Below are 143,721 nucleotides of genomic sequence, written 5' to 3'. Positions count from 1 at the left end.
CAAAACTGGACACAATACTCCAGATGTGGCCTCACCAGTGTCGAATAGAGGGGAATAATCACTTCCCTTCATCTGCTGGCAATGCTCCTACTAATGCAGCTCAATATGCCGTTAGCCTTCTTGGCAACAAGGGCACCGTGCTGGCTCATATCCAGTTTCCCATCCACTGTAACCCCCAGGTCCTTTTCTGCAGAAATGCTGCTTAGCCAGTCGGTTCCTAGTCTGTAGCAGTGCATGGGATTCTTCCATCCTAAGTGCAGGACTCTGCACTTGTCCTTGTTGAATCTCATCAGATTTCTCTTGGCCCAATCCTCCAATTTCCCTAGGTCACTCTGGACCCTATCCCTACTGTCCAGTGTATCTCCCTCTCCCCCCAGCTTAGTGTCATCCGTAAACTTGCTGAGGGTACAATCCATCCCATCATCCAGATCATTAATGAAGATGTTGAACAAAACCAGCCCCAGGACAGACCCCTTAGGGCACTCCGCTTGATACTGGCTGCCAACTAGACATAGAGCTGTAGATCACTACCCATTGAGCCCAATGATCTAGCCAGATTTCTATCCACCTTATAGTCCATTCATCCAATCCATACTTTTTTAACTTGCTGGCACGAATACTGTGGGAGACCGTATCAAAAGCTTTGCTAAAGTCAAGATATATCACATTCACCACTTTCCCCATATCCACAGAGCCAGTTATCTCGTCATAGAAGGCAATCAGGTTGGTCAGGCATGACTTGCCCTTGGTGAATCCATGTTGACTGCTCCTGATCACCTTCCTCTCCTCCAAGTGCTTCAAAATGGTTTCCTTGAGGACCTGCTCCATGATTTTTCTGTGGACTGAGGTGTGGCTGACCCAGAGGAGTTCCCCAGCTTCTCCTTCTTCCCTTTTTTAAAGATAGGCACTATATTTGCCTTTTTCCAATTGTCCGGGATCTCCCCTGACTGCCACGAGTTTTCAAAGATAATGGCCAATGGCTCTGCAATCACATCAACCAACTCCCTCAGCACCCTCAGATGCGTCGCATCTGGCCCCATGGATTTGTGCATGTCCAGCTTTTCTAAATAGTCCTTAACCTGTTCTTTTGCCACTGAGGGCTGCTCACCTCCTCCCCATACTGCCCAGTGCAGCAATCTGGGCGCTGACCTTGTCTGTGAAGACTGAGGCAAAAAAAGCATTGAGTACTTCAGCATTTTCCACATCATCTGTCACTAGATTGCCTCCCACATTCTGTAAGGGTCCCACACATCCCCTGACCTTCTTCTTGTTGCTAATATACCCGTAGAAATCCTTCTTGTTACCCTTCACATCTATTGCTAGCTGCAACTCCAATTGTGCTTTGGCCTTCCTGATTACATCCCTGCATGCTCGAGCAATATTTTTATACTCCTCTCTAGTCATCTGTCCAAGTTTCCACTTCTTGTAAACTTCCTTTTTGTGTTTAAGCTCACCAAAGATTTCTCTGTTAAGCTAAGCTGGTCGCCTGCCATATTTGCTATTCTTTCTGCACATCGGGATGGTTTGTTCCTGCACGCTCAATAAGGCTTCTTTGATACACAGCCAGCTTTCCTGGACTCCTTTCCCCCTCATATTTGCCTCTCAGGGGATCCTGCCCATCAGTTCCCTGAGGGAGTCAAAGTCTGCTTTTCTAAAGTCCAGGTTCTATATTCTGCTGCTCTCCTTTCTTCCTTGAGTCAGGATCCTGAACTCGACCATCTCATGGTCACTGCTGCCCAGGTTGCCACCCACTTCTACTTCCCCTACCAATTCTTCCCTGTTTGTGAGCAGCAGGTCAAGAGGAGCACGGCCCCTAGTTGGTTCCTCCAGCACTTGCACCAGGACGTTGTCCCCACACTCTCCAAAAACATCCTGGATTGTCTATGCACTGCTGGGTCAGGCACATATTGCGTCCATTATCCCTAGTGCTCTTCCCCTGCCATGTCACTGACCAGGGCTGAGGGGAATACCCCAGCTGGCGGTTTGGAGAGGGGAGGCTGTGTGCTGCTCAGATGGAGTGCAATACTAGTTTGATAGCTAATGGAATGTCACCCCACCTCTGCAAATCAATGGGACCTGAGGGCACCCAGCACCCCACAGACCAGGGCAGCATGAGCTCTTCCCATCTCTAATGGTAAGGATCCTATGGGAACTCAGGGGTTTTTTTCAGCCTTTGTTATTATAGCCCAAGTGGTTAAATTGATGGAAAGGTCCTGAATTTAAACCCTGAAGAGTGAACAACAGCCAGATTAGACACTGAAGTAAATATAATGTTTGTACACCCTGAACATCCTAATAGAGGGAAGCGCCTGTTTTATCCATTCTGGCTGCAGCCCAATCTAATTTCCCTACCCTGCACTCAGTGATATAATGACACTGCAGTTCGAGCCTATCTTTGCAGAACAGGCTGCAGTTTTCACTCTTCTTCGTATTTATTTCATCTGGAGCCCTGACAAGTCTGGCACTTTAAATCACTTAGCGTCCCTCCCAGCCCCCTCATTTGATTCCTTTCTGATGAAACTGTCCTGAGGAAAAGGAAGCCCTCAAAGAGCCAGGGAGAGTTGGCCTCAGGAATCTCTCTCTTACACACACACAGAACCATGTTTCATATGTCCTAAAGCAGCATCACCGATGCACATTACTTGTCAGCCCACTCTGAATATGAAAGGCACCATACTGAATGGTAAGTGTGAACTGAAGGGTTAAAAATAATCATTAGACTTACTGTTACAGAGCTAGTGAGTCAGGACAATTTAACAGGCTGTAGGTGTTTTTCTCTCTCACCCGAAGTAGCAAGTAGCAGAGCAGGTAACAGTATAATTTGAAGTCAAGTGCTCAGACACTCTGTAGGAGTCAGTCAGTAGATGATGAGCTACCCAATATTGTTAGCATCACTTGTCTTCCCCTTTACTTACTTCTCAAGAGCTGAGTTTAGGATTCTGCTATCCCTTTGCAGCCCCTGATAACTTCTCCAGCAGCTTGAGGCAGGTGGCTCAGCCTTAGGAATCTGAGATGGAGGGATGGAGGACCAAATCCTCAAAAGTATTTAGGATCCTGACTCCCACTGAAATAAAAAATGGAAATCAGACCCCAAGTCCCTTCCGCTTGGAGAGGTGGCATTCTGCACTGCAGAGATCCAGCAGGCTGGAGTCACCACCAGCCCTGTTCGCTGTTATGTTAGAGCTGGGTAAACAGGAAATTAAAGTAATCAAAGCATTAAAATACATGCTCTCCCCTGCCTTAATAAGAACAACAGATGAGTCTCCCCATCAAGATGATGCCTTAACACACAACACAATGATTATCCACTCTTATTACCGTGGCATCTCACATTCCTCCCCAATGGAAACTCGTTAGTTTGATTAGTGAACCAGCCAGTGGAACCTGGCATGGGATGACAAATCGAAGAGAGCCAAGGCAAAGGCTCAGGTAAAGCCTGCATCACATCAGGCTTGCATGGGATTCAGTTATTTTTAAGAACAAGCAAAGTTATTTCTGGCCGGGAGACTTTTTTTCCCTGTGTCATTTTCCTAAATATTTAGCGCTGGGGCATTAGACAGTTGAAATCTGTCAGAGGAAACTCTCCCAGGACTCCTCTGCCAAAGAGACCACTGGGCAGGAGAGTTACCGAGGTCTATTTAAAACATGCTCAAGCATTTTTAAGGCTTATGACCTACTTCCCCTCTAGAATAGTTTAAAGAGGAAGCCATGTGACCATCCACCTTCAAATCACCTCCTGGAGTGCTCTCTGATACTGACACAGCCTGTCATGCACAAGGATGAGCCAGAATACTTCGAGAGTCTAACCGTGAGTCTTCAGCCTACATTTGCTTCCAGAGTTAAAAAGCAGGACAGAGGAGAGTCCACCTCCCTCTCCTGTAGCTATGTTGGCTCTCTAGGGCTGACTCACACACATGGTCACTTTTCAGAGCAGCTCTATATGTTAAAGGGAACCATACACCACAGGGATGTTGTGGCAGGAATAAACTTCCTTCAGCATCCCATGCAATCAGAAGTGAAAGACTTCCTGAGCTCCCCTTTGAAAGAAGTGGCAGGTAATGGGCTTCAGCATGTACTTTGCCCTATGCTGTTTGCTATGAGTGTGAGATCAGCTATTCATCTGCTGAGGTGCTGGGAATACAGATGTTTATATACAGAGTGAGACAGTATTTAATTAAAGGGATGGGGCTCTTGGTTGCAACTTCTATTTCAGCTCCTTATCCCAGCTCAGACTTTCTGACACTCACAGCAGCTGCCTGTACGCTCGCTGACCCTAAACGTTACCTGATCCGCAAGAGAATTCAAAGGCTGATGCAAGTTCCATGTTATAAAATCAGGGTCCAGGCATCCCAAGGAGACAACAGAAGGTTTAAACCCCCAAAATGAGCAGTTGAACTCATTGCAAACTGTATTATTGTGTTACCGAAGTGTATCGCATGAGGCCTTCTATGAAAGCTTGTAACGTTCTGAACATGATAGTCATTATGAGATACATATTCAGACTACGGTTATGTATCTGTGTATTTGTGTGTATAGAAAACTGTGCTTATAATCTGTACTATGACTTCAACACCACCTCCCAACAGGTGGTGATGCAATCAAGCAGGGAGGAGCACCTCCCAAGTCAGGTGTAAATACCCCTCCATTGTCCAACCCAGGAAAAGACAATGCTGGACCATTAAAGCTGATGGAAAGCCATTGAGACAAGTGGGAATTTCCCACTTTGAAGATCTATAGTGTCTGAAGAAAAAACCTGCCAACCTTTTTAAAATGGAAGGGGTTGGAAGTGAAATGAAATCCATCCAGAAACTGAGGGTACGTCTACACTACTCGCCAGATCGGCGGGTAGCAATCTATCTATCGAAGATCAATTTATAGCGTGTAGTGTAGATGCGATAAATTGATCCCTGATCGCTCTCCTGTCGACTGTTGAACTCCAGCTCGGTGAGAGGCAGAAGCAAAGTCAACGGGGCAGCCGTGGCCATCGATCCAGCGCCACGAGGACACGAAGTAAGTAATTCTAAGTCAATCTAAGATACGTTGACTTCAGCTACGCTATTCTCATAGCTGAAGTTGCGTATCTTAGGCCTGGTCTACACTAAGGGGAGGGGGTTGAACTAAGGTATGCAAGTTCAGCTACGTGAATAGCGTAGCTGAAGTCAAACTACCTTAGTTCGAAGTACTCACCCGTCCAGACGCCGCGGGATCGAAGTCCGCAGCTCCCACGTCGACTCCGCCACCGCCGTTTGCGGTGGTGGAGTTCCGGAGTCGACGGGAGAGCGTTCGGAGTTCTATATATCGCGTCTAGATTAGATGCGATATATCGAACTCCGAGAAGTCGAACGCTAGCCGCCGACCCGGACGGTAAGTATAGATGTACCCTTAGATCAATCTCCCCCCGCCCCCGTGTAGACCAGGCCTCAGAGACAGCCTCTAGGCGGGAATCTGTCGGAGAACGCTGGATCCCCCCGTAACTAAGGAGTATGCTGGGAAACTGTTCAGAGGCAATAGGTAACTCGTGTTAGAGATGAAATTTTAATCTAATATGGAAGGGTAGACCTGAAGTTGTGGCTTCATGTTTATTTTCTGTGTGCCATGTCTAGGTTTGCTTTCCCTGGCTATTCCACCTTGGAATCCCTGGTTTTCTATTAAATAACCTGTTCATTGATATTTATCCCCAGCTGGTGTCTGGTGTGCAGACTGTGTGGGTGCCAGAGTGAACTGATAACTGGGGGGCTGGTTTAGTGTCTTTCAGGGTGAGGAACCAGAGGGGAATGGTCCCAATGTCTGGTACTTCAGAATGCAGGGTGGACGGATTTGGGTAGGGTGACCAGAACGCAACTGTGAAAAAATGGGACAGGGGGTGGGGGGGTAACAGGCACCTATATAAGAAAAAGTCCCAAAAAATGGGACTGTCCCTTTAAAAATGGGACAGATGGTCACCCTGGATTTGGGAAGCCTTGGGACTGGAAGGGCTGTTGGTGTCATCCTGCCAGGAGTAACTAGACTGCTGTCAGCCAGGGTGAGACTATAGGCTTGTGGGCGGGGCCCTGCTGTCAGGGATCTCAGCCATAGTCCCACAGCACCAAGGCACCCTGAAGATACAGGGCAAGTGGTGACAGAGCCTTGCACTGGTCTGGGTGCCCTCCCCTCCCCATGTGTGTGTTTCACTGTGGGTGTGAGCATTCACATGTGGGTGGGTGCATGTTTGCATGGAGATGTGGGGTGTGTGAATGAAGGCAGCCAGGCAAAAGTGTGTTTGTGTAGGTCTAGGGCAGTGGGTGTTTGTGAGTGGAGCATGAAATAAATTGGCGTCAGTAGGTTCAGGCTATCACTAGTCTTTGCAGAGCAGTGGCCTAAGCCTTTCTTGTTAAATGTGGCTATAACAGAAAGTTGATGTTTCACTTTCAGCTCAACTAATTAATCCAATGTTCCTTTCAAAGAAAATATCACAGTGTTTAATTATTTTTTAGCTAACCATTTGCAAATATCATCAATTATCTAAACATGACACCGCTGTCTCATGCAAGACACTAGAATCATATTCCATGTCACACTCTGACAGGAGCATAGTAAACCGGCATTATTCAAATTGCATATCAGTCACAAAAATTGAGAAGTAATTTGTCAAAGTCACAGCTGTGCTCAATAACCATTTGGAGATGACTAAGTAATTAATCAATAATGCATTCTCACCTTTTCATTTCCCCAGATTCCAGCAACTCGCATGCTGGGGCGCCTTAAAATAACAGAATGAGATGTTTGATGTCTGCAGAGATGGCAGCTGATGCCTCCAGACGGGATTTATACAGCTTGGTTTGCCCACAGGGCTGGAATGCTCCTGTTGGGAGGAACATGTGATCAACAATTTCTTCTCCATTCAGACTTCCTGCACCTCAGCCGCAGCTGAAGCTTTCAGGGGTCTCTTTCCTGCCTCTCTAGAACATTTCCAAAGGGTCCCTCACCCTGGTCTTCAGGTACTGATGAAGGGGAAGCAGCCTTTGATTTTTAGTCAGTCAGGTCTATTCACAAATTACAACCCCACTGGCATTTTTAACAGGTTCCTTTTAGTCAGCAAGAGGGTGACATTCAGCCCTGTGCAGAGGGCTAGCCTACTAACACTCTTACGCAATGGGTTTCACCCTTACAGGGTAAGCTAAACTGTACCCACAAACAGGAGCATGAGCCCATCGATTAACCGTCTTCTGTCTTTAACCTTGCTGGAGTTGAGATTTCTGGAGCCAGGATGCTGGGGGGTGAGTGTGCCCGGGGTGGGGGCCTGACACGTCTCTGGTGCGCTCATAAACCTTCAGGAATATGATACTTTCATCAGTGGCAAGAAGTTTATCCGCCCAGCTCCTAGATTTACACTAGGCAAAACGCAGGTTGATACAATCAGACCAGGGCCAGTGACAAAAGTACCACAAGAGAGGCACTGGGCTGCAATTTGATGGGTTCAGTCTTGACTCCCTGAGAGGCCTTGGCAAGTCTCTCTGCCTCTTTTCTCCTCCCAGCCCTTCCCTATTCAGGGTGTAAGTTCTGCAGATTCTGTCCCTCACTGTGTGTTTGTACAGCCTCTAGCACAACCGAGTCCCCCATCTCCACTGGGACCATTAGCGGCTACTCCAGTACAAATGCGCACCACATGGGAGTAGTTAGAAGTCTGGCTCAGGCCGGATGGCATAAAATAAACTATGGGAGTGTCAGAGGAATTGCACCCAAGTAGCTATGCCTGCAATGGGAGGGTGGGGACAGAAAACATGGTTGGTTGCACGTTCTCCTCTGCGGCAGATATCTGGCTAAATGATGGCAGAGTTCTCCAGATGAAGCGAGCCTCCAACAGGCTAGACAAAGGCTCAGCCAGTAATTTAAATAACTCTTTATACGGGACACTGTTCATTTAGTCTAAATTCTTCATTTTTTTTTATGTCCCCTAAGTCACACACTCTGTAATTCAATCTCAGCATAACCCACTAGTGTAATAAAATGATTTCCCTTTGAGACTGAGCAGTTTCAGCTCAAATGCCCTAAAAGTGATAATTTGATTAATAAAATGGTAAAATCTGCAGTACTGAAGAGTGTTTCAACTTCAAAATCAATCACACTACATCTATTACTCAGGGCTGGATTCATTGAATGCATTGTTGAACTCATTGAAAACTGTGTTAGTAAAATTAAGTAATTAGTAAGATTAATGCTGTTCCAGAGCTATAATCTGGGCAGAAACCAGATTGATTAGAGTTAATTATCTTCTGCCTGCTTAAATAATTTGTGCACTGTTTTCCCCACTATCTATGAACATAACACATGCAAAACAGGATCTCTCCCTACTCTGTTTATAAGAGGGAGTGAAGATGATTTTGTGGAGAAGGACTGGAGAGGGACTCCAGAGAGATGGAGTTTTTCTGTGTGAGCTGGCGCTAGTCACTTAATTTTTCCGTGCCTCAGTTTCCCCATCCAAAAATCAGGGGTAATGATACTTCCCCACCTCACAAGAGTATTATATGAATAAATAAACTGCTCAGATACTAAAGTAATAGGTATCTAAGATAGATCAATTTGAAATGCTACACTGGAATTTCTGCGTAGGCTCCCTCTTCTTCTCGTAAGCATATGTTTGTTACAAATATTATAGCAGTATGTTTTTTAACAGCATTTTAATGATTCTGGGATCATCTGGGACAAACCTAGGCCATACGAAGCAAAATACAATATTCCAGCTAGTTCTCCTCTCTCCTCCAATTTTTAATGCACCCTCATGGTACTATCAATTTTTTGTCTCTCCTTTGCACCGATCACTGTTCTGTTCAGTCTCTCATTGTTCTACACATTAATTGGAGGGGTGGTGGTGGCGGGGGGAGGAGATACTGCAGATACCAGAGTAGTACAAGGACCTCTTCCAAAATATTACAACCTTTCTGAACAAAATTCAGAAAGACTGAAAAAGGCCACCTTTTCATCCCGAGACTACTTTCCTGCCCCCAGACACTCCACCCCATTCCCTTTCAGCGCTGCCCTGTGGACTGGCTGGTAGGCGGTACTGGAGAACACAGTACCAGCGTAGAGAAATGGTGGTTGTGCATTTGCTCCTGAACTCACGTTCTGCACCTTCTGTGGAGCCTTGACTATACTGTGCGAATGAATAAATAAGCAAACACTTGTCAGGCACCTGTTATTTTTCAGCTATGTACTGAAGTCAGAGAGCAAATTTCACCAGTGATTCATGAAGGAGAAGCTACAGATTTATGCAAGAACATCTAGCCATCTGGGCCAGCTGTAGGGAAGCACTTGGTCAGGATACCGTCCCCCCCCAGGAGCTCATCTGTGCATTCAGCCCTCGGTCACTCAGAGCAGCCTCCCAGGCTGAGCCCCGTAATGACTCTGGGTTGGTTCGATGAAGATTCATGCCTCATGCAAGGCCCCTCAGAAGCGGCCTGGTTTGGCTCCTTCAGTCTTGTCTGACTAGCCTGCCCTGGATGAGAGTGCAGAGGGGGCAGTGTGGGGAAAGAAAGGCTGACCCATGGCATGTGAGTGGAATAGCTGAAGGAACACTGGGCGTGAAAAGCAGCAACAGTCCACCCCACTCTCTTCCACGTAAACAGCACAGGCAAGCCCAGGCTCTTGTTGGCTGATGTTAATGAGGCTCTGTAACTGCTTTTCTTTCTCGGGAGCTGGATTTGCAGCTTGCCGGTGGATGGAGGTAAAGATCTGCACCCGTTCTTGGACAATATTGACTGGGCATCGATAGTCATTGAATTGCTACTTTATGTCCATAAGATTCTCTGCTCAGCTCAAGTGAGGGTGAGCTGCACCTTGCCCTCTAAGAGGCATGGGCAAGTTAAATTACCTTTGTGGCCACAGGGATCATGGAAGTTAGAGGTGGGAAAACTCAGCTAGGTCACAAAATCTATCATCCTGGGGGGAATGGAGGATTGTTCCCTGTGATATTTGCAAGGCGCAAGTGATGGGTGTCCAGTGGGAAGGCTTCCCTCCAACTCCCCATTGATTTGTTCATTCAGTAGAACCCAGCCCTGGATCATCCTGGAGAAGCTGCAGCTGCAGACAGCTGCAGCGGCACAGGAACCAGAAAACAGAGCTGTAAACAAGGGAGTTGAGTGGGAGTTTGCAAGGGGAGTTTGGGGGGAAGACTAGGAGAACCAGGCAGAGGAATAGACAGGCTAGTGAAGGGAGTGTGCGGTGTTCTAGCAGTGTTTTGGTGCTCGCTGGGGGTTTGTTTTGCTGTGGGTGGTGGTGTTTTGGTTTGGTTTGTGTTTCCCGGACTAACAGGACTTAGGTGGGAAGGCTATGACAGATACAGAGGCAGCAGTGGTAGTGACCCAAGCAGTGGAAGACACAATGAAGATGACTGGATGTGGAAGCTGCGGCATGTACATGATCCTGGAGGGGGTACTTGAAAAGAGTTTCGTGTGCATGAAGTGCCGCCTGATAGAGCTGATGAAAGAAAAGATCCGAGGATTGGAGATGCAGGTGGAAACTCTGGTAGAGTTTAGAAGGGGATTAGAGCAGATGATGGAGCAAAGATATGAGGAGGCTGAAGGGAAAAGCTCAGACTTGCAAATGGAAGCAGGACCAAAGAACTCTGAGGGGAGACTGCTGGGTGAGGAAAGTGGACAGTGGACACGTGACTAAGTGAACCAGGCAGAGGAAAAGACAGGCTAGTGAAGGAGAAATAGAGCTCAGGAACAGGTTTGCGGAGATGGAAAATGAAGAAGGGGCACAGCAGCTGAAGGTGAGAGGGCAAGGAAGAAGAGAAGAGCAGCTAGTCCTATAGGAAGAGGGGAAGAGTCAATGGAGACAACAACACTAAATATGAGCCGCAGGAGGATTCAGGATGGGTTGCAGAGGATTGCAAGGGAGAATAGGAATTGAGAGGTCTTGCAGCCAGAGGGAACAGGGGATAGACAGGAGAATCGCACCATCACCAGGTAAAGGCAGGTCTACATGATTGGGGACTCCTTACTGAGAAGAACAGACAGGCCTGTAATTAGAGCTGATCCAGAGAACAGAAGGGTGTGCTGTCTGCTGGGTGCTAAGATACGGGATGTGGACCTGAGGCTGAAGAGGATCCTAATGGGAGCAGGAAAGAATCTACTGATTGTCCTTCATGTGGGAACAAATGATACGGCTAGGTTCTCGCTGGAACGTATCAAGGGAGACTATGCCAGGCTGGGGAAGACGCTTAAGGAAATCGAGGTTCAGGTGATCTTCAGTGCGATTCTGCCCGTTCCTAGAGAAGGGCAACAAAGGAGTGACAAAATTATGACGATCAACAGATGGCTCAGGCAGTGGTGCTATAAAGAGGACTTTGGGATGTATGGCCACTGGGAGGCATTCATGGACAGAGGACTGTTCTCTCGGGATGGACTTCACCTGAGTAGGGTGGGAAATAGACTTCTAGGATGGAGGCTGGCACAACTGACTAAGGGCTAGTCTACACTTACCAGTCAGGTCGACGCGGTGAGTTCGACTTCTCGGAGTTCGAACTATCGCGTCTAATGTGGACACGACAGTTCGAACTCCGGAAGCGCCGCGGTCGACTCCGGTACTCCACCACTGCAAACGGCGGTGGCGGAGTCGACCTTGGAGCCGCGGACTTCGATTCCGCGGCGTCTGGACGGGTGAGTAGTTCGAACTAGGGTACTTCGAAGTCAGCTACGCTATTCACGTAGCTGAATTTGCGTACCCTAGTTCGACCCCGCTTCTTAGTGTGGACCAGCCCTAAGAGAGCTTTAAACTAGGAATTGGGGGGAGATGGTTGGGAGATGTTCAGGAAAATCTCCACAGTGGATTTTAACATTGAAAGGGAAGAAAACGAAGTAAGAAAGGATACAGCCGGGGGTAGGAGAATGGACATGAGGAAGGGTAGCATAGATACCAGTCTAATAGGTGATACTGGCAGTAGAATGTCTGTGCCTAATCGGGTAAAGAATGTGAGGAGCCTACATAACAAAACAGAGGAACTAGAGCTACTGGTGCAGGAAGTGAAACCAGATATTATAGGGATAACAGAAACATGGTGGAATAGTAGTCATGACTGGAGTACAGGTATTGAAGGGTATGTGCTGTTTAGGAAAGGCAGAAATAAAAGCAAAGGTGGTGGAGTAGCATTGTATACCAGTGATGAGGTAAACTGTAAAGAAATAAGAAGGAATGGAATGGATAAGGCAGAGTCTGTCTGGGCAAAAATCATACTGGGGAAGAAAGCTACTAGAGCAGGGGTAGGCAACCTATGGCACGGGTGCCGAAGGCAGCACGTGAGCTGATTTTCAGTGGCACTCACACTGCCCGGGTCCTGGCCACTAGTCCGGGGGGCTCTGCATTTTAATTTAGTTTCAAATGAAGCTGCTTGAACATTTTAAAAACCTTATGTACTTTACATACAATAGTTTAGTTATATATTATAGACTTACAGACATAAAAATGTTAAAATATATCACTGGCACACGAAACCTTAAATCAGACTGAATAAATGAAGACTCGGCACACCACTTCTGAAAAACTGCCGACCCCTGTACTACAGCCTCCCCTGGGATAGTGCTTGGAGTGTGCTATAGACCACCGGGATCTGATTTGGATATGGATAGAAACCTCTTTAATGTTTTTAATGAAGTAAATACTAATGGGAATTGTGTGATCATGGGAGACTTTAACTTCCCAGATATAGACTGGAGGACAAGTGCTAGTAATAATAATAGGGCTCAGATTTTTCTGGATGCGATAGCTGATGGATTCCTTCACCAAGTAGTTGCTGAACCAACAAGAGGGGATGCCATTTTAGATTTGGTTTTGGTGAGTAGTGAGGACCTCATAGAAGAAATGGTTGTAGGGGACAATCTTGGTTCAAGCGATCATGAGCTAATTCAATTCAAACTAGATGGAAGGATAAACAAAAATAGATCTGTGACTAGGGTTTTTTATTTCAAAAGGGCTAACTTTAAAAATTAAGGAAATTAGTTAGGGAAGTGGATTGAACTGAAGAACTTGTGGATCTAAAGGTGGAGGAAGCCTGGAATTACTTCAAGTCAAAGCTGCAGAAACTATCAGAAGCCTGCATCCCAAGAAAGGGGAAAAAATTCATAGGCAGGAGTTGTAGACCAAGCTGGATGAGTAAGCATCTCAGAGAGGTGATTAAGAAAAAGCAGAAAGCCTACAAGAAGTGGAAGATGGGAGGGATCAGCAACGAAAGCTACCTTATTGAGGTCAGAACATGTAGGGATAAAGTGAGAAAGGCCAAAAGCCATGTAGCGTTGGACCTTGCAAAGGGAATTAAAACCAATAAAAAATAACCAATAATATATGGCTTATTTATAGCCATATAAATAAGAAGACAACAAAGAAAGAAGAAGTGGGACCTCTAAACACTGAGGATGGAGTGGAGGTTAAGGATGATCTAGGCATGGCCCAATATCTAAACAAATACTTTGCCTCAGTCTTTAATGAGGAGCTTAGGGATAATGGTAGGATAACGAATGGGAATGAGGATATGGAGGTAGATATTACCACATCCGAGGTAGAAGCCAAACTCGAACAGTTTAATGGGACTAAATCGAGGGGCCCAGATAATCTCCATCCAAGAATATTAAAGAAACTGGCACATGAAATTGCAAGCCCACTAGCAAGAATTTGTAATGAATCTGTAAACTTAGGGGGTGTACCATATGGTAATTGGGACAAAATACAACATGGTTTTACAAAAGGTAGATCGTGCCAAACCAACCTGATATCCTTCTTTGAGAAGGTAACAGATTTTTTAGACAAAGCAAATGCAGTGGATCTAATTTACCTCGATTTCAGTAAGGCGTTTGATACGGTTCCACATGGGGAATTATTAGCTAAATTGGACAAGATGGTGGATAAAGAACTGGTTAAAGAGGAGATTACAACAGGTCATACTGAAAGATGAACTGTCAGGCTGGAGGGAGGTTACTAGTGGAGTTCCTCAGGGATCGGTTTTGGGACCAATCTTATTTAGTCTTTTTATTACTGACCTTGGCACAAAAAGTGGGAATGTGCTAATAAAGTTTGCGGATGACACAAAGCTGGGAGGTATAGCCAATACAGAGAAGGAGCGGGATATCATACTGGAAGATCTGGAATACCTTGTAAACTGGAGTAATAGTAATAGGATGAAATGTAATAGTGAAAAGAGCAAGGTCATGCGTTTAGGGATTAATAACAAGAATTTTTGTTATAAACTGGGGACGCATCATGGAAGTAACAGAGGAGGAGAAGGACCTCGAAGTATTGGTTGATCACAGGATGACTATGAGCCGCCAATGTGATATGGCCGTGAAAAAAGCTAATGCGGTCTTGGAATGCATCAGTCAAGGTATTTCCAGTAGAGATAAGGAGGTGTTAGTACCGTTATACAAGGCACTGGTGAGACCTCATCTGGAATACTGTGGGCAGTTCTGATCTCCCATGTTTAAGAAGGATGAATTCAAACTGGAACAGGGACAGAGAAGGGCTACTAGGATGATCCGAGGAATGGAAAACCTGTCTTATGAAAGGAGACTCAAAGAGCTTGGATTGTTTAACCTAACCAAAAGAAGGCTCTCTATAAATATATCAGAGGGATAAATACCAGGGAGGGAGAGGCATTATTTAAGCTCAGTACCAATGTTAGGGTGACCAGATGTCCCGATTTTATAGGGACAGTCCCGATTTTGGGGGCTTTTTCTTATATAGGCTCCTATATAGGCTCCTATCACATCCCGATTTTTCACACTTGCTGTCTGGTCACCCTAACCAATGTGGACACAAGAACAAATGGATATAAACTGGCCATCAGGAAACTTAGACTTGAAATTAGATGAAGGTTTCTAACCATCAGAGCAGTGAAGTTCTGGAACAGCCTTCCAAGGGGAGCAGTGGGGCAAAAGACATATCTGACTTCAAGACTGAGCTTGATAAGTTTATGGAGGGGATGGTATGATGGGATAGCCTAATTTTGGCAATTAATTGATCTTTGACTATTAGCAGTAAATATGCCCAATGGCCTGTGATGGGACACTAGATAGGGTGGGATCTGAGTTACTACAGAGAATTCTTTCCTAGGTGTCTGGCTGGTGAGTCTTGCCCACATGCTCAGGGTTTAGCTGATCACCATATTTGGGGTTAGGAAGGAATTTTCCTCCAGGGCAGATTGGCAGAGGCCCTGGGGGTTTTTCACCTTCCGCTGCAGCATGGGGCACGGGTCACTTGCTGGAGGATTCTCTGCACCTTGAAGTCTATAATCCATGATTTGAGTACTTCAATACCTCAGACATAGGTTAGGGGTTTGATACAGGATTGGGTGGGTGAGATTCTGTGGCCTGCATTGTGCAGACTAGATGATCATAATGGTCCCTTCTGACCTTAAAGTCTATGAGTCTATAATTTATAGGAAACACTATCTGTAACAAGTGTGTGTTGTACCATGAACGAGGAGAGGCTAAAATGAACCTCCAAAGCTGACTGCATCTCTCCTGCCTTCTGAGGTCAACCCGGAAGGGAGAATGAATCTGTGTCCAAATCTACAGCGGCCCTGTGACCAGAGACCCCTGTGAATGCTAACATGCAAACATTCCAGGATTTACAGTTGCCTCGTGCTCCGCACTCCTATGGTGGTGTATTTCCCTGTTGTGTATCTCCTTAATCCAAGATTGTAAGATCTCTGGGGCAGGGACTGTCTGTACAGGGACAAGCTGAGGTCCCTCCATGCTACCGCAACAGGAATAATAACTCTGAATAAGAACGGCAGGAGCTTGTGGTTCAGATTCTTCCTCCTTTGGCTGCGTATGAACCAAAAACAAACAAACGAAAAGGCAAGGAAAATGTCCCACTTTCTGGAAGCTTCTGGAGGAGAGAGATGCTGAGGCAGAGCAAGAGGAGTTGAGGGGAGAGATTCAGTCCCTCTCTGCTCTCAGACATAAATCAGCTTTGTGGTTCAGGAGTTACTGCCGGCATGCAGCTCCTTATAACAATATTTATACTCACTGGAGAGCAAAACATGACTCCTTTGACTTTCAGCTTCAAAGGAAAGACTGAAAGGTTTAAGGCTGCATTAACCTCTACAATGGTAACTACTTCACCCTCACACAACCTGGTTCAGGTTTATGCTCTTGGTTGCACTTCATTTCCTTTTTACTCCTTAAATTGGCCTTCGTCTGCAGCTCCTCTCACTGAGCTTTAATGCAGTGTCTTTCCAGCCAACAAGATTCTCTGCTCACCCCAGATTTTCCCAATGCCTGCATCAGGGAATCATCTCATACGGCAGCCAGTGACTAGCCAGTATTTTTCATTTACTCGTAATTTGCTGGCTAGTGCAGAATATTTTGATACGTACAACCAGGAGCGGCGCCAGGGTTTTTGGCGCCCTAGGTGGGGGTCCTTCCGCGCTCCCGGTCGTTGGCGGCAATTCTGCGGCGGGGGGTCCTTCCGCGCTCCTGGTCTTCAGGGCACTTCGGCGGCGGGTCCCGGAGCAAGTGAAGGACCCACCGCAGAATTGCCGCCGAAGACCCGGAGCGCGGAAGGACCCCCTGCCGCCGAATTGCCGCCCCCCCAAATCCTGGCGCCCTAGGTGACCGCCTAGGTCGCCTAAATGGAAGCGCCGGCCCTGCGTGCAACTAGTTTCAGAGGACTTCGGTTACCAGATTTACTCTGAGATCGGGATAGAGAGAGATTGGGCTGGGAATTTTACATCCGTTTGTTTTGTAAAATGACGAGTGTGTTAAAATTTCTAATCAGAATTTTCCTGCCCAGGATCCACTTCAGGTGGGGAAACTTGTACTCTTCACAATGGCTAGCACTACAGCATTCCAAGGATTTGATCATTAGTTTTCCACCAGAGCATTATTAATTATTGTTATTATTAGTATTGTCTATTTGTATTACAGTAGCATGTAGACAGTATATTTGAGTGCAGGGCATCTTTAATGGTTCCATGCTAAAAAAAAGGCCCAGGCATTAAAACCACTGACGCATCAAGATTCCTCAGATTCCCAGGAATAAACCCTCCACCAGGTCTTGAGGAGCAGCACATAAAACAAAAGAGAAGCTTCCTCTTCTCTCTCTCTCTCTCCCCCCTGCCCCGGCCTCAAATAATCACAGCTTTGCCCTGCAAGCTGCTTAGAACTAAGCCTCTCACAAACACAGCAAAGTCCCATCCGGATGCTGATTTTAAATAAGTCACAAGCAGCAGTGTCCCCCCAGAGGGAAATCAGCTGCTACAAGAAGTGTTGAAGGACCTAAGCAGCAGGCTGGCTGCTCCCCTTGCAGAGTGAAGAGGGACAGGAGAGCGGCATGGCCGTGTCCCTCAGTGTCTGATAGGGACATGGAAGACAATGGAAAAGATTCTCCCCCTTTCCATTCCCCATCACATGCCGAATGGCAGACCGGCGTGTAGAGGCTAGTTTGTGGGGGCAGCGAATGAGTGTGGAGGGTGCAGAGAAGGCTCATGGAGCACGTTAGGAACTTCAGACCAGACGACAGAAATGGATGAATGGGCAGAAGTTGCTGCTCGTCATTCTCCAGTTGGGAATCTGCTCTGAACGGGCCAGCTGCAGGGACACTCCGCCATTTAGTGCTTTTAAACTAAGCTGCAGCATGGAACAGCTCGACTGGCAACTGGGTGACACAAAAGCAGGGGCAAGGGCAGCCTGGTCTGTAGGCCCAGCTGTGTTGGGCTCCCTGACCCAGTTGCTATTTGAAGCCACAAGTGCCGCTCATGGTGTCAGACAGGCAGGGCCGGCTTTAGGGCGATTCAGCCGGTTCCCCGGAATCGGGCCCCGCAACGTCCCAAAGGAGCTGCCACCAAAGTCCCGGCACTGTCATCTTCGGCGGCATTTCGGCGGAGGGACCTTCCTCCATGGCAGCGATTGAGCTGCCGCCGAAGCCAGTGCCGGGACTTCGGCGGCAGCACCTTCGAATCAGGCCCCACGGTGCCTAAAGCCGGCCCTGCAGACAGGGAACGTGTAACAATGTGTTCGGTGAGCCCAGGTTCAGCCTTGGGGTAGGTAGTGTAAATACATCCCTAGGTAACCTAACCCCATTGACTTCAGCAGAAGCCATGCAGGTGGCCCAGTTCTGAGACTAGCAAAGGAACAGGGTAAATCAGGACCGGCTGCTTCATCCGACCCTCCTCCTAGCTTTCCCCTTCTGCCTCCCGACTGTGCCAGTTACATTCATTCTGCACATCCACCGAATACCAGAACAGGTGCGATCACTCTGCTCTGCCGCTTCCTTCCACTTCACAACCAGCTTTTATGGACCTGCATTTGTCCCTGCTGAATTTAGCCAATGCAATTCCACTGCTCCCACTTATTCCAGCTTGTTACTTGGCCCTGAAGATCTGTGCAATTATTTATGCATGATCCAGATATGCCATAGCTCCGTAATGGAGATTTCATTATTATACATGGATTACCAAACCTCCATATTCTACCTTCGGTCTTTGCAGAGATTTGTAAACACTTGGATTTTGTCCCACTGTGATGGAATAGTCCTACTGAGCCATCGTCAACTTCTCAGACTCCCAACTCCTGCTAAGACTTCAGAACTCCTGGAATCATTTTTAGAACTGAGCATCCAAAATATTTATTATTGGTATTAATGCAACATGAGTTCAGCCCCTTTAATAACGAGAGGACATGATTCCCAGTGCATTTAAATAATTGATTGACTTAGCGTTTACACACTAATACAAATGCATCAACAAGAATTTAATTGGATCGCTACTGGATCCCAGCACCATGCAATGTCTCATGTTACCTGTAAATCAAGTTTACATTTTTCTCTCTCTTTGCAGGTAAGTATCTATCCTAGCGGCTCAGCAGGAAGACAGAGATTGCCATAACTGGCTCTTTCCCTGCTAAATCATGTTCCCTTTTCCTCCGAGATCAGCACTGCTATACGTGAAGCATAAGCCAAGGTGGGTTTCAGCCTCAGTGCCCTGGAAGCTAGGGCTACTTTAAACAAACAAATGGGCTAAAACTTTCCCCGTTTAAAATCCCAGATTAAGACTCAAATCTTAGTCCTATTAAAGGCTCTGGAAGTGTTGCCATTCTTCTGTGGGTATGTCTACACTACCCGCCGGATCGGCAGGTAGCAATCGGTTTATCGGGGATCATATATCGCGTCTCATCTAGACGCGATATATCGATCAACAAATGCTCTCCGGTCGACTCCGGAACTCCACCAGAGCGAGCGGCAGTAGCGGAGTCAACAGGGGGAGCCGCGGCTGTCGATCTCACGCCGTGAGGATGGGAGGTAAGTCGAAATAAGATACTTTAACTTCAGCTATGCTATTCACGTAGCTGAAGTTGCGTATCTTACATCGACCTCACCCCCTAGTGTAGACCAAGCCTGTGAGATGGAGGATTGGCCCCAGCACAAGCTATTGAACAAATAAGTAAATCTGAAAATGTCAATTATTTCCTCTTTCCTCACCTGCCAAGTCGTGAGCGGAGGAGTCCGTGTTCCCCCTGTAATCGGTGACCTCCGTCCTCGTTAACATCTGATCTGGGAGCTGCTGCACTGTGGTCCTCAGGGAAATGCAGCGTTCTGATCTCAGGCCTTGGCAAGTATTGAACATGCTCAGCTTGACCATAGTGGGGCCAATTCAATGCTGCGCTCTGCCCCCATTGCCCCAGTGTCCTTAGGGCGGTTCGGAGAGTGGCAGTGGTTTGATTTTGAAGGGCTGCCCTGATGGCTTGGCACAGTCCTATGCTCTGTTTTATAGCCAGCTGTTCCTGTGGGTTTCCCAAAGCTTTGGCTTTCGTGGGTCTCTATTGCTGCTAGTCGCCTTTTGCACCTGCCTCCCTTTGCCCTGGTTTTCGAATATCAAAGTGGTTATTTATATTACAGCAGCATCTGGCGGCCCCATTGTGCTGGGCTTTGAACACATAGTGAGAGACAAACCCTGCTCCACAGAGTTTACAATTTAAACAGAGACGGGAGACCCAGGTGGAAAGGGCATCAGGTGAAAGGACTTTCCCAAGGTTCCCCATCAGGTCAGTGGCAGAGCTGGTAAGTTCCAGTGCAGAGCCCTCGCCACTGGGCCATGCTGTCATGAAGACTCTTCCCACCGGACCCCAGTATTTCTAACCTTTACCATCCACCTCCCCATAGTGTTTCAAGGGCTCCTTGCCTTAACAAGGGACACAGAGGTGTGCAGAGAGAGGCTGGCTGGGCCCTGGCCCTTGTAACAGGAGAGTGTTATCCTCCCCGTTGCCTGCAGAGCCAAATCTCATCTGTGATTTCAGCCACTGGAGTCCTGGGGACCCACCTGAATGCCCCAGGCCAAGGTGTTCTCCAGCCTTTCCAGCCAGGGAGGCTGTCTCATGGAGCCAGCATCTACTGCTTGGTTCACACTGTTTTGCTCTGCAGGCCACGGCTTTGAGATCCACTGCTCCAGAACACGTGTCCCATATTGTGTCTAGTCTGGTTTTGATTGGACCCTGTGGAATCCCCTTTAATCTCTCCAGTCTAGAAGCTCGGAGATGCATCCCCATCCCTAGCTGAATCAAGTGGACAGACCTTGTAGGGAGGGAGAATGGGGACCTAAATATGTATTTAACATAGTGCGAAAGAGGGATGGACTGGTTCCAAATTGAAGCATTGCGATGATCCTAGCAAAGTGAGCAGAGACGTCAGAGGAGAAAGCAGGTAAAAATGGGCTCAATTCTAAAAGTTTGATATTTTGTTTGCTCAAATTTAGAATAAATATTTAAGAAAAAACCTTAAACCAAATAGCGTGTGTGTAGCACTTGGCACTGCTACATGCCTTGCTGCCTACCAGCTGTGTTCCTAATTTGAGCTATTATTTATGTCTCCCCTCATCAGCATGGAGACAAAGTTGTCAGCAGTTTCATCTGGAGCTTGTAGTGGGATTATTGTGCAATTATTTATCAATGAGAATGGCTCCTGTCTCCAGTGACTAATGCAGCCACATGTATTGTCCTTTTCTCCTGCAGCAGAGTAGGGGCCTGCAACTTTGTCAAAGAGGATCGATGACAAGGAGGCAGGTCGAACAAATCCCTGCTTTGAGGGTTCAGTGAAGCTGAAGGAACAAACCTCCTCACTGTTTTAGCAGAGCAAAGGTAGCAGCATGGGGGACTGAAGTCCGCCATGCACACCTAGAAAGAAGCCATGCAAGCTTCCTCCTGCCTTGCATCTGTTTCCACCTTGCTCCACAGACGGTGAGAGCTCAAGGAGCGTGGTCCCTGGTCTGGTCATTCCTTGGTGCTCCCAGCACAGACAAACTAGCGCTGGGCGTGGTGATGCTGCAGTGTGGATACCTGTCTGCTGGGAACTCGAGTGGTGAGCTGCTAGGCTCATTTCTCCTACGCTACTAAAGAGCCCTCAAAGGGTGACCCCCCTAAGTCACTACCACACTGGGCTGGATTTGCACTGATGTGCTAGAGGTAAAAGGCTTTCTAAACATACCCACCCTGCTTCCTCCCTGTTCCTTGGCAGGAGGCGGCCAGCTGGACTGACTGCCAGGGTCACCATACATTGCCATAGCAGCAACCTACAAGTACCAGAAATGTATCCCCTAGGAAACAAAGGTGTTGGAGGCACTGGTGTGACAGAAGCATGGACACTTCACAGGGTATTATACTGAGACATGCCAGAGGCTATGGGCACATGGGATGTTCACAGACCATTGTATCAATGAGCTGTGTGTGTGTGTGTGTGTGTTTCCTGTGGAATCTGGAATCGCAGGAGAGAAGTAATGAATGCAAATACCCAATGTTGGTTATGCAGATACTCTGTCCTTTGAAGCTTTGCTCCTGTGGGGGAATTAGGATGAACTGGTTCAGGAGACCTGGAAGACAGATGCCCCCAATGGTATAAAAAGAGCCAGCCTAATCTGACAGGAGAGACTCATTCTGGGACAGAGAACGGATAAACTTGTGTCTCAAGCTCCCAGGAGGCCCTGTGCAGATGATGAGTGACATCTGATAAGCTGAGCATGTGTGCAGATTGTCTACTGTTTCTCTGCAGTGGCTTTGTTCTCAATCAACATCCCCTGCTTTGTGAAGTTGGCTGGTCACTGGTTAACTCTGTCATTGTCCCTGGGAGAAAGCAGAACTGCAGGTGCTGAACGAAGTCAGACTTGCTGGGATTAGCACAGTGAATTGCCAGGGGAGCCCTGGACCTCTAAATACTCTGGCCTGGAGAGTGAGGAACCTGGATCCCACCGAGTACTGTGCTGTCTGGAGGCTTGAGACCTAAGGGAATACCCGGGAGGGGGCCACGAAGGGGGCAGTTACCGCTAGAACTGTAAGACCTGGTTGGGGGAGCAGAGCCCAGGGATACCAGCTCCGCCATGGGGAGGCCTGGAAGGGACAGAGCAGTGCAGTGACGTGGTGGCACTGAGGGGATAAGGGCTGGGGCACTGTGTGGAGTGGAGCGTCGGAACATTTCCAGGCCGTGCACACTCCGGGATGCTGGAACCATTTTTAAGGTGATGATGGAAACCATGTATTCGGGGTGTGTTATTACTGTTTCAAGCCTGGGGGCGCAGCAGCACCCCTACTTCTAACCCCACTGGACACATGAAGGTGGCAGGGCGGAGGAAGAACCTAGTCCCACCAAACAAGGGTTAAAACCTCAGCCTGCCCTGAGGAGGGTGAGCTTTTCCCCAGGGTGATGACGCTGAGACAGGAAGGCAGGACGGTATTGAAAGGCAATGGAGCATGTGCTAATTTGTCTTTGTTTCCAGTTAGCAGGCGTTTATAAAGATGTCTGATTTCATTCATATGCAGGGCAGCCTAATAATATTATATTAGCCTCTGATTCTACTGATGTGAACAATCCAAGTCTAACCATTGGTACAGGGCTTTTTCAGGAGAAGATTATATCTGCCGACACACTCTCCACACGGAGCCTGCACCCACTCACCTGTGCCAAGCCCCCACTTCAGGGCTTAAACAATGCAGCCACTTCCATTAGCATGCAGGGTGCTGCTGCTCAGTGCCCCCGGAGCCTGATCGCTCCAGCCCCTTTATTACCACGGCTAGACAGACGAAGGAAATGAGGCGCACGGAAGGAAAACGGTATTTACGGGAAGACGGTCAATAGCAGATCTTGGTTTCTTGGAGAAAACTGAGCGTTAGCCAGACAGGCTGTAATTAGGGAGCCAAACTTTGCTGCCTCCTTTTAAACAGCTTTCAGCTCTTTATAAAGCTTTTGTAGAGCTTCACCTGCACCCTGGCTCCGTGGTGATAGAAAGCAGCGTCTCCTGCTTAGCCCCTTTCGAAGGCTAGTGGTGCTGTGCTCCCTTAGGTCCGTCTCTGGCCCCCCTCAGCATTAATGTATTTATCCTCACACACCCCTAGCAGGCAGGGCAGCTCTAGCAGCCGCATTGTGCAGGCAGGGAACAGGGGCACAGAGAAGCTAAGTGACTGGTAGCCAGATCTCCCCCTCCCAGCCCTGCACCTCCTGCAAAACTCCAGCCCCTGCGCTAGAGCAGCCGCAAGACATGGGTGAGAGAACGGAGGGCAGACAGAGCTATTCTTTATCCCCTGGGGGAAGATGATGAGAGAGAAATCACCTCGGCAAGGAGATATTATGACTGAGTGGCTACTGCCCGGAGGGCACCCGTTAGCAAAACTGCCAGCCAGGCCTTCCCAGCGTGCTGCTGAGAGGAAGGGAAATGAAGGAGAAACAGGAGTTTTGTCATTGACCTGGATTACATGGGGAAAAAATCACTTTCTGCCTGAGAGCAGAAGCCTCTCTATGGGCTGGGAGAGCTACCCAGAGCGACAGCAGAGCCCAGGCTGGATGAGCAGCAGAGTCAAGCTTACGGTCCATATTGACAATAGAGAGGAGTGGCGTAGCACAGGGTGCCCTTCCTGCTCTGGATATCATTTGGCACTGGCTGCTCCATGGGAGCCACTGAACACAGGCCCAAATTCAATGTTGGCATCAGCAGGCAGTGTTACAAGGGGAAAGGATAGCTCAGTGGTTTGAGCAGTAGCCTGCTTAAACCCCGGGTTGTGAGTTCAATCCTTGAGGGGCCATTTAGGGAACTGGGGTAAAAATCTGTCTGGGGTTTGGTCCTGCTTTGAGCAGGGGGTTGGACTAGATGACCTCCTGAGGTCCTTCCAACCCTGATATTCCATGATTCCCACTGACTGCAGGGCATGCGCTGTTCTCCTGAGCAAAGTGTGCCAGTGTCATGGCTGCACAAAAGAGAACCCGATTCTGGGCTCAGTCCCACTAGTGTTACTCCAGAGTCTGCAGCGTGATCCTGGCTGTACACCAGCGTAAATGGCCAGAACCTGGCCCACAGGCCTTCAAGTTGACACCCATCCCAGTCTGCTCCAATTTCATTTTCAAGAGCATCTTTGAACAGGTCTGGGCCCACACATCGAGACGGGCTATCCTAGCAGGAGTCAAATTCAGTTTAGGCAATTGCAAGCCGAAGCCCACTCCTCTTGGCCCAGCTCCCTCTCGCCAATACAACGGCTTTGCTGGGTATGTCTGCGCAGTGGTTTTCGACTGAACCTCTCAGCCTAGGCAGCTGTGAAGTTGTGGCTTGGGCTGGAACTCAGGCTTTGTAACCCAGCCCCCATCCCTAGAGTTCAGAGCAAAAGCTCCAGCCCGATCACAATTCCCAGCACTGCTGATACAGCTGTTTTTAGAGCGCTAGCATGAGCCCCACTCACTGTGTAGCCATACCTAATATGGTACCTGTGCCTCTGACCTCTGGTGATAAGAGGCTTCAAAGGGCCCTGAGCAAACAGAAGGCTGAAGGACTCAGATAGGCATTTCGCTGACCAGGCATATGAGCAAGTATTCCCGGACTTCAAAGTCGTGTGTTCTCCCCGATGTGGGGCACAGTGCTACTCAGATTTTCATTTTTACCTCTCTGACCCATTAATTAACCGCAAAATTTAGGTGTAATCCCCAGCAGATGAGAGTCGGACAAGAGACCTATGGGCTCTGGCTAATCCCCTTATTACAAAGTAAAGCTGCAGAAATCAAATGCCCACAATAAGTCAGGAGATTAACACCACGCTGGGAAATGTACAAATTAAATTGTAGTTTCTCTTGTTGCATTGCACAAGCCAATGGCATTGTTCCTAGCTCCATCCAAAGCAGCCTTTCTGGGCAGGAAAACAAGGTTAGAAATCACTTTATAAAAATGAAAATCTATTTTTAATCCTTGATCCAATCAGTAAATAGAACCTGCCCAGAACATAACTAATGGTGTGCTGCCTTCCCCAGTTGTGTTTAGCCACTGAAATTAGCCCAGAAAAGGGCCCTTCTCTCCAGTTGAGAATCCAATGCATTGGAATCCAAAACTGCAAACAGCCCAGTGAAGAAGGGAAGTGGTGTGGGATGAGGGCTCTGTGGCTGGAGCTACAGACAGGGGCTGGAAATAAACCCTTTCATTGGCGAGTAGATGGGATGCACCCCTTATAGAACAAAGGCTGGTGGAGACAAGAGCTGGCTAAAGCAAGTATGAGAAATAAGGTTCTGGGCCCTAAATCTTTACCAATCCTTAGAGCCAAGCTGAAACAAAGGCATATTTTAGTTCCTGAAATAATGACTGGATTTCAGTGTACTTATGGTTTAACACTCCCCACCCCACAAGGAGTTAAATTTGAGCGCTTCCAAGCTATAACACAGAGTGCTACTACTTCAGCTAACAAAGTAACTCCATTAGCTGGCAGCAGTAGTAGGCGTTAACCCTTTGTGAAATCGCCATCATTTGAGTCTGCAACATGTGCTTTACCAGTGTGTTACAATAGCACTTCCAGTTTCTGGTCCAAGTGGGAAAACCCTGCTCTCATTACATTTTTGCCATGAGACTCCCAAAGTTCAGACCATATGGTGGCTGCTACTCCAAATCACAGTTCCAAACACTTAATATTCTCCCCTCTCTAACTTGCAGGGCCCTTTTTGGCCTGAAGTGCCCATGACAAGAGAGACCAAGCCCTTGCTCATCTCAGAATTGGGATCTGTCTTTCAGGAGATGGACACATGCAGCCCCTCGGAAAAGGCATTTCCATTTTTCTGTGACTTTGGGGCGTGATGGAGGTGGAAGCTCTCCTAGACCTCTTGCAATGAGTGAGTTTGAGACGGCTCTGTGCCGCTGACATTCGGGGACTGGCTGCTGGTAAAGCCAATTCTGTTTGTATAGCCAGCTCAGTGCTGACAGAGAAATATTAGTCCCCAGCAGCATAAGGCTATGACAGGATTCAGAGTCCTTTTGAAAAATGACGTGAATTTTAGTTTGTGGGTGTAGGGAGAAAATACATCCAGATGTAGGGGAGAAATAAAAGAAAACCTAAATAAACAATATAAGCCCCTGAGCAAATAGGCTGATGTTCTATGTATGAACCATAGCAGACTAATGTAATAGTTTCCCTATTCCTTCTAGAAAATTAATGAGTTTTCAGTTTTAGAGCAGAGGCCTGGGGTGCGAGGGGAGGGAGAGGATATTCCTAGGGTCTGTTTCAGATCTGGGCAGGGTGTGGGGTGTGGCGGGTTGGAGCCGGCACCGGGAGTGAGAGCTACTGGGTTCCATTCCCAGCTCTGGGTGCGATGTGTGGTCTAGTGGATTACAGCTCTGGGGCTCTATTCCACTTCTACTACTGTGGGATGATGGGCAAGTAATTTAGGCTAAAACTTGGGTAACTGGTTAGGCAGCCAAACCCACCTTTGGGCACTAATAAAACTGGCTTGATTTTTCCTGGGCACCCTCAGTTGCCACTGCCTTCAGAGGCAGAAGTACACAGTCTGGTTACTCAGACACAAAGGCAGTTGAAATCCCCACTGGTTCCAGAGGGAGTTGTGAGGGCTGGAAAAGAGAGCAAGTTTATTTCCATCCCTAAACACAGATTTCGGTGCCCCACTTTTCCGAGTTTGGAAATTGCTGTTCTCACCTCCCTGGGCCTTAGCTTCTCTATCTGGAAACGGGAGTTAATCCAAACTTCTGCTCCAAGCAAAGCCATCTCTCGCCTTCCACACCACAGTATTGTAGTGCCTTCCGGTCGTGCACTAAGGGACATGCCTGGTGTGTTAGACGTGGTTCATTTTCTCTCACCCTCTCCCCACGGGGAGAATTGTGTGTGCTGCATAGTATTTGTTTGGGCTTTTTAAAAAGCCTCTATTATATGTCGATGGTGCTCTGGGTTGCTACCAGAGGAGGACAGTCAGAGCCGCACATCCAGCACTTTGAGTAGAAGGTGGGGAGGTTGGGATGGATGGGCCTTAGAGCCTGAGGGCGTTTATTCCACAGTATTGGACTGGCCCCCAAGGCAGCTCTGTCCCGTGCCCAGATAAGCATTATCCTTGGGAGGGACAGCTCCGTTCTGCCTGAGAGCAGAGCACTCTTCCTTCCAGAGCTGCAGGCTCATGTTTGACCAGTGCCTTGCACAATTGCGCCCTGATCTCTATGCACTTCTGTAGTACAAATAAACATATACTTTTCCGAGCACACACAGCAGCATGTCCCCTAGGCCCCAGTACCTAAGTCTCAGGGATGATGGAAGGCTCCATTAATTAATGTTTGCACTCTGCTGGTGAAGCATTAATTTGGTGTCTTCCAGGCCTGAGATTTTGTCTACAATGGCAAGTGAAAGACAAAACTTTTGTCGTTCAGAGGTGTTACACACACACACACACACACGCACACACCCTGAAACACAAAACTTTTGTCGTTCAGAGGTGTTACACACACACACACACACCCTGAAAGACAAAAGTTTTGTTGACGACAAGCACCGGTGTGACCAGGACATTGTCAACAGGAGCGCTCCCCTGCTGACAACGCGAACGCCGCTCGTTGGGGGTAGAAGTTTAACAGCAGCTACACTGAGCGGCTTTTAGCGGCATGGCTGTAGCGGCACTGCCGTGTTGCTAAAAGCTGCGTAGTGTAGCCAGTGCCCAACTATCAGGAGGCCTCCTGCAGCCTCTTTCAGCACCTGCAGCTTGTTGCACACGGTCACACTTGATTTCACTTTCCTGGACGGAGCACCGTGCCCCAAATTGCCTCTATTCCTGGAGGGAGAGAAGAGGAGATGCTGCCACTTACCTGGGACTCGGCCCGTTTTCCTGTGGCACTGCAATCGTCAATGTGATAACGAACAGAACCATTTCCTTTCTCCAGCCCACTGGCAAGGCGACAGAGCAGCTTTCCGGGTGATGGATTCTAATTTCTGGGGACTGGGGGGAGGAAGAAAAGGGGGGGGGGGGTTCCAGACTAAGAAAAAAACCAGAAAAATGAAATTGTCCTTGAGCAAATAGCACTTCACCTAGAAGAGGCAGCATGATCCACAGGGAACCAATGGTGCTGGAATGAGGGGTGCTTGAAATAGTAATAGCAACCCAAATACATGGTTTCCATCACCAGCACCCACACTATAAAAATGGTTCCAGTCCCCTGCAGGGAGCTGAGCTGGGCCTCGGGGGACCTGGCTTCTACTCCTGCCTCTGCCACGGACCTGATGAGTGACTTCTCTGCTGCCCCTCTCCCCCTTTGTCTGTCCTATCCACGCAGCCTCCTCAGGGCAGGAGCTGTCTCTTGCAAAGTGTACGGATAGTGCCTAGCACAACGGGGCCCTGATCGTCGCTGGGTGCTACTGTAACGGAAAGAAGAAGAATACAATTTCCTTTGCACTATGTCGTGTACATTTGCTGTTACTCGGCTCAGCTCGCCCTGTGAGCCATTATGTTTAACAAAGAGCTGGTCTAGTTTCTCTCTGATTTTGTTTCCTTTATAGACATAACCAGCTAATTGAATCTGCCAGCCAGCACCTGCTGCACAGTCCTTGCCCACCCCCAGCTGCCTGCGCAGCACAGCAGAAGGCACTGGGCCAGCAGTAATCTTCTGTCGCTGAGCCCTCTCGCACCACTTAGCTAGGTATTGATCCGCATGGCCAGGGACAGCTTCGCATTTATGTTCTCCTCCCGGCCGGCGGGCCGTCAGGAGGGATGCAGGAAGTGCTGAAGCACCAGAGGGAGATGGAGGGAGGAGTGGAGAGGGAAGGCAATATGTTATACAAACTATTGTCAGCGTTCCCTAGCAGCCGAGGCTACTTAGTGTCCCCACGTTGGAGTGTTTTACACACAGCCCAGTAGCCATAGCCCCGGTGCCCTGTTTTCAACGTGGGTATTTCACAGGGTGCTACAATCATCTGAGCCCATTTGCATTTCATTGACTGACAACCTAACGAGCACTGTCCACTGGAACCCTTCACTGAACACGAGACCAAACACCAAAAAAAGGCCAGCAACTGGAGGGGGCCAAATGGATCGCGTCCAGCACAAAACCACGTATGTTATTCTCATTCGCCTCGCTCGGTGCTGAAGATACAGATCTCGTTATTCATCCTTCCCGGCGCCTTCCACCCAAGGATCTCAAAGCACAGCGCACGCACTAATGAATTAACCCCCGTCCTTGGGGGGCCAGGACTGTCTCCATGTCAGAGAGGGGAATGGAGGCACGGAGGGAGGCCGGGAGCAGCTTTTCTCTGTCAATGACAAGAGCTACAAATAGAACCCAGGAGTCCTAGCTCCTGTGTCTTAAACAGGAAGCTTAAATGCCAGCAGCTGGGGATGAAGCCTGTGCAATGCCCAGAAAAAGCATCTGGGTGACACGGACCCATCCAGGGCTGGTTCCCAGTGCCAGGAAGAGCCAGTCAGAGGCCCCCTCACAAGAGCTGAGGTCACTAAATGGGCTTAGTGGCAGGTAGTGGAGCAGGAGGACACTAGAGACTCGTGGGGTGGAAAGGAGAGCGGGAGGAGGAGCACAAAGACAGCACAGCAGCAGGGGAGCCGGTCTCTTGAGGGGCCCAGAAGAGAGTGTGAATTCCGCTGGGGTCACTGTCCAATCCTTGGATCTGATTCTGCCCCTGCAGCTTGGGGCCCTGGTCTCTGGGTCCAGTTCAGAGCCAAGATGGTGGAAGGCTCACAAGAAACAGCTCGTGTAACATGATCTCAGCCCCACTGAAAGAGGCGAACCCTAACCCCAGCCCCGATTCACCCCTGCGCTTTCACCATCTGCTGCTCTCCCGAAGCTTGCCCTCACTCGGACGCACAGGGCACATTATGGGCAAGCGCAGAGCAGTTTGGGGGCTTTGAACAACAACTTTAAGATCATCCCCGGGAGAAAGGGTGAATTTTGCTCCCGTCTCTCCATGTCTGCTCTGAACGGGCAGTGACATGAGGTGGCAGCAGCCTTGCGAGGTGCGCTCCCAGTCTCGGAAGGGCTCGCTATTATTCCTGACAGGTAGCAGTGATTTATAAAGCAGAAATAAACTGGAGCCGGCTAAACAATTTCACCTAATTTTGTCTCCCATTTCAAATTTTACATCTTTCAGCATAATGCTGGATGGTTAATTATGTTTCCATCTTATTTCTTGGATAATACCCCTCTTGTTCTGGGTGTCGCGTCTGCTCAAAGAGTTTTCATTTTACCTTTCATTTCACCTCCTTGCAGAGCTCTAAATTTAGTCAGCTTGTAATTTTTGGATATTTTATACATTATGCCTGTATTGTTGTGAAGTCAAATGGAATCCTTGTCTTTTAATTCATTCGCTAATAACCCTGAATACAAAAGGCTTTTTCCAAGGGCTAATTGAATGGGGTATAATTATAACACCCCAGAAGATGATATTGAAAGTACCTTAACTGTGACAGTTTCCTGTGACTAAAAGCTCCTCCAGTGACACATAAATCTTGGCTGTGCAAGTTCGCACCTCAGTTAATGCACAAATGTGTTAAGACCAAGGCTTAGCAGTGCTTTGGTCACATTGTAACTTAGCAGCTGTGAGCTCAAGTCTTTAAAATGCTGCTGTAACCGCCAGTGAGAGGGGAAGTTTTGCCCATCAGGAGAGCCTGGGGAATGGGGTTCTCTGTGTGGCTTACAGGAAAGGGGAAGAGAAAAAAACCATTTCTATTATTGCTGCAGTAGTTTGGCCAAGGGTCCAGGAGCATACTACACGTGTTAGGCAGACACTGGGGTAACCTCCATCCTACCAGTGCATTCTGCCCACCTGGGACTGGACTTGTGTGTACTTTGAAACATGTCAGGATCATCACTGCTCTGCAGCAAGTCTGTTCAGTAGATGAGCCATAAAGGTGACTGATGAGGCAGACGGTGTGCGGCTTTGCTGAACTGGATGCCACCCTGAAGTTCTTATATTAACATGTTATCACCTGATTGTTCCCTGCGAGATCAGCCGTGATGCTTGCAGCATTGGGGCACGCTTGGCTTTGATAAGAGAATGCCGTGCGTATGCTGGCAGTCGATTATGGATTGGATGGGATGATGCCGAACTCAAAGGGAAAATCCTTCCAGGAATTACTTCAAAAGTTTCCTAGGAAGTGGTGAAAAATCACAGAGTTAAGCACAGGAATCAGAGATGGAAAAGATTGGTTCCCCCAGGACATGCAGGCTAATTCCTTGCTGTTAGAGAATTGGACACTGACCAGTGCAGAATTCACGCTGCTGTTCTCTTTCCATTTAATGTTGCTGTTAAAAATAAATCTATTCTCTGTGTTTTGCCAAAGGAAAAGAGCTGAGATTTAATGTGTCACTCCTGAAAACACTGACAAGAATGGAGAGGAGAGGGGGCACGAAACCCTGGTGGGTTCCACTTGTAAGAGAGAAGCAGCTATTGGCACTGTTTCCTTTGAAATCGGTTATACTCCAAGAGAAGAGTCAGTGATTTTCTATATTTATATGTATTACCTTGATGGGTGTACAGATTAGAGACCCGGCAAGGTCAGCGCTCAGCAGAGACACCAAGAGGCCATTTCTTTACTAAACACCACATTGCAGTAAGTGAAAAATAAGCATTAAGGGCAGCTATTAGGTAGACAACACAATGTTTTTATATCATTGTGCATGTTGGACTCAACGCTGCTGTAGAGTGGCTCACTGAAATTGTGAGTTTAGCCAAGCTGGGATACTTGCAGCCAGAGAAGGATAAGATTGTGTGTGTTGTTTATTACTAATCGTAATTAAAAAAAACTTATACTGGAGTAGCACCCAGAAGCCATAATCAAGAGCAGAGTCCCACCGTGCTAGGAGCTGCACAAGCACATAGTCACTGCCCTGAATAGTTCACAATCTAAACGGACAGGTATTGTACAAAGGAGGAAGGGAGATGCATGCAATCAAATCTATACACCTTGTGCCTAGCATAGATATTTTATCTATAATCACCAAAAACAAGTCAACAGGGATGTGGAATGATCGTCTTGCAGGAAAATTTATCCTAGAGACAGTAATACAGAAAAAGCAACAGCTCAGTGTTCTGGAAATACCAAATCGAATTAGCCTTTGCTGTCCTGAACAAAGCCCAAAGAAAAGCATCACCATGCAGGCATGATTCTTCCCTTGCTGCATAAAGAGGGATTTTTTTTTAAAGTAACGCCCACATTTATTTTAATTCTTTTTTTAATAGTGAGGGAAATCATTATTACGAAAGAGTCTGTTAACTAGTTGATCATTGTAATGGTACAGCAAAGTGGTTGCAAGCAATCCTGGCTGGAGGGGCACATGCTCAGTACACTGGTTGAACTACAGGTTCATTCTGGGGAGAGAGCTGACAAACAGAAAATGGAAGGAATGAGTTGTAAAGGCCCCTCCCTATGTCCAGGAAAGACCTTTCACAGCTTACAAACACACACAGCTATTGCCCACGAGCATGCACAGGTGTACATGCACCCGTGTGTGTGATCTACTGGCCACAGGGGGTAGGGTTCAAGGGAAAGGGACCACCCAGGACCTCAGTGGAGAGCAGTGTCTGGGTTTAGCATAGGATATGACTGGGGGCAAGGCAGCCTTGACAAATCTTTTCCGTGCCACGTCCCACTGCTGCATTCCCCATTTTCCTAGCTCCAGCCATTTCTAGCACTCCCCTAGCTAAACTGTTTTGTGCAGAGCTCAGCGGCACACGGACTGCCTTGACATTGGTAGCTGCAGCTAAGAATAATAATGCCAGGGAAGCGGTGGGAGCAGATCTGAGGGCACTATCCATGCTTGTGCAGATGAGAATGTCAGTGCCTGGCCCAATGAGGAGAATCAATTAAAGCTCCCAACTCCATTAGCAGTGTCAAAGGGCAGAGTAGGCAGCAAATGGAAAAGGGTTTTTCTTTCACCCCCCACCCCAAGCAGCCATCAAGGACAGCATAAGAAGGGCTGCAGAGTTTCATTTTTTAAGCCTATGTATCGAGTGTGAAAGCAGCGAGCACTGAAACAGACAAAGCACAAATCACTGCAGGACGCAATGAGCCACTTCCCCTGTCTGTCCTCTCCAGAGCAGAAGAGCCACGGTATCCTAGGGATGTGCCGTGTTTGCCCTTCCCCCTGAAAGCAAGCACCGCACCCAGCAGGACGCAGCATAGGGTGCCAGTGGTTGGGGATTTCCTTCTGAGTGGGATGGACACATCCACCTCATGTGCTGGGTGGCGTGCTGCCTGCCCGGAGCCACATCTGAAACACCACAGAAAGGTTGCTGAGGCTCCGCTGTCCCTCTGATCGCTACTCCCACACTGCTCATCCACCTGGGTGCCAATGACGCTACCAGGCATGCCCCCGAGAGGATCAGGAGTGCTTAAAGGGCTCTGGGAGCAAGAGCGAAGGTATCAGGGCACGGGTTGGGTTCTTGTGCATCCTCCCGTAGAGGGTAAGGGCCCAGGCAGGGGGGGACACATTTGATCTGGAATCCTAGAATCCCCATACACGTCAACAGCCAAGGCCTCTGGCAAAGTTGCTGAAATCAGAGGCAGAGCTTCCCTGCATTTTTGCTTCTGGCACATCAGAGAAGCTGAAGACATTTGAACAATTATAGCAATGAATAATCAGTCCTTCCCCACATGAAAAAAGCTGCTTGCTTGCATTTGGAGATAACTGAACAAAAGCAGAAATAGCGACAGACAGCAGCTCAGTGAGCACGTGGCAGGCGGCCCCATGCAGCAGGAACCTTTGATTCCCGAAAAGATTCTCTGAGCTTGCTCGGTGCCTAATCTGCAAACAACGCTATGTTTTAGTGTATTAAAAATTCATTAAACAAAAAACCTCCTGGATCGTCTCAACCCACTCGCTGCAGGAGACCTGCACACTCTCACCGGCTTCCCGAGATGAGACAGCCAAGCCGGAAGCAGCTGCATGGGCAGCCCAGTCTTGACAAAATCTAGTGTTTGTTAGAGTCTTTTTTTGGGAAGGGGGAGAGGGGAGAAAGAGGGGAGCTAGGTAACTAAGAATTGGAAGAGCAGTTTATTGTGTTTGATAGAGCACCCAGTCCCATCCGGGGCTCCCTCCTCTCCTATGGAAACAAATACCCTTCTAGAGAACAGTGGCACCATTGCCTAATGGAGAGAGCACCACACTACAGAGAACTGGGAACTATACTTAGCTCTGCCACTGGCCTGCCGGGTGACCTTGGGCAAGTCACTTCCCTGCTCTGGGCCTCAGTTTTCCCATCTGTAAAATGGAGCTGACAACCATGACCAGTTTATAAACTTGTTCAAGATCTACAGCTGACGAGCACTGTGTAGATAGATGAGCTAGGTGGTAACAGTTTTTATTGGACCAACTTCTGTTGGTGAGAGACACAAGCTTCCAAGCCACACTGAGCTCTTCTTCCAGTCTGGGAAAAGTACTGCCAGCGTCACAGCGAAATGCAAGGTTGAGCAGATTGTTTAGCAGCATAAGTAGTTAACACACATTTCCTGTTATTTACAGCAGAGGCTCAATATCACAGGATTGGGGCCTGAAGTTGGAGTTCTGAGATAAGCAATTGTGCCTGCCATTATTCCCTCCATTACCCCCATTTCCACCAGGCACCAACTGGCTGTGTTTATTCCCTGGTTTCCAGGGAAGTGGTTTGCGGCCCTCTCGGGAGATCAGCGGGATTTAGCAGTACCTCTGCAGGAGGATGCGGTCAGACCAGTCACTATCACAGTGCTCAGACTGTGGCTTTGGCAAGTTTCCAAAGCAGGAGCCTAGTGCCTGACACACGGAAACAGAGGTGACGCCCCGTCTCTCAGACAGAATGTGGTGCTAACAGTGGTGGCAGCACAGACAATGCCTTCAGAGCAGCAGAGGCAGCTCCCCCGTCCGCAGCTTGGCTGTTACAGAGCATGCAATTATCTCCCTCACACACGGCGGACTGGTCCCCAGGGCCGCCCCGATGGATTTTATACAATCGTATTTGGCACCTGTCAGCTCTTTCACTCCTGGGAAGTTTGCCGAGCTAGCTGATTAAAATGACTCAAAAACGGTGTCTTCCAAATAAAGCCTGCTCTACTCATTCCCCAAAAGCTACAAACTGCAGAGAGCAAAGGGTAAAATCAGGCACCGGCCTCTATGCTTTGGTCTGTCTTACACCTTGCTGGCTTTTGTCAGTTCCCCTCAGCCCAGCTAACCCCCAACTTGGGCTGGGCGTGGCAGACTGTCCTGCTCCCAGCCTGCTTGGTCCCTGGCCAGCCTATTAGCTTTCACTGGCGCTCCTAGACAGCCGCTGGCCACTCACTCGAGCTCTAGCTCGGCAAGGCCTGGGAGTTCTCGAATGGATTAGTGTTCCCTTGGATCTCTCTCTTCTTGGCCTTGGCAAAGTAACTACAGCAGCAAGATTAGGGCCAAAGAATCACCTCTTCACCGCTATAAACCTGGCTGCAGGCTGTTCCTTGGGATGCTCCTTACCTAGGCCCTGGTATTCTCTTTCCTGCTTGGTTCCTCGGCCACTCCCTGTCAATCTAACTCCATAGCAGGCAACCCCTAATGAACACACTCAGCGAGGCCTGCACCCCATTCATACATACTGCAGTTACTCCCCTCCTTGTTCCAGCCTGCTTTCCTATCCAAGCTCTGAAGCAAAAAGCTGAAATAACTCTCTTCGGTGTGTGTCCTTTCGTAATTGCCCCAACTACACAGCTGACTGAGTTAGAAATGTATTGTGTACTGCATTATGGGGCTGATCCCATCCTGTGCGTGGGGAAATAGCCCCAGCTTCCTGACAGGACAGCAGAGAGCTGTAGCTCCCACTAAACACAGCTGTGTGTGTCACCCCAAAAGGATACAGGCAACTCCCTCCAAAACTCTCAACATTTTGAAAATTCTGTTCCCTCTTTGGAAAATCAAGTGTTATTAAAGATTTGGGGGGGGGGAGGGAGAAAGTTCAAAAGGCTGCACCCAGCTGCCTTAATTGGTGTGACCAGGGGCACAAGAGAACATCCCTAGAGAACAGCCCACAGCTGCTGCCATGAGGCACCCACTAAACAGCTGGCACTGCTGGTGCTCTCAGGGGAGCTACTGAGCTCTTTTGAATGTCTGGCCATGTCAGCTATGTGCCTAACCAGGAGCCAAGTCCCTCAGAACCCTGGATCTCCCCCAAACATGCCCCCCTGCTAGCCCGGAAGAACTAAACTGACATTTGGGTTTGAGCTCTGACGTGGCATAAACCTGAGGCTCCTCCAGAGTCCTACAGCAGGCAGCCATGTGTATGAACAGGCAGCAGAATGAGGACAGGAAGAGATGTAAGGAGTGCAGGGCAAAAATAGCTCCTTAGATTCCTAGGATCCCCAGAGGAACAGAGGGGCTGTGGAAATGCTCTACCCTGTAACCACTCACACAGCAGACAGAAGGGAAAGCACCTTCACAGGGAAGATTGGGGGCCAGGGAAGGGCAAATGCATCTCCCCTTCCTGTTGCATTTGTGCCCAGCCCATCAAACAGCCCCCACATAACTCTCCTTCCCCAAAGCTGTGAGCAAATACCCAGCAAAGCAAACCCACTCTGAGCCTCCCCTTGAGTGCGACAGTCAACAGCCCAGCCACTAAAACCTCCCTTCTCTTCCCCAGCACAATAACAGCCCCGAGAAACACCCCAATTCCTTTCAAAGACACATCAGGGCACCTCGTGCCAGGCCACCCTCCCCTCCAGCCTGACCTCTCCCCTCCCATACTGTAGTGAGACAGCCCAGTCATTCTCCTCCTGTTATACAGGGCCCAGACAGGCTATCGGGATCAGCTGTGTGTGTGCCACACCCTTTAATCCTTTCCTGCCTGATGCTGTGCCCATGGAGATCACAGCCCATCACAGCTGCTTCCTGGCCCCTGCTGCTCATCGTACAGATAGCGCAGGGACACGGGTCACTTTCTGGAGGATTCTCTGCAGCTTGAGGTCTTCAAACCGCAATTTGGGGACTTCGATAACTCAGACATAGGCTAGGGGTTTGTTATAGAAGTGGATGGGTAAGATTCTGTGGCCTGCATTGTGCAGGAGGTCAGACTAGATGATCATAATGGTCCCTTCTGACCTTAAAGTCTATGAGTCTATGAGCACGTTCCCAGTCAAGCGGTGGCTGTGCGCAGGGAGAGACACTGATCCTGACATCTCCCTGATCTAAGGCACCACAAACTCCCCAGAACTGGGGCTGTGATTGTTCAGATCTGGGAACTTCCCTGGGTCCCCCCTTTCACTGTTCTTGGGTGAGCTGAATCTTGAAGCTTTTCACATCACACACAGAGTGGGTGCAATTCTGGTTCTGTGAGAAATGTTGCCACTGACTTCAGGGGGGCCAGGATTTCACCGTTTGTTTCAGCTGCGGTGAGCTGGGAGGCTCGCAGGAAGCATTTCTATGTTCACTCCACTCCCTGCCAGCCCTCCTCGTCCAGCACTGCTCTCTTCCCCCATTAACGTCTGTCTGAAAAGCATCCAGACAAATTATTTATACTTGTTAACAAGCTCTCAATAGGCAAGCCAGACCAGATCACTCCCACAGCTGTTTGTTTCAGACGGCCAGCCCCCGGCGCCTCATTTCCTTGTCTGGGGGCACGATGGAGGGGTTTGCGTCCCGTCTCGCTGCTTCCCCACCGCAGTCCTGGTCCCAGATTGCTCAGAGCGGTGACTGTTGAGACTCGTCTTTAAGAGGTGAGGCAGCTCAGCTTTGGGATACATTTTCAGAGTGGTAAAACACGTCTTCCTCCCAACGAAGGAGAGACGCCAGCATTCAGCCCCGCCAGCAGCAGTGCCATCCAGGAGCCATGGAGCGCTTGGCCTTCCCATGCTGGAATGAATCAGGGACCCAGCAACACCTGGGGCTTCAAACAGTAAAATACCCAGGGGACCGGAGCAAAGAGAAGGCCCCTGCTTCCTCAGACAAGATTAAAGGGGGATTTATTTAAACATTAAATCCTGGTAAGCTGTTCTACGTCATTCCCACTGTCCTCGGGGCCTTCCTCTGGGGCAGGGGGGCATCTGGGTCGTTCTGACACATCAAACGAGATAGGCACAAGTAGGTGGAACAAGGAGTAAAAGGAACTGTTATCCTGAGCCTTGTAACAGCTGTCTTACTTCAACTGCACACACCATCCAAATGGCCAGCTCCAGATTCAGGTCCCCGTGGTTCCAGGGATAGGCTCTGCCCTGCCAACACGGGCTTTGCGCTAACAGTGAGTCACCCTAAGGAAACCAATGGGCTGCTCAGCTATGCAGGAGTTATGGCTGCAGCATTGGGGTCGCAACGGGCACATTTTGTTTTCAGACGTGAGGCCTAGTGGATAGTGCACTGGTCTGGGACTCAGGAGACCGGGGTTCTATTCCTGGCTTTGCCACTGACCTGCTGGCTGACCTTGGGCAAGTCACTTCACTTCCCCTTGCCTCAGTTTCCTTATTTGTCAAATGGGGATAAAGATACTGACCTCCTTCGTAACGTACTTTTAAGTCAACTCATAAAAAGCGCTAGATGAGAGCCAGGGATTATCACTATTCATTAGTGTTTTTATTTGCACAGTGGCAGTAGGATCCCTGCCAGCCTTTTCCCCTCTCTGCATACTAAGGACAGAAATGAGAGAAGTGGCTAAAGGGCTCGCGTGCCTCTGTTCAGGCGTGTCCAGTCTGAGACTCCTTGGCTTTGATTTTCCAAAGGTGCTGTGCACCCGCTGTGCCCATTGACCTCAGCTAGAGGCAGGCGTGCTCAGCAAGGCATCTCACGGTGGGCACCCAAAATCAGCAGCTCCTGCAGTGCTCAGCATCTGTGAATGTGTCACGTTTACAGGGGAGGCTCCTGCCCCAATGTGCTGTTCTACAATGCTCCTGCCAGAACATAGCACGCTGCTGCCCTTCCTTTGCAAGCTAATTGCCGAGGCCAAGTTGGTCCAATAAAAGGTATCACCTCACTCACGCTTACCTCCACCCTGTGGCTGTCTGGCCTGTGAAACCCTTTGGGGCACAGACCATCTACAATTCTGAGTTCGGGCAGCCCCTAGCACAGTGGGGCCCCATTCTTGGATGGCCCGAGGCACTGCTGTAATAAACCTGATTCATAACAAGGGGTCCCAGCATTGCAAGGCTGACCAAAGGCAAGACAATGCTATTGGATACTACAGTGATGAGCATGGAAGGACTTTTAAGGAGAATAAATACTGTTATCATGTTAGCAGCCTATGACATTAAGGGGCTGTCTGTCCACAAATTATACAGCGTGGCAGGGGTCCTTAATTTTGTTAGTTTGTTTCGGTATTACAAAGTGTTAAAAGCAGTGGGCAGGTCTTGAAAATCACCCAAAAAAGCATTATAGAGAGCCCCCCACAATATGCAGAGACCTATCAACCAAACCGGAATAGGACATTGTCTCTGTCAAGTCTTAACATTCCAAAGCTGGAAAATAGAGAGACTGGGACAAATTCATCCTTGGTGTTACTTCAGTGAAATCAAGATTCAGTTCAGCCTGCTGTGTGTAACACTGGGTGAATCCAGCACTGTTCAGTTCTGCTTTGCTTACATGAATATGCCTTTTTAATGCAACATTAACCTGTGTAACTGACAGCCACAATATTTTATTGAGCCAAAGAATGAGAGATTTCTATGAATAAAGAGAGCATCTGCAGTTGCATTAGCCAGTCTGGAATGTATCACAGATGGACACTCTCATGCCTCAGGATGCGCACAAACCACTAACTGCTGGGGGTCAGCAAGCAACTTCTCCATCGCTATGTTCTTACCTAATTGTCCACTTGGGAGTTTTACACCTTCCTTTGAGACATCGAGGACTGGCTGCTCCAGAGAGGGGATTCTGGAGCAGGTGGGACAGTGGGTTGACATGGAAGGGCAACTCCCATTTCCCTATGTTCCTAAGCATTGTTTTCATCTAAAGTCTATCTGAGCCATCAAAACCTCTGCCATCTGCAGAACTGGGTTAGAAATATCACAAAACAGGCTTTGGTATGTGAATTCCCGTATTCTGCTTCCGGTTCAGAGCACAAACACTCTTTGTGGGGTCTAAATTATTCAGTGTCACAAGTGAGTCAGTCAAAACCCTACTCCGCAAGGGGCTCCTCATAGAAGGGAACAACCCAATACCCACGAGGGGCTTAACAGGAGCATTTTGTCATTGACACCACTGGGAGCTGGGTCATGCCTCAGGTCAAGATAGCCATGCCTGAGAAGTGCAGCTGGACTGGGAGAGGTGAAGGAGCCAGGGCCGTGGAGAGGTGCGTGTGGCAGGGAGAGCGAACATTTCTTTTGGAAGGGGAAACCTGGGCAGATCCAAAGCCTTTGGGATCTGCCACCTGATAATGTGGGATAGTGAACTCCCGTTGAAGCTGTGTTCACGCTGATGTCAGCACACCGACTGGCTTGCTGTGAGAGCCTGGCTCCATTAGAGACATGAAAGGAAGGGCTGATCCACAGCCCATTTAGGTCAAGAGGAGTCTGTCTGCTGACTTCAGCGTGCTTCGGCCCAGGCCCTATATCCTGGGTATTGCAGTGATTACTCCCTGCTCTCCCCCGCTCCAACTCTCCCGATTCAGTCGGCCCCTCGTTCTGTGCTTGGAGCTCATCAGCCAGCCACCCTTGTTTGCTTCCGTCAGAGATTCACAAAGACCCTGCTCGCTTGGTCGTTGTCGGGCGAGGCAGGGGAGGGAGGAGGGAAGGGGGATTGGTGACGTGAGGTCCAAAGGGAAGACCACTTGAGAAGCAGAAGGAAAAGCGCCAACTACAGTAGCTTCTGCCTAATCATAGAATAGCAGGGTTGGAAGGGACCTCGGGAGATCATCTAGTCCAACCCCCTGCGCAAAACAGGACCAATCCCCAGACAGATTTTTTTTTACCCCAGTTCCCTAAATGGCCCCCTCAAGGATTGAACTCACAACCCTGGGTTTAGCAGGCCTGCAAGTACACTGCTGTAAAAACCTCTTGTCCTTGTGCGTACAGCATAATGCAGAGACAGCGGCCGGATTTCCTGCTTACCCCACATGTACAACTAGGGGCATTAGCTTTGTTTGGAACTGGCCTGGGACTGTTTGATTTTAGCTATGGCATAGTAGCAGGATGTTTTCACTGGCCATGGGCTGTGCCTCTCCATTGTCTGCTTTCACCACAGGAAGATCAATGGGGACCTTTATTAGCCTCGTCTCAAGTTCCGTGTCCCTGCATGTGACCTAGGCTGTTTTTACGTATGGCCTGATGGTGAGTGTGTGCCCTGTGCTGAGGCTGGCATGAGTCTTGGTGCTCCGGAGGCAGGGGCGGCTCTAGGGATTTTGCCGCCCCAAGCAGGGCAGGTAGGCTGCCTTCGGCGGCTTTCCTGTAGAGGGTCCGCAGGACCAGCGGACCCTCTGCAGGCACACCTGCGGGAAGTCCACCGAAGCTGCGGGACCAGCGGACCCTCTGCAGGCAAGCTGCTGAAGACAGCCTGCCTGCCGCCCTCACAGCGACCGGCAGAGCGCCCCCCACGGCTTGCCGCCCCAAGCACGCGCTTGGCGTGCTGGGGACTGGAGCCGCCCCTGCCCGGAGGGGAAACTCTCTCAGCTGTAAATGGCTCTATAAACAATTCTTACTGGAGTTTTGTTTGTGTTTGGGGGCTGCTGAATCACAAATGCTGGAACTATTACAGGGAGGTTCTATTGTGCAAAACTGGCACATTCTCATGACTCCTGCTCCTGGTGTAGGTTTGGAGTCTGCTCAAATTTTTTACTGCTACTTACTTCTGCTAGCCCCGCAGAGCCAATACAGCTACAGGAGACTGGAGTCTGCTCCTGCTGGTGCATCAACAGAACTGCGGACTAAATTCAAGTCCATGACACGCCCACTGAAGACAACTGGTGGCACAGCCTTTATTACTAGTCATAACACATGAGAAGGCAAGAATCCAGCTTCATTTTCCATTTGCAGGGCTGGCAGCTAAAGAAAAATATCTGTTTACTTGTTACACTGACTGCACTTGATCATTTGGAATCACAGACAATAAACGAGGCTCCCCACAGTGCCATTTTTACAGCCCCATCTTGTAATACCCCTGATGACAATGCAGAATTGTGCCATATTTGTATATTCTCCAAGGCTTTGTCCAGTCTAATTTAAAATGCCTCAGGCAATGGGTCTCCCACCACTTCCCTTGAGAGACTATATCAAAGGCTAATGGAGCTCATTGTTGGGGAGTTTCCCCTGATGTTCAGCCTGTCGCTGTTTGCAAGTGCAGTGCCACTGGAGGAGAGTTTAGTGCAGGATGGACGGAAGCATCTGCTGAATATGTGTATTAAACACAAACAATGGAATTGTAGAATTCCTGCCATCCTCTGCAGCTCCTAAATCCGATTCACACAAATCAAATCTCTAGGTTCAGTCACAACATATTCTTCCCTCTCAACCACTCACTAAAAGAATTAAAAGAAACCCTAAGTCCCATGCGGTGTAGAAGCTCAGAGGACTAAAAAGCCAGCCGTGTATTTGAATACCATGGGAAAATAGCTATAAATCCTCCTTCTCTGATGACACTACAATTCATGTTTATGCATTACAACCACTAATAATAGCTTAAGGGTTTCTCTTTCTCCAAACAGCAACGTCTTTGTACACAAAAAAGTTACTGCCAGCCATGGCCAGTGCAAGCATAACTCAGGGATGCCAGAGAGAGAGAGAGAGAACGTGTGGAGCTAGAGAATTAGCAACGGCTCTTCTGACTGCATTCACCAGAGTGAAACGCGAATACATCAGAGGCGTCTTAGGCAAATAAATGGCAGAAAGCTTATCAGCATGACAATAAACAGCTCTATTTTATGGAGCAGCTTTCGTGTTAAATGTATCTCATAACCTGTCATAGAATTAATAATCTGGTTACAGAATGATAGAAAGGGGTAAATTATCTTTTTTTTTTAAATGAACAGTGTAAACAATTCCTCCTGTTAAAGGGAAGCTCTAAGCCACGGCGGGGGGATGGGAGGAGAAATTGGATCAAAGACACTGAGGCAAAGCCTACAAAAAGCGTTTGGTGTCCGTAGAGCACAGACAGGTTTCAAAGTCCCACCTCAAAGAGGCACTTGTAGTAAACTACACAGCACTGTGGAGAGCCGAGGGACGGTATCATTAGCTGTCTGCCTATCTCTTTGTCTATCATCTTAGTAGTATCTAGGGGCTACTCATGAAAGATGAAACTTCAGGCTTTGGCCAGACAGAGAAGGGACAAATAACAGAGGAGCTATCGCAGGGTATCCGTCCGTCTGTCCAGCCAGGTACTTATGTGTCCCTCGTTATCATGGTGGCTGAGTCCCTCCTATGACCCAACAGAATGGGGACACGTCATCCAAGAGCAGAACGAATAACTAAGAAGGATGCGTTGTCAGAGAATGGAGTTGGCAGCAGCCAGAGGGAAAGAGGGGGGCTAGTTGGTCATGGACACATCTGGACGTGACAGGTGCCCAGGGAGGTCACCTGTCAGCCACATCTGCTTGAAAGTGATGAAGCCCGTTTGGTGCTTCCTTGCTGTTCCTATTCAGCAAGAAATACAAATCTGACCAGTAACTTGTGATTTCCCTGTCAGCCTCATAGCTTGTAGGAAGCGTTTAACGCTTCCCTTTGGCTGGTGCAACTGATAACAGCCACCGGCCCCTAGGTATGCACCGGGGTTTCTGCATACTTCACTCCAAAATGTTAGCGAGGCTTGGCAGAAATCTCCTCTTGATAGGTTTCCAGCTCAGGCATCAAACCTGTCAGGCGCTGTTAGTTTTGGATCAATATAACTGAACAATCTTGACCTCTGCCTTACAGGCAGGAAGCTTTACCGGGCATGTGACCACAGCGATTGCATTAATCACCTAACCGGAGTGGTATACCAGTGACAATGGGGCATCTCCCTCGGCCCCGGCTGCTTTCTCTCTCAGAGGTTGTGTGACAGCAGGTCCCATTCATGCCAAATGGGCCCCTATTTAGGAGGGCAATCTTTTTTTAGTTTGAACCAAGTATCTATTGTTTTTACCACTCGCTTCTTCCACTATTCTCTCCTGGTCCAATGGAGCTTAGAAATGTGTCCTCCTTTTTCCTCCCTAGTTATAGCTCTCAGTTAGCAGGGCTGGGATGTGCCGTTTGCATTAAGTTCGTGATATTCTTTCAGAACATAACAGAGGTCAGGGTTGGAGGGAAATGCTTAGACCTCAGCTCAACACTTAGGCTAAATGTCCAAGGCTGTCACTCACCACTCATCTCTCCACATCCGCAATACGGAAAGTAGCACAATCTAACACCTATAGAACCATAGCCATGTAGTGCCATCATTATTTTCAGCCCTAAAGAAGGGAGAGGCAATGTCCCAATCTCATGACAATGAATCACCTACGTGAGGTCACCTCCAAACCCTGAGAGGAGATGGACAAAGGCACCACAGACCTGCAAACTGAATGGAATTGCACAGGTAAAATGACCGCTGACTAATTGACAAGAAATATCAAAAAGAACAGGTATCGTCCAGTGAAAAAGGCAAATTTGCCTTCCATTCTATATCCCTCACATGCCCCTCCCCAGAGCAAACCAACCAGACTACCCCCCATTCACCCACCAAACACTTAATGGCCAAACCCCACCTAGGGAACAATGATATGTAGCATTTATATGGTGCTTGACATCCACAGGAGCTTTACCAAAGTGGTTAGTATTGAGAGACCCAATTCTCATTGACGATAAGACCCCTTTGCACCACTCTGGCAGTGTTAAGGGGGCTTAACGTGAGTGTAACTGTAGCTTACATCTACTTCAAGGTCCTTTCACCCTGGCAGAGGGACTTCAGTGTAAATGAGAATCAGGCCCATTATTTATAGATTGGGGAACTGAGGCATATGAAGATGAAGGGCCTTAGCCCAGATCACTGAGTAAGTCGGCGGTAGAGCTGGGAACGTAAGCAAGGACTCTCTGTTTGCAGTCTTGTGACTCATTCACTGCCTCCATTCACATAGCAGACCCATGCAAAACATATGCATGCCTATGCATGAAATCAGACCAACACAACCCTCTACGTAGATCTTCACATACCAGCCTCATACTGTTCAATGGGCCATTAGCTCACTTAAGAAGCATCCTTAAATATTAATAAAATTAATACAAGCCCACTTTTTCACTGCATCTCCCTCAAACAATAAAGTATTTGCAAAATGTTTCAGCAAGACACTGGAATCTCATTCTTGTAAGTGGTCCAAATTTTCCAGCATTCTGAATGCAGGCCAATTCCTTCCCTCACTTACACCATGCAATCCTAGGACAAAGTCAAAATAAGAGCAATGGGGTAAGCAGGCGAAGGCAGAATTTGTCCCACTGGAACCATCGTCCTTCTCACAGTTATTTCCTATTATTATCATCTATTGTCTCAGAAGTGTGACTCTCGGAGGACACTGACGTGTCAATGGTCAGCACTGTGCCTAATGAAAGTGCAGAAGATAATCACGTGCAGACCCTGATTTCTTGGGTCTTTTCAGAGATCATTCAGCAATCGCTTTCTTGTATGCAGAATCAGATGGCACCTTCCAAAACCGCCCAGAAGAAGTCATTAACCAGCTGGACAGAAGGATCATCAAAATATGTGTGTTCATGAAAACACTGGTAACTGTGTAAAAAGGCCCCTGAGAGTCACTGCACGTTAGGTGCTGTTTCCATTCTGGCTAGCTACTCATTTTCATTCTGCACCATTGTTTACTATTGAGATAATTGCTGCTGCCATATCACATAATATTTCTGTTCCCCAGAGCATCCTCAGCCTTGGCACGTAACCTCTTCCTGAATGTGCCACATGTATCTTTATCCATTGCAGATGCAATCAAGCACTTTTGATGCTTTAATATCATAATGTTTAAACTCCCACTGAATGATTTTGCTTCTCAGCTTCCCATTTATATAGCTAGCTATTCTAAGTCTGACGGACAAAAGTTTTTGTGCTCCCAGGGAGGTGTAAAGATCCCAATGTCTCTGCAGCTAAACCTTCTTTCTGTGACAGTTCCCTTCTCCCCTTCTGCTGCTGCTGCTGCTGCTGCTTGGAACAAATTCTACCGCAAAAGTATTATCTAGGTAGGGAGCATCCAGCCAGCCCTTCCCTTAACAAACAGACAATTTTCCCTGTTCATAGAAAGGTCTGTTCTGGCATCCAGTCTTGGTGCAACACCCATTCCTGATAGCAGGAGTTAGGTGCAAGTATCTAAAGCAGATAGGACCAGAGAGAGAGGGTTCGGTGTGTCTCGTGACACTCCCCGGGCCTGCATTTCACTCACAGCGGGGAGCAGGAACTTTTCCTTTCTGTATGCTTTACCAAGTTCCTATGGAATTAACTGACTGATTTTTCAGGGGAAACTGCTGTCTGTCATTTGAATATGCCAGCAATGAAAATTCCTGTGAGCTGCACCACCTGCGCCATGAAGAAAGAGTTTTGAACTAGCCCTGGGCAAGCTTCAGTGACTTATCCGCTTATTAACCTAATGACAGGAAGCCACATCCATTACAAATGGCCCAGTCCTTCACCCACACACTTCAACAGCAGTAGGATCTGCCCCAGAATAAAGGCCTCACAAACCTTCTGCCCTTCAGTGGATTGATTTGAAAAATGCTCTTCAGCCCCCACCCTTTCTTTTCAAAAAGGAAAAGATCCCTTGCAGAGATTAAAATGAATTTAATATTTCACAGTCTGGTATTTACATCGCATCTGAGGCAGGGATTACATACCCCGCTACAAAAACGTTCCAGTAACAACTCCAGCAGGTTGTACAGTTGTAGCACAGACACCAGGCTGCTGCAAAACAGAACAGAGCCAGGCTGCGTTTGAAACGTGCCGCTGTTTGCTCTTTGCCTAGAACTTCCCACACCACTCCCGCCTGTTATTCCTGGAATCCATGTCATCTCCGCACCAGGTTTTCGCGTCAGTCATATGTCCCCTTTGGGTTACACTTTGCATTGTAGGCAACCAACGATCATACAGGTATTTTCACTTCCAAGGCTTAAATCCATTGAGCCTTCCTGAGTCAAGAGAACCATAATGGTACCAACATCTAGGGGTGTAACACAGCGAGGGTTGGATCTGAAAGACTTAATAGGGAAGAGTAACAAGGTTTCCATTGAGGAGGCATCTGTTACTTTCACTACTACTGTCGGATTAAGTAGGTTCTAACTATTCCCTTCCCCAGCAAACCAACGTGTATAACAGTCTTCCGTGACTGTGGGAGCTGGGACTCCCAAAGGAGCAAAAAGGGGGTTAAGGACCACTGCAATTCTCCTTTGGGAACCCAAAGCCCAGTCCTACTCCACTGACTTCAATGGCAATTTCTCCACTGACTTCTGGGGTGGGGAGGGAGATTAGTCCCCCAGACCAAAGAGTTTTCCCTTGTGATGTTTGCAGCTGGGAGAAAGGGGTTAGATGGGGCTGTGCCCGCATATATTGTAGCAAATTTGGAACAACAGTTTGCCCTGGGAAGGGATCTGAGCTCATTGCAGGAGCCTGGTAGGTTTTTCTCTCTTTTGAATTAATGAAGAGATTAAGTCTCTCTCTGGATAACAAAGTAAACTGCACCAGGTACAACAGACCAAACAGAGAGAAATTTGCCCCCCTGCATTAATCTGAAATGCTATTGCAAATATGAGCAGTAATTTGGCTCCTATGACTTGGATCACAGAGCTCAGATTTGGAACTAAAAGACTGATCAGTGCAATTAATGAGCAAGGAAAAACCAGCCTCGCTTTGCTCAGTGAGTCTATTGTCTCACGTCAGGAGTCTTCAGCAAAGCATCAGATGTTTCAGTCTGCCCTGTCATTTCTGCTATACAGTAGGCCAGATTCTGATCTCAGTCACCCTGAGACAAAGACAGAGCATCTCCCCATTGACTTCAGTGGAGTTACTCTAGTTTTATGCCAATGGAAGACAGATCAGAATCTGGCCCCTGTCTGCAGGAACTCTTCCTGGAAACCAGTCTTCATGAAAAAACAATGAAACAAAGATGGGGAAGATTTAGACACTGATTTCTAAAACCCTGACAATGACACCTATTCAAGACCTTGGGGGAAAATACGGTTCTCCTGGCAATTATTTTATCCTATCTGAATATGTGGCAGGAAATGAAGGAAGTCATTTTTTCTCTTTGTAATTGTCAACAGAGTCTATGTGACTCAAGAATTTCTTGGCATGTGCATCCCTGATGCAGAGGGAAAACATGGAGTGAAAGGGAGTCTTGCAACTGCATTCAGAACCCATTACCATTGCCTCAATAGCAATTGCTGCTTCAATACCTCAGAAGTGGCATTAACCAGTAGCTAGCACGGTTTTTCACTTCCAGAAGGGAGGTTTCCCAGTATTCCAGGCCAGAGGAGTGCATCCGTCCCCTTCTCTGTAATCCTCAGTGCCGCTCCAAGGAGTGAGCACGAGTCCGGTGTCAGATGCACTGTAGTCAGAACCATAAAGTGCTCAGAGGGACTGCCATCCTATCCCAACACTGCTGCGTTCCTGCCGCCACCGGAAAGTCCCGTTCACAGCTCTGCAGAACGCGACAGGAACTTCCCGCAGCTGAACGAACATGAGATTGTGCCATTTCGCAATGCTGGCCGTCACAATGCAGACGCCTGCCAGAGAAACCCTCAGGAAAAGTTCCACAGCAACTACCGGGTGACCTGTGAACAAAGGACAAGAGCACGTCACACCAGATCCTGGCAACCTATTGACCAGCGAGGCAGGGCTAGATTTGGGTTTTCTCCTAAAACTGAAGTGAACTCATATTCTTTTCCAGACCTACTAACTTTTAATTGCTTCCTGCATTCCCTAATGTAGAACACTGAGAAGGGATTTGGAAGAAGGCAAGATTTTGTTTCCTTGTGTTCCCCTGCCGGTCTGTATCTGCCTGAGGGCTCTGATACGTAGATGTGATCTCTTTGCCGCTTATTGTTCGGTATCTAGCATAAAGTGGGCCCGGTTCTTGATCCTACCGCACTATTGATAACAATAAAGTCTCAGGGCCATGATGTTGGGAGAAGGAGGCAAAACTTAAAACCTAAACTGCGAAGGGCTGGGGTCATTGCCTGTGGTAAGAAAGAGCAGCAGGGGATTTTCCAAGGGTGGTTTCCCCCATATTTTCCTCAGGACCTGATTCTCGATTGTCTAGTGTAGCCACTGGCCCCAGGGCAGAAGGGTGTCAAACACCATCATTCTGATTTGGAAGCACCACACGCTGCTGCCAGTGACTACACAGTGTTGGGCCAGGCCCAGGCTGTTTTCATGCGCAGGGTGCAGGGTGTGATCACAGTGGGAGGTGTGACGGGCTCCTGCCCTCACCCCTGTAGCCCTGCTGGGGCTGGTAGGACCACGTGGGTGTAACTCATGGAACCATTAGACCCCAAGTGTCGTATCTGAATCTCCCCGAGTTCACACTAGCAGGGTTTCAGTCCCCCTCTGCAGTCACTTTGCAAAGATTTCATTGACAACACAAGGTGCAGCGCAATGGGGAATGGGTCACTCCTGATTGACATTGGTGTGCATTGGGGGTACCTCCACGAAAGATGACACTTACACTGGTGTAAAGGCAGTTTAAGAGCAGAATCAGGCCCACTGCACTGTACTGAAATGGCAGATCCGAAAGGTCGCTCTGTAGAGGGAGTGCTGTCTAGTGGTCATAGCAGAGACTGGGACTCAAGAATCCTGAGCTCTATTTCCAGCTCTAACTCACCCGAGGCCATGCAGCGAGTCACTTCCCCTCTGCGTGCCTCAGTTCCCCAACTGTAACCAAGGGGTAACAACCCCACTGCACAGGAACGGCCTGCGGCCTATTCAGTTCCTGTTGGTGGCAATGGAATAACAATCTAAATGCAACTCTTGCACCATGCAATCTGGAAAGGAAGATGCAGCCTGCACAAGCCCCTTAGACAGGCTGTAGGGACGTGGATGTGCGTGAGTGTGTGTCACATGTATATGTATTTCAGAGAGAAAAAGAAAGTATTTAAAAATGGTCTCCCAGCCTTTTAAATGTTGGGTTATACTAGTGACCATGGATAGTTTTACAACCTTCAGTTGTAAATAGTTCATATCCTATTTACCATAACAATGTCCTTTCTTACTGATTTCATAGTAGGTCTAGAGATTTCTCTCCAGGCACCCATCAGAGGTGTAGATGCATTTGAAATATTGCTATTTAAATTCCATTCCTGGTCACTTGTGCATGCCAAGTACCAGGCACGTTCAGCAGGAACAATTCTGCAAATCCATTGCAAAATGGCAGGAAGATTAAACTGGAAGCATTAAAAAAAAACCCAAACAAAACAGGATAATTTGTGCACAGCACAGACCCACGGTTACAGGGGCGAAATGTGCTTATTACTCAACTAGCCAGCTCCTAATACAGCACCAGTTAAACCCAAACATTCAAAGAGGAATGGAGAGAAGAGAAAGGAGCAGGGGAGCTGGTTTAAATGATGCAGAGAGAGGAAGGGAGAGTGAGTGATTTTTCCAGTAGAACTGTTCACATATTTTTCATCAAAACAATTTTTGATTAAAACTGCCCTTTTTGTCTAAATCAAAACGTTTCTAAAAATGTGTTTAGGAGGAGGAGAAAAAGGAAAGGAAAGGCGGAGACTAAGAACGGGAGGTCAGGCTCAGTGGGAGTAGGCACCTCCTAGCCTGTGGTAGGCCAAGCAGTTGTAAAGCCTGTATATAGTTGAAAACTGGTGGTGGGAAACTGATCATGAATAAAGAACACGGGTGTTGCACCAGACTGAAGTGTCCCTGATTCACAGAGGAGAGGGGCTTCGGAGGGGAGCAGTGTGGGTACCCCATTACAGGGTGGCAGCATATTTTCAGTGCTGCCAACTCCAGCAATTTTCTTCATGAGTCTGGTGATATTTAATGTTTTCCTTAATGCCCCAGGTCCCAGAGTCATGTGATTATGAGAAAGTCTTAGCTTTCATTTATTTAAAAAAGAAAAATAAGTTTCTAGCTTTCCTGGTTGCAGAGAAAAGCTTGAAAACGTGTCCCTTTAAATATTCAGAAACCAGATGGCAAATAAAAATAACCCAACATTTATTATTTTTTTCATTCTTATGATTTTTAAATCAATGCCATGATTTTTGGGAGCCTGTCTCATGAGTTCTGACCACTCAGTGTTAACGATACTGTATTTTGCAGGGGTCAGTTATAGAGTTTTAACAGGCAAATCCCCTCCCTGCTGAAAAATAATTTGTGACAAAGTTCTCCAGAGGAATGAGATCTTCCTCTTCGCACTCGGGGATGAACTTGACAACATCACACTCTCCTCTCATTTATCTGTAGTTTGAAATTATTTGCCAAATGAGTTCCCTGAAGAATACTTGCTCTGGAGATTGTTTGCTAATGGAAATGGTCAAACTGCCGTGAGCAAGCAATCCAACACATCCAGCTGATTTTCCTGCTCGTGAACGGTGACTGAACAGACTTGAATAGATGCAAACGTATTCAATAGCTGCAATTATTTAACAGGATGTTTGATGCAGATTTCCCCCTGCGGATTGTTTATGCACACTCTGCTTTGGCTGCTGCTTCCAGTCTTGACGCGCTGTAATTTGCTATTCATGTGGAGTGGCGGGAGCATGCCCAGAACTTTCTGAAAACCAGGCCTCTTTAAGCAGTCTCAAGAGGAGCACCAAAAAACACTGGGTGCTTTGGAAAATGTCAGACTCCATCTCCAGGTTGCAGCTAGTCCAGAGGGAAGGGTAGAAGAAACCAAAGTGCATCTTCGGAGGAGTACCATAAACAGCTTTGTCCCCTGGCAGAGCATCAACACTGCTGCTGGGGGAGACACCTGAACTGCAGCAGCTCCAGCACCCTTCACAACTGAACTGTCCCTTACAAGAACTTGGAGCCATTGTGCTGACATCAAATTAAGATAGCAATGGAAGGGGGGAATTAAATAAGCAATATAAATGGGGGAAATGAGAATGGTCTGGAAATACAGCTGCAATCGCTCATCAGTATTTGATGCCTGTGCCAGGGGAGGCAGCTCTGACATTCATAAAAACAGTTTAGCACGAATGTGCAATTTGTGGAGGAAAATAATAATAATAAATAAATCCCTGCCTCACTTTTTTGGAAGGATAATTTTGCAGCAGGGGGTACAGGGTGAGCAAAGCTAAAGCATAAAGAATAATTATACTCAACAGTATGAACAATGATTACAAAATTATGCAACTGATTAACCATGACATACATGTAATTACTAATGAGTTTGATAAAATTTTAATTATACCTTGTTCTCCGGGGCATTCAGCAAGCCATGAAAATAATAATCATGTAGCTCTCTGTCACAGATGATTGCTCCAGCCGGGGGAGCACTGCCATCCAAGAAAGCCCTTGCCTGAATCACACTGCTTTGGCAGAAGGCAGGCGATGAGGAATCTGCTGCTCCAGAGAACAGCTTGGGGAATCTAGCACCTCACTGCAATACCAGGCCAGCCTGCACTGCAAACCAGTCCTTTGTTAGCCAAGGACTAGTCTAGGAGCTGCTCTGATATCTTCCCCAGGAAAATCCCTCCACAGCTTCTACCTGGTGGCATCAGGGAACCACCTAACAAAACCCACCAAAGGAGATAAACTCAGAACAAAACCCAGGGCACTAACATGACATTCGCCACCGTTACGTTGTTCACTCTGCTTGTGTGTCACAGCCCTGGCCCCACCCTGTGTCCGGCAGGTCTATTTAGATGGTAAGCTCTCCACACCAGGAACTGTCTGCTACGCTGTGTTGGTGTGTGGCACAGGGGCCCATTCTTGGTTGGTGCTCAGGAATCACCATAATCAGCATGAAAGACAAAGAGATGTAAAAACTCTGGGCAACGTCTCTCTTCCTGCACCTGAACGCCGTGGAGGGACATTCATGGGCTGTGAGAAGAAGGGACTAAGCGCACTGACATGAGGGAAGGGTGGAAGCTCCTCACACCAACGCAGTCAAAGCACTTCGGTTCTGCTCCGTAAATCCTGCAAGCTCCTCCTGTCCTGAGCCCCTGCCCAGCTCTGCCAATGCCCCATGCTCCAGATGGCTCACTCCATTTTCTACGGCAAACGTCTGGCTCCAGACAGCACTGCACACATACCTTGGTCGTCTTGACTTTGTTGCCGGTACTGCAGCTCCATCCTGACAAGTCTGGCAGCACCTTACACTCCTCCCCTTCTAGACATGGCTCCATCTGACACCACCACTTCTGGAGGACTATGGAGGCTGAAAGGAGAGAGGGCCAGTGAGGAACACAGCAGATATGGGCAGTGTGCCTACAGCTGGGCTGGATGAGGGGAGAGATGGAGACAGGGTGGGGAGTTAATATTTACTATTAGAGACGGCCAGCATTTCATCAGCAAGAAGCTAGTTTATGGAGCAGATAACAGCTTTTTGCACATGATGGAAAGTTTTCAAATTGTTCGTCAACACTGAATCAAAAATTTGGGGATCTGTTTAATTCCTCCTCCCACTCTCTGCCCCCACCTTCTCCAGTGATTAAAAAAAGGGAGAGAAGGGAGAAAAATCAAACCAAAAAAGGAAAGCTGATTCTACTACTTTCAATTCAAGTCCAACTGAAACACATTTTTTTCATTTTGCTTTGATGAAAAATCAAAAATTTCTGTGAAAATTAAAAAAAAACATTTTTGGTCATTTTTGCACCATTTTCTGGAATCCCTGTTTATTTATATTCCATCTAAATCAAACCACTTTGTGAAATTGGATCGATTTCACCAGACTTTTGTTTAGAAATGGAAAAAAGTTCCAACAATGTTGGAATGTCCCGTTTCGACATTTTCTGAACAAAACATTTCTACTTTTTATTTTGAATTTTTTAAATGTTGTATTATACATTATAATGTTTGCATAATTATATATTATATTGTATGATATAATATATCATTATACAAACACTATGTATATAAATATAAAATACTATCATGGGTCATGGCTGCCCCGCAGCACATCTTACTGGCCAAACGTGGCATTGCCAGCACTTTCTGCCTCGATTTCCTTCCCCGAGGTGGGTCTCTTGGCTCTCCATACACACCTCTGTGCTGGAGATGTGGCTTAATCCTGCCAAGTTGCCAAGTCACAAACAAATGTAACCCCTTCTGGGGCAGCAAATGTCCAAACTAAAAAGTCCCAACAAACAAAAAGATTCTTCTGCCCTTCAACCCTCCCTCTGGGCCCTGTTCCCAGCTCCTTTCTGGATCTGGGATAGAGCACTCGCCCCCAGGCTGGTTCTCCTTATGGTTCCACGCCAGACTGATCTCTCTCAGTCCTTTTTCAAGGCCCACCTGTCCATTAAGCTAGGCTCACACCCTCAGCTGGGACACAATGAATTAACGATGGCACAGCTGTGGCTTACAGAGGCCAGTCACCTTGTGACAAATATATTATAATGCAACGCAAAACATTTTGAGAGTCTAAATTGAGATGAAACATGTAGAATGAAGCGAAATGGACACAAAGTTTGGAATTTACCCTTGTGGGGAATTTGGGGGTTTTCATTCCCATCAGAACGAAGCCTGATTTTGGAATCTTGAAATGTTTCCCGAAATGGCACGTTCCCCCTCTGCACAGCTCTAGTGCCATGCACTCCCAGTTAAAGTGCCAGGGCGTGAGACTCCGTTGTCACCATGTGCTGGGGTGCCCTGGCAGCCGCAAGCACAGCTGGGTGAGCGTCGTGTGGCCGTTTCTCTCCTGAGGTGGCAGTTCAGGGCTGTGCCACAGAGCCCCTCCCGAGGCCACCATGAGCGCAGGGACAAGCAACTGAACAGAGACAGGGCCCCCATGTGCATTTGACTCGCCCAGGAATCATTAGGCACAGAGCAGCCATCGTCAACTGTCCCAGCCCACAGCAAGCCGGCACCACCCAAGGACAGAAGGCATGCAAAAGCCCGTCACCATAGTAACCTAAAGTTCAGCAACAGTGTGGTCTAAATTGAGGAATATTCATAATTTGAACCCCTCAGAGGCCAGAGAGGAGGCGCCCAATGAAACGGTGCCAGAATCACATTCACAGGGAGGTCATTAGGAATCAAGGATTCGACAGGGAACACCGGGCTGGCGCAAGGCATATGGAGAGGCGTTTCACCGTGCTGAGCCGCTGCTAGGTCTTTTCCAGTTTGCTTCTGAAGATGAAAGGCTTGTTAACGGTGGCAAACACAGAGCAATCCTAGCCCTCCTTGCAAATCTAACGGTGTCCTGCCCCGCTGCTCTTCCACCAAGACCCCTCAGCATCTTTTATCTCCACCGCAGGCCCCTTTTATGTGCACTCTGTCCCCGGCCGCCTGGCTGTTCCTGGTCACTGACCACTCTACCTGCACCACATTTTAATGCCGAGCAGAAGATGACTCGCTTCCTTTCTAATCTGCTTATCTTTCTTCTGGTGCAGTGTGGGGTTCCCAGCACCAGGGTGTGTGGGGGGGGAGAGGGGTGTCCCTCACATTCTGTCCTTCTATTCTTGCCCCCGGGGGAAGCTGTGTCAAAGTGAGAGCTGGGAGAGAAAAGCACTTGGGAGGCCTAGAGGCAGGCCCTGGAGAACTGTGCAAAGTTGCATGATCTGCTGTGGTGTCAGCTGCTGACAGCAGAGTGGGATGGGAGGGGCTGGCAGTGGACTGGATGAGTAACACTCAGAAGGCTGTGAGAGTTTAGGTACCTGAGGCCACCTTGCAGGTGAGCCGAGCGGGGACTGGCGTCCAATGACGTGAGAGCAAACAGGCCAGCTCCGAGTGCAAACGGAGCCAGAGCCCTGGCCAAGAATATCCATGGTGGTTAGTGGTGTTGGGTGTCTAGAGGGCCTGACCTGTGAAATCAGGCCCCTTTATAGAGTCTCAGTTTGGGCTCCCAAAATGGGCTCCTAAATCACTCGTCACTTTGGAGAATCTTGGTCCCACTTCCCTAGGCTAGTTCTGAAATGGCTTCACTCAGAGCTCTGCTTTGCCCAGCGAGCTCAGTGTCTCAATACAGGGGCTGTTCCTAATTGGCCCTGTCTGGCTGGAAACTGCTGCGAGGCACAGTGCCAGCAGGCCCCCTCGTGAGGATCCAGCCTGGTGTATGGCTTTAAAAACAGTCATGAACACAGAACAGTATCTGGAAACAACTTTCGAACACGTCCATCCCTGTCGTGCGGGCAGGGCTGTCACAGTCAGTGTGACACAGGCACAGACAGGTCCTTGGTGCTCTCATCAGGCTGGGCAAACATGAAACAGCTCCAAAGCAGAGATGGGGAGGCAGGGTTAGGTTCTATTTCCGGCCCGACCACGGAGACCTCGGGCAAAGAATTCCTCTGCCCCCTCAGCTCCCCATTCTAAGAGAGGGAGATGATGACACTCACCTCCTCCCAGCTGGAGGCATCGTGAATGAAAGTGAAAGCGCCTGGGACAGATGGCACTAGACCAGTGCCAACTAGTTCTGTCTAGACTGCTGCACTTTGGGGAGGTTCGGGGTTATTTTAAATGTATTTTTAGGCAATTAAATTAAGGGGGAGGGATAGCTCAGTGGTTTGAGCATTGGCCTCCTAAACCCAAGGTTATGAGTTCAATCCTTAAGAGGGCCACTTAGGGATCTAGGGCAAAAATTGGTCCTGCTAGTGAAGGCAGGGGGCTGGACTCAATGACCTTTCAAGATCCCTTCCAGTTCAAGGAGATTGGTATATCTCCAATAATTTTTTTTTTTTTAATCTCAGGAGTACCTAGAGTGTATGTACAGAGGGGTGCCCTGCTCAGTGTTTGTAGAAGTTCTAATGAAATAACTCAGGGATAACTACATTTTCCTGCTCATGTGGCAAGAGACTGGCACACCCCGGGGCACGAAAGCCGTCTCTGACACTTCTGCTTATCAGGCACTTGGCAGAGACTGATCGCGGTGGGAGAACTTGCCAGTTCAGCACGTTTGGATTGGGAATATTTTTTTTTAAAACATTCAGTGTTACAGATGTATGAAAAAATCCCCACTGCTGGCAAAGCGCGGGAGAATAACCCCATCCTCAGAGGCTGGAGGGCAGGGGCGGCTCCAGGCCCCAGCACGCCAAGCGCGTGCTTGGGGTGGCAAGCCGTGGGGGGCGCTCTGCTAGCGCCGTGAGAGCGGCAGGCAGGCTGCCTTCGGCAGCTTGCCTGCGGAGGGTCCACTGGTCCCATGGCTTTGGCGGACCTCCGCAGGCAAGCCGCCGAAAACAGCCTGCCTGCCGTGCTTGGGGCGGCAAAATGCCTAGAGCCGCCCCTGCTGGAGGGGACGTTTCCTCCTCATCTTTCCCAGCAAAACCAGAAAGCGATTACTCATCTGTGAAAGGCGCCGTGTACTCACCATCCACACAGGAGGGAGCCGCACGAGTCGTCCCCGCCACCTGCCCCGGGAAGCAGGAGCATTTCACCGTCTGGGAGCGCTCTTCGATCTTGTTCTTATTGCAGCATCTGTGGGCGGCGATGACTTCGCACGTGCCCGGCTCTATGTGCACTGTGGGAAGGCAAACAACCACACCTGACCCGGAGCTGCGTGGCCAGAGCCCAGTCCCAGACTCCAGCTCAGCAGTTACCCTGAGCAGGCGCCAGTGGAGCAATGAGAAAGGCCTCTCCACTAGAAACAGACTGAGAAGCCCTATGAGCTGCACCAACACCAGACAGACCACACAGGAGCCAGGCTTGGGGGATCCTTCCTAATGGGCATCATCACAGACCCTCCGCCATCTTGCCCTCAGTCCACTGCGTAACGGGCAACGTTCCTGCTCATCGCAGCGCGCATGGCATGGAGACATGCAAGGAGCTGGCACGAGCTCCAGATGTCTCAGCCAGAGGAGGAGACCCCGTTAGCTCAGCGGGGCAGCCTGGCACTCTGTAAGTCAGGTTCTTACGCCCCATCCATCAGGGCGGTGACTGAGTGCTGACGGCTTGGGATGGTCAGCTAGAACTGCAAGACCCGGTACGTTCTGCCACCATGTTCTCTCCCTCACCAGGGTTTGTGCTCTGGCTCCAGTAAGATGCTGGGGACACTGGCGCACACAGAGCCAATCCAGCCGCTGGCTCTCAGACCGCACCAGTGCATTAAGTCCACAACATTGTCCCAACAGCAGTGAGCAGGTGCAGTGGGAAGCTCAGGGAAAGACAGGACGTAGGGTACCCTGCCGTCGCTAGCTAGCCCACTCCAGCGGCTGCTCAGTAAGAGCCAGCAACACGAAGGCCAATGGGAGTCTCAGCATCTCCCCACTCCATGGCTGCTGCAAGTGATTAATGCAATGTTTCCAAGGCAGGGTGCCTGCTGGAAGACTGGCCATCTAGCCAGGTGCTGCTGCTGAAGGAGTCCAAACCAGGCCTCAAGGCTGCTAAGCCCCTCCGGGTGGCTGTGTCCAGTGGCTCCCTGGCCCATCTCTAAGTAGGAAGAGCACTGGCTCTGGCTTAGTCTCATCATACTGCTCGAGTTCTATTTACTCCTAATCACCCGCCCTGCTGAGCAGAATGAATAGCCTCTCCCCATGGCAGAGGGAAGGGCTTTACTGAAATCAGCTAGTTGGTTAGTTAATTGGAACTGAAAATGAGATGCAAACTTGATATGAGACCACAGAGAGAGGAGGCTGCCTCTCAGTGCCTGTGGCTTCAGTCAAAACACCATCAGCTCCAACCCCGAACATTACAACCAAAGGAATGCTCTTTCCTGGCACCGTATCAGTGTGCAATCTGACATGAGTTCCAGCCACAGGTGTGTCTTAACTTCACAGCAATGCTGCAATTTCTTCCTGTTCAGCAGAAAGGGAGACTGTTGTTCTGCTGCTCTTTGCTCCCCATTAAAATATTAAGGAAGAAGGAAAATGAATGCACTGGCTTATCACCTCTGGGATCCCAGCTTAGAATCTAGTTAGCATCATAAATCAATGCATTTCACTGGGTAATGGCCCACACACAAATTAGCCAAATAGGTCTGGATAGACTTTGATCCCATGACCTGAAAGTGAGTGATCCCTGAAGGTCTTGTTTAATGAGTACTGAAAGAAGTGACTGCAGCACCACACGCTGTGACGACATCCCAATGTGTTACCAGGAATACACTGTCTTTGATCAATGCAGTGATCTGGAGTCAGGCTGTAATGGGGTTAAGGCTGTTATGCTTTTCCTATGCACCAGCACCATTACGCAACACTTTATACAGAGGGATAGCTCAGTGGTTTGAGCATTGGCCTGCTAAAGCCAGGGTTGTGAGTTCAATCCTTGAGGGGGCCACTGAGGAATCTAGGGCAAAATCAGTACTTGATTCTCCTAGTGAAGGCAGGGGGCTGGAGTTGATGACCTTTCAGCGTCCCTGCCAGCTCTATGAGATAGGTGTATATATTATTATTATGCCTAGCTAGACCCCCAAACCTTGCTCACACAATGCAGTTCCTGTTCCGCATGAACAAGGACTGCTTGGCCCTGCAAGTGGCAAACAGACACAGTAAAGGAGAAAATCTTAAACTGATGGGCTCTAAATTCTGGGGGAGACCAAGCACCTTTCGATCCAGGGCTCTTTCTAATGACAGCCCAGCAATCCCGAGAGGAAAGCTGGTCTGCTCTGCACTGTCTTCTGTACCCAGCTGATTTAATAACTGGGTGAAAAAAACAGTCTTGTTTTTAAGGCAAATTATTTATTTTGAAACATGAGAGACATTTAATGGATGAAACATCTTCTGCTGTCTCTGCCACAGGGCCCCCTACACTGCAACATCTTCAAAAGCAGCTGTGGGATTTAGGAGCCTAAGCCCCACTTTCGGAAGGGATTTTAACACTTAGGAGCCTGCACGCCACGGCCTTTCAATGACACGTGGACTAGTACGTGCCTCAGACATTTCTGAAAACAGGACTCGGGCTCCCAAATCACTAAGGTGCTTTTCAACCTTTTACCTAGAGTCTCATTTTTTTGCTGCCATTAATAATAAAAAAACAGATAAAAGCCCATTTAAGTTTACCTGGATTTTCACCTTGCAAATGTCCAGGCTCCCATGGTTGAGCAGCCAGCCAGCCAGATCTCTGATGCAAAGGCTCTGTCACCTCTACTGAGGGCACACCCTGCTCACTCTGCTCTCTCTACAGCAGCAACCACCTTCACAGAGGTGCTGAGACCCTTCCGCTGTGACACTGCGAGCAAGTCACCAACACATGTCTCAGCCAGTGAGCTTCCCTCAAAACCCTGCGACAGCCCCGGGGCCACCACCACCGCCACAACAACTGCAAACAGAGTGCAAGGTAAACTGCACAATGTGGGAAATCCATGTTAGCTGGATCCTCTCTAGCGAGTGGCTATGCACTAAAGGCCCAGGGGGCCTGCTCCTGTCAGTACTGGGCTTTGCTCCAGAGGCCCCTGGCTCAGTCCTCTTTGCAGTTCAGCGTCCACATTCGGACACTGTCCCTTCACTCTCTTCTACGTTGTGCCCCCAGTGAATTGGGGCAAGTCTAAGACTGGCTGCTGGTCATAAATTAATCTCTTACATCTACTGATCGGCCTGTGCACTTCTTTCACCTCCTGGTGCTAGAAGCTGATGAACACTGGTGTAAAGAAATAAACCAACGTGCCCAAAGACAGAAGCGTGTGTCTTAGCCATCACAACACTCCCGGCTCAGCACTGTGCCCGCCAGGCAATGCTGTCACTGGAGAGGTCATCAGGAAGATATATGAGTGAGAGCCATTTGATTTCAAAGGAGACACAGAAACTGAGAGGATTATGAATACTGACCCCTGTGCTCACCACTAAATCACCTGCAAGATCTCAAGCTTCAAAACGGATCTAGGATGTACAGAGTGGTAATTTACAGCTCCCAGAAGTATTGCTGTATGAAGCCTGTAAACACAGTAATGGCAAGTTAAGTGCAAAAATACTCTGGGTTTCCCAAGCCAGGATCTATGGGCTGTCCAGTGCTCTGCACACTGCTATCGCTGACAAAGATGCTCAGCTCCACTTCCCTTCCTAGCTCTTACAGGACATTCATTATGGAGTGGGGCATTATGGAGAAGTCCTGCAGCATTTAACAGAGAATACCAACCTTGCTGAAGGTAATCGGGCTGTAGACACTCAGAAAATGGCTCCCACTCACTATTAACCCCCACAGACTGGGTGAGTGAGTTCTGAGGAATTCTATTGCTTTTATTTCTATTTGATTCTATAAGAGTTCTCCCTAAAGATGGACAGAGAGGCTGAGGAACTGGTCTGAAACTTTGCTCCAATTTGAATCCAAGTCAGAATTCTTTTTAAGAGCTAAAAAAGATGGTGTTTTTATATGGAACAGCCATTTCCAGGAAGTCTCGAGAGACCCCAAACAAGCACAGTCTCACTGGGGGTTGGGCTAAGCACAGACACTGGAGGGTGCACATCTAAAGGGAACCCTCTTTAGTGGCCAGTCCATCATAGCAACAGCAGGAGGATGGAACTGAGTTCATACTGAACACACTGTGGCTTGGTGGGTGGGAGGTTACCGTGAAATCCCTGGTTCCAATCCCTCTCTGAAGGATTTGGTGCCAGAGGAGGCCAGGAGTAAGGCCCATGCTGCTCTGTGGGTGGCCTTTGCATTTCTCTTGTTGACACAGATTTTGTCGCTCTCTGTGCTGAAGTTCCCTTTACTGATGGGTTATAAAGGGTTCTACATGACTGTTACCAGTGATGGGCATGTAACAGACATGAGCACGGGTGTTCTATGCGCCAATAAGCACAGAAGGAGGAGATACAGACGGTTATAAGCCATGATTGAAAGCAACCTAGCGACGAAGCGCTAGAGCACGGATACGCTATTGATTAACACATCTCTGACTCACACATTAGCCCTTTATGAGCTCTCCATACACAGAACCTCAATACGAAGCATGACCCATGTTTCATTAGCACTAAGACAAAAGTGCAGGATTCTTCTTTGCATTGACATCATGTCAGGGACCTTGGCGCCGCTGAGCCGTGCCAGCGGGAGCCCTGCAGACTGAAGACCCTGCTAACCCATCCCAACAGGCTTGTGTTTCTCACACACAGCCCCTGGCCACCCTCACTCAGCCCTAACCTGGAAGGATTCCTCTGCGGGGTGAGGGGCGCTTAGTCTGAGCCGTAGAGGCCCAGGCTGTCCGGGGTCTCTCTGCCAAGGGGGACAGAATTTCATGGTGAGGAGGAAGTGGACCAAGAGCAAACCCCATTCCCAGCCATCCCACTGTACCAGCCTTTGCTCACAGCTGACTCAGCTGGATGTGCAGCAGTGCCCTGGACTTACTGGTTCAGCGCTGCAATAGTTATACCCGAGGCAGAGCAGGAGTACAGCCAGCGCTGCAGCCAGGGAGATGCAGCGCTGTATGTGCCTTGCAAGTGTGGACGGTGAGTAAGTTGCAGCGCTGTAAACCCACCACCAGCGCTGCAACTCTCCAGTGTAGCCAAGCCCTAGCTGTCTTCCATTTCCAGGCTGATAAATACCCACTAGCAAGGTCCAGCTTTCCCCGGTTCAGCCCAGACTCCTGCGCAACCATTGTCTCATTCCTATGGGTGCTGGGGGGCGGGAGGTGGTAAGTGACTGGGCACTCACTGGAGGACAAACTAAACCTCTGTTTCTCCCCAAATTCAAGCCACCCTGAGGTGATAATAGCTCGCATTCCTTAAGTGCAGCATTAGGTCCGGCCAAGTCACCATCCTGCGCTGTTTCTGGGCTAAGCATTTGCAGCACACCTCACAGCCAGGGTAAGAATTTGCCTTCTTTCCTACCAACATGAATTTTGCTGCAGACAGGAGTTAGATAAAGGTAGAAGTTCAGCTCAAGTTCAAGTCTCTGAATGCAAGTTTCTCACCCAGCATTTATTTCCAGGCTTTCCACTTCATTCACACTGTGATTTTTTTTTGTCCTGGCACAAGCCCCTCACGGGCCTCTGAGCTGTGTTATCAAACAAGTCATTGGCTTTTCAGGCACATTCAAGTGAAGTTGACTGAGAAGCAGTAACACCCGGTGCCTCCCCCTGGGTGGCATTTCCATGATTCTGAAGGGGAATTTACTCTGCTTTACAACAATGCTTTCAACTCCCTGCTGGGAAATAACATCAAAACAGAACCTACTGGGTTACAACAGTGAAACCTCTCTGGTTATGCTGTTGCTACATTTGGGTCCCTGATTTTAAACTCAGTGTGGCCTTGTTCTGAATTGTTCATTTACACCCCGGATTACAGGCCTGTGAATTACAATCTCGAGGGGTGGGTTGAGTGACTGGGGCCAGAGTTCATTCTCATTGCATTTGCATTGTCTCAAAACCAACACCATCATAAAGCCAACACAAAGGTGTCCATCGTCACAGTCAGGCAATGAGTCCCCCGAGCAGAACCGGCCCAGAGAGTTCAGACAGCTAGAACTTCAACATGAGCGACCAGACAACGCTTTGGTGAAGTACTCGGGCGCCCGGGTGCAGGGTGAAATGGAATCTTACTACTGATGTGATGCAAAGGAGCATAACACAGCTAGTAAAGACAGGCAGAACACCTGGGCACGCAACGCCGCACCCCAGGCAGTAGAGCGCATTGTGTTCTAACATTTTGGTGTACCTGGGACGTACTGTTATGGTCCCTTGAGAGAAGTCACAGCTGCTGGTTGCCTTTCACTGCATTCGGACAGCTGCTTTGGTGGTTTGTGCAATTCACCTGGCTCATGTCTCATGGACCCCTGTTGTGCCATGGCCCTCTGTGTTCTGGGAAGTGTACAGTCAGTTGGGGAAAGAGCGCAACATGGACAGAAGCTGCTTCCAGGCACCCTAATTCTCACAATGCTGCAGGGATTATTGCAGGGACTAGCAAATTCATTCTCAGTGCACACTGTACAAGCCCACAAAGTGCCTCCTCAACACAGCACAAGTGCCGCAGACCCTTGCAAGAACACTGCAGCTAGTGCCCAGGTGTGACATTCACACAGGTCACTGCCGTGGGGCACGCAGTACACACACAACTCCGTGTGAGCTCCCTTGGGCTGCCCCCTCCCACGCCCTGCCAGAGATGCACATCCTGCATTAGAGTCCAACTCTGGTGAAATTCATCCCTGGGCAACAGGCCAGAACGTGGCCTGTGCACCACTGACGTCCCACCTGAGTCCTGTCCTGAGGCCACCTGTGATGGTGACACATGGGGCTTGTGCAGCACAGGGGTGAACTCCACCCTCTATCAAGAAAAGCAGCAATACCATTAGGGTCGATAAGTGAGTTAGGGGCAGAGTCTTATCCCCCTTGGCTACAGGGCTGCCATCGCTCCCATGCACAGGGATTTCCGGCAGACCCTGCAAGCTGTGTCTTTAATCAAACATTCTCCTATTCCCCGCTCTGAGCTGGTTTTATTACAGCACTGGTAAGTAGCGTCCCTGCCACTCCGGAGGGAGCAGCCACCGCGTTTAATAGCCAATTTACCAGCCCTGACACCGCACTCTTCCTTCTTCCCCAGCTTGTAGATTGGCAAATAATTACCACGACAGGAAGGCATCAAATATTTATATCCCCTTAACCCAGGAATTTGTCTGGGCTGAGCTGCCGCTGATCTGAGCAAACAGCGCATTAGAGCTGGGTGCCTCACCAGAGGCATCGCCACGTCACTGGGTAATTTCTTCCCATACAAGATGTTGCGGCTGTCTCTATTAATCAATTACTCCTAAGCTCTGCAAGCTCAGAGCGGCTGGTATTTGATGCACGTTTTATGCTAACACCTATCTGGCAGCAAGAGGCAAGGGAGCTGAGAGGCTCTGGGGCCAGTCTAGCTAACCAGGGAGCTATTCGTCCTCTTCCACCACCACCCCAAATCTGGGCACCTGCCCAGCATTTAAAAAGAGGTAACAGGCTTCTAGGGGTTGAACCACGCCCAATTGCCAATGATGTCAATGGGATAAGGATCAGGAGCACAAGGTGGCATTCACCCTGTGCAGAGGGCTTGTACAAAGGCTATGCACTGCTAGGCCTGGTCTACGCTAGGGAAGTTGGTTGGTATAACTACGTCACTCAGGGGTGTGAGAAATCCACCCCCTAGAGGGATGCAGTTACACTAACCTAACCCCCAGTGTAGACAATGCTAGGTCAATGGGAGAATTCTCCTGTCAGCCTTGCTGCTGCCTCTTGGGGAGGTGGAGTACACCTCCTGCCGGCGTAGGTAGTGTCTGCCCCAAAGCAGTGCAGCTAGCCGCCGTAGTGGGTTATGTGTAGATGTACTCGGCGCGAGTGAGCGAGCCCATGCTCTGTATGTATGGGGCCCCAGATTCCATACCTACGCTCTCCAGCCTCTTCCGGGAGCAGGAAGCGTGGTCTAGGGTGCAGGGAGGGAGGGAAGTGTTAGAAGCTCACTGCTCTACATTGGGAAGGAGGTTTAATGATTTCTCGGTCATGTATCAAGTGCATGGCAGAGCAGGAACCTGAACCCAGGAGTCCTGACTGTCAGTTCTCTGCTCTAACCACAAGATCAGGTTACACCCTCTTGTCTGAAGTTGGGAGCTCAGTTCGCCTCCCGCTCTCCAGCTCTTCTCAATGCAAAACATGCTGTCCACTATTTTCACACCTGGGTGTCTAAAATTACAGCGCCAGCATCACACATCTCAATGAAAGTGGCCTGGTTTTCAGAGGCATTAAGCACCTGCAGCTCTCGTTTAAGTCACCAGGAGCTGGGAGGGGTGGGGGGGAGAGCACCTCTGAAAGGTCAGGTCACATTTATTGAGATACCTCGCTATGAACGTAGGTGCCTCACTTGGGGTGCCCAGCTGTGAAAATACCGGCCGTGCTCCCTCCCACGGAGGTGGTAATAACAATGGGCAAGGCCACTTTCGGAACTAGGAGACAATAATGCAAACCTCTGAAAGTGGTAATAGTGCCTAGGACTTAAAAATACCCCACTGACTGAATCCAAGTCACCAGCCATTCCAGGGTTAAAATCTATATACCAGTATACCCACCATGGTCTGGCTTGCAGGCAGTACAGGTTTTGCAATTTCCATCAGTTCTATTTGGCTTTATTTATTGTTATTTCATGGTCATTTTCTGCTAATGAACCATCACTTCCATTCCTGCCCATAATAATTACACAATTACCTATCCTGGAAGTATTTTGTAATAACGTCTCTGGGTGGAAATTTTATTCTCCCTTTTCAATTCCATCATAATTCAGTTTTAATGAAGGTTTGAATCTTTTCTGAATGTGGAAATGACAGACTTTGGTGAAAGTGAAAAGAAAAGTAACTTATTGTGGAACAGATGTGTCTGTATTCTGCCACAGTTTTAATAGTTAATGGGATTGGCCACATAATCTGAGGAATAAGCAGTGATCCTCAGGCTTGGTTTATTGTGAACATTAAGGCAGATCCGTGCAGGCCCCTCCTGCAGTGGTGCCTCTGGACATTAAAGATACTGTTACAGGGAGCTGTTAAAAATGTACCTAGTTCTTTGCTCTCCTTTACAATGAAGTGCACTATGTGCAAGTCTCAGGGATAGAGGCTGTTACAGCTCCATCCCTTCCTTAAGAACAGCACTCGGCACCTGCCTAACACCTTCCAGCGGAAGACCCTCAAATGGCTTTCAATCCTGCAGGAATTTATTCAAGAGTAGGTATTCGTCACACTCCCTCCAAAGTCACAGTTTTATCTCCCTATCCATCTGTCCACTCACCATGCTGTCCAGCTGCCTGCCTGTCACTCACACAAAGCCGATGGAACAGACAAGAACTGACTGAAAGGGCAAGACCCATATTAGATGCATCAGTGTTCATGCAGTGGGGTTCTCCCAGATGTCTCCACTATCTTCTTCCTTTTGGGTAGGAAGCAAACATGCTTAGGGGGAACGCAAATGGTGTGTGTCATAGAAGTGGTGTTCTTGCCTGTCTATCACTAAGTAATTTCACTAGTCTGAATATTTTAAAAGGAGGAGGAAAGGCAAACAAAACCAAAATACCAGCACCCCCGCTTGCAGCCCAATGGCCTCGCACTGGCCCTGAGAACACGTTAATCTGGGCCCTGACTCAGGAAAGCATCCCTGTTGAAGTCAGTGGGACTTAAGCACATGTTAATGTGACCCTGAATCTGAGCTCTATGGAGCAGGCTGGACAACTCAGCACAGAGCAGAGCAAAAACTTGCCTCTACAGTGAAGTAGCTTAATGCAAATGAGAAGGCAGGGGCTGAAGGGAAGGGGGACACTGAACCCACCACTCCGCAGACGTGCAGCGCTGCTGCCTGCCAGGCAGCCCTGGGAATGTTCACAATGTGCAGAAGTGGGAGAGTTCAGGGCAATCACACAGAACCCACTGAAACACGTTCCCTCTCGCCTCTCGCTTGCAAACAGGCCTGTTAAGTGCTGCTCGTCTCCTTTGCTTCCTCCTTTTGCACTCAGCCAACACTCTGCAGTCCTTAGCGGGCGCCTTTGGCTTGCTTGGCCCGTTTGTTCAGCAGACTTGGCAAGCGGGCAGGCAAAGAGAGCGCAGAAGCTAACACTCAGCGCTCTGAGGCATGCAAAGCGCTGAGGGGACTTAGGTGTTCGACGAACCGCAGGCAGCTTCCCCTGCCCCAGCTCCACGCCTGCCGCAGCTCAGCAGTAAAACAACAGGAAGACAGCCAGGAAAGAAGGGACCGAGGACAGAGCTGGGCCCTTAGCGTTTAGCTGGCAAAGTGGACTGAGCGTGCCCAGAGAAAGGCTGGAAGCCTACGTGCAGCTAGAAGCAGAGAAGCTGAGACTACGAGTCTGTCTACACTTGGAGCTAGGGGAGCGATCCCAGCTCTCACAGATGTGCCCACGCCAGCGCTGCTCGAGCGACTGCACTGAACAGAGTAGTGTCTCCAATGCCACGGACAGCGGCAGTGTCTGGGCAGGCTTGTACTGCGGACAGCGACTGCTATGGCGACACTTCTGTTTTTAGCGTGCTAGCTCCATGAGAGCTGGCACGAGTCTGTCTGCACACGCTGGGAATCCCACCCCCCAGCGCCTCACGCAGACGTAGTCCCGGAGAGACCAGGGCAGGTGGGATTCGCAGCACTAGCTCGGTCTGCTGGCTCATCATGCTGAAAAGGCAACGCAATCGTCTTCTGGGCTTCTGCAGTGGGCTCCTTTCCCATAGGTCCCATTACCCAACTTCATGACATGTGCCGCCCAGCCACCCGGTGAAGAGCAAAGCAAGGCTCAGAAAGGTTAAAGGAAAGATGGATCAATCTGGGTGCTGGGCAGACAGACAAGTCTGTCTGTGGGCACCTAAAGAAGTGACCTGATTTTCAGAGGTGCTGAGCCCCCTCCGCTCCCATGGATCTCAGTGAGAGCTGAGTGCTCATCTGGCCTGAAATTCAGGTGATACATTTATCTGACTCACTGCGGATTTGGCTTTATCACCCTACTTGGCAAATGCTCCCCTAAGTGACTTGCCTGTGGTGGGGGCAGAGCCGGGAACCCAGGAGTCCTGAGAGCTTAATGGTGTTCTCTGCTCATGAGGCAACACTCCCACCCGCAAGTTTTCTTCCCCCTTCTACATCCAAAACCCCATACAGCCCCTGCACAACTCTGTAATACTCCACCCAGCAAAAGTACGTCCGGCTGGATCCTAGGACAATGACACATCACTATTCAGCCCTTTCCCTCTGCACTTACTGTGGGTCACACCCAAGATTTAATATCCTCTATCCCTCAGCATTCACACACACAAACATCCACTAAATAACACACCCACGCGCTCCCATGCTCACATACATGCCACACACACACACACAAACTCCCATGTGCTCACACACATGCACACACTTTGGGGAGTTTTTACACAGCCGACCTATAAAACTCCGGTAGCAGAGTATTCCTGGAAGGGTCCCCGTGCGGGTGGAAGGGCACAGACCCCAAACTCCCCTCCAGGCCCTTTGACTTCAGGGCTCTGTGTCTTTTCATTTTCAGTGTGTTGGAAGGTGCAGCAGAGAGAGCAAAGGGGGGCAGAACGGGGGAAATGGCTCCTTGGGGCCATTCAGCAAGACGCTCTGCCAAGCGCACTCATGCGCCAAAGCCTTTCGAATTTGCTCACCAAGGTGTGGCAGGGAGATAAAGAGACACTTGATTCCCAGAGTTACTGTCACTGGCTTATCCCAGCAACTGCAAAAATGAGCTAAGAGACTCTAAGGAGCCCGACCACCCCTCCCCCACTGCCCGAAACCAGTCCCATTAATTTCGACAGGGATGCCGTGTTACAGGCTTCGGCTGTTATTCCGTCATGGGTGGGTACAGCACCTGTAAGCGTGGCAGGTGTGCGCCTCTGACCTGCTGTCTCGAATATGGACACAGAGCACTGACAGTTAAACTCCCCTACCAAACCAACCCCCCCACTGCGCACACGGGTCTTCCCACGGGGGCAGGATGAGAGGATGAACCACAGGTGACACTTCTATGTCAGCGCGGCTCAGCGACTACGGCCAGGAGGCCGTACACAAACCTGCCTAGAACAGTATGAAATCACAGACTCCTAGAAATGCAGGGCTGGAAGGGACCTCGAGAGGTTGGCTAGTGCAGCCCCCTGCGCTGAGGCAGGACCGGGTGAACCTAGACCAGCCCCGACAGGTGTTTGTCCAACCTGTTCTTAAACACCCCCACTGACACGGATTCTACAGCCTCCCTTGGAAGCCTGGCCCACAGTTGAACTATCCTGATGATTGGGAAAAACTTCCCAATCTCCCTTGCTGCAGATTAAGCCCGTTACTCCTGGCCCTATCTCCAGTAGAAATGGTGAATACGTTTTCATCCTCTTTATAACAGCCCTTAGCATATCTGAAGACTGTTCTCAGGGTGTGTACACAGCATTCTGGAGTGAGCAGAGGATGCCTCTCAACCTGGGTCGATAGATGGGTTACCAAGGCTCATGCTAATGCTCTCAAAATAGCAGTACAGACAGTGCTATGAAGCCATGGTGGGCTCTGAAGCCCATCCTGACCACAGGCTTCAGAGCCTGAGCTCCAGCCGGAGCCACAACTTCCGTGTGCTGTCTGTACAGCTGTTTTTAGAGTGCTAGTGTGAGCACCACTACCCCCCGTCTATTGACGTGGGCTGGGAGGCTCCTTCCCACGGGTCCTTAAATGCTGTATAGCTATTCTCACTGGCTTCTCTCCAGACTAAACAGGCCCAGCTTTTTAACCTCTCCACCAGGTCAGGTTTCTTAAACCTTGGATCTTTTCCTTGCTGTCCTCTGGACTCTCTCCAATGTGTCCCCATCTTTCCGACAGTGTGACACTCAGAGCTGGACACAGTACTCCGGCTAGGGTTCCACCAGTGCCGAGCAGAACGGGACAGTTACCTCCTCTGTCTGACCTACACAGAACAGAGTAGAACTGAATCGAATGGAATAGGATCCGGACCTAAGACCCTCTCTGCAAAGCACTTGGGCTGGGGTTTTCCAAGGCTCTTAAGGGAGTTAGGTCCCCAAATCTCACTGAAATTCAAAAGGAGCAGTGCTAACTCTGGTACCAGTCCCATGCTCCAGTGCATGCTAGTGATTAGTCCCCACTGACTTCAGCTGAGGGAGCCTAGCCAAGCCGGTGATTGCTTTAGACAGCAGTGCTTGGAGAGACAGCAGGGTCCTACTCTGCCCCACTGACTCTACGTGTGCTAAGCCGCACTGAAGTGCCTTGCTGGGCGGGGCCTTTGGGGGGGGGGTGTCGCTCCCATTCTAATGTGCCTGTCACGCCTGTGCCCTCCCTCCCCCATCACCTGCGGGAGACCTCCCTGCGTTTTCGTTCCCGTTTGCTCTTCATCCCATGGACATTTTTTGCAGCTCTGCATCTCCGATTCCTTGTCTCTCTGCTCTCACGACAGCCAAACTTGCAGCACAGAGTTGGTGCAAGGGAAAAGGCAGATCCACTCCCGTGCCAGTGCCAACGGGGCTGCTCCGGCGGCTATGACACGCTACAGCTTGATGCATGCTGCTGCGTGGGACTGTCCCAGGTCCATAGCACACAGCAGCAATGAGGAGAGGAGAGGATGCAGCTTAAAGCCACGGGGGAGCAATGCAGGGACTAAGCGAGGAGACGAGCAAAGAGTCATCCTCAGCCATGAAGGGCTGGGAGAGAGCAGGTCCCGACGCCTCTCTGAACGCTGCTATCTGCAGCAGTCACCAGCTCGGTTATGCCTCCTGTGCAGTTATCTCTGCCGCCTGATCAGAACCGATCATTCCCCCCTTCCCGCCCCCGCAGGCTCTCTGGGATGAATCCCATGTGGGCTGCAGCTCTGAGCTCTGTGCACACGAGGTCAACAGCTGTGGGATGGGAGGCAAATTACCACAGAAATGCTGCTGGAGACATGACTTCAGCAGGACTATGCCTAGACTTCAACGTAGGCACAAGCCAGCCCAGGGGCTGCTCTGGGAACAGAATCCAGGCATCCAGATGTCTAATCCATTGCTCTAGTGCCCAACCCTCACTCAAAACGCGCTCTTATGTGTATGCCCTCTGCTGGGTGGTGACATCCGATATGCCCATGTCTTTATCACAGCCCCATTGTACCTACTATGGGGAGCTACAGCAGATTTATTAGAGGCCGGCCTTTTGGAGCCATGGTCATGAGTTGTATGGCAGAGGCACCTGACTGGGATCTGTGCATGTGCCGCTGAAGCCTCTCACAGACACTGCCTGTGTTCAGAAGCAAGAGATGAGCGCCTCATTTGGGGGATTGGTAAAAATCCAGCCTCTGGTCAGCTCACAGCTTTTTGTATGTTCCTAGATTCCAAGGCCATGGGGGGGACCCCCGAGATCTGATCCCCTGTAGACCACAGGCCAAGAAACTTCTCCACTGACATTCCAAGAGCACTTGTCTATGGCCAGTGTCTAGACATCAGCATGCAGTTGTGCATGGCCATCTGTCTATGGGGCCCCATGGGGCAAGGATAAAACCCAGCTCAGCCTAGAGAGGCTGTTGTTGGTGAGCCCGTGACTCCCGCCCCGCTCCCGGACAGTGCTACCAGCTGCCCCTAGCCATGCTGTTCTGCGGGCACCTGAGGCCTAACTGACAACACCTGCTTTTCAAACAAATCAGCCCCTCTTCTGACAGCAGGCAGGCGCCTTCGAGCCATAAGTCTCAGCAGAGCAACAGAGCAGCCCTGTTTCATCTGAATGGCACAAACTCTCCCTCTGAGCCAGTCAGCAGGCAAGTGCCTGATGGTAACGGACTCAGGCGCCTAGCTCTGTGTTTGTGCACCAGGACACAGCATGGCACACAGGACACGTGATCATTCCCCAGCATACAGTAACTTAGCTCCTCCTCTGCTGCCACATGGAGCCATGAGTCACACGCGGGCTTTGTGCTGCTCCAGAATTCAGGCCCTGAACAGCTAATCTGCACAAGAAAAGCAGGCGTTGCCGGGGAATCAGCATGGCATCCCCAGTGACAGCCCCGGAGGCTCTGCCCACAGCCACCACTCCTGCCTCCCGCGTGTGTGCGCCCCGTGGCATGAACACAGATGGCTGTACTTGGCTGGCTTTGAAAGCGCCGTGCGGGAGAGCAGTGATGGCAGCGAGTGTTTCCACTGGGGCTTGGCCTCCTGGCTTCAAGCTGGGAAAGGCTCTTGTTCCGTCAGTGATGGTGTGGCCTCTCTCCACCCGTTTCCCTGTCCTGGGGTAGAATGGAGTTGGAGATTTGCCTGTGTAGATCAGATCCTCTGGGCCGAGGCTACCCACCTCCAGCCGGGGCCCTGGGGCAGACACACGGCATTAGCTGCCCAGATGTAATTCCTCCTAATAAAGCTGCAGGCTACACTGAAAGTGCTGGGGAGCCTTTCCCTTTGCAGTCTCATAACACCAACCCGGGGGGGTGTAGCTGCAGCCGGACCAGTCCACTGGAGACATTAGGCAGCCCTGTGGCTTAGCTGCCTTTGTAACAGCTCATTACTGCTCCTCTCCAGACTCAGGCAGCCCCACTCCCAGCCTGCTGTCCGTGGGGAAATCACACGCAGCCTGCCTGGACTCCACAGCGCGGTATACAAACCTGCCCGCGCTGGCAGCAGGTCAGGGTCTGAACCATTGTGGGGTGGGGGTGGAAGGGAGGGTCTGAATGGTGATGGTGGGGTGTGGTCAGAGAATTGGGTGGAAATGAAAGAAAAACCTTTGTGTCTGCTGTCTCTGCCAGCACTCCCTCTTTCTGGGCACAAGAAAAGCAGGCGTTGCCAGGGAACCAACATGGCATCCCCAGCGACAGGCCTGTTGGCGCTAGCCCCAGAGGCTCTGCCCACAGCCACCACTCCTGGCTTTAGCAGGGCAGCAGAGACCCTTCTGTGAATCTGTTTAGGGGCCACCAATTATCCCAGATAACTCAACTGGACTCCCATATTTTTCAGGCAGTGGCTAACTCGGTGCTCGAGAGCCGTCTGTATCGCATGTTACCTGCTGTCAGAGCATGAGCAGGAAAGCTGCTGCCTGCTCTCTGTTCAGCTGTGGGCCGGCTCTGGGTCCTGCTGAGAGTCACTCAGCACTGAAACCAGGATGCGGCAATGGCGAATGCATGCACCATTAACGCCTGCTTTCCCTTCACCCACTGCAGTGGAGGGGCAGGGCTCAGCTCAGGTGGAGGGGGAAGGAAGAGCTTGCAGTTAAAGCACCGGACGGGCACTCAGGCATCTGCATTCAGTTTCTGGCATGGCTACAGCCTCCCTGTGCAACACCAGCCATGTCCCATTGATTTACTGCAGCTGAGGATCTGGCCCTTACTCCCTTCATCCTGCAGCTCTCTGGCTGTACAACAGGAACATTAATCCAGCCTGCTAGGGGCAGGGTCTGTCTCTCACTACGTTGTACAACACTTAGCACAGCAGAGCCCAGATCTCAGCTGGTGCCTTTGGGGGCTGCTGTGATAAGAAGGGAAAGAGAATTATCAGCCTCTGCTCTTGTGAACTGTGCCGCGGCCTCTTTAACGACTGCATGTCATTGGCAGGGCCTTGCCTTTCTACCCCCTCAGACAGATTTGCATTCCTGCTCGGCTTCAGCCTGACTGGAAATACCACAAACAAACAGCCTCCCCTTAGGCTTTGCCTTCCTCCCAGGACAGGCAAAAATAAGAGCTAACAAAGAGATGAGAAAACATGGGGGACTGGAACAGGTAACACTTTTTCAAACCTCCAAAAGCGTAAGTGATTCAAGTTCCCTTTCAGCAAGGGGCTGGGGGCGAGATCTGGAGCAGTTCTTATTTCATCTGGACCAGGTTTGCCTTATGCTAATCATGGCCAACATGGGCTGGGTATTGTAGGAGTACAAGCTCTGAACTGGCCAATTCCCAGCCTATGATTAGGAAGATATTTGGGGGGGTTTTACTCGATGCAAATGAATCATTTGGCATCGAATATTTTGATTCACAGGATTGGAACACGTGACTTTGCTGTTCCCGCATTCCGGGATTTCAGCTTAATGAACAGCAGCTCGTCAGGGCAGATGCTGGGCTGTGACGGACAGCTCTGGAGAGATTAAAGCGAGTTACGGGTTATCCAGGTGGAGGCAGCAGCTGCTTACACAGGGCTCCACTGATCAGCGCCACACTCGGTCTCCCTTTGATGTCGTTCAGCTGTGCAGAAAGAGACCTGAGTTGGGGAACGAGAGGGGTCAGAGCCACAGGGTTTTTCTGAGCTCGCCTGCAGGTGCTTCCTTTTTTGGCTGAGCTGTGGGAAACCTCCTATTGGTTCTGTCTGAAAATGCAAATCAGATCCTGCGTTTAACCCTGAAAGGTGGGAAACCCTCAGAGCACCCAGGACAATTTCCTGGCTGCTTTCGTGCCTTTCGTTCCAACCTGTTATGTCCCCCCCCGGAGCTCTTTCAAAAAACCGTATCTCCTAGAAGCATAAAGGCATTGTCAATGCACCCGGCTTCTGAATCCTGCATGTAAAAATAAAACAAAAAGCGGTGTCCTATTCTGATTGACCTTTAAGTGAGCAGCCGAACATGGTTTTCATGGCATCACCTGAAATGACACAAACTGTCTCGCCCCGGAGAGATGCAGCCTCTTCCCAGCTCAGCTGATGTACATAACGCTCCGTTTACAGGTGAGGAGTGTTGCCAAGTGCAGAGAAGCTGAGAACATGACTGCGATGCAATCCCAGACTATTTCCAGGCTGGCTTCCTCCTCCCGTGTGGCTGAAATGCGTCAGAGCCTGCCCACAACCAGCCCTGAAGAGCTGCTCTGCACCACCATGGAGCACACATGACTTGGGTCCAGTCTCCATACTGAGGGCCTCACTAGGAATCCAGAGCCCACATAAGGCTGCTCAGGTAAGCCCTTCATTGTCGGACTCTTCTTTGCGGACAGCGTGATCTAATGGCCAGGGCAGCGGAGTAAGCATCAGGAGACCTGGGTCCTGTTCCCAGCGTGGGGCTGAGACACCTTGGGCAAATCACTTCCCTTCTCTGTGCCCACATTCTCCCTTTGTCTGCCCTGTCCGGTGAGATGCAGAAATGCAGATAAAGAAAGAGGAATTTACCAACACTTGTACACTGGGGAGCTGGTGTTTCGAGGTGTTACCACAATGCAAAGGATAATAACGTTAAGGATCTCAGTATTACCAGCAGTAGCTTCATGCAGGACGTGTACCCACCTATGTTCTGTAATCTGCCCCAGCGAGGCTCAAACCCGAGAGGAAATTCTGCCTTGCACAGATTTGAAGACCAGTCCATTCATCCCATGCTACCAATGATATAAGCAGCCTCTATGCTGTGCCCTGTGCGATACACCCCGACTACTGATATTCACTAAATAATTAAAGTTTTAAACTCAGTCAGTACTGTCTTTTACACATAAATTATTAAATGGTTTTGGAGAGAACCAGACCTGTTTTTATTGCTCATTATCACTGCACCTCTGTTGGGTTTTTTACTGCACTGTCCTAGCAAGACAACAGAGCATACTGTGTTTCCTTTGCTAAAGTCACACACACAAAGGCAAACCCACAAAATGTGCATATACAGACTCTCTCAAAACAGAAAAACAAATGCACGGCCATACACGCAATGTTGCGAGGATTAATAAGTCTGCATTTATACAGAGAGAAATCTGCACAGAAATACTGAGTGCCTCCTACACACAGTGCTATTAAGGCTGAGAGTCTCAAAGCCACGAAGTGGGAGACAGTGTGGCCTAGTGGATAAAGCACTGTACTGGGGTTCAGGAGACTCGAATCCTAGTTCCCTCCCTCTGCCATTAACCTGCTGGGTGACCTTGGCGAAGTCCCTTCCCTCCCAGTGCCTCAGTTTCCCCATGTGTAAAATGATACCTTTCTTTGTAAAGTGCTTTGAGAGCCACTGATGCAAACTGTGACGTAAGCAGTAGGTGTTAGTATTACTATTGTTAATGATTAGGACAGACAATTCCCATTCATTTTAAATAGAAATTTGGCATCAAAATCCCATACACAGATTTGCAAATTTCCTCTTCAATGTCCAGTGGGGAATGATCCTGCACTGACAGGGAGATGGGTAAGATGACCTACTAGATCCTTCCCTTTGCTGTATGCCAGGCCTGACTCTCCATTGTCCTGCCCCTTGGATTGTCATTTGAACCTGTGCAACTGGGTGTGAAAAGCTACTAAATCAAAATGGAAGCACTTCACGCCTGTTGTGCACCTGGTGCCAATGACTGCGCAAGATGCAGGGCACTGGAGAACCTGGCTTTGTAGTTCATCCACACATAGCTATGCAAACACACACAGGCAGGGATTGCAACAGCGCCTGGCGTGGAAGGACTTGGCAGAGGTGCGCAAATTTCATCAGCAAAGAGAATTGTTTCTATTCCTCTTCTCCTAGGTCGCTAACATCATCAGGCAGGGCTCTGCATGCCAGCCTTTCCAAATGACATTCGGTCCTTTTGCTTCTGTCCTGTCTGAAGCAGTTTTCCTGCTGCAAACTGCGATGTTTCTTGCTCGACTGAAGCTCCTGAATTATGGGGGACTGTTTGATGTTTAATGGGAGTGCAGTGGCGCAACTAATGAAATAGCAGCAAAGAGTCCAGTGGCACCTTATAGACTAACAGATGTATTGGAGCATGAGCTTTTGTGGGTGAATACCCACTTTGTCGGATGCATGCATCTGATTCACCCACGAAAGCTCATGCTCTAATACGTCTGTTAGTCTGTAAGGTGCCACAGGACTCTTTGCTGCTTTTACAGATCCAGACTAACACGGCTACCTCTCTGATACTTAACTAATGAAATAGGCAGCCTAGAGTCCAGGGTTCCTACCCAGGCGGATGCCTTACCACTTCCATCCAGCAACAGCTACCCACCATCAGGCTTCTTAAACAAGTAATCAGTCAGGGGACCAGGTACCAGGATAAAGAGAGTTACAGAGCTGAAGGCCAGATCAGATAATTGCGATGGTCTAATCTGACCCCCTGCGTAGCACAGGCCTCACCCAGTGATTCCTGCATCACATCTATTACTTGGCTGAGCTAGCGCAGATCTTTCAGAGAGATGTCCAATCTTGGTTTAAAGAGTTCAAGCACTGGAGTACGTACCACTTCCCTAGGCAAGAGGCAACGGATCAGCAACAGAAAAATAGAAAATATCAAGCTGCTGTTGTCAGTCCACATGATGAGACGCCCACTAGTAATTCTTTCAGCAAGTTACCCACAAAGCTGGGGCCTACCCACACACAAAGGTCTCTGGTGACTAACCACGTTTGCCCACACAGGTGTTCAGCGATGAACTTATATCCACGTGAGGATGGCGCTCTGATGATCAGCGCTAACAAGTTCAATCTGGCAATGCCGATAATAACATCTTACTAAGATCATTATATGGACCAACAAACCCAGCTTGCCAATTAGAGGCCACCAACCTGTGGAGGGGATTAATTTCCCGGTGAGCCATTCTTCACCAAAGTGCTTCCCTATTCCATTTAGAAATGTCTTAATCTTAGCACTTGATTTATGTGGCTATTTAAATCCAACCTCGTAATCAAGGAAGCGGTGCTAGATTCTGACGTGTTAGCATTCTCTCTGTGCTAGGTGGATGTTAGTGATTAGATCTTCTTTCCAAAGCCAGATGTTTCAAATTCATTGTTTTCTTGAATTTGCACAGGCTAATATGAAAATCTGAAGCAGGAGAGAATCTGCAAATCCAAGAGGCTAGAGTGAGGACTATGGTATTAATTCCAACCCTGGGCACTTGACATCACAAACCACCACTGCTGTGGTTCAGGATACCTCCACAACCCGGCAGATCATGGGAATCCATCCACGATCCTACATTTAGTGATGATTTAGAGAGAGAGAGAGAGAGAGTGTACACATTACTGAGGGTTTTATTCCAGTCTTCCCCTTGCTAAGAAGTAGTACGGCCTAGTGAATAGGGCCTGGGAGTTCCATTCCACGCTCTGCCGCTGATCTACTATGACACGCTGGGCAAGGCACTTAGCCTGCAAGCTCTGTGTTCCCAGGACTGTCTCTCAGTCTGTGTCTGTACAACACCCAGCACAAGGAGGCCCTGATCTTGGCTGAAGTCTCTAAGAGATGCTGAGTTTCCTGTTTGCTCACTGTGTTGCCAGCTATCGCGAGTCTCACAGTAATTGGTGCTTTTCTCAAAGCCTTGGCTCCTAGAGTCATGTTATTGCACAAGAATCTCAGCTTTCATTTAAAAAACCAGTTAGTTTCTAGCCCTCCTGGTTGCAGAGAAAAGCTGGAGAATGAGACCCCTAAAGTTTCAAAAAACAGAAGGCTCTTTGGGGAGGCACAACCTTCCCTACCCAGCCCTCCATACAGTTGCGCAACCCCGATGTGGCCCTCGGGCCAAAAAGTTTGCCCACCCCTGATCTAACTGAATAAACACATCTGCAAACACTGCAAATCCTGCATTTATCGCCCAGCAAGCTTCAGCCAAAGTATGTCTGATAGGAATATTTCCCCAGCCAGGGCTGCATTTTCAGCTTCAAGACTTCACAACCAGCAATCAAAGATCACATCTGGGACATCACTCAAGTAGACCACAGATATCCTGGGAAGCCCTGAGCTCTTGCCAAAGATAATTCCAGAGATGATTATGGAGGTTTATCATCATATGCACCTGTTACAGGTTACAAAGCGAGTAAAGCAGGTAAGTGCTGACTCGCTGGTTGAGATAGTCACATTGGGAGATATGTGTTGGTTTTAAGGATGGGGATTATGGGATTAGAACTGTTTTGATTGTCAGGGAAAATGTCAGCAATGGGGAAAGGGTTAGGTGTAGGGTCATGCAAGAGCATATTCAGTTTAATCCTTAAATACTGTCTCTCCCAAACACTGACCCTATTGCAGTGTCTGGTCTCCAGCGGCAGTTACCATCTCTAGCCAGGGTTAATGGTTCTGTCTGGATTTCAGTTATAAACCCCTCTTCTGGCTCCCTTTAGTTTGTGACCGTTGCTCCTTTCTTGGCCCACACTGAGGCTGCTGTGCACGTGCACGGAATATAATGCAGCTCAAAGCTGGTCCAACGTTTTATGCCAGCAGACGGGGGCAGGGGAAGGCTGGGCTGACTGGCTCAGAGCAGCATGGGCAGGAGAAAAAGAATCCTCTCATTTTCTGGAACCCGGATGGGCTGCCAGTTAAAAAGCCTGCAGTCCATGGCAGAATGGAGAAGAACAGGGGGAACAAACATGAAGACAAAGGAGACCAAGTGGGACACATTAGCTGAATCTTAAAATTTCCAGGACGAGTTTGATTGCTCAGAGTCAAGTCAAGCTTCCTCCCTGCCAAACCAGTTGATCCAATCCACCCAAGGGGCTTGCTTTCAAAGGAGACATGGAAAATAAACTGCAGGGCAGCATGAGCAAACTGCATTTACAGACCAGCATCTCCAAGTTCCCCGGACAGGCCCAGCTGGGATTGGAGCAGCGCAGGGGCGGCTCTAGACATTTCACCGCCCCAAGCAGGGCGGCATGCTGCAGGGGGCGCTCTGCCGGTCGGGCTGCAGGCGGCTCCGGTGGACCACCGGAGCCGCGGGACCAGCGGACCCTCCGCAGGCGTGCCTGCGGGAGGTTCACCGGAGCCGTGGGACCAGCGGACCCTCCGCAGGCATGCCTGCGGGGGGTCCACCGGAGCCGCCTGCCGGCAACCGGCAGAGCGCCCCCGCAGCATGCCACCCCAAGCACGCGCTTGGCATGCTGGGGCCTGGAGCCGCCCCTGAGCAGTGGCTGCCTGCTTTCCCTCCCCAGACAGTTGCTTATTATTCATTTCCTTGATCCCGCTCTCTCCTTGTAATTCCTACACTGTAAGAGAGACACCAGGCAAGGAAGCAACAGGGTTCAGGCCCCTGTAGCAGGCTGAAGAGGTGCTGACCAGGCTGTGCACCACCAAGGCTGTGGATCTGCAGTGAGCAGCCCCTCAGCTCTAGCTGGGGCAATCAGGGATCGTGCCAACGATGCAAACTCATCCCGGAATCCTGTGAAGTTGTAACAGTCTGTGTCCCCGCTGCCCAGCGCTCTGAACCACTTGCTTCGGAGATGGTGTAGGAAGTGGGACACATCTGTGTCTGCTGGATTCTGATGTGTGTGCGCATGTGTGTAATTATACAGACACACACGTACGCACACCCACCAAAAAAATCTGTGCGAGCGTAAACTTCTGCCCGCGGCAGTGTATTTCTGCCCAGCAATGCAAACGCTAGAGAGCAAGGAAGACACAAGGGCAGCATTTGCACCGAACCCAGTCTCCAAGCATTAGTCCTTTGCCATCCTGCTACAGAGCCCCAATACTTTACTGACTCTCCCATGCAGTCGCTTTGGTCCAGACCCTGAAAAAAATCTGATCAGTTATACACAATACGTACTCTTAAAATTCAGATACACACAGAGATGATATTGAAGTTCACAGATAGGGGATGGTTCGTAGGTATACTCAAGACATGCTGTATAAGGAAATCCCAAATCACGTGGCAGTACACCTAGCTCTGATGTGTTGTGATCTACATCAGTTCATGTTCCGTTCATATTTTAAGATTACCTTCACGACCGGAGGGATAACATTTTATTTTTTTAATGAAAGCTTAAAGTCTAGAGTGTCTATCTGATGACAAATGTACTTCGTGACAATCACTATGCCCTAGATAGAAATGGTTATGACTAACAGTATTCATCCATCAAAAATTAGCACATAGATAGACTTGAAACATAGATGCCTTAGATTTTGCTATAGTGAAGGAGTGAACCAGTTTTCAAATCCAAAAATCCAGAGCCAAAAAATGGTTAGACTCACCAAACAATAATTCGGAAAGAGCCCGTTTTAAAATAACTACAACACACATAGCCCAGTTAACAGAGCCCAGTTAACAGATTTACTGGCAAATTGCTCAGAAAAATCACCCTATTCCCTAAGGCGAAGTGCCGTACGTTTTCTGAGGCTACACAACCCTATCCACACCAAGAGCTGCAGTCACTGCTTTATGTGAAAACCTCAACACAGCCTTAACTAGGGTGTCTCTTCTATTGGAGAGAACACACAGATCCCCACTGGACCATTTTTATTGGCTTCTGCAGGGGGCTACGAGGAAACCCAATGTTACTGCAGTGAGTCCATGAGGCTCCTGATTCACTGAGCCCAACCCTTGTGTTGAGCAGGACATTACTCCCTCTAGCATGGCTTCAGCCAGTCCCTTCCTGAGCCTCAGTGACAGGACTCTGCCCTCAGCCCCTGATTAGCTATCGCAGTGTGGCTTAGCGCTCACCCTGCTAACGAGGTGCTGCAGTGCAGCTGACGTGCTCTGGTGGCAAGCTGGTTAATAAAGCAATGGCAACTTCATAGCCAAGAATGCAGCCAGTAAGACTGTAAATAACCCCCTGGTCCCACCCCCAAACCACTCATTGGAACGCCCCCCTTCAAGACACTCGGATGCCGTGGACTTGGGTTAGCATGCAGGGGTATTATGAATGAAATAGGATATACAGCTCGCCCTACCTGAATGGCTTCTGTGATGTGATGAGGCCAGTGTCAATCTTCCCCATAGCGTGATAAGGCAGAGAGTGAGCACCAATACCCATTTGCTCAAACTTTGTATGTCTCTTTCACTCATTCTACCGAAAACAAACAGAAAGAGAGAGATGCAGAGAGAGAGAGAACTCCAGCAATGTGCAGCAGGCCAGGGGACAGGTCTGCGGAGAGAGGCGGGTTAGAGGCAGCAGCATGTTGAGACACTGGTATCTCTGCGGGGTGGCACTCAGTGCCCCAGAACACAGTGGAGACACACAGGGTTGAAGATGGAACTGCTGCAGAAGACTAAGCTCTGCCCACGCTTTGTTCACGGGGCGCACACACACAATGCACACAGAGCTTGGAAGGTATAATTATTCCCCTTTCACTAAACACTCTCACCCACTTGGGTGCCTTCCACCAGCAATGCAGGCTCTGCACTCCCACTCTGGGAACTGCCCTTGCTAGGGACAGAGACGGGAGTCCTGGAATTGCTCAGTGGGGAGAGATGCCTGAATCTGACCAAATGATTCTTTTTCACTCCTGCGTGGTGAGACAAGGGGCTCATTCTCCTGTTCAAGGGGGGATGCCCCTTCTCTGGCTTTCCCAGCTTCTGCGTTACCTTGGACTCTCTTCCCTCTTTAAAGACAGCAGCAGCGTGGAGGTGGCGAGAGGGAACCTACCTTCTTTGCTGGTGTTTAAAAGGCCAGATTCTGCTTCTCGTTCTACCAGCCTAACCCCCACTGACTCCAATGGAGTTGCCCTGGTGTAAATCCAGAGTAACTGGCACCACGGTTTGGCCTGATGCATTTTCATGCTCAGAAAACAGAGGTTAAAAAGGCACTTTATCATTTCAGGTGAACACCCCCACAAGGAACACGCCCACCCACCCACACACCAGCGTGCACCATTCAGAACTCACCCTTCTCACAGAGATCTGTTCAGATTTCTGAAAGCAATATTGTCTGTTCAAGCAAGAAAAGGCCGTGCCACTTACACAGTAGCACTGGCAGAGATATTTACCTCTTACTGGGGTTTCGCAGCCACTACTTGTGCATCCACCAGTCTCCAATAGATCTGCTCTTTACAGAGAAGGGCAAACATCAGGGCATCTGAAAGCAGAGAGAGAAACAGCCACTTGAATAATGATACCATCTATGAGAGCTCCACCTGAGTAAATCAGAAAGAATCACAGCTCCTGGGGAGCAAGCTGACTTGGAATAACCCACAGCTACAATTATCCAGGCATCGCAATCAGCTTGTCTCCTCTGTGCCACCAGGAGGGCCCAGCATTCACACCCACACACGGCCTCTCATACCCACGTTCTCTCTCACACCTTCACACCCACACATGCCGGCGTCCTCGCTCACACCCACACACGCACATCTCTCTGGTTCTAACCAAAAATCCCACCCTTCACCTGAGAAACCTTTCCCGATGAAAGTTTCATTGAAGTGGATATGTTTATGCAAAAAGTTTTGCTCTCAACAAATTGGCATTTTTCCCAACAAAAAAAGTGTCATTAAAAAATTCCTGACCAGCTGTACTCATGACATAATACGCTGAACAAATTTCAGCCGAAGACCAAACCAGCCACCCAATCAAAAAACCAATCCTTTAAATAATTCAAGGGGACCCTTAAAAATCCCTTCAATAATCCAGTGGTCCTAATTCTAAGCTCATTTGTCCCAGTTTTAAACTCCACTGATTTCAGCAGAGCTATTCTTGATTTCACTGGTGTCAGTGTTATCAGAACCAGACTCAATATACACCCACACTATGCATGTAGAGCAGACAAACTGATTCAGAGTATAAGTAAAGCGAGAGAGCAAACTAATAGTGACATTTTCACCGCATCGGCCTTCTTCAGACAGGGGCTCACCCCGATATTATCATTATGGTAGCACTGTGGATCAGGGCCCCGCTGCACGAGGCTCTGTACATACACCTATTAGTAGACAACTGCTGCTTTGAAGAGTTTGCATTATAGGTAGAAAAGACAGACAAAGGCTTGCAGAAGGAGCCACCATTCTCCTTGTTTTACAGATGGGGAAACTGAGGCACAGTGCAATTACATGACTTGCCCACGGTTACATAAGCAGAGTGTGAACGAGCTGGGAACTGACCTCAGACCCGCTGAGTCCCAGTGCAGCATCTCAGCCACAGGCCTGACCTTTCTTAGGAACAGCTGCAGCATTCGCTTTGTAAGACCGCCACAAATAATAAATGATACAGACAGACAGACTTACACTGGATCCCCCAATGGTAAAGCATTGCATTTACTTATCACCTGCTTATTGCCCTGATTACACAGTGAAACGAGGGACACGGGAAAAACGCACTGTGCTGGCAGAGACAAATCTTTTACGGGCAGGTCTCCTGGGAACCTCAGCAGTGGCCTGGCAACACGAGGTACCTGCAGACACCACACCTGGACATTGCTACACAAGTTGCTGTTCAGATTTGGGCACAACCCGCCCCATTCTGTCTGGCAGCTCCCAGGCAGACTCAAATAGCAGCTGAAACCCTGAATTTACACACTGCTGTCAAGTTCCATTGCTGGGAGGTGAATCATCACAACGAAGAGTATTTAAAACAATGCACTAATTCAGAGCCCTGTGAATGCGTACGCCAGCACGGGGAGTGAATCACAGCACCCCCCTGCTATCAGTGCTGGAGCTGGGGAAGGGACGAAGCACCTGCTCCACTCCAAAGTCAGATAATATCTGCACACCCGGCTCCCTGCCCCGGAGAGACCAGCTCTACAGGGAAGAGGGGAGCTCAGTCTTGCCCCGGCACCTCCGCTGAGGCCTCCAATGGCGGTGATTAGCGCTGGTGGGGAAGAGAGGGGTGGGGAGTGATGCTGACACCTGTCCCTAGGTGCTATTGTAATAATTTCTACTATGGTAGACGCGCCAATGGAGGTCAGGGCCCGGTTGAGCCAGGCTCTGTGCAGAAATCTAGGGAGAGGCAGCCCTTGCTCCATTGGTCTTGACAAGACAGACAAGGAACTGAGACACAGGGGTCAAGGGACTGCCCCAGTCACAGGTGGAGCCTGTGAGTGGCAGGAACTGAGCACATGGCTCCTGCGTGCCGCTCCAGAGGGTCTCTCCCCCCATGTAACCTGGTGCTGATTTTTAAAACAATTTCAAGATCTGGGAGGAATTTTTTAAATGTTTGTGCAGGAAAAAATAAAAATCACATCATGCTCCCAGGGACTGATCCGGCCCTCAGCACGGTGGTACCTGAGCACCTCACGGGACTAGCTGAGAGCCGGCAATAACAACCACTCAGGCCCACGGAAAGGCGCTGGGCTGAGCACTTCCCAATGTCGTACCCCAGGTCACTTACAGCAGCTCTCGCACACAGAGGGGACCAGAACCCGAGTCTCCTGCTCCTAGCCCAGGGCCCTAGTTAGGGGGCTGCACTGTCTCCCAGTCCCTAGCCCCATAGCAACAGTGCTACAACCCCACCCCAGTGTGCAGCACATGAAGGGGAGGTGTGCAAACATCAATGCACCCACTTCAGCACGCCACAGGCTGTGCCCACAGAGCAGGGCAGGATGCGCTGGCAGGTGCAGAGCATTCATGTCACCTCCGTTCCTTGAGTGAAATTAAACAAATAAATCAACATTTTACTTCCTGCAGCTTTAAACGGGTCCCTCTTAATATGTATGGTCGTGGGGTGGGGATGGCTCAGGGACTCTGGCACCAGAGCGAGGAGAAAGCAACAATCAAGGTAACAGCCTCGATAGCAGAAAGTCCATTCTGCATCTGAAAGGTAAAATGACAACATCATGGCCCTGTTTACTGCCTACTGGGACCTAACAGGGTCCAAGGTAAATAACCACGTCCCCTGTAAAACTTCAGTGCCGAGCCAGGATTTATTACAGACAAGCCGGAGTCAGTAAATACTATCTGTGCTGATGTAGACGCTCACGAGCAGCTCTGGCTGACCTGACGCACGGCCAGGCAGCAACCGGCCCTGTCAGAACAGGCTGACGTGTCACAGCCAGCCAGGAACCGGCCCTGTCAGAACAGGCTGACGTGTCACAGCCAGCCAGGAACCGGCCCTGTCAGAACAGGCTGACGTGTCACAGCCAGCCAGGAACCGGCCCTGTCAGAACAGGCTGAAGTGTCCCAGGCGAGCCAGCATCCTGCCCCCCTCAGAACAGGCCGACGTGTCCCAGGGCCAGCAGCCAGCGGGGAGCTGTACGCACCGAGGGAGAGGCTGCCTCTGCCCCAAGCAGCTTACATCTAAATAGACAACACAGGCACAGATGGGAAGAGACTTGCCCAAAGTCACCCACCGAGCTGGGAAGAAAACTCGGGTCTCCTAAGCTCCAGTCCCGTGTCCTAAAGGCGAGACCAGCTATTACCTCTCTCCTGACAGCTAGGCAGGAGCCAGCTGCGTATAAGGAGAACAGGGCCAGCTGTAGGGGCACCCAGATGCAGGGCCACAAGGCTGGAGGTTTTTAAAGCCAGACCAAGCAATGCATTGGAAAGCAGCAATACTCTGTAAGGAACATGCTTTTACCAGGAGATGAATTAAATGGCCCTAAAAGACCTTTCCCACTCTAGTTTCTATGATTGACAATCACTAAGCTGTGACCAGTCTCTACCTATCCAGACAGGACCCTGCCTCTTCTACACCCAGCTCTCCGCTGCTTGCCCTGTGCTCCAGCCACGTTTGCTCTGGCAGGACCCTGTGACGAGACAGGGGGGTTTTGTTAAAATTCCACCACCCCAGTGCAGGGAAACTGGAATAATCCCTGCCTATGACAGAGTCACTCTCGCTCCATCAACCCCAGTCAGAGATGGCTAATCCCTGTGTCCCAGTACAATACGCCTGAAGGGGAAATCATAGGCTTTCGGAATAGACTGGATTGCACCCTGTGTCAGGTACCTGCAGAAAATGTACAGGGCGGGGGAGCACTGAGATGGGGGAGGGAATCCACCGATAGATCCCCTCTTCCCCAGCCCTGATGTTAAATTGCACACACGGCCAGTTCACACATCCAGGTATTTTTCAGGAGCAGTCTCAGTATTTCCAGCAGATTTTCCCCACCACCTGCCCTCCTGTCTGCAAACACATGCACCTCTGGTTGGCGGGGGCATCACAGCCGAAGGGGAGGGGGTTCTTGTGGAGCCCCTGCGCTCTGCACTGAAAATACAGCACTTTGGCCTCTGCCAGGAGCAGGAGAGTGCTGGGGAGCTGAGCCTCTCTCCAGGAAAGAGCATCCACCCCCTCACGTTAACAGTGTTGTCTGCAGGCTGTAAGAAGGGAGCAAACACCACTGACCCATGGCGCGCCATCCTAATCAGCTTGAAATTAATATTGGTTGCTAAGGAATGTCTATTCCTTCCCCACTTCACAGAGACGCATGGTCACAAGAGGCTGCAATCCCACACAGACGCATGAAGCAGGACTGCAAATCACAACGAAGAGCCAGCGGACAGACAAGGAAATCTGCTGCTGCTGTCGCTCCTGGCTGCTGAGGACCCAGGGAAATGACACAGACTCGAGAGGAAGGAATTTATGGGACATGCTTGGCGGACCAGCCCCTGACCGTGCTCTGGGCTTCTGGCTGCCTGCCCATGTGGAATCCTGCCTGGCGGTGCCTTGTCAAGCACCTTCCTGTGTTGCCTCTTTGCTGCCATTTAATTAACTCACACATCTGTACTGGCCCTTGTCACCGCACCTCTGTGACTGCAAAGAGGAGCAGCGCTGTCTAGGGACTGGAGCAGGGGCTAGGAGTCAGGATTCCCGGGCACTATCCCTGGCGCCGCCACTGAGTTGGACAAGTCACCTAAGTACTCTGTGCCTCAGTTTCCCCAGCTGTAAGATGAGGTGGGGGTTTGAGAGGCTCAGCTGATTAGTGCCTATAGAGAGTTTTCCCTACTGGAGCACCAAGTGCTGGCGTGATGTCCCATGAACATGCAGCAGCATGGCACCATCCCTAGATGGCACGGTGGGTCTGCCTGGCAGTGTCAGTGCCCCAGTGAACGCTAACCTCTCCAGGAGTGCAGTGCCAGGAAGGGAGCATGCTGCCCTGGCACCATCGCCCCATTGCTTTGGGAAGTCAATCTAAAGAGTAACCCTTCTTCCTCCCCAGATTCCAAGCCCCGGGATATTTCTTCCCCTCCATCATGTGTCCCCCTCCGCTCGGGGATCGTGCACTGACACCGTAGGAGCTCAAACAGCTGTCACACGCTGACACTGCCAAGCAAGGGCCATGCTCCCAGGCTTCAAACAGCAGGGTGCACTGTGCCCATGGGCAGACTGAAGGGTACAGAATGGCAGATGGCCCCTCCAGCGCCACGTGCCAGGGATGGATCCAAGCAGGCACAGCAGTGGGCAGCTGTCCTTGTTCAGGCAGCTCAGTGCCTGGCCTGGCTGCTCCATTCTCCCCCCGGTTTATTCCCCCAGGCTCGGGCTGCAGATGCGATTCCTAGCAGCAGCTGGTTCTTTGATGCCACATGCCTGTCCCACCAGGCCAGCTGGCACTGGCTGGGTTTTTCATAAACCAGGACACAGCTGTGTTGCAGTTGAGCATGCATCCCACAATGCATGTCCCCACAGCACTCCCTGAACAGCAACGAGGGAAGGTGTTGGCTGGTACCATGCAGCAGGGGCAGCATCTTGGAGCCAATGCTCAATCCACTGTCACTGTCAACACCTGCCTCCCTCCTTTTCACTGGAGTGCTGCTGGGAGTCAATATGCCTGAGTTCTGTTCCTAGCTCTGCCACTGCGTCTCTTAAGTGCTCCGTGCCTCAGTATCCCTGTTGTAAAATGAAGGGGGGGCTGGTGAGGCTCAGATGGTTAGTGTCTACAGAGTGCCTGGCCTGCCAAATGCTCATGTCCCCGCACACAGTAACAAGGATTGCCAAGCTCACCTCAACCTAACACGGGCAGCAGGGCGCGCGCGCCGGCCTTTCACGGTGCAGATGGTGGGCGCTGAAGTAGAGTAACTCTGAGCAGGCCGAGCTCGCTTTATGGCCAGCTGAACCGGGGAACCGCGCCGAGGGCCAGCTGCCGTGGCTTCAGAGATTAACGAGGCTGGTGATCAACGGTCTCCGCTCTCCCAGCCCCTCTCACTGCCACCCCATGGGCTCTCCCTCCAGGTCTGACCTCCCCCTCCTGGACTGTACTATCTGAGCACCTCACACTCTTTAAGGTGTTTATCTCGCGCTCCCTGGAGGCAGGGCAGGGCTGCTATCCCCACTGGGCAGAGCGGCTACGTAACTGCCCCACGGCCACAAGGGGGAGGGGGCTACGGCTGAAGCAGGAACCGAACCCATCACCCTTCAGGCCCCATGCAACAAACCCGCCCCCCTGCTCTGAGCCCATCGGCTGGCGGAGAGCCCAGCACAGCCAGCCCACGCCACCTGCATGAACCTGGGCACCCTGGACCAGGCACCGTGGAAGCAGAAATTGCCCATTGTCCACTTACTTGCCCCAGAATAAAATGGGCCGGTGGTTTAGCTGCGAGGCGTGGCTAGCAGAGTCTAGAGCCCCCTCAGAGTGGGACTGTCCCTGCACGCTGTAGCATCACACACGAGAAAGAGAGTAAAACCCATCCCGTCCTGCGGCACCACAACTGGCTACTAGGCGATAGTTCTGCCCTCGCCTGGCTCTTCAGGTGCGAACAGAGCTCTCTCCAGATTCCCTGACTTCCAGCAATCTCCACTCCCTCCCCACCATGAGCCCCATTCACAGCCCTCGTTCTGGCTGAAGTTGAACAGGACCCTGCAGCGCGCATAGGAGGACAGCCTCTGGCCCCTCGCTTGTGAGCCCCATAGGGAAGGGGCCTTGCCTTCCTCGCTGTCTGTATGGCACATGCCCAGCGATGGCATGTACCGAAACAACAAACAATAATGCATTAATGACACAAGCCAGCAGTGAGGAGAGGGAAACTGAGGCAGAGAGTGCAAGGGGGCATGCCCGAGGTCACAGAGCGAGCCAGCATTAGCAATCAGGAGTTCTCACTCCCACTCGCCTGCTCTAACCAGCATCGCAGGAAGCAGCACATCAGACACAGCTGAGAAAGAGACAATGCCACCTCCCCCACGGCCCTCTGCGTGCGTTATCCTTACGGACTGCTTGCGGGGAGAAGTGACCGTCTGCACGTCTCTCACCGGCTGGCACCGACAATACAAACATGATCTCATCGGACTGCTCGGAAGGGCCGGGCATCGCACACTGACAGCAGCTGCTTCCACTCAGCGTCACAGCCAGCTTCTCTCCCCAGCAAAGAGGGGATGATTTATTTATTTCTCACTGGGGAAAGATGGTCCGACTGCAAGACAGAACCCTTCAAACATTTATGGTGCTAACTCAGCAGGGAGGGGGGCTGCCCGCACGCTCTCTACTCACCTTATGGAAAATCCTGGACAACGTCTCAGGCCTGACACAAACATTCCCTGAGCTCCTCTCTCTCGCTCTTTTCTATTTCACGGTGACAGAAAAAAAAAAACGGTCTCCCATCCCAAATGTGACAAACGCTGCCACTCAGACGGGGCACACAATGCGGGTTTTCAGTCCCTTTGTTGAAAGGATCCTTCCTATTGGGAAAGCAACTTCATGCCCAGGGTGCAGTTAATCTACCCCTGCGTAATGGTGCTCCAGCCCTGCGAGTGAAACACCCTTTGGAGAGAGGAACGGCAGCTTGGTTGCTGCAATGTGCAGATCCCAATGGGTATTATTAGGGGTATTCCCGGAGCTCATCGAGGTCCAAGCGGAGACTGGGGACTCCTTGCGCTGGATGCTGCCCGGAATGACAGACAGTCCATGCCCTGTCGAGTTTACAGTCTAATCAGACCAGAGATACGAAGGGAGGGAGGAAAGGAAGGAATATTAGCTCCATTTTACAAGTAAGAAACTGAGGCGTCAAAACAAGGGGGCAGGTTTTCACAGGAGCTCAGCACAGTGGGTGCCGACTGGGAAAAACTGGCAGTAAGTGTCACAAGGGGAGCTCTTCGGACAACCTGTCCTTGCGTGACCTGCCCAGGGTCACACAGGGAACGTGGGGCAGAGCTGGGAACTGATCACAGATCTCCTGAATCCCAGCCCAGTGCCCTAAGTGCAAACTCAACCCTGCTTTCTGGAATCCTGGTGAAGATGAAACTTACAGCCAGGAGGCCAGGCCCACGACTGGCCCCACAGACAGTCATGCTGTGAAAAAAACTGCCTCTGCAGGAAGAGGATTCCTCTGTCGAGTGAAAATCTATCGATACCTAGAACCTGCACAGCAAGTGCAAGGTGAATGCTGAGCAGGTCCAGAATTCACAGAGTGCATTTCTGGTGGGTTCTGGTAATGGGCAGAGATGAAGCAGAGCACTGCACCTGGGCGACACTGATCATAGGACTGCAGCCCCATCCCTCGGCTACCCTCAGAGCCCGTGGCACAGCCTTGCTGCCTACCCAGCCCCATTTCACACGGCTGCCCACCATTCTCTGGGTGAAATACTCCATTCTGTCACCTTGTGCTCCTGAGAACAGTGCCAGAAGGGGCCCATTAAATTACCTACTCCGAGGCCCTGCATTATAATCTCTCTCTGCCAAGAGCCTTCTCCAGGACGAGCTTTTCCAGCCACAATGTGAAAATGTCAGTCATCAATCACCTCCCCGTGGATCCGAAGTATGAGGAGGCAGCAGAGGGCTGGAGGTACCATAGGGATCAGACACAACCCCCACCCCAAGCGTTAGCAAGTTCATACTGACTGTCATGAGCACAGAATCCTCCCATGTTGCAGCTGCTGTTCATTCCTGAGACTCCCAGTGACTACATCACTGTCTCCCTCCTCTGCCTTGTGCACCCAAGGAGATGACACCTGCAGAGCTTCTGAATTCAGCAGGTTTCTAAATGGATTTGGCATTTCTATTGCTAATAGGAATATTCACTGTTATGCTAAATAGGACAAAACTGTAGCTGGAATAGGCCTTGAATTGCATTGTTCTCCATTAGAGTTCAATCAACTTCAGAAGCAGCTGGGCCCAGCCACTGTTGGAAACAGGATAACAGGCTAGAGGGGCCTCTGCTTTGTTGCAGGAGAACACTTGGTGTGTCTCTACATCTGGTTAGAGTACACCCGCCCCACCAGTGAAGGCAGAACATGCCGGAGCTAGGGCGAATCTAGCTAGCAGGGGTAAACGATAGCAGTGTAGACTGGTGGCACAGCTTTCAGCAGGGGCTCGTTCCCGGAGTATGTACCCAGGGGCCGAGCGGGCTTGCACTCATGCGGCTTGCCCAGGCAGCCACATATTCACTGCTATTGTTCCCCATGCTAGTCCAATCAAAGCTAGCCTGGGCGTGCCTGACCACGCTCCCATCTCACCTTCACCTGCAGTGTAGATGTGCCCTACTCAGTGTGTTTTGTTCTGCCCAGGTCCCTTTTAACTGACCAAGGGGAGCACCAGGCAACAGTAGGGCATCGAAAAATGTGACTTTCCCTCGGGGGAGAATTTCAGAGTCAGTATCTGTTCCGAATCAGCGAAAGGTCAAAATAGAGAGAATTTTCACAACACCAAAATGCTGAAAAGTTTCCAATGGGAACCGCAGACACGGAAAACATCAACATTCTCGATGGAAGCTGAATGATTCGATGTGGTGTTTCAAACATGAATGGTTTTGTTCCGAATCAGCATCCCAGAATGTAAAATGTCTCCTTTAAAATGTCGATTCGAAATGACATTTTTCATCTGGAGTCTGCTGACCTGGAAAACGGAAACATTTTGCGTACAGATGTGGTCTCCTCATCTCAAAAAAGATATACTGGCACTAGAAAAGGTTCAGAAAAGGGCAACTAAAATGATCAGGGATTTGGAACGGGTCCCATATGAGGAGAGATTAAAGAGGCTAGGACTCTTCAGCTTGGAAAAGAGGAGGCTAAGGGGGGATATGATAGAGATATAAAATCATGAGTGATGTTGAGAAAGTGGATAAGGAAAAGTTATTTACTTATTCCCATAATACAAGAACTAGGGGCACCAAATGAAATTAATAGGCAGCATGTTTAAAACAAATACAAGGAAGTTCTTCACGCAGCGCACAGTCAGCTTGTGGAACTCCTTGCCTGAGGAGGTTGTGAAGGCTAGGACTATAACAGCGTTTAAAAGAGAACTGGATAAATTCATGGTGGTTAAGTCCATTAATGGCTATTAGCCAGGATGGGTAAGGAATGGTGTCCCTATTCTTTGTCAGAGTGTGGAGATGGATGGCAGGAGAGAGATCACTTGATCATTGCCTGTTAGGTCCACTCCCTCTGGGGCACCTGGCATTGGCCACTGTCGGTAGACAGGATACTGGGCTAGACGGACCTTTGGTCTGACCTGGTACGGCCGTTCTTATGTTCTTATGTCAAAATTGGTATTTTCCCACAGAAAATTTGGATTTTGACAAATCCCATTTGTTCAGATGTGAATTTTTTTCAGGCAAAATATTTCACCCAGCTCTAATGATAACCCTTGGGGACAGCGAGCCCCGCCATTTACACCCTATGAGGATGAAATATAGCCCAGTGGATAGTGCACTGGACTGGGAGTCAGGAGACCTGTTTACTTCCAGCTCCACGGCTGCCTTAGGGGTGATCTTGGGCAAATCTCTTCCCCGCTCACCTTTAGACTGTGAGTTCTCTGGGCCAGGGGCTGCCTTTTACCAGGTGTACTTACGTCACCTAGCGCCAAGGGGCTCAGTTACAGTGAGGGCATTCAGGAACAACCTTAATACAATTAATAACATAATTAACATCACAAGTCAGGCCAGGACTGAACCCCTTCTTGCCCAAAAGCACAGAAACTGGAGTGCTGTCTGCAGTCTCTGCCCTTCCCAAGAGCCCTGCGCAATTCCCCTGGTAATTACGCTTCCTGAAACACACAGTGATTCGTATGCAGCGCCCTCTGTTCAATAAATGATTCAGCCGGAGCTCAAAGCTGCTCTCAGTGACGTGAGGCAGGGACTGTAATGTACACCTCGAACCACTCCCCACAATCACCGGCAAGCCAGCCACTGCCTTCTCCCGCTATGATTATTTCATTACAGCGCTGTACACACAGGCAGAGTGAATATTTATGAGTGAGGCCGAAGCTGCCAGGGGAAAGGGTGAAATGAAAGACGGCTGGACGCCATGCACAGGGAATAATTCATGGGGTGGAAAGTGAACTCGACCGAGCTGGAGAAACAATGGGGTTAAATGATAAATAAGCAGTAGGAATTTCACAGGCATTTGCACATGGGGAGTCCAGTGGGACTGGGCAGAAGGGGTCAGGGATGCAGCAAGCCACATGGTCTATAAACTCAGGCTGGGCACAATACATAGATCTGGAGGCCTAAAAGACAAGTATGATCAACTCTTCTCTTAGCATCTCCTGGTTCCCAAGTAGGAAAGATGAGCCAGCCCAGGACAGTGGGGTGTAACCCGAGACAGCAAGGCATGACACAGGATAGCTTCACTTGGCAGAACTCAGGACATGGGGTTGTTAGTGAGCAGGGTAGTTAACCACAGGAGCCATTTCCCAAGGGATGCAGCAGGTTGGAGTTTTTAAATCAAGACCAGATTTCTCTGTCTAGCTCAGACACACTCTAGCTCACTCAGAAGCTACTGGACGCCCCGAAGGGATTATTGTGTGGAATTATCTGGCTCAGGTTAGGCAGGAGGTCAGATCAGATGACCATAATGGTCTCTTCTGGCCTTAAATCTACAAGACTAAGCTGGCCTGGAATGGCCCAGGGTAACATGGGAGAATGACACTGTGCGGGACAGGACAGCAGAGAGCAGCAGGGCCTGGCCCAGGGTAACATGGGAGAATGACACTGCGCGGGACGGGACAGCACAGAATGGCAGGGCCTGGCCCAGGGTAACGGGAGAATGGCACTGTGCGGGACGGGACAGCAGAGAGCGGCAGGGCCTGTCCCAGGGTAACGTGGGAGAATGGCACTGTGCGGGACGGGACAGCAGAGAGCGGCAGGGCCTGTCCCAGGGTAACGTGGGAGAATGGCACTGTGCGGGACGGGACAGCAGAGAGCGGCAGGGCCTGGCCCAGGGTAACAGGGGAGAATGACACTGCGTGGGACGGGACAGCAGAGAGCGGCAGGGCCTGGCCCAGGGTAACGTGGGAGAATGGCACTGTGCGGGACGGGACAGCAGAGAGCGGCAGGGCCTGGCCCAGGGGAACGTGGGAGAATGGCACTGCGCGGGACGGGACAGCAGAGAGCGGCAGGGCCTGGCCCAGGGTAACGTGGGAGAATGGCACTGCGCGGGACGGGACAGCAGAGAGCGGCAGGGCCTGGCCCAGGGGAACGTGGGAGAATGGCACTGTGCGGGACGGGACAGCAGAGAGCGGCAGGGCCTGGCCCAGGGGAACGTGGGAGAATGGCACTGCGCGGGACGGGACAGCAGAGAGCGGCAGGGCCTGGCCCAGGGTAACGTGGGAGAATGGCACTGCGCGGGACAGGACAGCAGAGAGCGGCAGGGCATGGCCCAGGACTGCGCAGTGCAGCACAGGAAAGCATGGAATGGAACGGCCTGGGACAGCACGGCATCGCCGCTGTGGGACAAATCCCAGGGGGAGGAGGTTAGACCTGTCACTCCCGTTACAATAACAGACTCAGCCCCTCCTTCTTTAGCCTTCCTTTGAAGAGCACCATCCAGGCGCTGGCACTAATGGGATTACCCTGCTGCCTGTGGCTATGCCTGGCAGTCACTCCCTGACCCAGCTAATGAGTGGCTCGCGGACCACAGATGAGTATTTAGGAGACAGGCCTTCTGAGCCCTGAGTACTCTGAGCCGGTCGAGCGGGCTGTGGGGCAATGGGGAAAGGGCTGGGTTCTTTCCTTTCCCTCTGCTTGACTCGCACATCAACCTCTGCCCCTCTCAGCACCCGACTGGAAGGGACACCGGTGGGTTAACATGCCCGGAGAGCAGCATTCCTCTGCTTTCCCGGGTCCAGCACCCCATCCTCCTACTTCCAGCTCTCAGGGAGCTCTATTCACAGCACACCACTGGCCATTCCCATGTGCGCATGGACGGGCACTGAATATTAACTAACTGCACCCGTACGGAGCCTGCGGGGTATCGGCGGGCAGCTGTTAACAGCCCCGAGAACAGCAATAGGCGCCATCTGTGAGATGGTGGGAGACACCTGCTAACTCGAAATAGAGGAGCCGCTGCAACAGTCTCCCTCAGCCTGCTGCTGGCCGTGGGGAACTGGACTTAGGATGTGCCCTTCGGGGTCGGCTATGGAGACATGGGGAACACAGAACCATTTCCTGTCAAAAAGAGTGAAATTACAGCCAGGGGCGGGGGGAGAGGGGTGTTGCACAGGTCATGGGAAGCAAAGCCAGCTCTGGTTCCCACCTGGTAGTGTGCATCAGACTGGGGTGCCACTACCCTGCTCATGTGCTCTGGGATGTCCTGAGCTACACTCTCTGAACATGGCACCAACCCAGTGCAGCGTGGGAGGATCCCAGCAGTGCTGGGCCTGGATTCACACCAGCCTGCAAACCGCTTGGTTCTCGCAGCAAGCAGCAGCTTCTCCTTTCCTGTGATGCACTTGGCTGGAGCCTTCCCTCTGGACTGCTTCCAAGAGCACAAGGTGCCAACAGGTCAGGCATCAAAGAGAAGAGACAGAAATGCGCTGGCTGCTAGAAACGAGAGCCGCAGCCACCAACATACAACTAAGCAAAGGGACAAGGGCCCCCAGAGACCTGGGCCTGATGCAGTGGGTGATCCCAGAGAGGGCACCAGCACCCCCACCTGAAACAGAGGCTAACAGCACGCACCTGCCTCTGAGAGGGGCTGAGGCATTGTGAGCATTAGCAAAGCACTTTGCCCTTCTCCCCTGTTTATACCGGCCCAAGTGGGTGTGAGATGCTACCACGTTAGACCGCTGGCATGTGGCAGCCCCTGACGAAGCAGAGATGACGGTGCTCACCGCAGCTTGTCAGAGGATCTGACCCAAGACATTTCTTTTCAAGACATCTCTTAGTTAAACTGCTCCTACCCAGAGTGACCCCATCAGGATGTGTTTCAGAGGCATCGCTCGTTCTCAGGAGGAAGCTGCACACCCAGATGACTGTCCGTGTCCCTCTCTTCTCCTCATTACCCAACAGGACAGGGAGAGGGGCTCACACGCCCCTCCATACCCCAAGTGATCACTGCTCCAGGTTACCTGGGTTGGAAAACTGTCTCTGGGGTATTAGGAAATTTACTAGAGCCAGTTTGTTTCCTTCGTCACCAAGATGCGTCCCACTGCAGGCAGAACAGCCACCCACAGCAACCTGCCAATCATCCCCACTTTGCTCTCACATTCCAGCAAAGCACCCAAAGCACATGCTTCGCTTTCAGTATGTGAGTAGCTCCTGAGCATCCCATCTGACTCCCTGGCAAGCTCAGGTTCAAACCCAACTAGCTCTAACCTCGCCCTGTATCTGTCTGAGGCAGAGACATTAAGCTTTGTGCAGTTTATTCCACGGGGAGTCATTTGGCCAGTTCCCAGAACAGAAGTTCTGTAAGATCAGACTTACCCTCTGTATCAGAATGAGGGCTTGGCCCTGTGTTCTCGCCAAAAGCCCCCGCCCTCCCCTTCCTCTAATCCTGCCATTAACTCTAGAACTACTGCCACCCTCCACCCCAGAAATAGGAGAACTGAGTCCTGTGTATCTGGTGCGAAAACTCTTTGGGGCCTGACAGAGTGAAAGCTGCTGTGGCGGTCACTGCATGGACACAGAGCACTGCTTGCTACACCCATTCCTGCTCCCCTACGCAGATCCTCCTTGCTAATGCTGGTTCTGGGGGCACTGTACCTTCTCCCTCCTCCACTGGGCTCTGTGGGGTTCCTTTGGCTTTATCCCCTACATGCTGCCTTAATTAAGGTTTGGATCGGTGATGCCTTGGGCCACCATCCTCTTTCCTACACACAACAGGCACCTGAGCCTTGCAGATCACCAGAACAGCTTGAGATCCCGCTGTGGGCTCTCTCTGCTAAGCTGGCGGTGCTCATACCACGTATTCTAGCAGAAGGTGCTAGACTAGCAGCCAGGGAACCTGGGTTCTCTTCCAACTCTGCCACTGACCTGCTGTGCAACCTTTGGCCGATCACCTCCCCTCTCTGGGCCTCGGTTTCCCCTCTCTCGCTGTGTCTATTTAGAGTGTAAGCTCCCAGGGGAGACTCTCTCTCTAGGGGCATGTACAGTGCCTAGCACAACGGAGCCTCCCTGCGCCAGTGGGATCCCTGCACTCGCGGCAGGGACTGCATCCTGGGCTGCCAGCAGCTGGTGGGAGGTCCCACAGGTGGGGGCGAAGAGGGGGCTTTCCTCTAATAACGCCCCTCTGAGCCTGTCCTGCGGTAGGCGTATGCTGCCCTGTGGCAGGGCCGCGGCTGCACTGGGAGGAATGCTGGAAAGGAGCAGCAGTGAAACACCACAGTTCAGAGAGGCAATGCGCATTTCTGCCCTGTCCCGGGCTGTATCTAATTACCCACAAGAGGGAGAGGAACGTTCCTCCCGGGTAAGCAGCCTCCACACCACGTACCTTGCTGCAAGGGCTCGGGCGGGCTTCACGTGGCATCCTGGAGTCAACTCCCACCTTGACCGGGAGAGGAACAGCTCCAAGACCTTTCCCAATGCAAGGCAGCTCTGCCCGCCCCACAGTCGCTGCCAGCGCCCTGCTCCAAGGGGTGACCACACAGCCTCTGCTCTAGAAGGCCCCTCCCCCCAGCTGGCATGGGCCAGGCCTCCCTGCTTCAGCTTCTGGCCGAGAGGGTCAGGAAGAATCGCTCTGCCCTCCACACACCGCCATGATCTCTGTATCCTGGGGGTTCCTGCACCTCCCTCTGCAGCAGCTGGTGCTGTGACATCAGAGACTGGGCTAGGCAGACCCTGGGTCTGACCTTGTCTGGCTGTTCCTGTTATTCAGTATTTCTATTTCAGTAGATCCTAAGGACCCTGTCGGGGATCAGAGCCCCCTGGACTGGCTGCTGTAGGAGCAAACAGCACAGCACCTAGGTGCTGACCTCCAGTCTCCCCGGTGGTTTGCATTTCCCCTGCTAACCGCAGTGTTTGCCAGCTGCATTAGATCCCAGCCAGCTGCACGGTTCGATAATGAGCCTGGCTCCGAGATGCACCCCCAGAGCTCTCCTGTCCCTCCCACACCGGTGCCTGCCTCCCGTTCGACCTTCGCTCACTTGTCTCTCCTTTGCCTGACTCGTGATCTCCGAGTGCAGGACATCTTCCTCCCAGCAGCTCTTCACATCCTCAGCTTGCAGATGCCCCAGCTCTCCAGCCCTGCCACTGCTGCTTGGCTGAGCCAGGGGTGGAGATTCGGTGTGTGGTGCCTCGAGCCTGCTCAGCACAGGGCTCTGATTATCCCCCCAAGAGTGCTGGGCAGGTGCCTGGTCTGCGGCTCCGAAATCGGCTGGAAAAGGTTTGTGAAATCTGCAGGGGGTTTCTCTCTCTCTGGCTGGATTCTTGTATGCCCTCCCCCGCACACACATACCCTTTATCTCCTTCCCTCAGGCCTAACCTGACTATTTGCATGCTAGAAAAATACCAATACAAATAGGATTATACAGCTGGCACAGCGGGAAAGCGACCAGAAGAAAGAACAGAAGCAGAAGGGGGTGGGGAAAGGTGTAACTCATGGGGAAGCGTATCAGCACAGAAACGATGTGGAAAAGCACCGAGGAGATGGCGTGTCACAAGGCAGGACATGAGCCACAGGGCAAGAGAGGCCCCAGCAAGGCAGGATCGCCCGTAACAAGCTCCCCTTCACTCTTTTTTTTAGCGTGAATCTGTAGAACATGCCAGGTGCTGGGCACCTTCCCCACCCAACCTGATTTATAGCACCTCCTTCTATCCAAGCCCTGCCACCTCGCTCTGCCATGCCTCTCGAACCCAACACACAGCCCTCTGCCACCCCTGGAATCTCCCCACCACACACAGTTCTGCCAATGCCCCTCAATCCCAGCCTATAGCGCCCCCCACATTATCCCAGTTCTGCGCTCCCCACTCAGCTTTGCAAAGGCACTTGTGTCCCAGGCAGAGCCCTTACAGAGCTGTGCTGATACCCGCTGGTCAGGACGGACAGTGCCCCATGGCCACATCCAGTGCTCTGATGCAGCCCAGCAAGGAGGCTGGGTAGACCCTGTCCTTGGGGGAGCATCTTGTAAACCGCATATTCCTCATCTGTATAAAACTGTGATATTGCATACAAAGCATGCCTGGTGAGGTACCAGGGCAAAGGTTATACTCAGCTGAAAGTCACTGTTCTATCTAAACACGTATCTCTTTAGTGCATATGAAGTTATGAGAATTGTGTTGTATGGTTGGCACTAAAACATGCTGTAAGTTGGGAAATCAGCCAGATATTAGCTCCCCAGAGACAACAGCAAGGAAAGTAACCAGCGCCCGGGCGGGGTGTCAAACAACCATTAACCACTGTCCAGCAAGGGAGCTACAACTCAATGACTCACCTGCCTGAGGCCACACCAGAGACATTGCTCAACCTTGCCTGGGGACTCGGCAATGCCCCCAGACATGCCTGGATTTGTGTTCCCCAGAACAGAGCACAGGGGTCCACTGCTTGACCTGTCTCCTGCCCCCACCTATGCTGCAAGCAACAAAGATACTCAGAAGACTCAACAGAAGAGACTGGCCCAGGTTTAAGGGACAAACCTGTATATTAAGGACGGCAATATCCAGTGGGGTGAGAAAAACTGCTTCATCGAGACGTTGCCCAGTCTAATAGGGTTGAGAGTTTAGACCTCGTGCTTCTATTTTAGTTTATTTTGGTAACTAACTCTGACTTTTTGCCTATCACTTATAATCTATCTTTTGTAGTCAATAAATTTGTTTAACTGTTTATCTTTACCAGTGAGTTTGCCTGAAGTGGGGTAAATCTGCTCAGGTTGGCAAAGGTTGGTGTACATCCACTTACCATTGATGAAGTGGTGAACCAATTAATGAATTTGCACTGCCCATCTTGAGCAGTGCAAGACGGTACATTTCTGAGGTACAGTGCTGGGAGCTGGGGGGATTTGGCTGGTGCCTTTCTGTGTGTGATTCATGAGTGGCTCTGGGAGCAGTGATGCATCTAGCTGGGTGTGGGGCTCCACATTCTGTTGTGCTGAGTGATCACAGCGCCCGGAGGGGTTTGCTGCTTGTCAGTAGCAAAGCATTGGGGAGAGTTAAGGGGCACAGCGGTCTCACAGTCCCAGGCTGCACCTCGGGGATCCCATCCCAGACCCCATTGCCCCCTTCGGTCGCTGAATCAATGAAATGAATTAATACACAAGCAAATGCTCTCTGCTTGAAGTGGCCATGAGTTGATGGGATATGACTGGGCTGACTCCCTTGAGTAAAGACACATCTAGGCAATTTCAAAAACTCCAGTGGGTCTGTCAGCTAAATCCGCGCTCCACTTTTCACACTATGGCCTGCATTGTCCTGGCCCCTTCAGAGATGGCACAGCCTAGCATGGAAATATTGAGACCATTTTTAAAATGTGAACTATTTCCTCGATAAAAAAGGAACCAGCCCTCTCTGTGCCCCTGGAGCCAACTGTGTACATCCATCCAGAGGTGCCCACGCAGCACCATCGGCCTGCAGCACCACGGCCAGCGCACGAGTGGGCGATGGAGCCAGGAGCAGAAATGAAAGGAGGGCGAGGAGAAGATGCTGTGTACTGTGTCTCACCCTCCCACCGCCCTGAACTGACAGAGCGGCAGAGGGAGCGGTGCACCCAGCAGCACACACCTGGCCGGCCTGCCACGGGACACCCACTGGCAGGATGAGAGCAAGAGGCTTCCTCACCCCCTGCATTTCACCCAGGGAAGAGTCTCTATCTCACTAACAAACACCACCCCATCTTCCCCCGCACCCAATGCACCCCCAATACCTCCCAGCCCCCTGACACCCCCCAGCCCACCCACGCACACCCCAGCAGGGCAGGATCATAATTCTTTGTTACTCATTTCCAGTGACTACGGCTGGAGGCTGGAAGCCCAGGATTCCCCTTCCAAAGGCTGGTGGTCAGACCACCGCGGGAAAGGCCATGCTGCTTGTCACACTAGCATGTAGTGGCTCAGCACAACTCCTACAACAGGGGCTGGCTCACGGGGGCTGTTTGCAGCAGCAGGGTCCATTCCAGCAAAGAATCCTCCAGCAGGGGAATGGCCCAGGGTCGTAGCCCATGACCGCAGGACAGTGAGGTGCGGGAGGCAGCAGGATTCCTGCCCACTAACGGGCACCGGGGCTTTCCCCTTTGTTGGGAGGATTTAGCCATTCCAAATAAGGCCAGAACAACTGCTGCTCAGTGCAGTCACATGGCGAGAATGCAGGCATGGGAGCCAAGAGGCCTGGCTCCGCCACTGACTCACCTTGTGTCCTTGGACAAGTCACTTCTACTCCGTGCCTCAGTTTTCCCCTTGCCATAATGGGGCTAGTAACGCCACTGGTTGTGCATGCCTGGCAATTTGCTAGCATTCCCAGGAGGCTGTAGGAGAGTAATTATTTCGCATTAGCCTGAGAGCAGAGGCAAACAGCAACCTCCTGGTGAAGCCATTCTGCAGACCCTGCTCCCCAGCAGGTGATGAGAGGGAAGGAGATCAAGGTGCAGGACAGCCGCTCTGAGCAGAGGTCTGATCCTATTGCAAAGCAGCACTAGACAATTTCAGTGTACAACTCCCCTGGAGGGGAACTGCTCTTGCTGAGCAGGAAGAACAATGCCATGTCCCCTCCTTCCTGTCAAGTCCACAGGGTTAAACGCCTTGTCAGCCGTGCTTACCAACCTGCCCTCGGCTGCCAGAGCAGGCTGGCTCCATCAGGGTCAGGGAGAGTTCAGCGTTATGCAGGGAGGTTACAGTGCATTAATCAGCCTTTTCTCAGGGCCGGGCTGCTCCCAGCTAACTCACATCAAGTTTAGAGACATGCTCAAAATGCATTCCTTCGCCAGGCCTTCCTCTGAACTCGGGGTGCTGGAGAAGCCCGATCTCCCAGCACCTGCTGCTGCAGGGTGTGGGAGGCCTGGGGCAGGAGCCTTTCCCATACCGTACTATGGCCTCTTTCCCACAGCAAGTAGATGCATGGGAAGCCACAGCTCTTCTGTCCTGAGGGCAGCTAGGATTTGCTGCCCGTGATGGTGAGGGGCCCACGGGAAGGGGACATGAAGGAACATCTCAGAGATGTGCAGTGGGAACCTACAGACAACAAACGGCCGAGCCCCTGCCATCCCCGTTCAGGCCAGCAACAGGATTGGACCCAGTAGCCGGACCACTTTGCCCCTCCCAGGCAGCTGCTGTTATCCACGGTTTGCGGGATAAACCGGGGCACGGAAAGGTTCAGGACCTGATTTCCACCCACATGCTGACTCCCACGGGAGCGCAGGTCTTGCTGTACTGACTCACGGTGGAGGGGACCTGCCTAAGGCCATCATGAGGACATCTGTGGTCATGAGGAGACCCGGCCCTGCCGCTGCACAAATGGGTTTGCCTACGTGGGGTGCGTGTGGGAAGAGAGCAGTGATGCAGACTCCTGGGTGTGCACCCAACGTGCAAAGCGCCCAGGGGCCAGCTGCCTACTCTGGGAGGGAGGGAGCACTGTCTGAAACGCTCACTGGGGAAGCACATGCGGCTGTAGCAACGTGGCACGTTCACACGTGGAACACGCACTAGCGCTGGGCAAAGCTGGCAAGCGCTGCCTCCGAGAGGAAGCTGGGCCAAGACCATCGCACGGAGCCCGTGAACCTCCTCTGATCCGCATCCCCCATCCATCTGCTGAAGGTCAGTCAATAACGGCCAGATGTTTTCAGATCCTCCAAGGCAATTTAAATGCCAGCCTCTGTCCTTGTGGAAGTCAGAGAAATGCAGAAAATGAATGAATTACTTTAGCAACATCATCTGCATATAGAGCAGTATCGCTCGCCTCCTTGGCAGGGACGGTGGGATGGGGGAAGAACCAGGCTGCCGCAAGCATCCTGCCTGGCAGCTCTGATGCAAGTGTCCTACTCCCCACATGACCTGAAAGTGCTTGGCACTTTCCATCATTAACTGGTGTCACTCGAGCCTCCTTTTCAATCTTCAATGACTCTAGTTCTTTGTGCTGGTGGAAACTGTGTCCTGAAACTCCCCCCCGGCTCTGCTGACTGATCTCCACGTGACAGAACATGTCCTGAAACCAAACCCAGCACACTGCTTCCCCGAGCCAGGCGCCTGACGCCCAGGAGAGACGTGTCCCCACTACTAGTGGAGCTCGAACACTTCATTGCTACGCTGCGAGGGGTCTGTGCTGCAACACGGAGGGGAGTTTGCAGAAGGAGCTGCCAGGACCATCAACTCCAGGGGCCCGTAACAACATTAGGCTACAGAAAGATAAGGGAGCAATGCTGAGACAGCAGTGCCTGGTGACTGAGGACAGACAGACAGACAGAGACAGAGGGTGTATATGGGGAGGGAGAGAGAGATTTCCTCACCACCTACTTCAGACTCCCCAGTGCCTCACTGCTGCTCTGTCCCATTGGTTTGACCAATGCACACTGACATAGGGCAGATATTGGGGAGTCGTCTTGTCTTTGCTCCAGGCCTGGTGATTCTCCAGACCTCAGGCTCCTGTATCACACCCCACAGTCATCAATTGTGTCTCTGATCTTTCAGGGCAGGTGCTCCACGCTCCCTAGGGCAGTGGTCTTCAACTTTTTTTCCATTTGTGGACCACTATAAAAATTGGAATGGAGGTGCAGACCCCTTTGGAAATCTTAGCCATAGTCTGCGGCCCCCCAGAGGTTGAGAACCACTGCTTTAGCATTAGCAGGGCCTAGGATCCCGTTCCTGGGGGAGAAGCTGTGACCCTGGCGGAGCAGCACTTGGAGGGGCATTGACTGCTTTCACTGGGGGCTGCCTGAAGCCCTCCTCATGGCTGCTGGGGGCTTGGAGGGAAAACAGGGGATCCCTACAGATCTCAGTTGCTTGGAAAATCAGAGAAATAATGCTTCCGGACTCAACCAGGGCTGGAAAACGCATGTTCAGGAGGAGCCTCAGTGAGTCTCTTTCAGCTCCACACCAGCATTCAGTCTATATCCCACCTCCTTCCACTGACGCCCCAGCCCAGCAGGCAGGGATGGAGCAAAGGGGCCACGCACTGCCCCGGGCAGGAGATGAGCACAATCTGACATGCTCCAGCTGAGACCAGTTACACCAAGTGAGCAGAAAATGCCTTGGGAATGGATCTGAACAGGTGTGAACCCTCAGCCACAAAGCAGAGGGGTGCTGGGATTAGGGGCGGGGTACGTTGCCTCTGGATGCACTGTACAGAGTCGGCTCCAGATGCTACCCAGGCGAACGGAGGAAGAACCACTTTGTGGTCACAGTGCTGGACTGGGGCTCCAGAGATGTGGCTCCAATCCCCTGCTCTGCCACAGACTCCCTGTGTGACACCTGACAATTCATTTATCCTGCTGGGCCTCAGTTCCCCATCTGGGCCATGGCGATGAGTCTATTCCACACAGGGACAGCGTCCACCCTCATCACCAGAGCATAGGAGCACCATCCAGCAGGGCATTAAGTGGTGTCACTAACGTCCTTCACGTGCAATAATACAGCTCTCCCTGTGTGCCTGCTCTCTCTGTGTGCCTCGTCTATTCTGATTGTGAGCTCCTCTGGGCAGAGACCTTCTGCTACTCTGGGCCTGTGCAGCGCCCAGCACAACGGGGAGTTTCTGGGGGAATCTCTTCCTGGGACAGACTCGAACAGCTGTAGAAATCAAGGCTGGCCAAGTGCCAAGCACCCCTACCTTCTCAAAGCCGTGCACTCGCTGGCAGACACCTGTCGTGCAATATATAGTTAGTTAAGGAAGGCTGAGCTGTTTGGGATAGCTATGAAAGTATAAATTAATTACAGCGTTAATAAGGCATCTTCAGCTGGCCACACTATACCGAGCGGGAAAGCTCTTGTGCAGCACTGGAAGAGCTGGGGACTGTACTGCCTTCGTGAGCGCACTCCCTGCTGCTAAGAGAAGTGCAGGGGATCTAAAGCACTGCCGGCCATAACAGGCAAAGTGACGGCACAATCCAGCCTTGTGAAACACGCACTCCTGCTCTGATCAATCTCGCTGGAGCTGGTCCACATAGTTCCACCCAAAAACTTATCCCACTGCAAATGTGATTTTGCACAGTTCACTGTCTTCCATGGGAAAAGGCTGAATTCAGAACAATCTTCTGATTGTCCCAAACGGGAGACTCCAACCCAACCAGTTTGAGTTGGACATTTTGAAACAAAATGACATTTTTCATTCTGAAATGTCGCTCTGACATAAGAACGCTGTTCTGACACATCAAATAATTTCCTTTGGTTGAAACTATCGATATATTTCCACTCGGACATTCCCAGCCGGAAAGTTTTCAGAATTTTCCATTGGCAGGCTGGATTTTCTTCTTGTGCTGGTTTTTGTTCTGATTTGGAAACATCTGACCCTCCCACGGTGTGAAAATGCCATTTCCCGCCCTGCTCTCACCAAATGCTGATGGGTTTGCTTCCTGAGACAACAAAGCAAACACATAACTGTGCCAGAGAGGAGGTCATAGGAGCAGAGATTTCCTCCGCAAACAACTTCCAGTTACAGGCGCCTACTCCCAGGACTAGACACTGTTCCTCTTTCTATCCTCCAGAAAGCTCCCCTAGTTCAGCACAAAACCATGTGCTCCAGAACCAAAAGGCACTGAGCTGGGAGTCAGGAGTCCTGAGCTTTATTCCAAGAGGCTCAGGCACCCAAATCTCATTAAAAGCCAATGGGAACTAAGTACCAATGCCCCCTCCCCCCCCCACAACTCCGAGGTGCTGGGCTGGGACCCAGGAGATCTCAGTTCAATTCCTGGCTCTGCCACAGATTCCTTGAGTGACCTTGGATGGGTCACTTAATCTCCCTGTGCCTCAGCTCACTGTCTGTAAACGGGAGCTAACGATGCTGACAAGCTTTATCCAGTGCTTTGGGATCTGTGGATGAGAAACACTGCACAGTGGGGTTCTGGTCCACCACACGGCTCCGAGGCACTTGGATCATACAAACAACAACAGGTGTGTGAGGTGGCGAGCATCACCAGCGCTCTCATATTGCCATGACGTCCCTACGTGGTGGACCACATGCACACACAGATGGGAAACACGTTGCAAACTGCCCTGTCAGATCTCGACGCCTCTGGTGGGAATATCGAGGTCAAGGCTCTGTCGCAGGGCAAGGTGAACACGATTCCCCCACCCTGCCTGTCTGATTTTATGCAGGGTGCTGTCAGAGGGAACTGGGGCCCAGCCGGAGGGAGATTTGCTCTGCTCCGAGAGGGAGGTGGCTGGGACACTTTCATTCACCAGTGAGTTTCCCCACTTGGTGGAGGCGGCTTCCTTTGCTTTCCTTGCTAATGAGTTTGGTGTGACAGGCACTTATCTCAGCGATGACAACGGAGCCGGAGAGCAAAGCAGACATGAAAGGCTGAGTAGAGAGGAGACGGGAACCTGCCAGCTCCCCAGAGACAGGGGCAGGTATCCCACATCCATCTCCAGGATTCACTGGCAATGGGCAGCACAGGCCAAGATCTCAGCCAACGGCCTGTCAGAGTCCCGCCAGCTGCACAGGGAGCAAACAGTGACATCAATCGGAGGCTCCGGGGCAGGGGCTCTCGGCCTCCTCTGTACCTCAAGCCCACACCACAAACCTCGGGGACATGAGGGAAGGCCCCATGGGTCACGGCCCCAGACTGAAAGCTCGGGCTTTGGGAAATGAGCCCCATACACGCTGGCTCCAATGCCAGAGGCTGAGTGTGCAGGGCTATGGAGCCTGGGTTCCCTTCTCCGCACCTCCAGGCAGCCCTGCAGATATCTCAGCTGCTGTTTGCATTCCAATAGCACCTGGAGGCTGCACTGGAAAGAGCTTGGTGTGAGGGATGCACACTGAGCCAGTGCCCACCCCAAAGAGCTTGCACAGACCAGCCAGAGCAAGGTGGCAGAAAGGAACTCATCTCCACTGATAGGTGGGGAACTGAGGCACAGAGAAGCTAAATGACTTGCCCAAGGTCACACAGGGAGTCTGTGACAGATCTGGGAATTGAACCAGGATCACCCGAGTCTCCCACAACTGCTGTAATCACAAGACCAGCCTTGCTCCTGCACAGCACATGCTGACGCTGCCCTTGCTGTACGTGCTCAGTGGGTAGAGTCCCCCAGGGTCACCAACGCAGCCTCTTTCACCAGAGCTAAGCCCGCTTTCCAAGGAGTGAAAAGCTGAGCCAGGGAATGCCTGCCCCAGTTACCTGCTCACTAGCCTATCAGGATTTGGGGGGCGGGGAGGGTTTTGCATCTTTAGTTTCTGTGCCCCAGTGGCAGAGACATACCCACCTGCCCAGGGAAAGACAATAGCCACCATGGGAACCAGCTGGCCAGCGTCCCTGCCAAAGCCCACGCCAATGCAGAGGAAACACTGCACCATAACCTCCAAGGGAGGCAGCCAGACATGGATCCCTGACTACAAATGGCACAATGTGTTTCATGACAATGCCAGTTAAGACACCATGGGCTGCTGAGAACCGTTGCCAAAAGGCAGGCGGACAGGAATGCTAAAGAGAGTGCCAAAGTGTCCGGGGCCTATTCCTCCCTTTGTCTTGGGGTTCACTTTTCACCATTTCATGTTCGTCCCCACCAACAATCTGATGCCCCAGAAGAGCTGCTAACAAACTGGGTAAGATAACAGGACCAAGCTTAAGGAGATGCTGCATTTGGTGACTCCTGGCTTATAACTACCATGCTATCCAAGTGGAAGAGAGCATTTTTAACATGAGCCATTTTCTGGGCCTGTTCTAGTCAGCCTCTGTGGTGCTAGCATCACTGCAGCAGTTGTGTTTAATTTTGTAATACATTCATTAAGTATGGTACAGAGCTGTGAGTGATGAAGTGTTAAAGAGAGTTAGCAGAGGTTAATCACCAACAGCCATGGAAATTATGATCTCAGCACTAAGGTGTTGATTTCATTTTTACCAAATTATATGGTCTGAAATCTAGAGCCTTGTTTTGTTGTTGTTGTTGTTGTTGTTAAAGCAGCATTTAAAATGCTGAACCTCCAGTTGGTATGGCTCCAGCTGTAACAGCGTTTGGAATGCAGTCTGCTGCCCAACAGCGTTAATGAGGGACTTTCTGTCACAATCAATTATGCTCCGAGTTTTGGAAGTCTGGCACATTATGTGCACAGGTTTGTGAGAGAGGATAATTATATTCAGCAATATTCCATGGGGGAAAAAAAGAGGAGCTGGGGGAATAGGAATTAGGCGCAAGGTTTTCAATGCAAAATAATACAGTACTCATCTCTAAAGTGATACCACATCACACCCCTCTGCGCACATCGGGCCCAGCGGCTTTGCCAGCCTTCAGAAAGCTATCTAATAGTCCAGCTATTTCAGCACATCTATGAGTTTGCAGCATTTTTGGTTGGTCAGAAAGGACCAACAGTGCCCACAACCCTCTAGGGACAACATATCAGATCAACCAAATGTGTGTATTTAGGGGAGGGGGATAGATGACAGGGGGAGAAACTGAATGTGAATCAAAACACTCATGATTGTGTTACTAAATGCAAGTACAAGGTATTGATTGGTTGTTTGCTGAATTTAAACACTCCCCTGCAATGTTTGCGGCTCAAAGCAGAACAGCATTGGGCTAACGCATGAGAAGTGGGATTTGAAGCAGACTGTAACCTACAGTGAAACTGATTAGTCCATATCAATTTTCCAAAAGGAGTGAAATACAAAGGGTAAACCAAGCACATAAATGAAAGTAAATTAAGGTTGTACAGTTCTGGACATCACATTCACCCCTGGTTTTGTTAGTAACACAGACAGTCACGTGTATGATGTGTATCTATCAATATGAAATATTCTAATGCAGCCTCCCTGTAGCACTAGGAAGTCTCTCCATGAGCAGAGCAGCCCTTGGGAAGCAGTATCTGTAGCTACTGATGGCTCCATCACAGTAAGTGTGCCTCAGCCATCCATGTCCTCAGCCAGGGCCCAGCTCTACAAAGTACTGACCCCCATCACAATCCCATTCACTTTCAAACGGTCGAGTGAGGCAGCAGTTTTGACTTCCAGGCCAGCACCTCTCAGAACCAGCCCCGAGCAAAGATGGCCACTTTCAGACAGGAGAGAAGATTACGCCCCATGCTCCAGCTCTCTCCGAGCACTCTGGGTACTTACTCTCCCGCCCTGAGAGCTAAGCAAGACCTCTGTGCAGGCGAAAGTTTCTGTCAGTGCAGTCCACACAGGGCACAGCTGCGTGTGTCAGCTCGACCTACTGTAGTGCCCAGCTGGGTGCAGTGGCTGCAGATGTTAGCAACAGCAATAGCTGAGCAAAGGTTCCCTGGTACTGCAGAGGGATTAGCCTCACCAGTCACTTCATGCCACATCCCACAAGGCAGGGAAATTAGAGAGAGAGAGAGAGAGAGAGAGAGAGTGCACGCAAGCATTATCCTTCCCCAAGGCAAACCCCATGGTGGGTGCACAGCCTCTGACTGCAGCTGCACTGAAAGGCTCTCCAACGGGGTGCCTCTCAGTGCAATGGCTAGTAGAGAAATGCGCCCACTGCAGAAGCACTCCTGTAGCTGGCACTAACTGGCATCCTACATGGGAGCCTCAGGAGGGAAGCTGGGGATCAGCCAGACCACGGGGAATGAACTCCTTCCAAGGCGTTGCTCCAGGTGAGGGGTGAGGCACTGTGCAGGAGATGGGTACCCTGCCACTGTAGCTCAGGTGTCCAAGGACTGCTTTGGAAGGAGAAGACAAAGGCAGTCGGTGGGCTGTAGCGAGAAAGGATGAAAACCAGCTGGTGCTTTGCACTACAAGTCTCAGCACCTCCAGTACCCACAGCAGCCCAGGAGGCACGCAGCCCTGGCAGGCTGAGGAGTTTGGGCCCCATCGCCTGGACTGGACAAGACCCTGGGTTGCTCTCTGACAAATCCTGCTGCTCTCCTCACCAGCAGGAGCTACGGGGTCTGACGAGAATCGGAGGATTCCTGGGGAAGTTGGCTCAGGAAGATGTTACTGTCCTTTGAACATGAACTGATCGTGACAGGGCGGGAAACTCAATACAAATCAGCTCAGTGTTTACAGTGGAACCCACAGGTCACACTGACTGGTTAACTTTTTCTGCAGTGCCCTCCAGGGGATGAATCATGCTTAAGAAGCAAATTCACCTGTTCAAATTACACAAGGCAGAGCACTAGCGAGGGGGGGTTGCTGATGCTGCTTTGGGCAGTGTCCCACGGAGCTAGCTTGCCTTCCCACTCACAGGCTGATTGGTTGATTGTTTCAGTTTCTGCACAGTAATTTCAGGCATGCAGCTTCCGCTCTCTCACACGCTGTACTCCCATTGTCCCTCCAGCTTTCAGGCACGTCTCCGCCGCTTGTTTTTAGACTCTTGATCCCTTTTTTTTGGGTACTCCAAGTGACACACGTTAGAAAAGCTCCTGTGACGTGACGGTGCGGGGCTGAGACACAGAGTGGGAGAAGGTATCCCTGCTGCTGGCTCTCAGGGGCCAGGGAGCCCAGCGCCATGGGAAATGGGAAAGCAGAGAACGCAGGACTTGCCAAAACTGACCAGCCCCAAAGTCCACTACTCTAGTATCCTATCTCCAACAGTGACACCAGCTGCTTCAACGGAAGGTGCAAGAACCCTAGCAGCCAGCAGATGGGAGATAATCTGCCCCAGGGGAGTTTCATCCTAACCCCCAATAGTTAGGCTCTGGCATAAACCCTGAGGCAGTAGGTTTTATGCCCCTTTTCATTTTAGAATTAGCTGTTAGAGCTCTGGCTATTCCTGTCATCAGATGTCCACTCCATCTGTGAATCTGGCCAAGTTGGTGGCCTCCATGACATCCTATGGCAATGAGTTCCACAGTCTAATTACATGTTGTGCGAAACAGTGGAAGCTGCTGGGGAGGCCAAAATGAAGCACAAACACACTGTCCAGAATGACAAAGCAACAGCAGGGAGCCCTGCAGAGCAGGACTGAGCATATCTGCCCATTAAAGCCTCTCTCTCCTTCTCTCTTCCAGTCTGATTTCCTTCCAGCTTCTTGTTCATTCCTTCAGCATTTGCCGCATTTTCTTCTCCACCAAGGGTGAGCAAGGGAGTTTTTAACTCTAATTCAGCCCAAGTGCTGGGACTGACTCCTGCCCTTGTGCTCCGCAAATCCCATCTCCTGGTGCTGCTGGCATTTTGAAGGTCAGCTCTGCTGACAGCTCTATCCTCAGATTCATCCAGGGCCAGGAGCCTGTCTCTCAGATGGAGAGAGGCAGCTCAGCAAGGAGGTTGATACCCAAGGTTAACAGCAGTTAAATCAGTCTGGTCATTCCAGGAAGGTAGGACAGCTAAAGTTGTTGTCCCAGTGCCACCAGCACGGCTCCGCGCCCCGGGAGCACGCGTGTGCCGCCAGCATGGCTCCATGCCCCGGGAGCACGCGTGTGCCGCCAGCACGGCTCCGCGCCCCGGGAGCACGCATGCAGGAGAGAGTCTCTTAGATATCTTTGTGCCATGTCACCAGCGATGGCCAATCAACCCTAATCACGCAAGAGGGATTATTCAGAGAGTAACCCCTCCTATTCTCTCTGCCAGGCCAGTCCTAGGGCATGGGATCCCCCCTTTTCCATCTCTTTGGAACGGCCACGCCTCTGGCTGGCACATTCCTCCTTCCTAGATGACAGGCCCCCGTTGGGAATCTTTCCCCAGACGCAAAGGGGCCAATGAGAAGAGGGGGATGCTCGCGCCATGTGTAAGGACAGCTCCATCCCCTTCTGCCCTTACCTTATTCTACGAGTCAGCTCGACAGGACGTAGAATCTTTGGGCCCAATTCTGACCTGGTGTAAATCAGGAGTAGCTCCACTAAGCCAATGGAATTACAGCAGGGGAAATGAGATGAGATCAGAATCAGACCCATCTAGCGTCTTAACTCCTGTCTGAACCCCTCTACTGTCAGGAACAACTGGTGCCAAGTGGAGCCATTGGTGGGTTCTGTATTTTCCTTCCCAGAAAGACAACCAACAGTTGCTATAATAACTGAGCTTTTATGCATTCTCAGGCTGCTTTCCAAAGGAGGTCAGTATAATTAACTCCATTTTACAGATGGGGAAACTGAGGCACAAGAGGGGATGTGACTTGCCCAGCATCAGCCAGCAGCAGGAACTGAGCTCTAGTCCAGCTCCCTAGCCACTGAGCTGCCCTCCCTCCCTCCCATTTTTGGGGCAATGGAGCAACGGCAGCAGGAAACGTTTGCTTCTTTTTTGGTCCTGAGCCAGTCATCTTAGCTGATCAGTTTGCAAGTGCTGGCACAGGGAAACAGCCTGGATGTGACTCTCCAGCCTCCATTGCTCCGCTGAGGCTGATGACAACAGAAGGCTCAGCTATTGCATACGCTGGGACGGAGGGAGTGGGAGCTCTCGGACTAATTCTGGAGATTTTACAATAGCCAGGTACAGTGCAGGAAAACACTACCTCTCTCAAACAGTAGACAGATAGCAGGACTGACTTAGATCCCCGTTGGCTGGCTGGCTGTCACCATGTGTGCATCCTGCAAGCCACTGCAGCGGGGACAGGACCTGGCACTTGCCAGGATGTGTAGACAGCAGCAGTGCCAGGGGAGCCTCTGTCTCGCTGAGCCAGCAAGAGCCACTCCAAGTTGGTCCTAGATGGGAGCTGCATTCCCCTGGCCAAGCGAGTCAAGCTGGAAGTCACTCGGCAAATCTCACAGAGCCAGCTGGCTGCTGCTGATCACTGTCACAGATGACTTCCACTGAGACCTGGAGGATCTGCCTCTGCCATGAGTCATTCTCCCAGCACAGGTCTCTCTCTCGCCTACAAATTATGCAAGGTTTTGGGTTGGGTTTTTCAGATGCACGCTGCAAGTGGATAATTTAATTAGTTTCACTGTTGGTTCAGCCTTGCGCCTAGCAGGAGCTCACAGTTTCTTTAGAACAAGGGTTCTCAAACTGGGGGTCGGGACCCCTCAGGGGGTCGTGAGGTTATTACATGTGGGGGGGGGTCGCAAGCTGTCAACCTCCATCCCAAACCCCGCTTTGCCTCCAGCATTTATAATGGTGTTAAATATATAAAAAAAGTGTTTTTAATGTATAAGGGGGGGGGTGCACTCAGAGGCTTGCTGTGTGAAAGGGGTCACCAGTACAAAAGTCTGAGAACCCCTGCTTTAGAACCAGTCCTGTTTGGCATGAAGCCACAGACCTCCCTCCTCACATCTATGCCACCGCTTCCCCTGGTATCTGCGTTCCAACACCTAGGCTCTCCCCTGGGCATGAACACAGAGCTGATCCTACAGAGAGGACACAGGACAGTGCAAGATAGCCCAGCCTGCTGAGCGAGGCAGCTAGGCAAGATGTAAACGCAGCTAATGGAAACCAGGTCTTGCTGATTTAACTGGCTCTACATCCTATACAGGAAAGCGCCTCCCCATTGACTGTGCCTCCATGGAGAACTGCCCGCCTCAGGAAAATTCAGAGGCTCCCACATACAGACACATGCCAGCCAGTCACCCACTATACTTATGCTTCAGGAAGGTTTCCTGCCCTTAAACTCCCCACATTCCCCCAGCCCTGACTCCTCATGCCACTGGGACACTCTCCTGCTGAATCTGAGATCACAGCCCACCAGTGCCACCTCACTGGGTTATGACTTCACAGCAGGAAGAGAAGGAGATGCTGTAATTCAAACTCCAACAGCAATGGGAGAACCAGGAAAACACCGCCTGGAGGCACCTGTGTTCTTATAAATATTCCCCTAGTCTGCCCAAGCCAGTAACCCATTAGCGCCAAACCTCTCCTGCCCTGATGCAAAGAGTCAGGGGGAGATTTTTAAACCCTCTCGCTGCTCCTCCCTGTGAGCAGAGCCTGTCTCCATACTCCCCTAACCCAGCAGAGGAATGGGAGGCTGTGAGGAGGTTCCAAGAACGCTACCCCAGGGAAATTACTCCAGATTAAGGCAGCGCGGGAATTTAAAAGCACAGCAGCTATTTGGGACTAATGCCCTGTGTGGATGCTCTTATTCCAGAATAAGGGAGCCTTTGCTGACTCCGCTTCCGAAGCGATTCTGGAATAAGTGTGTTCCCCCAGGGAGCTCACTGCAGACAGTGTCCCTGGGGGGCGGTGGGGGCTTCTGAGCTGCATTTTCTTTCCCCCCGCGCCCCATCCCAGGAGGTTGAAATCTCTGCAGAGAACCAAGCCCCCCGTGACATGCCGAGGGAGGGTGGAACATCCCCAGGAGCCCTGGAAGCCCCGTGCTCCCCGGGGAGCGCCCGCTCCAGCTCCGGGGACACGGCCCGGGGCACTTTCCGCCTCTCCCCCGAGACTCTGCGCCGCGGCGTTTGCAACCCGAGCGAACGGGGAGGAAAATCCGGCTCTCGCGGGTCCCCCCCGGAAGTTTGCACAGAGGCAGCCCGGAGAAAGTTGGCTGCCAGGATGCGCGCAGGGAGCTCCCGGAGCAGCGGCCCCAGAGCTCGCCTCGCCCTTCCCCGCCCGGGGGCCGCTTTCCGAGCTCCGCACCGGGCTGCAGCGTCCGGGCGCCGAGCCCCGGGGGGGGCCGCTCCACGGAGAAGCGCCTGGGCGCGAACCTGGCAAAGGGGGCGTCCCCCCCCCGGCTCTGCCCCAGCCCCGGCCCCGCCTGGCCCCCGCGCACCTACCTGTTGGGTCCCGTCACAGGTGTCCCCGCCGCGCGCCCCAGCCGCTGCCCATCCCCGCCCTGCGCGCCGCAGCTCCGCGGCTCGGGCCGGCTGGGGCTCCCCGGGCAGGGCTGCGCTCGGCTCGGACGCGCAGCGTCTGGCGGCTCTGCTCGCTCCGCACCAGCCTGGCTCGCTCCTGCGCCGCCCGCCGCAGCCTCCTCGGGGGCCGCCGGGCAGAGCCTGGGCGCCGGCGAAGGGGCGCAGCGACCCCTAGCGCTCGCACGGCCCCGCGCTCTGCACCTCTCGCGGCACGGCCGGCTGCGCTGCGCGCCCCCAGCAGGGCGCCTCCCCTCCAGTTACCTCCGCTCCCTCCCCTGCCGGCCGGCCGGGAGCCGGGCTGAGCCCTGGGGAGCCGCGCCGCCAAAGGGACTGGCAGTGCTGCTGGCCCTCAGCCCCGCCCCCACCCTTTGGCACAGCCCCAGGGGCTGCTGGAAGGGAGCTAGCGCCCTGCACCCTCTGCTGTGGCAGGGCCAGCTCCAGGCACCAGCGCAGCAAGCAGGGGAGGCAGGATCGGCTCTTTCGTGGGGGTCTCTCAGTCCCTCTCGGAGGGCAGGACCTGCCGCCAAAGAAGAAAGCGGCGCGGTGGAACGATCGCAGCTTCTTTTTTTCCCCACCTCTTGGAGTGGCAAAAACCCTGGTGCTGGCCCTGGCTCAGGGCTGCCCACCTGTGGGCGTTGAGCACCAGGCACGGGGGCTCCAGGCCTGGCTGTGCCCAGACACACTGCAGGAGTAAGGACAGGCCCCCACTGTGCTAGACCCCGACAGCCTCTGCCCCACAGAGCCTACAGGCCAGGACTCCCACTCAGGACAGCACACACTCAACTTTAAGCCCTTGACTTTAATGAGACTTAAGCACAGGCTTAAAGTTGTTTTCTTGAATGGGGGCCTAAGCAATGCAAAGGAGATGGCCCCCGTGCTGGGAAAAGCATTTCAAACCGCTCCTGGGAAAGCTCCCTTGCGTGAGGATGAACGGACCAGGGCCAGATTTAGGGGCAGGTGACCGCCTGGGGCGCCAGGCTCAGGGGGCTGTTTTTATTGTTAGTGACAAAAGGGGAAATGGAATGTTTGAAGTAAAATGTTTCAGGTATTCCATATGTGGAGTCGTTTTTCCACTAACCTCCTAGCATGTTCTGGACCTTTGTAGAACCTCGTGGAACCTTCCAGACTTTTTGAGAACTACCTTTTCCTCCAGCCTCCTAGAATGTTGTCAGCCATGCCCTGTACATTTTAAAATGAAAAAGTTTCTATAAGCTTAGAGGAAACTAATTTTTTTAGTTGCTCATATATGGCATGAATAAATACAGATTCACAGATCCTAGCATGCAAATTTATTGTCTTATATGACAGGAATAACTCATGCATCCAAATCATGCACCAAAGTGGTGAAATGGGCTACAGATGCAATACAAAGTAAGATATTCAAAAGTTTAACAAATGGGGGAGGTATAGACTCTCCTCTCATGGGGCAGCATTTGGTCTAGGGCCAGCCCTGGAGCAGATCTTTCCCCACCTTTCCCCCAGTAGGGGACAAGGAGCTGCAGCAGTGGGGGAGAGGGCAGGGCAGGTCAGAGCTGGCATGAGTTTGTTTAGTCACCAGGGGCATAGGATCAGGCTCAGAGTAAAGAGGAACCTGTTTTTGCTATATAAGAATTTAGCACTTTTTTTTTTAAAGAACCAAGTCAAAATTGCATTTTTTAATATGTTAAATTAGACCCGGTTAATCAATACAAAGGGAAAAGTCCTGTAAACCTCAGGGTTTAACTGATCGCCATATTTGGGGTCGGGAAGGAATTTTCCTCCGGGACAGATTGGCAGAGGCCCTGGAGGCTTTTCGCCTTCCTCTGCAGCATGGGACACGGGTCACTTGCTGAAGGATTCTCTGCACCTTGAGGTCTTTAAACCATGATTTGAGGACTTCATAACTCAGACATAGGTTAGGGGTTTGTTACAGGAGTGGGTGGATGAGATTCTGTGGCCTGCATTATGCAGGAGGTCAGACTAGATGATCATAATGGTCCCTTCTGACCTTAAAGTCTATGAGTCCATAAACCCAGCCTCATTAATAAGCTGTTAAGTAAATACAAACATTTAACTTTTCAGATCACAGAGTTTTAATAACAAAATCAATAAGAAGCTAAATGAAATCTGCCATTTATATTCATCAGATCACTTGAAAGAAAAAACACAAAATTAGGCATCTATTGATATGATAATAAGTCAATACAAACATATTCCTTTCCAGATCACAAAGTTTTAATATAAACAATCAATAGCAAACACTATAAAAACTACCTTTCATATCAGACAAATGCCAATTAAATTAGAATCATATTATTCAACCAGGAAATCTTCACAATCTAGCCCCTTACGGACATCATGGTTTGTAAATACAAACACGCTACTTTCCAGATCACAGAATTACAACACGGGGAAAGGGGGAAAAAATCGGATTTATGTAAAACTGATTTCATTCCATCTGAATCAGGTAATTGATCTGATTTCATCAACAAATTCATTTTTTGTTTTGGTTCAGTTTGGATTTTGTTTGTTTTTTCCCTTCTCCTTCCTGGATATTTTCAAAGGTTCCACCATTTCATCATAATCATGCCAAAGAGACTTCTTAGTAGCCTTAAAAAGACAAAGTTTGGCAGGGAAAAGAACTGATACACCAAATCCTAATGAAGAAGAGTCAATACAACAAAGGATTTCCTCTTAGCCTGGGTTGGACTAGACATACCTGGGCAAATATCATTATCCTGAGTCTTTCCTTCAGCTCTCCAGAAGTCTGATGTCAGTCCTTCCAACTTTGCTTCAGCAAGATATCTAAGCACATTGATTTTAATGGGCCTACTCATCTGCTTAAAGTTACACACATGCTTCAGCAATTAGCTGGGGGTTCGCAGTCTAAAGAAGATACAAACGTTACAATGAAGGTTTCAGTCTGAGGATTAGAGCAGATGCTGGAATTTTGTTGGCATCTCAGAAATATTTTAATGGTTAATATGGGTAGCTGAGTGCCAGAGCTGTGTGAATAACAGGTTTTTGATTTGCTGGCTATTTTGAAAAGTTAAATATATATAAGGTTGAACCAGAAACACAATTTTTCAAAAGTTTTGGTGAATCAAAAAGTCAAAAAAAGTTTGTTTGGGATCCACCAAAAAGTTTAATTTAAACAAAATTGAAATGTATCATTTAGATTTTGACCATTTTAAAATTCTTTGAATTTTTAAAAATAAAGTTAAAGGAAATTTTGAAATGAAATGTCGTTTCAAGCAAAAAAAATAAAGTTTCATTTTGAAACTGACATGAATTCACAAAAAATGTTGGTGTTGCTGAATCTGCATTTTTCAATGAAAAAAGTTTCAGCCAAAACTTTTCACCCAGCTCTACTGAGCATGTGACATCCTCTACTGAGGACTTTGCTTTCTCTCTGTCTCTTCGGCTTTGTCTACATTAGGAAACTTCAGCAAACAGTTCCCACTGATGGTTCAGTTGTACTAGTGAGAACCCTAGTGCATCCAGAGCTATAAGAGGAAGGATGTTCCAGTGGTTAGAGCACCAGTCTAGAAGGTGGGAGACCTGGGCTGAATTTCTCTGCTACACATGTCCAATGTGCCCCCGGGCAAGTCACTTAGCCTCTCTGTACTTCAGCGCCCCATGTGTAAAATGGGGATACATCCCCGGGGTGTTGTGAAGAGAACAACATTAAAGACAGTGAGCTGCTCAGCTACAGTGGTGATGTGGTACCTAAGGTAGATAGGTAAGGCCCCACCACATCCATAAAAGCAAAGCATCTGTGAACTGCCGACAAGCTTTGGGAATCGTCGGTTGCCCTGTCGCATTTGCTAATTGGGGGAGAAATGGATTTACGAGCTGACTGCTCTGCCCCCAGTGCAGCAGTGTCTGCCTGGGGGAAACCAGGAAGGAAGATGTTCTCTTCTTGACATACGGTGCCCTAGACCTGTCCCTCGGGTGCCCTTGCTAGAGTAGGCAGCAGCATGCTGCAGTCAGGAGACCCAGTTTCAGTTCCCAGCTCATCCAGGGTCTCGCTGTGTGACTTGAGCATGTCCCGTAACCTCTTTCTGCCTCAGTTTCACAATCTAGCAAATGGGGATAGTCACATTCCCGTTGTCTATGTGTTATTACATTGCTGCAACCGAGCGCAGGCCTCTGTATGCTGGGCACCATCCAGGCACGAAGTCAGAGGCAGCCCCTGCCCCAGAGACTTTAAACAGACAAAGACAGGGTGATTATCCCCCTTTGACAGGTGGGGAATCAATGCCCAGAGAGACTAAGAGACTAAGTGACTAGCCCAGGGTCACACAGGGAGTCTGTGGCAGAGCCGGGAATCAATCCACATCTCCCGAGTCCCAGTCAGCGCCTGAACCACAAACCATCCTTCCTCTTTGGAACTGCTTTCAGATTGACCTGATGAAAAAGGCTAAGACTTTCCAATTGGCCACAAGGAGATAAGTGCCTAGCTCCCACTGGCTCTCCTTAGAGCTAAATATTCTTATGATTAAACATTTATCCATTAGTGTCCTCCATTTGCTCTTTTCCTGCCTATTCAGCAATATCCTGTGAGAGTGAGCAACTGAGAGGAAAAAGTCACTCCCAAATGCTACGAAGTTAAAAGGAAGAGTGGGGGGGGGGGGAGTCAATTCCAGTAAAAAGCGAGAGGGTGGAGGGAGCAGCCAAACTATTCCAGCAGGGCTAAGACCCTGGCATCAACCCTTTCTGTGACAGCAGGAGAAGGCACAGCCAAAGCTGCAGGAAGTCTCTCAGGCCATGAGGTCACTTGGGCTGCAAAATACGGCATGGGAAGCTGCAAATGGGGTCATGTAAAGTGCTCGCGAGACACTAGAATCTGGAGATTTCTCCTTCCTTGCACTGGAGTGGGAGCAGACACAAAATGAAGATGTGTGGCTGCAATCAAATTACCCCTTAAGAGAAATAACAATAAATTCTGGACTTCCCAATTACAGGGGACAGGCAAACCTTGGAAACCATTAAAAGCTGCTTCTTCCGTTGATGAATTAGCCAGAGTGCACAGAGCTATTTGCTGAGCTTTACTGTATTACACTAATTATAAATTAATATATTGCTCATTACACACTAAAGCTGTATAGTCAACTAATGCAGTGCTGCAAAGAGGCTATTTTAAAACATCCTTTGGTATTTTTTATGATCTAGATGTTTAATTTACTTTTGTATTGGTTTAAATGTCACCAGAGTGTCATTCTCCGAACTCTCCGGTGGGTTTGCCAGAAAGTGCATTACAACTCAGAAGGAAATATCCCCGGCTTCCTCCTACTTCCTCCAGGGCTTTGGAAACACATTGAGATGATGAACCTTCCAAACGATTTTTATGTTGAACTGTCATACAATATATGGAGTAAAACGGCAGCCTTTAAAAGGCTAATTCCTTATGTATTTATTTTTAAACAGAGCCTTTCATGCCACTGGATTGGCAGTCCTGGCCCCAGACATTCCCTGTTTAGCCATTGAACTAATACAGCCTGGGCCGCCGTACAGCAAACAGCTCTTCTTTACACGCACACACACGCTCTTACGTGCACACTGCGTGTGTGAGTGTCTGGGAGAGGGAAGATATAGGAAAAATCCTAGTGGAGTGGGCAGAACAAGCTCCCCGCAGCAGTTTTGGGGTTATCAGACCTTCCAGGGCAGGATTCAGGGCATAGCCGGATGACTGGGTGGTGAAGCAGAAAGGAGGCTCCAAGCCCAGTCAGGCAGAACCCGCAAAGAGGATGAATCCAGCCAACTTAGTCCCGAGAAGGAGAGTTGTGAAACCCTGGACTTAAGGGGAGCGGCCACAGGCTGGGGAGAGCACTATTTGGAACATACTGTGATGGAGGAGTGCGGAGCCCTGAACGTAAGGGGGAGGGGCTGTCTTGGGAGCTGGATACTGTTTGGTAAATTAGACCCCCGGGGAGGAGGATTATTGTTGTAAAGCCTCTGGGCATGAGTGGATTATCCCCAGAGGGAAACCAAGGGTGGGATGCGAGCAGGGTTGCCCTGTGCCACAAGCGGTTACACAGACCCTGAGGATTTAATAAGGGAGGACAGGACACTAGGTGTGAAGTTTTCCATCTGTCCCTGACTGCTCTGACTCCCAGCTCTGAGGTCTGTCAGTCCACCAGGCCATGCTGCTTCCTGCTGGTTTGTTTCATTGGTTCTCGGATGTGCCCATCTCCCTTGCCTCTGCAGTGTAACTAGCTGCACAGGAAAGCTGAACTGCAGCGCAGAACAAGCAGAAATGCGTGGGCCCCCCAAGTGATGTCCTCGGACCCCAGAGCAGTAAGCCAGGGGATGGTGGTAATCAATGCAGCTTTCCTTGAATGGTGAGATGAGGACAGGGAACGGTGAATTAGAGCACTCCCTTCAGTGTCTCCTCCAGCTGAGGGCCTGCCACAGGGCCTTTGATCTGGTATTTGGTAGCGTTCCAAAGGCAAAGAGCTGGAAAAGCCAGACCTAGACATGCAAGATTGCTTCCAGCATCACAGAAAGGAGGCTTAATTGCATTTCTGAGGAGGCTGTTAAGTTCAGCCCTTGCTGTACGGTGCCCCAGCAGTGAAAGCTTTCGATAGCAGATCAGAGAAAAGCCCAAGGACTGAAACAACCCTGCAAGGAGCCTCGGTTATTCATTTTCCCTGGCTCGTTTCTTTCAAGGACATTGCAGAACATCTCATTCCTCCAACTTTTTGTTCAAAGTGCCAGGCAATTTCATGTCTATTCAAGGGGAATCATTGCAATTTCATGATGCTGACAGGAGGCCTGGGGTTGCCAAGATGTGCGGAGGATTCTCCATAGTCTGGTTTGAAAGCAGAGAGGAGCTGAGGAGGGGTTCGGACAGGAAAACAGGGGCTCCAGATGGTGATATTAAAGAATCAAACTACCTGCAGCTCCAGCTCATGCTGCTGTGTGGTCCTGCCAGACTAAACAGGGTCTATACCTGGGGGAAAGGCCTCTAAGGAGAACCCTCATGGTTGCTAGAAATGGTTTGGGCAATTCAGTACACAGCATTCATAGTTACCACTATACGGGCCAGGAGGGTTCGGTGCAGATACAACAAACATCTTCCAGGCAGTGGGGCTTGCTAATTCCTGGATGCTCATCACCAGCCAGGGCGACTCCTGTACCACCTTGTGCACAGATACGTGTGAAGGCATGTGCAAAAGGCCTGCGTGTGGTTCCAGAGCCGAGAGCCCCATTGGTGCCTTTCCAAACCAACCTTCCCCATACAACCTGCCCTCGGGCCCCGCAGCTCCTGTCATGCTGGCTGAGGCAGACAGCAAGCCCTCCTGAGCTCACTAAGGGGGCTGCAGATTTGGCCACAGCCCCATGGTGCATTAATGCACCACAGAGGGGGAGCTCATGAGGGGGCTCAGAACTGCCACTTCAGAGCACAGTAAAGACCGGTCCTGCTCTCTTCCTCCACAGCTGGAACCCCATTGCTCAGCCCTGTCAGAAGCAGCCCTGACTAGGGTTAAAGGAGCAGGGATTTTCAGGAGCTCTCACAGCTGGCCCAGCTCTTCTCCCGTTGGACTCAGTGGGAGGTTCCCCACTGCTTTCAGCATGAGCAGAGATAGACCAGCGCAGGGAGCTTTGGAGAATCACATCACGAGTGTCTAACTTGTGAAGTCAACTAGGGGCCCTGTGTGACCTACCAAAATAGTAATAAGCCTCTGTTCAGAACCTCTTTAACAGTTGTGATAGGGTGGCTGCCCAACACTCACCCTGCGGGGTCCAGTGCAGGACAGATGGGCCAGTTAACCCATTAGGCAGCTGTTTAGGGAGGCTCAGCTGGGTAGGAATAGGTGGAAAGCCCAGGAGCTGAAAGCAGAAGGGACTGCGGGAATAGGAAGACACTGCCAGGAGAAAGGGAGGAGCAGGGCCTGCAGACTGCAGTCACTCCCTGGGAAGAGGGAGGAGGCTTTGGGAACTGGCCTCAGGAAAGAAAGAGGAACCAGGAGGAGGAACCAGCCCAGGGATAGGGCAGTGAGGTCAGAGAGAGAAGGCCCAGAGGGCAGGCTCAGGTTCCCCTACCAGCCACTGGGCGAGTGGCGCCAAGGGAGTGAGTGAGAGGACTGCCTAGGACTACTGAGGGCGCACAGGCAGTGACACAGCTGGAGGGCCGAGACACGAAGAGGACACTGTGGTTCCTGAGGCTGCGGGAGGAGCTGTGGACGGACAGAGTGACAGTGTGCAAACCGCAGATGGGGGGCATCGGCCTCGAGCTAATCCTTAGAGTATCAGGAGGAGGCGCCAGGCCGGCGGTGAGTGGTGCACCTCATGACACAGCCAAAAAACGGAGGTCTCCCTAATGGAAAGCTCTAAGGGAATAAGTATTATAAAGGGAACAGTGGATATGTAGACAGGGGACCCTTGCACTGAAATGGAAGGAGATTGGGTTTTTTTTCTTGGTAAATGAGCATTAGCATTGCATTGTGTTTGATCTGTGGGACGTGCTTTCCGTACAACGGTTATTTCATGCCCAAAGAACACAAATGCAAAACAAAACCCAGAAAATGAGTCCACGTGGGATTCATTTTGGAAGCACCAGTGTCCTCCTTTCTGAAGCACCACTTCAGGTTGATGAAAGGTTTAAGCAAACTCCAGAATAAATAAATAATGCAAATAGCATCAAGTCTGAGCACCGACAGCCCTCCCCACACACAAACGAATGAGAAAACTCTGTGACTTAAATTAATCCTCCTAAAACTAGCAAGTGACAACCAGAGCTGACAGGAAGTAGCAGCCATTTCATGCCTTAGAAAATGGCATGTGTCTGATTATGAGAACTTTTTTCTGTGTTTACTTTTAAGAAATTGCACAGGGCAGATCTGTGGATGCATGAGTGTGTGTGTGTGAGAGAGAGAGAGAGAACATGATCCTTGAGTGGACCCATTCCTGCTCTCCCATGTTGAAAAACCTATTTTGCCTCCATGTGAGAGCTAATCTGTACAGACATGGTCTTCCCTGAGCTGACAGCCCCATCCTGGGCTGGGCTTCTGACACTTGGGAGCACCGGGGATGTTCTTCGATTTAAATCCATGCAATTCAACATTTTTATTTTTAAAAAAGGGAAGATTTTACAATGATACATGAAGGATAATTTAGCACAAACTAGGGACTGGTTTGCACTTCCAACCTGCCATTGTCACAGCCCCGTCTGCTCCCGCCCAGCAACAATCCCTACAAATCTCCCCATTCCAGCTATTTGAAAACGGAATCTCCAGCCTGTCACATTTGCCTGGGAATTAAATAAACATCTCTTTAAATTGCAGTTTAATGGCAGTGGGGAAAGTGAGGTCATCTGTGGCTGCAAACTACCTCAAGAATTCATCTTGTGTCAGCGCTCGCAGAGATGGGGCCAGCGGCCCAGTGAAAATTAAAAGGCAAAACTACGGGCATCGCAAAGGAGCAGCAGCGAACAAAGAACAGGGCTAACAACACCCTGGGTGTGCTAAGAGAAGACTCCTCTGGTGGCACCCAGTGCTGTTGGGAGCTTGTGGGCCTTCCAGGGGCTATTTTTATTTGCTATTTTAGTAATGCCAAGAGGCTCCACTGGAGGCCAATGCCCCATTGTGCTGAGTTCTGGGCAAATACACAGAGGCAGTCCCTGCCTCAGAACCTGTAGTGTCTAAACGGCCAGGACACGCAACGGAAGCATTAGCATCCCTCGTGACTGGGGGACAGACCCACAGAGAGATGAAATGACTGGCTCCAGGTCACGCAGGGAGTCTGTGGCCAAGTCAGCAATTCAACCTGGGTCCCATGCACCCGGCCTGCACCGTAACCGCACAACCAGCCTTTCTCGCGTGCAGCACTTCATTGTCCCGACCTGTGTGCAGGCAGCAGCAGAGCGGGACCTACATTCCCTATGCAGAAGCCTAGAGGTGTGCTCATTCCTGCTCCCCTTCCTTAAAGCAAAGCTCTTCCTTTTCCTTGCCGCCAGTGTGGGGGAACCAAGTGGCACTGCTGCCCCTCCCCCAGCCTGTTTGCGGGGCCCTTTGGGATTAATGCACATAAATAGCTCCCTGAAATGCTTCCCATCCCACTCCCTGTCTCCAGGTGAGAAAGGCACCAAGGACCTCAGGCAAGACTTGCTGATCTCCATGGGAACTGGGGCTGCATCAAAGGCCTGACATCATTGGGACGATTTCAATGAGCTTTGGATCAGGCCTCAATTGGGGCCATAACAAAAGCAGCCTGGTTTGTGTGAAACGGTGCTGTTCACCTCTCACCTCCAGGCCAGAGCCTTGGCTGGTACCGCCTCACACTGAATAGCTCCCCACGTCAGGCCTGCGCTGTACCCATCATCCAGTTTCTGCTTCGAAACGTTTGCCCTCCCATTCCTGGGGCAAGTGGCAGGCCTGCCCTACTGAGACAGGAGAACTCTGCACATCAACAGCTGTTTCCCAGGCAGACCCCAGCCCTGCGAGCTCCTTGACTGTTCCTTAGTGAGATGCCAAGCCTGCATCATTTCATTCCCATCAGTCCCCGGCTATCAATCATGTTTGCAGTGCATGACCCTCCAGTGCCTGGGGAAGCTATCTAATTATCTTCTGCCAATAGAGAATAACCCACTTTGCAAGCTGGCACTCACCTTCCACCCAGGAGACCTCTGCAGCAGCCCGACCAAGACCCGGGCTCTGTAGCAGATTGCCTGTGAGTAATAAGTCACTACAGTCAGCCTAAATTGTTGTGGCCAGGCTGGGAGGGGGGAGGACTGGCTGAGTGATAATAGACCCCAAGCCCAGGAAAGGGCAGAAAGCTGCATGACAAACCTCTCTTCCGAATGCAGGTCAGCTCAGTCAAGGATCGCGAGGGAGGAGCAGCTGCTGGGGGGAGAGGGTGGCAGGAACTTCCCCAATCCCAGGGACATGCCTGGCCTGGCAAGGAGAGTGATGTCAAACTAGGCACCTCCAGGAGCAAGGGGAGCTAGGGTAGAGTGCACATGTCTGACATTAACCCTTTGCAGCCTGGGGAGTAGTGCAAGCCAAGGGCAGAACATCCCACGTATGGCAAAAGGCCATAGGGAACTGAATGCTTCCAGCGTTTCTTATAGGGCCATAGGGGTGATTCATTCCCATAGGGTTATGAAGCAGATACAGTGCATCAGGATCCGTAGAGCTACTGCACCATCATAGGGCTTCAGCTCTAAGGTGTGTCTACACTGCAATAAAAAGCCCGTGGCACCGAGTCTGAGCCAGGGCAGCTGCGTTGGGCTTGCGGGGCTCGCACGGCAGGGCTATAATATTAAGAACATGGATCACTTATTGATTCCCATCCCTGTTCTGTTCCTTCCCTCTAGGGCACCTGGCATTGGCCACTGTCAGTAGACAGGAGGGACCTTTGGTCAGACCGAGTGTGGCCGTTCTCATGTTCTTATCCTGGGGTACAGCATGTCAGCGAAGCGGGTCTGTCCAGCACACGGCTTGTTAGCTCCATGTCTTTAGGTCTCATTTCATTTTATTTTCAGATTTCACTGTCGAGATTTCCCCCCGCCGATAATCCAGCCGTTAAGATTTCCTTAATGCCGTCCCGTTGCTCCTGTGATAAACCCAATAGTCCCGTGCAAATCAGTGCTGATCAGTCTTGTTGCCCACGGCCTTTTCAATCCCGCACTATCGAGGTCCTGTCCTCGGTTCTTATCAATCCACAGCTGTGCTCTTTGTTTTTGCAAAGCGAATGCCAAAAGCAAAACAAAATCTAACTTCCCCTGGGGGCTGCCAGGCAATAGAATTCAATTAACCAGAGACAATAGGAGTCTGCACATCTCAGGTGCAGGACAGGGAGCCATGGCTGGCTGCTTTCAGGTGGGAGCTGCCTATGCTGGCATGCAAAGAGAAGCTGTGCCAGGGCTGCCGCAGCCACAGGGGAAGAGGAAGAAGGAAGAGCTGTAGATCTCTGAAGGAAGGCTCATCTCCCTTTCACATGGGCAGGGAGACCCTATTGCTACTCACACCAAAGCACACTCACACACCCCTGGGGCAGATTTGACCCTCACGAATACAAGGCTTGGATGCTCTGATTCTGGCCCACAGCACAGCCCAAGGGTGGCGATTCTTGTCTCTGCTTCGGCCCCTAAACCTCAAGCCAGCCCCTTGGTTTTTGAGACTCTCCCTAGAGGCAACTCAAGATTGGCAGTCTCAAGGCCTCCCAGAGATGCTAGGCAATGCAGATCTGCAGATAACGCGGTACCATACAATACCACTGGGACCTGTGCTGTTATCACAGTGGGTGAGGTAATATCTTTTATTGGACCAACACCTTTGCAGCTGTACTGCCTCAAATGGTCCCTTACAATACGGGTCGGCCCCTACAATTTTAGTTTAAACCAATTTTTACCAAAAAATTCCTGGGTTTTACAAAAAGTATTGTTCAGTTTTTTCTGATTTTCACCCTACTTTTGTATCATTCAAATCTATAAAAAATAACTTATTTTCTTAGGAGAATACAATACATTGCATGAGATCTATGTATTACAATAATACATTAGTCTGTGTGTATATGCCAAGCTGCCTCGAAGTAAGGCTCTGTATTAGTCTAGGAGACACACACGCTAAACAAACAGGCAGCACCCAGTTCTGAAGTATGTGTGCATCCGAACGTACTGATGAATCCCACGCTCACCACGTACACAGTTCAAGCTGTTAGCAGATAACGGTTTAAAGATCTGACACACTAAACTGGGAAGAAAATGAAAATTTGTATCAGAACGCAAGGAAGTATTTGAAAGTTTTTAAAAAACCAAACCAGGAGAAAAGGATGAAGGTGAGCGTATGCACTGCAAATGGTGCAGCCCAGTTACTAAATGTAAATATTTACAGTGCAATCGTTTTAAGTCTACAACAGTAAACTGTTTATTCAAATAAAAAGTTTTGTTTGGGGACTAGTGAGGTATTGTTTTCTTATACTCAGAGGTGGCATTGTGTTTTGAGTTCTGTTTTAGTTCTGCAGCAAACCTCACTGATGAATGGAATTCAAAGCATTAATCTGCTGAATACTTTTTCCCACCATCTTTCTGTCCCCAAAAATAAACCCCAACATTTACCCAGAAAAATTATTAGTAGTGTGGAAGCCAGTAAATAATTAACAAGGATTTGAAGAGATCTTAATGAATGTTAGTTAGCAAGAGTCAGGCCATACTGTAACCCTAATGACGTGAGACTTGTAGGAGCAAAGATAGTGCGGGCACAGGGAGGACAGAACTGTGTACAAAGTTATTGCTACCTTGCACTCACACCAAAAATGCAGGCTTTTTTTTTTTAGACTGAGACAATAAAGATTTAAGCTTTGTATAAACAAAAAAAAAATGTTGTTGTTTTTTTTTTTGTTGTATTGTTAGAAATTGTTGTCTGTAAAGGTATAAAAAAAGGCTGTGTGATTTGTTACCAGTTGAGAGACCTGTCCAGGACTGGGGGACCCTGTGTGTCTCTCCTCACTCTCTCCCTCCCTAATAATAATTATAATAAAATAATTGATTTTTTTTTTGCTGCAAAAAAAAAAAAAAAAGTTTTTTCTTCGACAGTAGTTTTGTGGCATTGATTGTCACCAGTTTTTGTTGTGGTGGTAATAAACACTGATAAATTCCCAAGAAAAAATAAATAACAAAAACTGAAAACAAAGGGCCCTAAATATGTGTTAACTACTTACGCTAAACAATCTGTTCCCCTTGCATTTAGCTGTGATGCTCCAAGTATCTTTCCCAGCCCTGATGAAGAGCTCTGTGTGACTCAAAAGCTTGTGTCTCACCAACAGAAGCTGGTCCAATAAAAGATATTACCTCCCCCACCTTGTCTCACTAGTATCCTGGGACCCACACGGCTACAGCACCGCATATTATCACAGTGACAACCAGCTCAAGCTCAGCCTCCCAGCGGAAAACAATAGCAAGCAAATAAGCAGGGACCAAGACAGAACCCAAACAGAGATAGAGATGGACCCCTCGCCTGCAGTCATTGAAACACGGATTGTAACTCAGAGAGCCCTAAGCAGTTACGGCTCCCTCCTGCCTCAGTGAACCTTATTAAAGAGCATTTTGAAGCCCAGCAGCCATCCTGGCTCCCTCATCACATTTGCACATATGCAGCACTGTGAGAAACAAAATATTTGGGAGACATGCAATTTGGCACCTTCTGCAGAACTGCATGTTTAATGAGCATCACCACACTGAGAGTCATAAGATGTGAACCCAGGCATCTTAATGAAGATGATGCTCACACTTGTTAATAATAACAAGACCCATTTGCAAGGCTTGCTTGGAAGCAGCCAAGAGGGGAGAAAAACTGGTAGCTGAGAGCAAACCATTTGTACCTAAAATAATTATCCCATGCCCTTCTCCAGCACCTGTCAAGTGAGGATCCCAAAGCACTTTCCAAACCACTGTTAACTAAGCATCACAACACAGGTACATGGGCACTGCCAGACCAGCTCAGACTCGTTGTCCATCTAGCCCAGCGTCATACCTCAAAAATTGGCCAGTACCAGGTGCTTCAGAGGGAGGTTCAAGAAACCCTGCAGCAGGCAACTATGGGATAACCTGCCCCCAGGAAAAGTTTCTTCCTGCCCCACTCCTCCCATCAGCAAGAGGGTGGCTTGTGCCATTATTAGTAGCAGTTATTGTGCTGGCATACAAGTGCCAGCTGAGATCCAGGCTGTGCTGACACGGCAGGAGAGATCGGCCCTGCTCCTAACCTGCCAAGACAGACAAAGGATGGTGGGGGTGAGGAGGGATTTACATAAGAACGGCCATACTGTGTCAGACCAAAGATCCATCCAGCCCAGTGTCCTGTCTTCCAACAGTGGCCAATGCCCGGTGCCCCAGAGGGAATGAACAGAACAGATAATCATCAAGTGATCCATCCCCTGTTGCTCATTCCCAGCTTCTGGCAAACAGAGGCTAGGGACACCATCCCTACCTTATTCACAGAGTTGGAGTGACGTAACTTAGGTCGACTTACCCCAGTAGTGAAGACAAGCCCCTAGAATCAAACAGAGGAACAGAAGCACTGAGAAGCTTCTCTGCAGAGTACGGAGGTGCTCTGGGGAATGTCACTTTGCTGGCTATTGCCATGTTTCCTCTGGGGCTGGAGCAGGGCACTGCGTTCCCTGTTAACCTGCCAAAAGGATGAGACAGGAGGAGGGGCTAGACTAGTTGGGTCCCCAGGATCCTGCTCCTACAGCATCTGATGGGTAGTGTGAGCTCGCAGAACTCCTCAAGGCACAACACACACGTCGCCTTTTATTCCTGTTGTTTATTATTTGCACTGTGCTCGCACATTGGGGCCCAGCCTGGACCCAGATCGCAGTGTGCTAGGTGCAGTGTGCTCGCACATTGGGGCCCAGCCTGGACCCAGATCGCAGTGTGCTAGGTGCAGTGCGCTCGCACATTGGGGCCCAGCCTGGACCCGGATCGCAGTGTGCTAGGTGCAGTGCGCTCGCACATTGGGGCCCCAGCCTGGACCCGGATCACAGTGTGCTAGGTGCAGTGCGCTCGCACATTGGGGCCCCAGCCTGGACCCGGATCGCAGTGTGCTAGGTGCAGTGCGCTCGCACATTGGGGCCCCAGCCTGGACCCGGATCGCAGTGTGCTAGGTGCAGTGCGCTCGCACATTGGGGCCCAGCCTGGACCCGGATCGCAGTGTGCTAGGTGCAGTGCGCTCGCACATTGGGGCCCCAGCCTGGACCCGGATCGCAGTGTGCTAGGTGCAGTGCGCTCGCACATTGGGGCCCAGCCTGGACCCGGATCGCAGTGTGCTAGGTGCAGTGCGCTCGCACATTGGGGCCCAGCCTGGACCCGGATCGCAGTGTGCTAGGTGCAGTGCGCTCGCACATTGGGGCCCCAGATCGCAGTGTGCTAGGTGCAGTGTGCTCGCACAGAACTAAGAGATGGCCCCTGCCCTGAGGAGCTCACAGCAGCCTTCTCCCGCCTGCCTCTGCTCTGGACCATTTGCTCCTCTGGGTGCTGGCAGCAGAGCAGCATGGTTGGGTGCCGGGTGCTGGGGATGGGAGCTCACCTTGAGTACGAGTGTGCAGCAGCCAGGCAGAACTCTCCCGCTGAGGGGCTGCTGGCATTTTTTTCACCCTGCACCCCAGATTCTGACTTACTTTTAGGGTCTCCCACCTAAATTAAAGGCTCGTGCCCAGAAAGCTCAGCTGCCCTGCTGACACACTGTATCACCTGGCTTCCTTTGTGTGTCAAACACCTGCCTGCCCCGTAGGCACCAGCCAGGCACGCCCCACTTAGACAGCGCCTCTCCCATTGAAGGGAATGTCTCGGGACAGTTAATGGGCAGCTTGGAAAGCCATGAAGGGGCCTCTCTGGGGCTCTTAGTGCTTGCCAGCGTTCCCAGCAAATCACGTATTTACAACCCTGCTGAGACGGGAAACGGCACCAAAGGAGCCCAGTGATTTTCAGTCTTAATAACACGGAGGATATTGCGCTAATAATATTTGTGGTTCCTGCTGTGACTGGCAGCGGGATGGAGGCGCTGGGATGGAGAAGGCCGGGAGACAGAGCAAGAGGGATCCGCGGGGGGAGGGCAGGATGCTTGCAAGGGGCAGGGCGGGGACTGTGACCCCAGGCACTAGTGCAGCAGTTCCCAACCGTCCCAGACTGTGCCAGCCAGTGCCCATCACCTCCCATTCTGTGTGCATCCTAGTGCAGCTTAGGCAGCTGCCAGACCATCCAGCAGCCCAGCCGACTGAGCAGGTGAAAGTGTGCAGGAGTGGGCAGCCGTGACGTATCAGGGCAGGTGCCCAGATGGGGAGCAAGGGACCATCAATGGCTGAAGCCCCAGAAGCTGTAAGTGCCCCAGGGGCTGGGAACCACTCTCTTTCTGGCCTGAGTAGTGAGCTATGACGCGCCCTGGCACTCGGGGCTGCTGAGTGGTATCAACGAGGAAACGTACGGAAAGGGGGGGGGCAGGTCAGAAAACAGGGAAAACCGAGCAGGGGAACTTTGGAAAATATTTTCAGTTGGTGGTTTTGAAAAGAACCAACTTTTGGTTTTGATTAAAATTTACTTTTTGGGGCGCTTGCTTTTTTTCCTTCCCTTTCTCCCTCTCTTTCCTTTTTCCTTCTTTCCACGTTGCCACTGATGAAGAGGAGGGGGGAGAAAGAAATGAAACTGGAGCTTTGGGGGGCTTCGTAAAAACAAACAACAACTGACAATTTCAGAAAACATTTCTGGTTTGGGGGAAAAGGCCATTTCTGGACAAACGTTGCCCTCCTCTGTGGAGAGGCTTATGGGCGATACGGAGCTCAAACAGTACCTCTGAAATCCTGCAATTGCGCCCCATAGGAACAAATATCTGCATTGCCCGGGCTGCTTTGTTAAAGCTGAGATATTACCTCACCCAGCTTGTCTCTCTTGTTAAAGCTGAGTTAGTGCTAAGTACGTGTCAACTAATGGCAAAACCCCCAAGAGACAGAGACTGGAATCTTTCTTTAGCTCCCTTCCCTGGGCCTTTGTTATGGTCTCAGATCCCGTTTCCAAATAACCACTTCTGACAGCCGTAATCTAAAGCTTCCTGAATTGCTTTTCTGTGGGACTTGGCTCTGTTGGCAGTGGACCGTACACATAAATTGCAGAGCAGCACAACCCTAAACAATAGAAATATGTGAGGTGTCCGCAATGCCCTGCTCTGCACTTTGCCATCATCTCCAGCAAATGTGATACCGGAGATGAGAAATGGGAGCTGGCTGGTGACATGGAGCCTATTCAGTTCAGTGTTTTATGGCAGAGCAAAAGGTGTCCACATGACCCTGACTTTGATGGGGCCCCTTTACTCCCATTCACCTTCTGCTGAGTAACCATCTGATGGGCGTTTGGAAGGAAGGTCAGTACAAGGCAACTGGTAGGAACTGGGCACCCCAGAGAACCTGGAAACTGAATCCAGGAAAGAAACAGGGGCCAAGATTTCCAAAAGAGACCAGTGATTTTGGGTGCCCAGTTTGAAAGGCATTAAAGGGGCTTGGTTTTCTGAAGCGGTTGGGCACAGACTCTCTGGAAACCAGGCGTTTTTAAGCCTTCTCAGGCTGGGTGCCCAAGTGCTCAAAAATCATGGCATTTAAAAAAAAGAATAGATGTTGGGTTCTTGTTCTTTTCCTCCAGGTTTCTGGACCTTTAGGTGGCGCTCAGGTCACGAGCGCTTCTTCACAACCATGCGGGCTAGAAATTTGCCTTTGTTAAAAAACAGAAGCTGAGATCCTCACGCGATCACCTGACTCCAGAACTTGGGCTCTAAGAAAAATGCCCGATATCAGGAGAGTCATGCCAAACAGCCAGAGTTGGCACCACAAGCTAGCGCAATTCCTGCCACTTCTGCTCCATCCCCAGTGAATGTCACATTTTGCCATTGCATTTCTGCCTGAAAGGGGGAGGTGACTTATCTTCCCATCCCAAACCCGTGCTCCTGCATCTCTTCCCATTCCCTCAGCCCATGAATCACCTCCCTCTGTCTCCTGCTGGAGCCTGTTGATAGGAGAATTTCTAACACAACCGTTACATACTGGGTAATGATTACACAAAGCCAAATAGCCTGGCCATTAGGCAGACAATGAAGTGTGAGCTCCCTTCCGGAGACACAGCTAAATCCTGTCAGAATGGCTCTGAAGTGTCGGCCATACAGGGAAAATGGAGCTAGACTGAGCAAAGCGTGGACAGAAAAGGAAGGATGGAGCCGGCCAGTGCATCAGTGAAGGCTGGTCTGCAAAAGGAAAAAAAACGAGGTGTCTGGGGACTAATTTGCTGCTTTGTGACATAGAAAGAGGGCTGGGATTCCCCCTTCCCCCCTCCCCACATTTTATAAGTTTGCCCTCTTGTTCCTGGGTGACTCTCTGGGTGAGCAGAGAACTTGCAGGGTTACGACAGCACGTGCCCCAAGGAAGTGAAGTGGGGCCCGGATCATCACAACCAGTTCCAATCCCCCACCCAGCCTGTGCATTGCTCCACAGTGGCTCTCCAGGAGACCCCATGCACACGTGCATCAGCCTCTGACTCTGAGTGAGGAGTGAGAACAGCCGGGGGGCCCTGGAGCCGCACCCTGGGGAGCCTGCCCTGCGCTGAACAGACTCACTGGGGAGAAGCGCCGGGACCCCATCACTGCAGTGAGTCAAGAGGAGAGGAGAGAAGGGGCAGCCCCGCAGGATGCCAACTGACATGCCCATTCCTGGCCTGGACTAATTTCCAGAGGTGATGAGCACCCATAACGCCAAGCCAGGCCCTCGGCACCCATAGGGCCTCCCCTTGGGGATCCCTCATGTTTGGCTATTTGGAGGGGGGACATTCGGCTGCCTTTGCCTTTCACCTCCCTACACACAGAACTAGGTTTCAGACTACAGCTGCTTGGGACATGAATGGTTGTTCGCTTTTTTCCCCCTGGGAAAAAAAATTGTCAGCCAGCTCTGCTGCCGAAGCTCTCCTCTCTCATGAGCCCAAACAGCGCCCCCCTCTGGCTGGATTGCATCCCCTGCAAGACCTGCTTTGTGGGGCTCCTGTGGGATTGGGACGGCGAAGGACAGGTCCCTTTGTGGGGTCGCGAGCGTACAGCCTGGGAATGCTCCCCACTCCTTGTCCCAGATCACTCTCCACTTTCCTTTGGCTCCTCCAAAGAGCCACCCGCCCTGGAGCTGTGACCAGCCTGGACGGCTGGCAGCGTGAAAATGCCTCTGGAACAAGTTTGCTCCCTGGCTCTGTTTCTGGTGTCAGGGCTGTCGCACGGGCTGTGTTGCCCTCTAGTGCCTCCTCGCCTAGCTACAATTTTTATTCATTGTCCTTTGTTTTTCTTTTGTACAGTATTTCCAATGTGGACGGAGCGCTGGTGGGATGTGTGAGCGTAACAGAAAGTCTGGGTGTGCCCACAAGACAGCTGGCAGCCCTGCCGGCTTCACCAACACACTGTGGAACTAGGGGGCTTCACTTCTGCCCTGGAGGGACCCTGCCCTGGGGCTGGGGGGAGCTCAGTTTCCATGCCCCATTCAGCCTTGGCCTCTTGCCTGAAATTGGTGCAGGCAGCGCAGTCAGTGCCTGTTCTGGTTCTCCATGACGTGGGCTCCTGTGGACTGGCAGAGAGGGGGCCACATTGTGATTTCTTCTGCCACCTCGCTCCTACAAGTGCAGAGTTTCTTGTGGGCAGGGAAATCCAAGGGATTTTGCTGCTGCTGTTTCCCTGCTGCCCGCACAACTCACTCTCGCCCTTGGCTGAGAGGGGGGCAGCTAAAGGGGCCCCAACAATGTTTCACTGCTAATCGTCGGAAAGCAAAGACCCCGGCACTTGGCACTACTTGCTCGTTATTTGAATGATACAGGGCTCTTTGCAATGGATGGGAAACTCAGCACCCTTTCCCCACAGGGTTTCCTGCCTGACGCCCGACATGGGACAGGAGGCCACACTGGGCAAGACTGTGGAGACAGTGTGTGGGGAACCCAGTGCGAGGTGAGGTCAAGGGGGGCGGGATCTGCTGGTGGAGCAGGCAGGCACATGGGCACCAGGAGGGAGGCTGCCCCAAGCATAGGCCAGAGTGAGAAGAAATGTGCAGTGCTGGTCATTGGAGCAGTGAGGATGTGCAAGAGGACAGGGCAGCCTGGGTCTCCTGGAGCTGATCTCCCTGATCCCTTGGTCTCAGCGCTCGGCAGGGTGCTGGACTGAAAGCAGTTCGTTGTTATGCGCTGTAGCGGGTAAGAAACTGGTGAATGATGGGGAGGGGCAAAGGGATGGAAGACAGAGATTCACACACTGACCTACTGTTATATGCATTATTTACATACTCCCTTGTGTTACGGAGGCCCCGAAAACTAAACCGCAGTCAAGGACCAGGCTGCCATGGTGCTAGGTGCTGTACAAACACAGGACAAAAAGAGAGCCCCCGCCCCAAAGAGCCCCAGCCCCAAGGAGCTTAGCTTCGCAAAGGGCACCAGCCCCATGGGCAGTCATTCCCAGGCTCTTTAGCAAATAAGGTGATTCCAGGGTGAATGGCTGGCAGTTAAATAGAGGCGCCAGGATCTTACTTTACTATTTAACTCTACTGCAAATCATTCATTCATTCATTCATGCCCGTCACCCCAACCGGGGTATGGGCCAAGGCAGAGCATAAACTCCTGGGAACAGAGCCCTCTGTATCTACTAGCGGCACTTTAAGGAGCAGCACCATTAAAAACTGCCCAGATCACTGAGAGCATCTGAGAAAACAGCCCTTAGTGGGTATCAAGGGGAAATCTCTGAGTGTCACCGCACCAGTGTGAGTCCAGGCAGGGGGAGTCTGCATCCAATCACACTACACAGTCAAGCGCGGGGGCAGGGAGGTAATATCTTTTATGGGGACCAACTTGTGTTGGTGAGAGAGACAAGCTTTCTTGCTGCATACACAGAGCTCTTCTGGTCTGACCATGCCCATGCAAAGTCACTCTCCCCACTGGAGGGCAGCAGATACCTAGGCTGAGCATCACTCCACAGCAGTGACTAGGACAGAAAATACCCTTCCGGATCATCTATGGCTGAGTTTCCCTGGCACTTAAGCTAACACTAGCTGCAGTGTGGAGAGATACCAAGACCCTAGAGTCTCTTTGACCTGCTTCCCCTCCCAGCTGTAAGGAGCATCTGTGGCCGGGAACTGCAACCTCCTTTTCCTAAGCAGAAGCACATTTCAGTTCTGCTGGGGTCGGGGACATGCGCCTGGGGTCAGGACTGAGGGCAGGTGGCTGGAAAGGCCTGACAGGGCCGTCTTCAGTCCTGGTGTGAAACCTCGCAAGCCAATGAACTTGCATCAGGAATGGAGTGAGGGGAAATGTGGGATGCCGTTGGAGCTGCTCGGTGCCTGTGTTTGTGTGGCAGCCAGCAAAGAGGTTCAGCGGGTTCATTTCTGTGCTGCCTCTGAAGTGCTGGCAGAGGGGAACTGAAGACGTGGCAAGGAAACAGTCACCGGGAGTCACCACCAGTAATGAGAGCAGGCACTGCCTGAGGGAGGGAAACGGGGTTTTAAACCATGAAAAGAGAGGGAAAGGGAGCCAAAGAACTGGGGCTAAAAGGGGCGGGGGCCACACCAGTCGAGGAATGCATTGCAGGGAGCCGGGGAAGAGAGCTGGGGGTAGGGGAGAGGTCAGGGTAGGGGGGAGAGATTGAGTAGGGAAGGGCGGCTGGCTAAGGAGTCAGAGAAGACAAGCCAATGCAACAAGAAGAGGGTGACACTTCATGGGTGGGATCTAACAAGAGGATTTGGGCCGCCTGGCATCTCAGAGGGACCCAAACCAAGACACGACGGGGCAGGGCTGAGATGTTTGCTGCACAACAGAGAGGAACGTGCACGCGGGTTTCGAAGGGGGGTTCTGCTCAGGTTTCACACAGAGCTGCTCAGCTGCAGAGCGCTCTACAGGCATTAAGCCCCCAACATTCCTGTGTGGGAAGGAAGGAGCGTTCACCTCATCATACAGATTGGGAAACTGAGGCAGAGAGTGGGTAAGACCATGTTTTCTGAAATGGCCTCTAATTTTGGGTACCCAGCTTTAGACCCCTGGGACCTGACCTGCAGATGTGCTGAGCCGCTCCCATTACAATCACTGGGAGCTGCAGGTGCTCAGCGGAGGTGTCTAAAGTTGGGTTCCTAGAAACCCACACCCCAAATTAGACGCCACTTCTCAGATTTGCTCTTAAGTGACTTACACAAGGTCACCGAGTGATTCAGTGTCAGAGCTCAGATTATCAGCCTGGAGTCCCAGGGCCCACTCCTAAACTCAGGCAAAGAACTAAAATACATGGGTTGGGTGCGCTCCAGATAAGCCAGCAAGGGTTTTTCCATCCTTAGTTCCTATCCTTCCCCTCAGGCAGCTGCTGCCATTTCCTCATGAACCCGGACATGGATAATGCATCAGAGCTTTTCTGGGTGTATGGCGGTGAGCTGGCTGGTTTGGTTGTGGAACACACCCTGGCTCCGCACAGCGATCTCTGCAATTCATCTGTCAGGCTTTCCAGTCCCACAAGAAAAACACGTCTGGCTGCGGAAACCAGTGGAAGCAGTGTGGGGAAACCAGGACTCTCGCTCCAGCATAGCACAGATTGTTTCTTCCCAGCTCGGCTAGTCAGAAACTGCTCTCCTAAGAGCCATAAATCAAACAGAGACAGCAGGGAAGCCCCACTCCTGTTTGCTGCTCACTGAGTGTCTCACCTGTCCTGTGGCAAGTGAGGCAGGTGCTATTGGAAACAGGGTAACCCCTTGGGTCAGGTTCATTTTGTGATGCACAGTCTGCATGGCTAAAGGAAATCAGCACTCCTGGGTCCTGCACCAGTCTGTGCCAGGTGCTCCCTGGGTGACCATTTCGCCCCTCCGTGCCTCAGTTTCCCTATAAAACACCTCCTTTGTAACGTGCATTGAGCGCACCGAATGGAAAGCTACATATTCCTAACACATGGTGCAGTAGTGAAAGGATCCTTGCTCCTGTCTGTGTGTTACCCTCCCAGCTGTCACTCTGCCTCCCCTCCCCACTCTGCTCCATCTCCCTCCCCTGGAGATGACAGGCTAAGGCAGCAGACTTTTTAACAGCGCTCCATGTTGTCATAGAAACTCTGAACCTCACGAGGTTGGAGCTGAGACAGAGCGATGAAAAAGGCTGGATTGCATGGAAGGATGCTGGGTGAAATGCCTGGTTTCTAGTGCCCGGGTGTCTGCTCCCAACTGGTGCTTAAAGCTTCACTGTTAATCAAAGGATTAAACCGAGTCCTGGCCCTGCCCAGGGCTGGATTGTGCCTGAGCTGACATAACAGGGAGAGAGAGACGCTGTCAATCCCTTGGCCACATTAACTCCTTGCTTCCCTGGGGGCTTGGCCTAAATAGTCCGACAGGACACGGCCATAGCTCCTCCAAGGGGACGGATTGAATTTCACTTGATAAAATAAGGGGTAGCGACCGAACACCCGTTATCATGGAAGTAGCTACGATATCCAAGGGGCCGAAGGGTGACCTGCTGGTGGGCTGGGGAAGAGTCAAGTCCCGCCTGCCGCCTATAAAGGGCACCTTCCCCCTCTTATCCCACCCAAGGCTCAAAGGGTCATGCTGTGAGAGGCTGCAGCCTGTAACACCGTGACCCTTCTCGCTGTAATTTAAAACTAGCTGCAGAAGAGGCAGCCAGCGGGTCTCCCCAGGCAAAGCTCCTTAGCTAGCATTTCAGGTGGCTGCAGCACAAAAGATATCGCCGTATTTATTAGCAGCTCTCTTTCTCCCTGGACGCTATGCCAAGAAACACTAAACGGGTATAAATCCCGAAATCAATCAGAACTCTGCCCCTTTACCTGTGATGCAATTTCAAGCAGATGCTAAAAAGAGCCTTCTACTTATTGCAACGGAAAACAAACCGCCCCGCGACCTTCTTCCATTGCCCTTATTTAGTCATCCTTACTTGCACTCCTTGCATGATTTTAGCACTGGGGAGAAGTGCTGCATTAACATTCCAGAGACCATTTCCCTGAGCTACTGCAAAGGCAGCAGCGGTGCATGCGCCAAGGGGCCTCAGCTCTGTCCAGGACAGACGACTTTCCAAGGGTCAAGAGGAGGAGCTCCTCTGATGAGCTTGCCATTTAGCAATGCTGATTTATGTGTGTCTAAACAGGGGTTTGCACCGGTTTAACTAAGTCAATCTAAAAATTGGTGTTAAAGCAGTGCAACTTCTGGGTGTAGACTAAGGGCTTGGCTACACTCGAAACTTCAAAGCGCTGCCACAGGAGCGCTGCGTGGCGCTTTTGTGAGTGTGGTGGTGGCCGCCAGCGCGGAGAGAGAGAGTCTCCCAGCGCGCATGTCCTCCACCTCCCTGTGGGGATTAGCTTGCAGCGCTGGGAGCGCGGCACTGTTTTTACTGCGCTTTTACAGCGCTGTATCTTCACAGCACACAGGGTTTTTTTCACCCCGCGAGAAACCACTGTAAAGCGCCAGTGTAGCCAAGGCCAAAGAAACAACTAGCAATCTGTCTCCAGGCAATCCCCATCAGGACTCCTTTCCATTGCTCCTTATTAACGGAGTTTGGAGGTGGGGTTAGTTACCAGTGAGTACTGAGTACAGTGGGGGCGGGGGGGGGAAGCAGAATACAGAGGTCTCTAAGGTGCTGGAGGGTGGTCAGTGCTTACTTGTGTGGGTCAGGCACAGCTGCTCATCAGAGGCCAAAGCCTTGAATTAAAGCTGAAATGCTTCTGAACAATCAAGTTATGTCCTCCCCACCCTTCCTTTGAACTCCTGCAGGGTGTGTGCTCCAAACGTGGGGAAACATGTTTCAGACACCCTGCAGAGAATGCACAGTGCTCTGTAGGTCTGTGAGTATTAGACTGAATAGATAGATCTGGCATGTGGAAGATTCACTTTACAACTGGAGGAAAGGGACAAAAGCCAGGGACACAAGGGTTAAAAACAGAGGGAGTTTTCAATGAATCTGTTTCTGTTTCTGCACCACTTATAAAACAGGGGTAGGCAACCTATGGCACGTGTGCCAAAGGCAGCATGTGAGCTGATTTTCAGTGGCACTCACACTACCCGGGTCCTGGCCACCAGTCTGGGGGGCTCTGCTTTTTAATTTAATTTCAAATGAAGCTTCTTAAACATTTTAGAAACCTTATTTACTTTACATACAACAATAGTTTAGTTATATATTATAGACTTATAGACTTATAGAAAGAAGCCTTCTAAAAATGTTAAAATGTATTACTGGCATGTGAAACTTTAAATTAGAGTGAATAAATGAAGACTCGGCACAGCACTTCTGAAAGGTTGCCGACCTCTGTTATAAAATATAATGCAGAGAATAAATAAATGTTGTTACACTCCTGTATTTTACCACGTTGTTTTGCAGAAACAAAGCTATTTATTTACAAGTCTCTCTACTGGACAGTTTTCCACAGCATCCCTCATCTCAGTATCTATGCAAATGAAAATACAAAAGAAAAACAGCACAGCAGTAATGGGAGGAGAAGCTATAGAAAAGGGAAAAAGAAATGGATGTGGTTTGGCTCATCATGCTGCTCCAAGGAAACACCAGGCAAGAGGTCCTATTAGGAGACTTGTTTCTGTGATGCCAGAGTCTGGAGGTTAGTAAATTGCAGCAGTAAGAAACAAGCAGTGAACAACATATTGTAGGGGCCGCCTTGCACTGACTGAGGGGTAAGTTAGGGCAGTGGTTCTCAACCAGGGGGATGTGTACCCCAGGGGAACACAGAGGTCTCCCAGAGGGTGCATCAGCTCATCTAGACTGGTGCCTAGTGTTACAACAGGCTACATAAAAAGCATTAGGTAAGTCAGTTTAAACTAACATTGCATACAGTGACTTGTTTATACTGCTCTATATACTATACACTGAAATGGAAGTACAATATTTATATTCCAATTGATTTATTTGATAATGATATGGTACAAATGAGAAAACAAGCAATTTGTCAGTAACAGGGTGCTGTGACAATTTTGTATTTTTATGTCTGATTTTGTAGGCAAGTAGTTTTAAGGGAGGTGAAACTTGGGGTGGAAGGTTGAGAGCCACTGGGCTAGGGGACATAACCTAGCTCGTCATTTCTAATGTCCGCCACACCAAATGCCGCTGTTACCCTGGTGTAAGTCTAGAAATTTGGGGATCAGTGGGGACCAAGCTCCACAGTGAGAAACTTCCGTCTAAGGAGCTGGGAAGTCAAATATTTTATTTATTTAGGAAAGCTAAGAAGAGCACCCATCCACACGCTCTAAGCATCTTGATGTACTTTAAAATCACCCACCGCTGGCTGTCTGGAGGAGACAAATCAGAGAGGCTGGGACAAGCGAAAATAGAGCTGTTGCCCCTCTGAACCCCAAGGGAACTCTCGGAGTCTACACAGTCCCCGAGGTGTGGGGAGCAAAGGGAGTGGAAGGTGGATTCTGGGGTGGTGTCGGTGGAGATGCAGGGGGTCTCGGGATGTTGTAGGTAGGGCCGTGGGGATCTCAGGAGTGGTGGGAATGTGGGGTCACTGGGGAGTTCTAAGAGGAAGTACTGGAGGTTTCAATTTCAAGGGTGGTGGGGTGGGGATAGGGGGGCTTGGTCTTGTAGGAGGGGACAGTGGAGAGTCTAGGGGGTGGTGGGGATAGAGGTTCTTGGGGTGTTGTAGGAGGGGCAGCGCGGTACAGGGGTCTCCATGGTGCTGGAGGGGAGTCAGCAAAGGGGTCTCATGGGTGGTGGAGGGGAGAGTGCGGGTTTAGGGGGCAGCAGGGTATGGGGGTTTCTGCCGTGCTGGAGGGGAGTCAGTGAAGGGATCTCAGAGGTGGTGGGGTGCTGGAGGGAGCAGTGCTGGTTTAGGGGCAGCAGGTGCAGGAGTTTTGAAGGTGCTGGAGGAGGTCAGTGATGGGGTCCCAGGGTACTAGAGGGGGCAGCAGGGTGAGGGATTTTGAAGTGCTGGAGGGGTCAGTAAAGGGGTCTCAGGGGTGCTGGAGGAGACAGCGGGGTGCAGGGGTTGGGGTGCTGGGGGCAGCGGGGTGCAGGGGTTTTGGGGTGCTGGGGCAGCAGGGTGCAGGGGTTTGAAGGTGCTGAGGAACAGCAGGGTGCAGGGGTTTGGGGTGCTGGTGGCAGTGGGGTGCAGGGGTTGGGGTGCTGGAGGGGTCAGTGATGGGGACTGGGGTGCCGGGGACAGTGGGGTGCAGAGGGGTTGGGATGCGGGGTTTGGGGGCATGGGGGACAGCGGGGTTGAAGGTGCTGGAGGGGCAGCGGAGTGCAGGGGTTTTGGGGTGCTAGGGGTGCTGGGGGGGTTGAAGGTGCTGGGGAAGGGGGGTTGGGGTACAGGGGACAGCGGGGTGCAGGGGTGTTTGAAGGTGCTGGAGGGGGCAGCGGGGTACAGGGGCTGTGGGGTGCTGGGGGGAAGCGGGGTGCAGAGGGGTTTGAAGGTGCTGGGGAAGGGGTTT

At 50.6% G+C, this 143,721-nt stretch overlaps 1 protein-coding gene across 2 annotated transcripts; it reads right to left on the bottom strand.

Moving 5' to 3' along the window:
- Positions 1-46,868: 46,868 nt before the first annotated feature.
- TAFA3 (TAFA chemokine like family member 3) lies at positions 46,869-116,049 on the bottom strand. Of its 2 annotated transcripts, none has more exons than XM_039533182.1 (6): positions 115,765-116,049; positions 83,083-83,171; positions 82,048-82,163; positions 57,525-57,674; positions 53,314-53,438; positions 46,869-48,873 (listed from the first exon to the last, which is right to left on the bottom strand). In XM_039533182.1, exons 3-6 carry the CDS (start codon positions 82,160-82,162, stop codon positions 48,862-48,864), a joined length of 402 nt encoding a protein of 133 aa, XP_039389116.1. In that variant the 5' UTR covers position 82,163; positions 83,083-83,171; positions 115,765-116,049; the 3' UTR covers positions 46,869-48,861. The 2 variants fall into 2 exon arrangements, with proteins under 2 accessions (XP_039389116.1, XP_039389117.1); XM_039533183.1 differs by lacking the exon at positions 115,765-116,049 and adding an exon at positions 102,435-102,497.
- Positions 116,050-143,721: the final 27,672 nt, after the last annotated feature.

Source organism: Mauremys reevesii, linkage group 4, assembly GCF_016161935.1.
Source record: "Mauremys reevesii isolate NIE-2019 linkage group 4, ASM1616193v1, whole genome shotgun sequence".
In the NCBI taxonomy this organism is placed as follows: domain Eukaryota; kingdom Metazoa; phylum Chordata; order Testudines; family Geoemydidae; genus Mauremys; species Mauremys reevesii.
This window is presented reverse-complemented; position numbering and strand designations above follow the sequence as displayed.

Excerpts from the sequence above, each read along its gene's own strand:
- TAFA3 (XM_039533182.1), bottom strand. The coding sequence starts at position 82,162 with ATGAGTGAAAGAGACATACAAAGTTTGAGCAAATGGGTATTGGTGCTC. Across the intron at positions 57,675-82,047 it reads ACATCACAGAAGCCATTCAG|TGCACATAGAGCCGGGCACG; the intron begins GTAGGGCGAGCT and ends GCCTTCCCACAG. Across the intron at positions 53,439-57,524 it reads GGCTCCCTCCTGTGTGGATG|CCTCCATAGTCCTCCAGAAG; the intron begins GTGAGTACACGG and ends CTCTCCTTTCAG.